Source organism: Patagioenas fasciata, chromosome 10 (genome assembly GCF_037038585.1).
Source record: "Patagioenas fasciata isolate bPatFas1 chromosome 10, bPatFas1.hap1, whole genome shotgun sequence".
Classification (NCBI taxonomy): Eukaryota; Metazoa; Chordata; class Aves; order Columbiformes; family Columbidae; genus Patagioenas; species Patagioenas fasciata.
In genome coordinates this window covers 28116115-28260293 of record NC_092529.1, presented here as the reverse complement: position 1 = coordinate 28260293, position 144179 = coordinate 28116115, and the positions used below count along the sequence as shown (strand labels likewise).

The 144179-nt window shown below is 58.6% G+C and overlaps 1 long non-coding RNA gene across 1 annotated transcript; it reads right to left on the bottom strand.

Annotated features, from left to right (window-relative positions):
* Nucleotides 1-32050: 32050 nt before the first annotated feature.
* LOC139828798 (uncharacterized) lies at nucleotides 32051-136194 on the bottom strand. The gene is made up of 3 exons (XR_011740788.1): nucleotides 135287-136194; nucleotides 134881-135152; nucleotides 32051-32305 (listed from the first exon to the last, which is right to left on the bottom strand). It is a non-coding gene; the product is annotated as an uncharacterized lncRNA (long non-coding RNA).
* Nucleotides 136195-144179: the final 7985 nt, after the last annotated feature.

Here is a 144179-nt window from a genome sequence, read left to right as displayed (position 1 = left end):
GTGACATCCGGCGGACCCCCCTTTGTCCCTAGGGCCCATTGTGACATCCTGGGGACCCGTTTCTCCCCACGGCGTATTGTGGCACCATGGGGACTCCCCCTTGTCACTGGGGGCCCATTGTGACACCATGGAGACCCCTGCTTGTCCTCAGGGTCCATTGTGACATCCTGGGCACCCCCTTTCTCCCAGGGCCCATTGTGGCACCATGGGGATACCCCCTTGTCCCCAGGGCCCATTGTGACATTCTAGGACCCCACTTTGTCTCCAGGGCCTATTGTGACACCATGGGGACCCCTCCTTGTCACTGGGGACCCATTGTGACACCATGGGGACCCCTCCTTGTCCTCAGGACTCATTCTCACATCCTGGGTACCCCCCATTGTCCCCAGGGCCCATTGTGACATCGTGGGGACCCCACTTGTCCCCAGGACCCATTGTGACACTATGGGGACCCCCCCTTGTCCCCAGGGCCCATTGTGACATTCAGGGGACCCCACATTGTCCCCAGGGCCCATTGTGACATCCTGGGGACCCCACTTGTCCCCAGGACCCATTGTGGCACTATGGGGACCCCCCCTTGTGCCCAGGGCCCATTGTGACACCGTGGGTACCACCCTTGTCTGCAGGGCTCATTGTGACATCCCAGGACCCCCCATTGTCTCCAGGGCCCATTGTGACATCCTGGGGACCCCACTTGTCCCCAGGACCCATTGTGACACTATGGGGACATCCACTTGTGCCCAGGGCCCATTGTGGCACTGTGGGTACCACCCTTGTCCGCAGGGCTCATTGTGACATCCCAGGACCCCCCATTGTCCCCAGGGCCCATTGTGACATTCAGGGGACCCCCCTTTGTCGCCAGGGCCCATTCTGATACCGTGGGGACCCCGTTTGTCCCCAGGGCCCATTGTGACATCCTGGGGACCCTCCGTGTCTCCAGAGCCCATTGTGACATCCAGGGGACCCCCTTTGTCCCCAGGGCCCATTGTGGCACCATAGGGACCCACTTTGTCACTGGGGCCCATTGTGACATCCCAGGACCCGCCCTGGTCCCCAGGGCCCATTGTGACATCCGGCGGACCCCCCTTTGTCCCTAGGGCCCATTGTGACATCCTGGGGACCCGTTTCTCCCCACGGCGTATTGTGGCACCATGGGGACTCCCCCTTGTCACTGGGGGCCCATTGTGACACCATGGAGACCCCTGCTTGTCCTCAGGGTCCATTGTGACATCCTGGGCACCCCCTTTCTCCCAGGGCCCATTGTGGCACCATGGGGATACCCCCTTGTCCCCAGGGCCCATTGTGACATTCTAGGACCCCACTTTGTCTCCAGGGCCTATTGTGACACCATGGGGACCCCTCCTTGTCACTGGGGACCCATTGTGACACCATGGGGACCCCTCCTTGTCCTCAGGACTCATTCTCACATCCTGGGTACCCCCCATTGTCCCCAGGGCCCATTGTGACATCGTGGGGACCCCACTTGTCCCCAGGACCCATTGTGACACTATGGGGACCCCCCCTTGTCCCCAGGGCCCATTGTGACATTCAGGGGACCCCACATTGTCCCCAGGGCCCATTGTGACATCCTGGGGACCCCACTTGTCCCCAGGACCCATTGTGGCACTATGGGGACCCCCCCTTGTGCCCAGGGCCCATTGTGACACCGTGGGTACCACCCTTGTCTGCAGGGCTCATTGTGACATCCCAGGACCCCCCATTGTCCCCAGGGCCCATTGTGACATTCAGGGGACCCCCTTTGTCCCCAGAGCCCATTGTGACATGCTGGGGACGCTCTTTGTCCCCAGGGCCCATTGTGACATCCTGGGGACCCCCTTTGTCCCCAGGGCCCATTGTGGCACCATAGGGACCCCCTTTGTCACTGGGGCCCATTGTGACATCCCAGGACCCCCCCTGGTCCCCAGGCCCCATTGTGACATCCTGGGGACCCCCTTTGTCCCAGGACTTCATTGTGACATTCTGGGGACCCCCCTTGTCCTCAGGGTCCATTGTGACAGCCCACGACCTTACATTGTCCCCAGGGCCCATTGTGTTATCTGGGGGAACCCCTTGTTCCCAAGGCCCATTGTGACATCCTGGGGACCCACCCTTGTCCCCAGAGCCCATTGTGACATCCCAGGACCCCCCATTGTCCCCAGGGCCCATTGTGACATCCTCGGCACCCCTTTGTCCCCAGGGCCCATTGTGACATTCAGGGGACCCCTCTTTGTCCCCAGGGCCCATTGTGACATCCTGGGGATCCCTCCTTGTCCCCAGGGCCCATTGTGACGTCCCAGGACCCCCCATTGTCCCCAGGACCTATTGTGACATCCTGGCCACCCCCTTGCTCCCAGGGCCCATTGTGGCACCATGGGGACACCCCCTTGTCCCCGGTGCCCATTGTGACATCCCAAGACCCCCCTTTGTCCCCAGGAGCCATTGTAGCACCATGGGGACCACTTTTGTTCCCAGGGCCCATTGTGACATTCTAGGACCCCACTTTGTCCCCAGGGCCTATTGTGACACCATGGGGACCCCTCCTTGTCCTCAGGACTCATTCTCACATCCTGGGCACCCGCCATTGTCCCCAGGGCCCATTGTGACATCCTGGGGACCCTCATTGTCCTCAGGGTCCATTGTGACATCCTGGGCACCCCCCATTTTCCCCAGGACCCATTGTGACATCCTGGCCACCCCCTTGCTCCCAGGGCCCGTTGTGGCACCATGGCAAGCCCTTTTGTCCCCAGGGCGCATTGTGACATTCTTGGACCCCACTTTGTCCCCAGGGCCTATTGTGACACCATGGGGACACCTCCTTGTCACTGGGGACCCATTGTGACACCATGGGGACCCCCCCTTGTCCTCAGGACTCATTCTCACATCCTGGACACCCCCCATTGTCCCCAGGGCCCATTGTGACATCCACTGCACCCCCTTGTCCCCAGGGCCCATTGTGACATTCAGGGGACCCCTCTTTGTCCCCAGGGCCCATTGTGACATGCTGGGGACGCTCTTTGTCCCCAGGGCCCATTGTGACATCCTGGGGACCCTCCTTGTCCCCAGAGCCCATTGTGACATCCAGGGGACCCCCTTTGTCCCCAGGGCCCATTGTGGCACCATGAGGACCCTCTTTGTCACAGGGCCCCATTGTGACATCCCAGGACCCCCCTTTGTCCCCAGGGCCCATTGTGACATCCCAGGACCCCCCTTTGTCCCCAGTGCTATTGTGAAATCCTGGGGACCCCTTATGTCCCCAGGGCCCATTGTGACAACATGGGGAACCCCTTTGTCACTGGGGGCCATTGTGACATTCCAGGATTCCACTTTGTCCCCAGGGCTCGTTCTGACACCTTGGGGACTCCCATTGTCCCCAGGGCCCATTGTGACATCCTGGGGACCCCCCTTGTCCCCAGGGCCCATTGTGACATTCCAGGACCCCCTATTGTCCCCAGGGCCCATTGTGACATCCACTGCACCCCCTTGTCCCCAGGGCCCATTGTGACATTCAGGGGACCCCTCTTTGTCCCCACGGCCATTGTGACATCCTGGGGACCTCCTTGTCCCCAGGACCCATCCTGGCACCGTGGAGACCTCCCTTGTCACTGGGGACCCATTGTGACACCATGGGGACCTCCCATTGTCCTCAGGGCCCATTGAGACATCCTGGGGACCCCCTTTGTCACTGGGGACCCATTGTGACATCCCAGGAACCCCATTGTCCCAAGGGCCCATTGTGACATCCTGGGGACCCCCCTTTGTCTCCAGGACATATTGTGACACCGTGGGGACCACATTAGTCCCCAGGGCCCATTGTGACATCCTAGGGATCCCCTCTTGTCCCCAGGGCCCATTGTGACGTCCCAGGACCCCCCATTGTCCCCAGGGCCCATTGTGACCTCCTCGGCACCCCCTTGTCCCTAGGGCCCATTGTGACATTCACGGGACCCCCCTTTGTCCCCAGGGCCCATTGTGACATCCTGGGGACGCCCTTTGTCCCCAGGGCCCATTTTGACACCGTCGACACCTCCCTTTGTCCCCAGGGCCCATTGTGACATCCTGGGGACCTTCCTTGTCCCCAGAGCCCATTGTGACATCCAGGGGACCCCCTTTGTCCCCAGGGCCCATTGTGACATCCTGGGGTCCCCCCTTTGTCCCCAGGGCCCATTGAAATGTCCCAGGACCACCCTTTGTCCCCAGGGTTCATTGTGACATCCTGGGGCCCCCATTTGTCCCCACGGCCCATTGTGGCACCATGGGGACCCCGTTTCTCACTGGGGCCCATTGTGACATCCCAGGACCCCACTTTGTCCCCAGGGCTTATTGTGACACCATGGGGATCTCCCTTGTCCCCAGGGCCCATTGTGACATCCCATGACCCCCCTTTATCCCCAGTGCTATTGTGAAATCCTGGGGACCCCTTTTGTCCCCAGGGCCCATTGTGGCACCATGGGGAACCCCTTTGTCACTGGGGGCCATTGTGACATTCCAGGATTCCACTTTGTCCCCAGGGCTCGTTCTGACACCTTGGGGACTCCCATTGTCCCCAGGGCCCATTGTGACATCCTGGGCAACCCCATTGTCCCCAGGGCCCATTGCGACATCTGGGGAACGCCCTTGCCCCCAGGACCCATCCCCACTGTGGGGACCCTCCTTGTCACTTGGGCCCATTGTGACACCATGCGGACCCCCCCATTGTCCCCAGTGCCCATTGTGACATCCTGGGCAACCCCATTGTCCCCAGGGCCCATTGTGACATCTGGGGGACGCCCTTGTCCCCAGGACCCATCGTGGCACCGTGGGGAACCTCCTTGTCACTTGGGCCCATTGTGACACCATGGGGACCCCCCCTTTGTCTCCAGTACCCATTGTGACATCCTGGGGATCCCTCCTTGTCCCCAGGGCCCATTGTGACGTCCCAGGACCCCCCATTGTCCCCAGGGCCCATTGTGACATTCAGGGGACCCCCTTTGTCACTGGGGCCCATTGTGAAATCCCAGGACCCCACATTGTCCCCAGGGCCCATTGTGACATCCTGGGACCCCCCCTTTGTCCCCAGGGCCCATTGTGACATCCTGGGCAACCCCATTGTCCCCAGGGCCCATTGTGACATCTAGGGGGACGCCCTTGTCCCCAGGACCCATCGTGGCACCGTGGGGACCCCCATTGTCCCCACGGCCCATTGTGACGTCCCAGGACCCCCATTGTCCCCAGGGCCCATTGTGACATCCCAGGACCCCACTTAGTCCCCAGGGCTTATTGTGACACCATGGGGATCTCCCTTGTCCACAGGGCCCATTGTGACATCCTCGGCACCCCCTTGTCCCCAGGGCCCATTGTGACATTCAGGGGACGCCTCTTTGTCCCCAGGGCCCATTGTGACATCCTGGGGATCCTTCCTTGTCCCCAGGGCCCATTGTGACGTCCCAGGACCCCCCATTGTCCCCAGGGCCCATTGTGACATTCAGGGGCCCCCGTTTGTCACTGGGGCCCATTGAGACATCCCAGGACCCCACATTGTCCCCAGGGCCCATTGTGACACTATGGGGACATCCACTTGTGCCCAGGGCCCATTGTGGCACTGTGGGTACCACCCTTGTCCGCAGGGCTCATTGTGACATCCCAGGACCCCCCATTGTCCCCAGGGCCCATTGTGACATTCAGGGGACCCCCCTTTGTCGCCAGGGCCCATTCTGATACCGTGGGGACCCCGTTTGTCCCCAGGGCCCATTGTGACATCCTGGGGACCCTCCGTGTCTCCAGAGCCCATTGTGACATCCAGGGGACCCCCTTTGTCCCCAGGGCCCATTGTGGCACCATAGGGACCCACTTTGTCACTGGGGCCCATTGTGACATCCCAGGACCCGCCCTGGTCCCCAGGGCCCATTGTGACATCCGGCGGACCCCCCTTTGTCCCTAGGTCCCATTGTGACATCCTGGGGACCCGTTTCTCCCCACGGCGTATTGTGGCACCATGGGGACTCCCCCTTGTCACTGGGGGCCCATTGTGACACCATGGAGACCCCTGCTTGTCCTCAGGGTCCATTGTGACATCCTGGGCACCCCCTTTCTCTTAGGGCCCATTGTGGCACCATGGAGATACCCCCTTGTCCCCAGGGCCCATTGTGACATTCTAGGACCCCACTTTGTCCCCAGGGCCTATTGTGACACCATGGGGACCCCTCCTTGTCACTGGGGACCCATTGTGACACCATGGGGACCCCTCCTTGTCCTCAGGACTCATTCTCACATCCTGGGTACCCCCCATTGTCCCCAGGGCCCATTGTGACATCGTGGGGACCCCACTTGTCCCCAGGACCCATTGTGACACTATGGGGACCCCCCTTGTCCCCAGGGCCCATTGTGACATTCAGGGGACCCCACTTTGTCCCCAGGGCCCATTGTGACATCCTGGGGACCCCACTTGTCCCCAGGACCCATTGTGGCACTATAGGGACCCCCCCTTGTGCCCAGGGCCCATTGTGACACCGTGGGTACCACCCTTGTCTGCAGGGCTCATTGTGACATCCCAGGACCCCCCATTGTCCCCAGGGCCCATTGTGACATTCAGGGGACCCCCTTTGTCCCCAGAGCCCATTGTGACATGCTGGGGACGCTCTTTGTCCCCAGGGCCCATTGTGACATCCTGGGGACCCCCTTTGTCCCCAGGGCCCATTGTGGCACCATAGGGACCCCCTTTGTCACTGGGGCCCATTGTGACATCCCAGGACCCCCCCTGGTCCCCAGGCCCCATTGTGACATCCTGGGGACCCCCTTTGTCCCAGGACTTCATTGTGACATCCTGGGGACCCCCCTTGTCCTCAGGGTCCATTGTGACAGCCCAGGACCTTACATTGTCCCCAGGGCCCATTGTGTTATCTGGGGGAACCCCTTGTTCCCAAGGCCCATTGTGACATCCTGGGGACCCACCCTTGTCCCCAGGGCCCATTGTGACATCCCAGGACCCCCCATTGTCCCCAGGGCCCATTGTGACATCCTCGGCACCCCCTTGTCCCCAGGGCCCATTGTGACATTCAGGGGACCCCTCTTTGTCCCCAGGGCCCATTGTGACATCCTGGGGATCCCTCCTTGTCCCCAGGGCCCATTGTGACGTCCCAGGACCCCCCATTGTCCCCAGGACCTATTGTGACATCCTGGCCACCCCCTTGCTCCCAGGGCCCATTGTGGCACCATGGGGACACCCCCTTGTCCCCGGTGCCCATTGTGACATCCCAGGACCCCCCTTTGTCCCCAGGAGCCATTGTAGCACCATGGGGACCACTTTTGTCCCCAGGGCCCATTGTGACATTCTAGGACCCCACTTTGTCCCCAGGGCCTATTGTGACACCATGGGGACCCCTCCTTGTCCTCAGGACTCATTCTCACATCCTGGGCACCCGCCATTGTCCCCAGGGCCCATTGTGACATCCTGGGGACCCTCATTGTCCTCAGGGTCCATTGTGACATCCTGGGCACCCCCCATTTTCCCCAGGACCCATTGTGACATCCTGGCCACCCCCTTGCTCCCAGGGCCCGTTGTGGCACCATGGCAAGCCCTTTTGTCCCCAGGGCCCATTGTGACATTCTTGGATCCCACTTTGTCCCCAGGGCCTATTGTGACACCATGGGGACACCTCCTTGTCACTGGGGACCCATTGTGACACCATGGGGACCCCCCCTTGTCCTCAGGACTCATTCTCACATCCTGGACACCCCCCATTGTCCCCAGGGCCCATTGTGACATCCACTGCACCCCCTTGTCCCCAGGGCCCATTGTGACATTCAGGGGACCCCTCTTTGTCCCCAGGGCCCATTGTGACATGCTGGGGACGCTCTTTGTCCCCAGGGCCCATTGTGACATCCTGGGGACCCTCCTTGTCCCCAGAGCCCATTGTGACATCCAGGGGACCCCCTTTGTCCCCAGGGCCCATTGTGGCACCATGAGGACCCTCTTTGTCACTGGGCCCCATTGTGACATCCCAGGACCCCCCTTTGTCCCCAGGGCCCATTGTGACATCCCAGGACCCCCCTTTGTCCCCAGTGCTATTGTGAAATCCTGGGGACCCCTTATGTCCCCAGGGCCCATTGTGACAACATGGGGAACCCCTTTGTCACTGGGGGCCATTGTGACATTCCAGGATTTCACTTTGTCCCCAGGGCTCGTTCTGACACCTTGGGGACTCCCATTGTCCCCAGGGCCCATTGTGACATCCTGGGGACCCCCCTTGTCCCCAGGGCCCATTGTGACATTCCAGGACCCCCCATTGTCCCCAGGGCCCATTGTGACATCCACTGCACCCCCTTGTCCTCAGGGCCCATTGTGCCATTCAGGGGACCCCTCTTTGTCCCCAGGGCCCATTGTGACATCCTGGGGACCCCCCCTTGTCACTGGGGCCCATTGTGACGTCCCAGGACCCCCCATTGTCCCCAGGGCCCATTGTGACATCCTGGGGATCCCTCCTTGTCCCCAGGGCCCATTGTGACGTCTTAGGACCCCCCATTGTCCCCAGGGCCCATTGTGACATTCAGGGCACCCCCTTGTCCCCAGGGCCCATTGTGACATTCCGGGGACGCCTCTTTGTACCCAGGGCACACTGTGACATCCTGGGGACCCCCCCTTGTCACTGGGGCCCATTGTGACGTCCCAGGACCCCCCATTGTCCCCAGGGCCCATTGTGACATCCTGGGGATCCCTCCTTGTCCCCAGGGCCCATTGTGACGTCCCAGGACCCCCCATTGTCCCCAGGACCCATTGTGACATTCAGGGGGCCCCTTGGTCACTGGGGCCCATTGTGACATCCCAGGACGCCACATTGTCCCCAGGACACATTGTCACATCCTGGGGACCCCACTTGTCCCCGGGACCCATTGTGACACTATGGGGACCCCCCCTTGTGCCCAGGGCCCATTGTGACACCGTGGGTACCACCCTTGTCCGCAGGGCTCATTGTGACATCCCAGGACTTCCCTTTGTCCCCAGGGCCCATTCTGATACCGTGGGGATCCCCTTTGTCCCCAGAGTCCATTGTGACATCCAGGGGACCCCCTTTGTCCCCAGGGCCCATTGTGACATCGCAGGACCCCCCTGGGCCCCAGGGCGCATTTTGACATCCTGGGGATGCCCCCTTGTCAACGGGGCCCATTGTGACATCCCAGGACCCCCCATTGTGTCCAGGGCCCATTGTGACATCCTGGGGATCCCTGCTTGGCCCCAGGGCCCATTGTGACGTCTTAGGAACCCCCGTTGTCCCCAGGGCCCATTGTGACATCCTGGGGACCCTCCCTTGTCCCCAGGGCCCATTGTGACATCCTGGGGATCCCTCCTTGTCACCAGGGCCCATTGTGACGTCCCAGGACCCCCCACTGTCCTCAGGACCCATTGTAACATTCAGGGGACCCCCTTTGTCACTGGGGCCCATTGTGACATCCCAGCACCCCACATTGTCCCCAGGGCCCATTGTGACATCGTGGGGACCCCATTTTCCCCAGGACCCATTGTGACACTATGGGTACCCCGCCTTGTTCCCAGGGCCCATTGTGACATCCTGGAGACCCGCCCTTGTTTCCAGGGCCAATTGTGACGTCCCAGGACCCCCCATTGTTCCCAGGGCCCATTGTGATGTCCTTGGGAGCCCCCTCTCTTCCCAGGGCTCATTGTGACTCTCAGGGGACCCCACCTTGTCCCCAGGACTGATTGTGACGTCCTAGGGCCCCTCTGTGTCCCCAGGGCCCATTGTGACGTCCCAGGACCCCCATTGTCCCCAGGGCCCATTGTGACATCCTCGGCACCCCCTTGTCCCCAGGGCTCATTGTGACATTCAGGGGACCCCTCTTTGTCCCCAGGGCCCATTGTGACATCCTGGGGATCCCTCCTTATCCCCAGGGCCCATTGTGACATTCAGGGGACCCCCTTTGTCACTGGGGCCCATTGTGACATTCCAGGACCCCACATTGTCCCCAGGGCCCACTGTGACATCCTGGGGACCCCCATGTCACTGGGGCCCATTGTGATGTCCCAGGACCCCGCATTGTCCCCAGGGTCCATTGTTACATCCTGGGGACCCCCTTGTCCCCAGGACCCATCATGACACCATGGGACCCTCCTTGTCACTGGGGACCCATTGTGACACCATGGGGACCCCCCCTTGTCCTCAGGGCCCATTGTGACATCCTGGGCATCCCGCCTTGTCCCCCGGGACCATTGTAACACCGTGCGGACCCCCTTTGTCCCCAGGGCCCATTGTGACACTGTGGGGAACCCCCTTGTCCCCAGGGCCTATTGTTACGTCCCAGGACCCCCCATTGTCCCCAGGGCCCATTGTGACACCTTGGGGACCCCCTTGTCACTGGAGACCCATTGTGACACCATGGGGACCACCCCTTGTCCTCAGGGCCTATTGTGAACATCCTGGGGAACCTCCATTGTCCCCAGAGCCCATTGTGAGTTCCTGGAGACCCCTTTGTCCCCAGGTCCCATTGTGACATCCTGGGGAGCCTCTTTGTCCCCACGGCCCATTGTGACATCCTGGGGACCTCCTTGTCCCCAGGACCCATCCTGGCACCGTGGAGACCTCCCTTGTCACTGGGGACCCATTGTGACACCATGGGGACCTCCCATTGTCCTCAGGGCCCATTGAGACATCCTGGGGACCCCCTTTGTCACTGGGGACCCATTGTGACATCCCAGGAACCCCATTGTCCCAAGGGCCCATTGTGACATCCTGGGGACCCCCCTTTGTCTCCAGGACATATTGTGACACCGTGGGGACCACATTAGTCCCCAGGGCCCATTGTGACATCCTAGGGATCCCCTCTTGTCCCCAGGGCCCATTGTGACGTCCCAGGACCCCCCATTGTCCCCAGGGCCCATTGTGACCTCCTCGGCACCCCCTTGTCCCTAGGGCCCATTGTGACATTCACGGGACCCCCCTTTGTCCCCAGGGCCCATTGTGACATCCTGGGGACGCCCTTTGTCCCCAGGGCCCATTTTGACACCGTCGACACCTCCCTTTGTCTCCAGGGCCCATTGTGACATCCTGGGGACCCCCTTTGTCCCCAGGGCCCATTGTGACATCCTGGGGTCCCGCCTTTGTCCCCAGGGCCCATTGAAATGTCCCAGGACCACCCTTTGTCCCCAGGGTTCATTGTGACATCCTGGGGACACCATTTGTCCCCATGGCCCATTGTGGCACCATGGGGACCCCGTTTGTCACTGGGGCCCATTGTGACATCCCAGGACCCCACTTTGTCCCCAGGGCTTATTGTGACACCATGGGGATCTCCCTTGTCCCCAGGGCCCATTGTGACATCTCATGACCCCCCTTTATCCCCAGTGCTATTGTGAAATCCTGGGGACCCCTTTTGTCCTCAGGGCCCATTGTGGCACCATGGGGAACCCCTTTGTCACTGGGGGCCATTGTGACATTCCAGGATTCCACTTTGTCCCCAGGGCTCGTTCTGACACCTTGGGGACTCCCATTGTCCCCAGGGCCCATTGTGACATCCTGGGCAACCCCATTGTCCCCAGGGCCCATTGTGACATCTGGGGAACGCACTTGCCCCCAGGACCCATCCCCACTGTGGGGACCCTCCTTGTCACTTGGGCCCATTGTGACACCATGGGGACCCCCCCTTTGTCTCCAGTACCCATTGTGACATCCTGGGGATCCCTCCTTGTCCCTAGGGCCCATTGTGACGTCCCAGGACCCCCCATTGTCCCCAGGGCCCATTGTGACATTCAGGGGACCCCCTTTGTCACTGGGGCCCATTGTGAAATCCCAGGACCCCACATTGTCCCCAGGGCCCATTGTGACATCCTGGGACCCCCCCTTTGTCCCCAGTGCCCATTGTGACATCCTGCGCACCCCCCTTTGTCCCCAGGGTCCATTGTGACATCCTGGGCAACCCCATTGTCCCCAGGGCCCATTGTGACATCTAGGGGGACGCCCTTGTCCCCAGGACCCATCGTGGCACCGTGGGGACCCCCATTGTCCCCAGGGCCCATTGTGACGTCCCAGGACCCCATTGTCCCCAGGGCCCATTGTGACATCCCAGGACCCCACTTTGTCCCCAGGGCTTATTGTGACACCATGGGGATCTCCCTTGTCCCCAGGGACCATTGTGACATCCTCGGCACCCCCTTGTCCCCAGGGCCCATTGTGACATTCAGGGGACGCCTCTTTGTCCCCAGGGCCCATTGTGACATCCTGGGGATCCTTCCTTGTCCCCAGGGCCCATTGTGACGTCCCAGGACCCCCCATTGTCCCCAGGGCCCATTGTGACATTCAGGGGCCCCCGTTTGTCACGGGGGCCCATTGAGACATCCCAGGACCCCACATTGTCCCCAGGGCCCATTGTGACTTTCAGGGGACCCCACTTGTCCCCAGGACCCATTGTGACACTATAGGGACCCCCCCTTGTGCCCAATGCCCATTGTGACACCGTGGGTACCACCCTTGTCCGCAGGGCCTATTGTGACATCCTGGGGACACCCCCTTGTCCCCAGGGCCCATTGTGACATCCTGGGAATCCCTCCTTGTCCTCAGGGCCCATTGTGACATCCAGGGGACCCCCCATTGTCCCCAGGGCCCATTGTGACGTCCCAGGACCCGCCATTGTCCCCAGGGCCCATTGTGACATCCTGGGGATCCCTCCATGTCCCCAGGGCCCATTGTGACATCCCAGGACCCCACATTGTCCCCAGGGCCCATTGTGACTTTCAGGGGACCCCACTTGTCCCCAGGACCCATTGTGACACTATAAGGACCCCCCCTTGCGCCCAGTGCCCATTGTGACACTTTGGGTACCACCCTTGTCCGCAGGGCCCATTGTGACATCCAGGGGACCCCCTTTGTCCCCAGGGCCCATTGTGACATCGCAGGACCCCCCTGGGCCCCAGGGCGCATTTTGACATCCTGGGGATGCCCCCTTGTCAACGGGGCCCATTGTGACGTCCCAGGACCCCCCATTGTGTCCAGGGCCCATTGTGACATCCTGGGGATCCCTGCTTGGCCCCAGGGCCCATTGTGACATCTTAGGACCCCCCGTTGTCCCCAGGGCCCATTGTGACATCCTGGGGATCCCTCCTTGTCCCCAGGGCCCATTGTGACGTCCCAGGACCCCCCACTGTCCTCAGGAACCATTGTAACATTCAGGGGACCCCCTTTGTCACTGGGGCCCATTGTGACATCCCAGGACCCCCCCTGGTCCCCAGGCCCCATTGTGACATCCTGGGGACCCCCTTTGTCCCAGGACTTCATTGTGACATCCTGGGGACCCCCCTTGTCCTCAGGGTCCATTGTTGCAGCCCAGGACCTTACATTGTCCCCAGGGCCCATTGTGACATCCTGGGCAACCCCATTGTCCCCAGGGCCCATTGTGACATCTGGGGAACGCCCTTGCCCCCAGGACCCATCCCCACTGTGGGGACCCTCCTTGTCACTTGGGCCCATTGTGACACCATGGGGACCCCCCCATTGTCCCCAGTGCCCATTGTGACATCCTGTGCACCCCCCTTTGTCCCCAGGGTCCATTGTGACATCCTGGGCAACCCCATTGTCCCCAGGGCCCATTGTGACATCTGGGGGACGCCCTTGTCCCCAGGACCCATCGTGGCACCGTGGGGACCCTCCTTGTCACTTGGGCCCATTGTGACACCATGGGGACCCCCCCTTTGTCTCCAGTACCCATTGTGACATCCTGGGGATCCCTCCTTTTCCCCAGGGCCCATTGTGACGTCCCAGGACCCCCCATTGTCCCCAGGGCCCATTGTGACATTCAGGGGACCCCCTTTGTCACTGGGGCCCATTGTGAAATCCCAGGACCCCACATTGTCCCCAGGTCCCATTGTGACATCCTGGGACCCCCCCTTTGTCCCCAGTGCCCATTGTGACATCCTGCGCACCCCCCTTTGTCCCCAGGGTCCATTGTGACATCCTGGGCAACCCCATTGTCCCCAGGGCCCATTGTGACATCTAGGGGGACGCCCTTGTCCCCAGGACCCATCGTGGCACCGTGGGGACCCCCATTGTCCCCAGGGCCCATTGTGACGTCCCAGGACCCCCATTGTCCCCAGGGCCCATTGTGACATCCCAGGACCCCACTTTGTCCCCAGGGCTTATTGTGACACCATGGGGATCTCCCTTGTCCACAGGGCCCATTGTGACATCCTCGGCACCCCCTTGTCCCCAGGGCCCATTGTGACATTCAGGGGACGCCTCTTTGTCCCCAGGGCCCATTGTGACATCCTGGGGATCCTTCCTTGTCCCCAGGGCCCATTGTGACGTCCCAGGACCCCCCATTGTCCCCAGGGCCCATTGTGACATTCAGGGGCCCCCGTTTGTCACGGGGGCCCATTGAGACATCCCAGGACCCCACATTGTCCCCAGGGCCCATTGTGACTTTCAGGGGACCCCACTTGTCCCCAGGACCCATTGTGACACTATAGGGACCCCCCCTTGTGCCCAGTGCCCATTGTGACACCGTGGGTACCACCCTTGTCCGCAGGGCCCATTGTGACATCCTGGGGACACCCCCTTGTCCCCAGGGCCCATTGTGACATCCTGGGAATCCCTCCTTGTCCTCAGGGCCCATTGTGACATCCAGGGGACCCGCCATTGTCCCCAGGGCCCATTGTGACGTCCCAGGACCCGCCATTGTCCCCAGGGCCCATTGTGACATCCTGGGGATCCCTCCATGTCCCCAGGGCCCATTGTGACATCCCAGGACCCCACATTGTCCCCAGGGCCCATTGTGACTTTCAGGGGACCCCACTTGTCCCCAGGACCCATTGTGACACTATAAGGACCCCCCCTTGCGCCCAGTGCCCATTGTGACACTGTGGGTACCACCCTTGTCCGCAGGGCCCATTGTGACATCCAGGGGACCCCCTTATGTCCCCAGGGCCCATTGTGACGTCCCAGGACCCCCCATTGTCCCCAGGACCCATTGAGACATTCAGGGGACCCCCTTTGTCACTGGGGCCCATTGTGAAATCCCAGGACCCCACATTGTCCCCAGGCCCCATTGTGACATCCTCGGCACCCCCTTGTCCCCAGTGCCCATTGTGACATCCTGCGGACCCCCCTTTGTCCCCAGGGCCCATTTTGACATTCAGGGGACCCACCATTGTCCCCAGGGCCCATTGTGACATTCAGGGGACCCCACTTTGTCCCCAGGGCCCATTGTGACATCCTGGGGACCCCACTTGTCCCCCGGACCCATTGTGACACTATGGGGACCCCCCCTTGTGCCCAGGGCCCATTGTGACACCATGGGTACCACCCTTGTCTGCAGGGCTCATTGTGACATCCCAGGACCCCCCATTGTCCCCAGGGCCCATTGTGACATTCAGGGGACCCCCCTTTGTCCCCAGGGCCCATTCTGATACCGTGGGGACCCCCTTTGTCCCCAGGGCCCATTGTGACATGCTGGGGACGCTCTTTGTCCCCAGGGCCCATTGTGACATCCAGGGGACCCCCTTTGTCCCCAGGGCCCATTGTGGCACCATAGGGACCCCCTTTGTAACTGGGGCCCATTGTGACATCCCAGGAACCCCCTGGTCCCCAGGCGCGATTGTGACATCCTGGGGACCCCCTTTGTCCCAAGACTTCATTGTGACATCCTGGGGACCCCCCTTGTCCTCAGGGTCCATTGTGACAGCCCAGGACCTTACATTGTCCCCAGGGCGCATTGTGATATCTGGGGGACCCCCTTGTTCCCAAGGCCCATTGTGACATCCTGAGGACCCACCCCTGTCCCCAGGGCCCATTGTGACAGCCCAGGACCCCCCATTGTCCCCAGGGCCCATTGTGACATCCTCGGCACCCCATAGTCCCCAGGGCCCATTGTGACATCCTGGGGATCCTTCCTTGTCCCCAGGGCCCATTGTGACGTCCCAGGACCCCCCATTGTCCCCAGGGCCCATTGTGACATCCTGGGGATCCCTCCTTGTCCCCAGGGCCCATTGTGATGTCCCAGGACCCCCCATTGTCCCCAGGGCCCATTGTGACATCCTCTGCACCCCCTTGTCCCCAGGGCCCATTGTGACATTCAGGGGACCCCCATTGTCCCCAGGGCCCATTGTGACATCCTGGGGATCCCTCCTTGTCCCCAGGGCCCATTGTGACGTCCCAGGACCCCCCATTGTCCCCAGGACCTATTGTGACATTCAGGGGACCCCCTTTGTCACTGGGGCCCATTGTGACACCATGGAGACCCCCGCTTGTCCTCAGGGTCCATTGTGACATCCTGGGCACCCCCCATTTTCCCCAGGACCCATTGTGACATCCTGGCCACCCCCTTGCTCCCAGGGCCCGTTGTGGCACCATGGGGACACCCCCTTTGTCCCCAGGGCCCATTGTGACATCCCAGGATCCCCCTTTGTCCCCAGGGCCCATTGTAGCACCATGGGGACCCCCTTTGACCCCAGGGCCCATTGTGGCACCATGGCAACCCCTTTTGTCCCCAGGGCCCATTGTGACATTCTTGGACCCCACTTTGTCCCCAGGGCCTACTGTGACACCATGGGGACCCCTCCTTGTCACTGGGGACCCATTGTGACACCATGGGGACCCCCCCTTGTCCTCAGGACTCATTCTCACATCCTGGACGCCCCCCATTGTCCCCAGGTCCCATTGTGACATCCACTGCACCCCCTTGTCCCCAGGGCCCATTGTGACATTCAGGGGACCCCTCTTTGTCCCCAGGGCCCATTGTGACATCCTGGGGACCCCCCCTTGTCCCCAGGGCCCATTGTGACGTCCCAGGACCCCCCATTGTCCCCAGTGCCCATTGTGACATCCTGCCGACCCCCCTTTGTCCCCAGTGCCCATTGTGACATTCAGGGGACCCACCATTGTCCTCAGGGCCCATTGTGAGGTCCCAGGACCCCCCATAGTCCCCAGGGCCCATTGTGACATCCTCGGCACCCCCTTGTGCCCAGGGCCCATTGTGACATTCAGGGGACCCCTCTTTGTCCCCAGAGCCCATTGTGACATCCTGGGGACCCCCCCTTGTCCCCAGGGCCCATTGTGACATCCTGGGGACCCCTCCTTGTCCCCAGGGCCCATTGTGACGTCCCAGGACCCCCCATTGTCCCCAGGGCCCATTGTGACATTCAGGGGCCCCCGTTTGTCACTGGGGCCCATTGTGACATCCCAGGACCCCACATTATCCCAGGTCCCATTGTGACTTTCAGGGGACCCCACTTGTCCCCAGGACCCACTGTGACTACTATAGGGACCCGCCCTTGTGCCCAGTGACCATTGTGACACCGTGGGTACCACCCTTGTCCCCAGGGCCCATTGTGACATCCTGGGGACACCCCCTTGTCCCCAGGGCCCATTGTGACATCCTGGGAATCCCTCCTTGTTCCCAGGGCCCATTGTGAGGTCCCAGGTCCCCCCATTGTCCCCAGGGCCCATTGTGACATCCTCGGCACCCCCTTGTGCCCAGGGCCCAGTGTGACGTCCCAGGACCCGCCATTGTCCCCAGGGCCCTGTGTGACATCCTGGGGTGCCCTCCTTGTCCCCAGAGCCCATTGTGACGTCCCAGGACCCCCCATTGTCCCCGGGGCCCATTGAGACATTCAGGGGACCCCCTTTGTCACTGAGGCCCTTTGTGACATCCCAGGACCCCACATTGTCCCCAGGACCTATTTGGACATCCTGGGGACCCCACTTGTCCCCAGGACCCATTGTGACACTATGGGGACCCCCCCTTGTGCCCAGGGCCCATTGTGACACCGTGGGTACCCCCCTTGTCCGCAGGTCTCATTGTGACATCCCAAGACCCCCTATTGGCCCCAGGGCCCATGGTGACATCCTGGGGACGCCCTTTGTCCCCAGGGCCCATTTTGACACCGTCGACACCCCCCTTTGTCCCCAGAGCCCATTGTGACATCCAGGGGACCCCCTTTGTCCCCAGGGCCCATTGTGGCACCATGAGGACCCTGCATTGTCACTGGGGCCCATTGTGACATCCCAGGACCCCCCCTGGTCCCCAGGGCCCATTGTGACATCCTGGGGACCCCCCTTGTCCTCAGGGTCCATTGTGACAGCCCAGGACCTTACTTTGTCCCCAGGGCCCATTGCGATATCTGGGGGACCCCCTTGTCCCCAGGGCCCATTGTGACACCATGGAGACCCCCCTTTGTCCCCAGGGCCCATTGTGACATCCTGGGGTCCCCCCTTTGTCCCCAGGGCCCATTGAAATGTCCCAGGACCACCCTTTGTCCCCAGGGTTCATTGTGACATCCCAGGACCCCCATTGTCCCCAGGGCCCATTGTGAAATCCTGGGGATCCCTCCTTGTCCCCAAGGCCCATTGTGATGTCCCAGGACCCCCCATTGTCCCCAGGGCCCATTGTGACATCCTCTGCACCCCCTTGTCCCCAGTGCCCATTGTGACATTCAGGGGACCCCTCTTTGTCCCCAGGGCCCATTGTGACATCCTGGGGATCCCTCCTTGTCCCCAGGGCCCATTGTGACGTCCCAGGACCCCCCATTATCCCCAGGACCTATTGTGACATTCAGGGGATCCCCTTTGTCACTGGGGCCCATTGTGACACCATGGAGACCCCCGCTTGTCCTCAGGGTCCATTGTGACATCCTGGGCACCCCCCATTTTCCCCAGGACCCATTGTGACATCCTGGCCACCCCCTTGCTCCCAGGGCCCGTTGTGGCACCATGGGGACACCCCCTTTGTCCCCAGGGCCCATTGTGACATCCCAGGACCCCCCTTTGTCCCCAGGGCCCATTGTAGCACCATGGGGACCCCCTTTGACCCCAGGGCCCATTGTGGCACCATGGCAACCCCTTTTGTCCCCAGGGCCCATTGTGACATTCTTGGACCCCACTTTGTCCCCAGGGCCTATTGTGACATCCACTGCACCCCCTTGTCCCCAGGGCCCATTGTGACATTCAGGGGACCCCTCTTTGTCCCCAGGGCCCATTGTGACGTCCTGGAGACCCCCCCTTGTCCCCAGGGCCCATTGTGACGTCCCAGGACCCCCCATTATCCCCAGGGCCCATTGTGACACTATGGGGACCCCCCTTTGTGCCCAGGGCCCATTGTGACACCGTGGGTACCACCTTTGTCTGCAGGGCTCATTGAGACATCCCAGGACCCCCCATTGTCCCCAGGGCCCATTCTGATACCGTGGGGACCCCCCTTTGTCCCCAGGGCCCATTGTGACATGCTGGGGACTCTCTTTGTCCCCAGCGCCCATTGTGACATCCTGGGGACCCTCCTTGTCCCCAAAGCCCATTGTGACATCCTGGGGACCCCCCCTTGTCCCCAGGGCCCATTGTGACGTCCCAGGACCCCCCATTGTCCCCAGGGCCCATTGTGATATGCTGGGGAGCCCTCTTTGTCCCCAGGGCCCATTGTGAAATTCAGGGGACCCCAACTTGTCCCCAGGGCCCATTGTGACACTATGGGGACCCCCCCTTGTGCCCAGGGCCCATTGTGACACCGTGTGTACCACCCTTGTCCGCAGGGCTCATTGTGACATCCCAGGACCCCCCTTTGTCCCCAGGGCCCATTCTGATACCGTGGGGATCCCCTTTGTCCCCAGAGTCCATTGTGACATCCAGGGGACCCCCTTTGTCCTCAGGGCCCATTGTGACATCGCAGGACCCCCCTGGGCCCTAGGGCGCATTTTGACATCCTGGGGATACCCCCTTGTCAACGGGGCCCATTGTGACGTCCCAGGACCCCCCATTGTGTCCAGGGCCCATTGTGACATCCTGGGGATCCCTGCTTGGCCCCAGGGCCCATTGTGACGTCTTAGGACACCCCGTTGTCCCCAGGGCCCATTGTGACATCCTGGAGACCCCCCCTTGTCCCCAGGGCCCATTGTGACGTCCCAGGACCCCCCACTGTCCTCAGGACCCATTGTAACATTCAGGGGACCCCCTTTGTCACTGGGGCCCATTGTGACATCCCAGGACCCCACATTGTCCCCAGGGCCCATTGTGACATCCTGGGGACCCCATTTTCGCCAGGACCCATTGTGACACTATGGGTACCACCCCTTGTTCCCAGGGCCCATTGTGACATCCTGGAGACCCGCCCTTGTCCCCAGGGCCAATTGTGACGTCCCAGGACCCCACATTGTTCCCAGGGCCCATTGTGATGTCCTTGGGAGCCCCCTCTCTTCCCAGGGCTCATTGTGATTCTCAGGGGACCCCACCTTGTCCCCAGGACTGATTGTGACGTCCCAGGGCCCCTCTGTGTCCCCAGGGCCCATTGTGACATCCCAGGACCCCCATTGTCCCCAGGGCCCATTGTGACATCCTCGGCACCCCCTTGTCCCCAGGGCCCATTGTGACATTCAGGAGACCCCTCTTTGTCCCCAGGGCCCATTGTGACATCCTGGGGACCCCCTCTTGTCCCCAGGGCCCATTGTGACGTCCCAGGACCCCCCATTGTCCCCAGGGCCCATTGTGACATCCTGGGGATCCCTCCTTGTCCCCAGGGCCCATTGTGACGTCCCAGGAACCCCCATTGTCCCCAGGGCCCATTGTGACATTCAGGGGACCCCCTTTGTCACTGGGGCCCATTCTGACATCCCAGGACCCCACATTGTCCCCAGGGCCCATTCTGACATCCTGGGGACCCCCATGTCACTGGGGCCCATTGTGACGTCCCAGGACCCCGCATTGTCCCCAGAGCCCATTGTGACATCCTGGAGACCCCCTTTGTCTCCAGGGCCCATTGTGACGTCCCAGGACCCCCCATTGTCCCCAGGGTCCATTGTTACATCCTGGGGACCCCCTTGTCCCCAGGATCCATCGTGACACCATGGGGACCCTCCTTGTCACTGGGGACCCATTGTGACACCATGGGGACCCCCCCTTGTCCTCAGGGCCCATTGTGACATCCTGGGCACCCCACTTTGTCCCCCGGGACCATTGCAACACCGTGCGGACCCCCTTTGTCCCCAGGGCCCATTGTGACACTGTGGGGAACCCCCTTGTCCCCAGGGCCTATTGTTACGTCCCAGGACCCCGCATTGTCCCCAGGGCCCTTTGTGACACCTTGGGGACCCCTTGTCACTGGAGACCCATTGTGACACCATGGGGACCACCCCTTGTCCTCAGGGCCTATTGTGAACATCCTGGGGAACCTCCATTGTCCCCAGAGCCCATTGTGAGTTCCTGGAGACCCCCTTGTCCCCAGGTCCCATTGTGACATCCTGGGGAGCCTCTTTGTCCCCACGGCCCATTGTGACATCCTGGGGACCTCCTTGTCCCCAGGACCCATCCTGGCACCGTGGAGACCTCCCTTGTCACTGGGGACCCATTGTGACACCATGGGGACCTCCCATTGTCCTCAGGGCCCATTGAGACATCCTGGGGACCCCCTTTGTCACTGGGGACCCATTGTGACATCCCAGGAACCCCATTGTCCCCACGGCCCATTGTGACATCCTGGGGACCCCCCTTTGTCTCCAGGACATATTGTGACTCCGTGGGGACCACATTAGTCCCCAGGGCCCATTGTGACATCCTAGGGATCCCCTCTTGTCCCCAGGGCCCATTGTGACGTCCCAGGACCCCCCATTGTCCCCAGGGCCCATTGTGACCTCCTCGGCACCCCCTTGTCCCTAGGGCCCATTGTGATATTCACGGGACCCCCCTTTGTCCCCAGGGCCCATTGTGACATCCTGGGGACGCCCTTTGTCCCCAGGGCCCATTTTGACACCGTCGACACCCCCCTTTGCCCCAGGGCCCATTGTGACATCCTGGGGACCCTCCTTGTCGCCAGAGCCCATTGTGACATCCAGGGGACCCCCTTTGTCCCCAGGGCCCATTGAAATGTCCCAGGACCACCGTTTGTCCCCAGGGTTCATTGTGACATCCTGGGGACCCCATTTGTCCCCACGGCCCATTGTGGCACCATGGGGACCCCCTTTGTCACTGGGGCCCATTGTGACATCCCAGGACCCCACTTTGTCCCCAGGGCTTATTGTGACACCATGGGGATCTCCCTTGTCCCCAGGGCCCATTGTGACATCCCATGACCCTCCTTTATCCCCAGTGCTATTGTGAAATCCTGGGGACCCCTTTTGTCCCCAGGGCCCATTGTGGCACCATGGGGAACCCCTTTGTCACTGGGGGCCATTGTGACATCCCAGGATTCCACTTTGTCCCCAGGGCTCGTTCTGACACCTTGGGGACTCCCATTGTCCCCAGGGCCCATTGTGACATCCTGGGCAACCCCATTGTCCCCAGGGCCCATTGTGACATCTGGGGAATGCCCTTGCCCCCAGGACCCATCCCCACTGTGGGGACCCACCTTGTCACTTGGGCCCATTGTGACACCATGGGGACCCCCCCTTTGTCCCTAGTGCCCATTGTGACATCCTGTGCACCCCCCTTTGTCCCCAGGGTCCATTGTGACATCCTGGGCAACCCCATTGTCCCCAGGGCCCATTGTGACATCTGGGGGACGCCCTTGTCCCCAGGACCCATCGTGGCACCGTGGGGACCCTCCTTGTCACTTGGGCCCATTGTGACACCATGGGGACCCCCCCTTTGTCTCCAGTACCCATTGTGACATCCTGGGGATCCCTCCTTGTCCCCAGGGCCCATTGTGACGTCCCAGGACCCCCCATTGTCCCCAGGACCCATTGTGACATTCAGGGGACCCCCTTTGTCACTGGGGCCCATTGTGAAATCCCAGGACCCCACATTGTCCCCAGGGCCCATTGTGACATCCTGGGGACCCCACTTGTCCCCAGGACCCATTGTGACACTATGGGGACCCCTCCTTGTCCCCAGGGCCCATTGTGATGTCCCAGGACCCCCCATTGTCCCCAGGGCCCATTGTGACATCCTCGGCACCCCCTTGTCCCCAGGGCCCATTGTGACATCCTGGGGACCCCCCGTTGTCCCCAGGGCCCATTGTGACGTCCCAGGACCCCCCATAGTCCCCAGGCCCCATTGTGACATTTTGGGGATCCCTCCTTGTCCCCAGGGCCCATTGTGATGTCCCAGGACCCCCCATTGTCCCAAGGGGCCATTGTGACATCCCAGGACCCCACATTGTCCCCAGGGCCCATTGTGCCTTTCAGGGGACCCCTCTTTGTCCCCAGGGCCCATTGTGACATCCTGGGGATCCCTCCTTGTCCCCAGGGCCCATTGTGACGTCCCAGGACCCCCCATTGTCCCCAGGACCTATTGTGACATTCAGGGGACCCCCTTTGTCACTGGGTCCCATTGTGACACCATGGAGACCCCCGCTTGTCCTCAGGGTCCATTGTGACATCCTGGGCACCCCCCATTTTCCTCAGGACCCATTGTGACATCCTGGCCACCCCCTTGCTCCCAGGGCCCGTTGTGGCACCATGGGGACACCCCCCTTTGTCCCCAGGGCCCATTGTGACATCCCAGGACCCCCCTTTGTCCCCAGGGCCCATTGTAGCACCATGGGGACCCCCTTTGACCCCAGGGCCCATTGTGGCACCATGGTAACCCCTTTTGTCCCCAGGGCCCATTGTGACATTCTTGGACCCCACTTTGTCTCCAGGGCCTATTGTGACACCATGGGGAGCCCTCCTTGTCACTGGGGACCCATTGTGACATCCTGGGGACCCCCCCTTGTCCCCAGGGCCCATTGTGACATCCCAGGACCCCCCATTGTCCCCAGGGCCCATTGTGACATCCGGGGATCCCTCCTTGTCCCCAGGGCCCATTGTGATGTCCCAGGACCCCCCATTGTCCCCAGGGCCCATTGTGACATCCTCTGCACCCCCTTGTCCCCAGGGCCCATTGTGACATTCAGGGGACCCCTCTTTGTCCCCAGGGCCCATTGTGACATCCTGGGGACCCCCCCTTGTCCCCAGGGCCCATCGTGACATCCTGGGGACCCTCCTTCTCCCCAGAGCCCATTGTGACATCCAGGGGACCCCCTTTGTCCCCAGGGCCCATTGTGGCACCATGATGCCCCTCTTTGTCACTGGAGGCCATTGTGACATCCCATGACCCCCCTTTGTCCCCAGTGCTATCGTGAAATCCTGGGGACCCCTTTTGTCCCCAGGGCCCATTATGACACCATGGGGTACCCCTTTGTCACTGGGGGCCATTGTGACATCTGGGGGATGCCCTTGTCCCCAGGACCCATCATGGCACCGTGGGGACCCTCCTTGTCACTTGGGCCCATTGTGATACCATGGGGACCCCCCCTTTGTCCCCAGTGCCCATTGTGACATCCTGCGGACCCCCCTTTGTCCCCAGGGCCCATTGTGAGGTCCCAGGACCCCCCATTGTCCCCAGAGCCCATTGTGACATCCTCGGCACCCCCTTGTGCCCAGGGCCCATTGTGACATTCAGCGACCCCTCTTTGTCCCCAGGGCCCATTGTGACATCCTGGGGACCCCCCCTTGTCCCCAGGGCCCATTGTGACGTCCCAGGACCCCCCATTATCTCCAGGACCTATTGTGACATTCAGGGGATCCCCTTTGTCACTGGGGCCCATTGTGACACCATGGAGACCCCCGCTTGTCCCCAGGGCCCATTGTGACATCCTTGGCACCCCCTTGTCCCCAGGGCCCATTGTGACATCCTGGGCAACCCCATTGTCCCCAGGGCCCATTGTGACATCTGGGGGACGCCCTTGTCCCCAGGACCCATCGTGGCACCGTGGGGACCCTCCTTGTCACTTGGGCCCATTGTGACACCATGGGGACCCCCCCTTTGTCCCCAGTGCCCATTGTGACATTCAGGGGACCCCCCATTGTCCCCAGGGCCCATTGTGACATCCTCGGCACCCCCTTGTCCCCAGGGCCCATTGTGACATTCAGGGGACCCGCCATTGTCCCCAGGGCCCATTGTGACATCCTGGGGATCCCTCCTTGTCTCCAGGGCCCATTGTGACGTCCCAGGACCCCCCTTTGTCCCCAGGGCCCATTGTGGCACCATGGCAACCCCTTTTGTCCCCAGGGCCCACTGTGACATTCTTGGACCCCACTTTGTCCCCAGGGCCTATTGTGACACCATGGGGACCCCTCCTTGTCACTGGGGACCCATTGTGACACCATAGGGACCCCCCCTTGTCCTCAGGACTCATTCTCACATCCTGGACACCCCCCATTGTCCCCAGGGCCCATTGTGACATCCAATGCACCCCCTTGTCCCCAGGGCCCATTGTGACATTCAGGGGACCCCTCTTTGTCCCCAGGGCCCATTGTGACATCCTGGGGACCCCCCCTTGTCCCCAGGGCCCATTGTGACGTCCCAGGACCTGACATTGTCCCCAGGGCCCATTGTGACATCCTCTGCACCCCCTTGTCCCCAGGGCCCATTGTGACGTCCCAGGACCCCCCATTGTCCCCAGGGCCCATTGTGACATTCAGGGGACCCCCCTTTGTCCCCAGGGCCCATTCTGATATCGTGGGGACCCCCTTTGTCCCCAGGGCCCATCGTGACATCCTGGGGACCCTCCTTCTCCCCAGAGCCCATTGTGACATCCAGGGGACCCCCTTTGTCCCCAGGGCCCATTGTGGCACCATGAGGCCCCTCTTTGTCACTGGAGTCCATTGTGACATCCCATGACCCCCCTTTGTCCCCAGTGCTATTGTGAAATCCTGGGGACCCCTTTCGTCCCCAGGGCCCATTATGACGCCATGGGGAACCCCTTTGTCACTGGGGGCCATTGTGACATTCCAGGACCCCCCATTGTCCCCAGGGCCCATTGTGACATCCTGGGGATCCCTCCTTGTCCCCAGGGCCCATTGTGACACCCTGGAGATCCCTCCTTGTCTCCAGGGCCCATTGTGACATCCTGGGGATCCCTCCTTGTCTTCAGGGCCCATTGTGATGTCCGAGGACCCCCATTGTCCCCAGGGCCCATTGTGACATCTTCTGCACCCCCTTGTCCCCAGGGCCCATTGTGACATTCAGGGGACCCCTCTTTGTCCCCAGGGCCCATTGTGACATCCTGGGGATCCCTCCTTGTCCCCAGGGCCCATTGTGACATCCTGGAGATCCCTCCTTGTCCCCAGGGCCCATTGTGACGTCCCAGGACCCCCCATTGTCCCCAGGACATATTGTGACATTCAGGGGACCCCCTTTGTCACTGGGGCCCATTGTGACACCATGGGGACCCCTCCTTGTCACTGGGGACCCATTATGACACCATGGGGACCCCCCTTGTCCTCAGGACTCATTCTCACATCCTGGACACCCCACATTGTCCCCAGGGCCCATTGTGACATCCACTGCACCCCCTTGTCCCCAGGGCCCATTGTGACATTCAGGGGACCCCTCTTTGTCCCCAGGGCCCATTGTGACATCCTGGGGACGCCCCCTTGTCCCCAGGGCTCATTGTGACGTCCCAGGACCCCCCATTGTCCCCAGGGCCCATTGTGACATCCTGGGGATCCCTCCTTGTCCCCAGGGCCCATTGTGACGTCCCAGGACCCCCCATTGTCCCCAGGACCTATTGTGACATTCAGGGGACCCCCTTTGTCACTGGGGCCCATTGTGACACCATGGAGACCCCCGCTTGTCCTCACGGTGCATTGTGACATCCTGGCCACCCCCTTGCTCCCAGGGCCCATTGTGGCACCATGGGGACACCCCCTTTGTTTCCAGGGCCCATTGTGACATCCCAGGACCCCCCTTTGACCCCAGGGCCCATTGTGGCACCATGGCAACCCCTTTTGTCCCCAGGGCCCATTGTGACATTCTTGGACCCTACTTTGTCCCCAGGGCCTATTGTGACACCATGGGGACCCCTCCTTGTCACTGGGGACCCATTGTGACACCATGGGGACCCCGCCTTGTCCTCAGGACTCATTCTCACATCCTGGACGCCCCCCATTGTCCCCAGGGCCCATTGTGACATCCACTGCACCCCCGTGTCCCCAGGGCCCATTGTGACATTCAGGGGACCCCTCTTTGTCCCCAGGGCCCATTGTGACATCCTGGGGACCCCCCCTTGTCCCCAGGGCCCATTGTGACGTCCCAGGACCCCCCATTGTCCCCAGGGCCCATTGTGACATCCTGTGGATCCCTCCTTGTCCCCAGGGCCCATTGTGACGTCCCAGGACCCCCCATTGTCTCCAGGGCCCATTGTGATATGCTGGGGAGCCCTCTTTGTCCCCAGGGCCCATTGTGAAATTCAGGGGACCCCAACATGTCCTCAGGGCCCATTCTGATATCCTGGGGACACTCTTTGTCCCCAGGGCCCATTGTGACATCCCAGGACCGCCTGTTGTCCCCAGTGCCCATTGTGACATCCTGGGGACCCCATTGTCACCAGAGCCCATTGTGATATCCTGGCGACCCCCCTTTGTCCCCAGGGCCCATTGTGACGTCCCAGGACCCCCCATTGTCCCCAGCGCCCATTGTGACATTCAGGGGATCCCTCTTTGTCCCCAGGGCCCATTGTGACACTATAGGGACCCCTCTTGTGCCCAGTGCCCATTGTGACACCGTGGGTACCACCCTTGTCCCCAGGGCCCATTGTGACATTTTGGGAATCCCTCCTTGTCCCCAGGGCCCATTGTGACGTCCCAGGACCCCCCATTGTCCCCAGGACCCATTGTGACATTCAGGGGACCCCCTTTGTCACTGGGGCCCATTGTGAAATCCCAGGACCCCACATTGTCCCCAGGGCCCATTGTGACATCCTGGGGACCCCCCCTTTGTCCCCAGTGCCCATTGTGACATCCTGCGGACCCCCCTTTGTCCCCAGGGCCCATTTTGACATTCAGGGGACAGACCATTGTCGTCAGGGCCCATTGTGAGGTCCCAGGACCCCCCATTGTCCCCAGGGCCCATTGTGACATCCTCGGCACCCCCTTGTCCCCAGGGTCAATTGTGACTCTATGGGGACCCCCCCTTGTGCCCAGGGCCCATTGTGACACTGTGGGTACCACCCTTGTCTGCAGGGCTCATTGTGACATCCCAGGACCCCCCATTGTCCCCAGAGCCCATTGTGACATTCAGGGGACCCCCCTTGTCCCCAGGGTTCATTCTGATACCGTGGGGACCCCCTTTGTCCCCAGGGCCCATTGTGACATGCTGGGGACCCTCCTTGTCCCCAGAGCCCATTGTGACATCCAGGGGACCCCCTTTGTCCCCATGGCCCATTGTGACATCCAGGGGACCCCCTTAGTCCCCAGGGCCCATTGTGGCACCATAGGGACCCCCTTTGTCACTGGGGCCCATTGTGACATCCCAGGACCCCCCCTGGTCCCCAGGGCCCATTGTGACATCCTGGGGACCCCCTTTGTCCCAAGACTTCATTGTGACATCCTGGGGACCCCCCTTGTCCTCAGGGTCCAGTGTGACAGCCCAGGACCTTACATTGTCCCCAGGGCCCATTGTGATATCTGGGGGACCCCCTTGTTCCCAAGGCCCATTGTCACATCCTGGGGACCCCCCCTTGTCCCCAGGGCCCATTGTGACATCCCAGGACCTTACTTTGTCCCCAGGGCCCATTGTGACATTTTGGGAATCCCTCCTTGTCCCCCGGGCCCATTGTGACGTCCCAGGACCCCCCCTTGTCCCCAGGGCCCATTGTGACGTCCCAGGACCCCCCACTGTCCCCAGGGCCCATTCTGATACCGTGGGGACCCCCTTTGTCCCCAGGGCCCATTGTGACATGCTGGGGACTCTCTTTGTCCCCAGCGCCCATTGTGACATCCTGGGGACCCCCCCTTGTCCCCAGGGCCCATTGTGACGTCCCAGGACCCCCCATTGTCCCCAGGGCCCATTGTGATATGCTGGGGAGCCCTCTTTGTCCCCAGGGCCCATTGTGAAATTCAGGGGACCCCAACTTGTCCCCAGGGCCCATTGTGACATCCTGGGGACCCCATTGTCACCAGAGCCCATTGTGATATTCTGGGGACCACCCTTTGTCCCCAGGGCCCATTGTGATATCCTGAGGACCGCCCTTTGTCCCCAGGGCCCATTGTGATATCCCAGGACCCCCTTTGTCCCTGTCGAGGGTTAGGATTGCGGTGTGACAATCAAACCCTGCCAGTTGTGTTGTCAACGTCCTCTCCCCTCCCAATTCCCCCTTTTTCCCGTCCCTCTCCCCCTTCCCACTCAGCACAGGCGATTGGGAGGGGAAGAAGCACAGAGGGTAGAGAGTTGGAAAAGTTAAAGATGTTTTACTGATGCTACCGATAAGAATAGAGAAAATAATACAAAATATACAAAACCAATCTTGTAAGTCTCAGCAACTGCAGAGCCAGCATCCAAAGTCCTGAATTGGACTCTGTAGCCAACCGGAGCTGGATTCAGTCTCTCACTGGCCTCCGTTCGCAGGGACGACCAGCAAGGTCCTCTCCTAATGTCAGCCATGAGGAGAAAAGGGCCGAGATCCTCGTGATCTCCCACTTTTATATGAAGTATTCACGTGAACGGAATGTTATACACAGTTGGTCACCGGTTTCTCGTTGCCCCTCTCGCGAGATGTGCATCCGTGCTCATCAATAAGTTTGCATTCCATTGCTGGGTTTGCCAAAACATGTGTTGGGTTCTCCAGGAAAATGCAGCTGATATGAAGCTTGAGCTGACAGGCAAATTCACTAAAAGAGAAACTTGTTTTTAACAAAACCAGGACATTCCACCCCTTATAATATGACATTCACTGAATACTTAAACCTTATCAATACAATCTATCAATACAATCTAATTAATCACTACTACTATATATATATACATACATATGTACATATATACACAGGAGTAATTAATCAGTGGACCATCCTTTGAAAAGTTCATTAAGTTCATTTTGTCACCACAGTCTCCCAGGGCAGGGAAAATGGTCCAAGTGCATCTCATGACCCCTGTTGGTGGGTTAAGGACACCAACTTCGAAGAAGGTGTCGGGCGCCACTCGAAGAAGCCAGCGCTGATTTCATCACCATTGTCTTGATCTGAAAGACACTTATTAAACATTGTTAGTGCGGCAATTCACATCGTACAGTTCAGCATTGCATATTTTCACCTAAAATCAAATCCCCTTGAGGTGCACACCGAACTTCTCCATCCTTGAGCATCACCCACCAGGTGCTGCCAGGTCCCTGGGCAAAAACAATCCCACGAATAGGTTTGCCTTTGCCTGAGGCAGGAGGAACCCAGACTGCCTTTCCTAACATATTTTTCATGTGTACTACAGGGACTTTATCTCCTTCTACAGTCCATAGAATTTCTGATTGGGCAGGCCCGGCTCGATTGGTTGATCCCCTGGTGTTGACCAACCAAGTGGCTTTTGCTAAATGTGAATCCCAGTTTTTAAAGGTTCCGCCACCCAGTGCCTTTAGTGTAGTTTTTAACAAACCATTGCACCTTTCAGTTTTCCCAGAGGCTGGTGCATGATATGGAATATGATACACCCACTCAATACCATGTTCTTTGGCCCAATTGTCTATAATACTGGTTTTGAAATGAGTACCATTGTCTGATTCAATTCTTTCTGGCGTACCCGGCCGCCAAAGGACTTGCTTCTCAAGGCCCAAGATGGTATTTCGGGCTGTAGCATGAGGTACGGCAGATGTTTCCAACCATCCAGTGGTTGCTTCCACCATTGTAAGTACATAACGCTTACCTTGACGTGTTTGTGGAAGTGTAATATAATCAATCTGCCAAGCTTCTCCATACTTACACTTTAACCATCGCCCCCCATACCATACAGGCTTTAACTGTTTTGCTTGTTTGATTTCGGCGCAAGTTTCACATTCATGAATAACCTGTGAAACAGTGTCCATAGTTAAATGCACCCCTCGATCACGAGCCCATTTGTATGTTGCATCTCTACCTTGATGCCCTGAAGCACCATGGGCCCACCGAGCTAGGAAAAGTTCACCTTTATGTTGCCAGCCCAAGTCCACCTCAGCTACTTTAATCTTAGCAGCTTGATCTGCTTGTTGGTTGTTTCGATGTTCCTCGGTGGCTTGACTTTTAGGCACATGAGCATCTACATGACCAACTTCCCCAGGCAGGCTCTCCAGCCGAGCAGCAATGTCTTGCCACAGCGTGGTTCCCAATGGTTTCACCTCTGCGCTGCCAGTTACTTTTCTTCCATTGCTGTAGCCACCCCCACAAGGCATTTGCTCCCATCCATGAGTCAGTATAGAGACAAAGCATTGGCCACTTCTCTCGTTCAGCAATCTCCAAAGCCAGCTGGATGGCTTTCACTGCTGCAAACTGACTGGATTCACCTTGTCCTTCAGTGGCTTCTGTAACTTGTCGTGTGGGACTCCACACAGCAGCTTTCACCTTCGATGTTTTCCTACAGACGACAGGATCCATCTGTGAACAGTGCACACTGCTTATCAGTCTCTGAAAGCGGATTATATGGTGGTGCTTCTTCAGCACGTTTTACTTCCTCCTCATCTGCAGACATCCCAAAGTCTTTGCTTTCTGGCCAGTCTGTAATCACTTCTAATATCCCTGGACGGTTGGGACTTCCAATTCGAGCTCATTGCGTGATCAGTGCAATCCATTTACTCCATGTAACTTCGGTGCCATGATGTGGAGAGGGAACCGTCCCTTTGAACACCCAGCTCAGCACCGGCAGTCGAGGTGCAGGAGGAGCTGTGCTTCAGTGCCCATCACTTCTGAAGCAGCTCCAACTCCTTCATATGCTGCCAGTATCTCCTTTTCAGTTGCAGTACAGTTGGCCTCAGATCCTTTGTATCCTCGACTCCAAAAACCTAAGGGTCGACCTCGGGTTTCTCCTGGTGCTTTCTGCCAGAGGCTCCAGGTAAGTCCATTATCTCCAGCTGCGGTGTAGAGCACATTTTTAACATCTACTCCAGTTCGGACTGGTCCAAGGGCCACCGCATGAGTTATCTCACGCTTCATTTGTTCAAAGGCTTGGCGTTGTTCAGGGCCCCACTCAAATTGGTTCTTTTTTACGAGTCACTCGATAGAGAGGCTCACAATGTGGCTGTAGTCAGGAATGTGCATTCTCCAAAAACCTACAATGCCCAAGAAAGTCTGTGTCTCCTTTTTATTAGTAGGTGGAGACATTGCTGTAGTTTTGTTGATCACCTCCATTGGGATCTGACGACGGCCATCTTGCCATTTTATTCCTAAAAACTGGATCTCCCGTGCAGGTCCCTTGACCTTGCTTCGTTTTATGGCAAAACCAGCATCCAAAAGAATAGGAATTATTCTCTCACCTTTTTTGAAGACTTCTTTCGCTGTGTCGCCCCATACGATGATGTCATCAATGTATTGCAAGTGTTCTGGAGCTTCACCTTGCTCCAGCGTGGTCTGGATCAGCCCATGGCAGATGGTAGCACTGTGGTCCCTGGGGTCATTGGTTGGGTCATGGAGTCACTGGTTGGGTGATGGGGTCATTAGTTGAATAATGGGGTCATTGGTTGAATGATGGGGTCATTGGTTGGGTCATGGGGTCACTGATTGGGTGATGGGGTCATTGGTTGAATGATGGGGTCATTGGTTGGGTTGTGGAGTCACTGATTGGGTGATGGGGTCATTGGTTGGGTTCAGGATTGGTTGGTTGGATGATGATGATGATGGTTGGATGATGATGGTGGTTGGATGATGATGGTGGTTGGATGATGATGGTGGTGGTTGGATGATGATGGTGGTGGTTGGATGATGATGGTGGTGGTTGGATGATGGTGGTGGTTGGATGATGATGGTGGTGGTTGGATGATGATGGTGGTGGTTGGATGATGATGGTGGTGGTTGGATGATGGTGGTGGTTGGATGATGATGATGGTGGTTGGATGATGATGGTGGTTGGATGATGATGGTGCTCTATGCCAAGGATGCACGGAGCATCTGGGCCAGTCACAAGAGGATGCTTTTGGATATTGGGGTGCAGGGCTTTGGTGTGAAGGTTCGGGAGACAGACTTTTGGGTGCAGGGATTTGGGCACCAAGAGTTCTGGGTGCAGCATTTGGGTCTGCAGGGTTCAGGTGTTCAGGACCTGGGGGTGCAGGACTTGTGGGCTGGAGGATTTGAGGGTGCAGGGATTTGGGGTGAGGGATTTCAGGGTGCCAGTTATGGGGGGGAAGGATCTGGGGTACAGGTTTTGGGGGTGCAGGGTTAAGGGGTTTAGGATTTTGGGGTGCACAGTTTAGGGTGCACGTTCTGGGCATGTATGATTTGAGAGTGCAGGGCTTTGGGGTACAGGATTTGGGGTGCAGGGTTTTGGGGTCAGGATCTGGGCGTGCAGGATGTTGGGGAGAAGGATTTGGGGGTGCAGCATTTTGAAGTGCAGGGTTTGGAGGAGGGAGGTTTTGGGGGTGAAGGATTTGGTGGTGCTGGTTTTGGGGGTGCAGTGTTAAGGGCGTGGAAGATTAGTGGTGCAGGATTTGTGGGGGTTCAGGATTTGGGGGTGCAGGGTATGGGAGGGAAGGATCTGGGGCTTCAGGATTTGGGGGTGCACTGTTGGGGGTGCAGGGTTTAGAAGTCAGGTCTAAGAGTGCAGCGTTTGGGGTGCAGGGGCTTGGGGGGAAATTTAAGGTTGCAGAGTGTGGGGTGCACAGGACTGGGGCACAGGATTTGGGGGTGCGGGGTTTCAGGGTTCAGGATTTGGAGGTGTGGAGGTTTGGGGTGCAGGGGATGGGGTGAAGGATTTGAGGCTGCAGGGTGGTGGGGGAAGGATTTGGGGGTGAGAGATTTGGGGTGCAGGATTTGGGGGTGCAGAGTTTTGGGAGGCAAGGATCTGGGGCTGCAGGATTTGGGGGTTCAGAGTTTAGGGCAGCACAATCTTGGAGTGCAGGGGTCTGCACTGAAGGGTATGGTAGAGCAGGATACGCAGGTGCAGGACTTTCGGGTGAGGTTTGGGGGTGCAGGGTTCATGTGTTCAGGAACTGGGGGTGCAGGATTTGAGGGTGCAGGGCTCTGGGTGCAGAGTTTGGGAGTTCAGGGTTTGGGGTGCAGGGTTTTTGGCAGGAGGATCTGAGGGTGCAGGATCTGGGGGGCAGGATTTGGGGTTCAGCATTTTCAGTGCAGGTTTTGGGGGGACTTGATTTTAGGGTGCTCGCTTTGGGCTGCAGGATCTGGGTGCAGGATTTGGGGTTTCAGGGTTTAGGGTAACCGGAATTTGGGGTGCAGGGGCTTGGGGTGAAGAGGATGGTAGAGCAGGATTGGTGGGGGCAGGATCTAGTGTTTGGGGTTCAGGGATGCAGTGTTTTGAAGTGCGGGATCTGGGGTGCTTGATTTTGGGGTGCAGAGTCTTGCAGGAAGGATCTGGGGGTGCAGGGTTTAGGGTGCAGAATTTGGGTTTGTAGGGTTTTAGGGAGAAAGGCTTGGGGGTGCAGGTCTAGGGGGGCAAAATTTGGGGGCAAAGGGTTTGAAGGAGCAGGATTTGGGGTGCAGGATTTGGGGGTGCAGGGTTTGGGCGTGCAGTGTTAAGGTGGTGGAGGGTGCAGGGTTTGTGGTGAAGGTTTTGGGGTGCAGGATCTGGGGGTGCAGGATTTGGGAATGCGGCATCTGGGGTACCTGATTTGGGGTGCAGGATTTAGGGTGCAGGTTTTTGGGTTTCATGGTTTTGGGGCACAGGGCTGGGTGAGGCCAGATTTGGGGTGCAGGTCTGGGTGAGGGATCTGGGGGTGCAGGGTTTGGTAGTGCGGGAATTGAGGGTGCAGAGTTTGGGGGGCAGGGCTTGGGGGAGCAGGAGTTTGGGGTTCAGAACCTGTGGGTGCAGAGTTTGGGGTGCAGAACCCGTGGGTACCGGGTTTGGGGAGGCAGAATTGGGGGTGCAGGGTTTTGGGGTTCAGGACATGGGGTTGAGGATTTGGGGGTGCAAGGTTTGGAAGTGCATTGATTAGGGGGAAGGATTTAGGGTGGTGGGATTTGGGGGCACGGGGTTTGGGGGTCAGCATTTGGGGGTGCAAAGCTTAGGGGGCAGCGTTTTGAGTGCAAGTTGGGGGAGGACTTGATTTTAGGGTGCAGGGTTTGGGGTGCGAGTTTGGGGATGGCAGCATTTCGGGTATACAGTTTGGGGGTGCAGGGTTTTGGGGAGCAGTATCTGGGGGTACAGGATTATGGGATGTGCAGGGTTTGGGGGCACAGGGTTCAGGGTTGCAGGGTTTGGTATCACAGGTTTGAGGGGTTCATGGCTTGGGAGGAAGGATTTGGGGGTGCAGAATTTAGGGGTGCACGTTTTAAGGGTGCAGAGCTTAGGGGGAAGAATCGGAGATGTAGGGGTTTTGGAGACATTATCTGGGGGTCAGGATTTGGGGTGCAGGGTTAGTTGGGATTTGGGGTTGCAGGGATTTGGGGTGCAGGGTTTGGTGGTGCATTGGTTTTGGGGGTGGAGGACTGGGGGACACAGGGTTTCAGGGTGCAGGATGTGGGGGTGCAGGATTTGGGAGTGCAGAGTTGGGGGGCAGAATTTTTGGTGCAGGGCTTTGGGGTACAGGACTTGGGGGTGCAGGGGTTTGGGTGGGGAATTTGGGGTGCAGGGTGTTGAGGAAGGATCTGGGGGTGCATTGTTTGGGGGGCTGGATGAGGAGGTGCACGATTTAGGGCTGCAGAGCCTGGGGGGCAGGGGTTTGTTGGCAGAATGTGGGGCTGCGGGGTTCTGGGGTGCAGAGTTTGGGAGATCAGGGGTTTGGGGTGCAGGGGTTTGGGGGGAAATTTAACGTTGCGCAGTGTGGGTTGCATTGGTTTTGGGGTGAAGGATTTGGGGGTGCGGGGTTTGGGGGTCAGGATCTGGGGGTGAAAGGCAGTGGGGAAGGATCTGGGGGTGAGATATTTGGGGTGCGGGGTTTGGGATGCCAGGTTTGGGGTGAAGGGTTTGGGGGCAAGGATCTGGGGTGCAGGATTAGGGCAATCAGGGCTGGGGGGATAAGTTTGTGTGGGGCAGAATTTCGGGGTGCAGGGTCTGGGTGGGCAGGATTTCGGGGGATCCGGGCTTGGGAGTGCAGGATTTTGGAGTACAGGGTTTGGGGGTGCAGGCTTGGGGAGGCAGAATTTGGGGGTGCAGGTTTGGAAGGGTCAGGACCTCGGGGGGCACAGTTTGGACAGCACAATGTGGGGTGCAGGATTTGGGAGAGAAGGATCTGGGGGGGCAGGGTTTGGGCTGAAGGGTTTGGTAGGGCAGGGGTTGGGGGAGCAGGATTTGCGGGTTCAGAACCTGAGGGTGCAGGGTATTGGGGAGCAGGATCTAGAAGGGCAGGGTTTGGGGGTGCAGGATTTTGGGGAGCAGAGTTTGGGGGTTCATGACGTGGGGATGGAGGAATTCGGGGCGCAGGGTTTGTGGGTGCAGGGTTCACATGTTTAGGACCTGGGGGTGCAGAATTTAGGTGTGCAGGGGTCTGGGGTGCTGGGTTTTGGGGTGCAGGATCAGGGGGTGCAAGGTTTGGAAGCGCAGGGTTTTGGGGCGCAGGGTTTGGGAAATCAAGGTTTGGGGTTCCAGGATTTGGGGGTGCAGTGTTAGGGGGTGAATGCTTTCGAGGGGCAGGGTTTGGGGGTGTATGATCTGGGGGTGAAGGGTTTCAGGGTGCAGGGTCAGGGGGAAGGATTTGGGGGGCAGGGTTAGGTGGGATGTGGGGCTGCAGGTTTTAAGCGTGCAGGATTTTGGGGTGTAGGGGTTTGTAGTGCAAGGTTCGGTAGGGCAGGATTTGGGGAGCATGGCTTTGGGGTGAGGGATTTCAGGGTGCTGGGTTTGGGAGGGAAGGATCTGGGGGTACAGGTTTTGGGGCTTCGGGCTTTTAGGGTGCAACTTGTGGAGTACGGGGTTTCAGGGTGCAAGGTTCAGTGGTGCAGGGTTTTGGGGGTGAAGGGTTTGGGGTGACAGAATTGGGGGTGCAGGGTTTGGGATTGCAGGGTGTTGGGGGAAGGATCTGGGGGTACAAGATTTGGGGTAGCAGGGTTTTGGGGAGCAGGGTTTCGGGGTCAGGCTTTAGGGGGACAGGGTTTGGGGGGCAAGGCTGGGAGGGATGACTTGGGGGTGCAGGGTTTAGGGCAGCAGGATCTTGGGGTGAAGGGGTTTGGGCTGAAGGGTTGGGTAGGACTGGATTTGGGGTGCAGGATTTTAGGGTGCAACTTGTGGGGGCAGGATTTGGGGTACAGGAGGTTGGGGGTGCAGGGTTTGGGGGTGTAGGATTTGTGGAGCAGGGACTGGGGGTGAAGGTCTTGTGGAGGCAGAATTGGGGGTGCAGATTTTGGGTGTTCAGGACCTGGGGCTTCAGGATTTGGGGATGCACTGTTTGGGGGTGCAGGGTTTAGAAGTCAGGTCTAAGAGTGCAGCGTTTGGGGTGCAGAGTGTGGGGTGCACAGGACTGGGGCACAGGATTTGGGGGAGCAGGGTTTCAGGGTTCAGGATTTGGAGGTGTGGAGTTTTGGGGTGCAGGGGATGGGGGTGAAGGATCTGAGGGTGTAGGGTGGTGGGGGAAGGATTTGGGGTGAGAGATTTGGGGTGCAGGATTTGGGGGTGCAGAGTTTTGGGAGGCAAGGATCTGGGGCTGCAGGATTTGGGGGTTCAGTGTTTAGGGCAGCACAATCTTGGGGTGCAGGGGTTTGCAGTGAAAGGTTTGGTAGGCAGGATTTGGGGTGCCGGATTCTGGGGTGCTGGGTTTTGGGGTACAGGATTTGGTGTTGCAGGAATGGGGTTGAAGGGCTTGGGTTTCCAGGCCTTTGAGGTGCAGGATTTGGAGGTGCAAGGTTTGGGAGGGAATTCTTTGGGGTGCAGGGTTTGGGGTTCCAGGAGGTGGGGGAAGGACCTTTGGGTGTAGGGTTTGGGGGGGCAGGGTTTTGGGGGAAGGATTTGGGGGTGCAGGGTTTTGAAGTGCAGCGTTTCAGGGGAGCATGATTTTGGGGGTGCACATGTGGGGGTCCAGGTTCGGGGCGTGCAGAGTTTGTGAATGGAGGATTTTGGGGTGCTGGGTTTGGGGCTGCCTAATTTGGGGGTGCAGTGTTTGGGTGTTCAGGACCGGGGGTGCTGCGTTTGGGAATGCAGGCTTTGGGGGTGCAGGGCTCAGGATTTGGGAGGGCAGGATTAGGGGGTGTAAGATTTCAGGGTTTAGGGGTGCAAAGTTTGGTAGGGATGAATTTAGGGATGCAGGATTTGGGGGGCAGGGTTTGGTGCTGCAGGATTTAGGGGTGCAGGGTTTGAGGGTGCAAGGTTTGGGTGTTCAAGATTTAGGGGAGCAGGATCTTGGGGTGCAGGGTTTGGGGCTGCAGGGGTTTTGGGTGAGGGATTTAGGGTTCAGGCTTAGGGGTGCAGGGTTTGGGGGTGCAGGGTGTTGGGGAAGGATTTGGGGGTACAGGGTTTGGAGGTGCAGTGTTTCCGGGATCGGGGTTTGGGGGGCAGAATTTGGGGTGCAGGGTTTGGGATGGCAGGATTAGGGGGAGCAAGACTGTGGGGTGCAGGGGTTTGGGGTGAAGGGTTTGGTAGGGCACTATTTGGGGTGCAGGCTTTAGGAAGGAAGGAAGGAAAGAAGGATCTGGAGGTGCAGGATTTGGGGGTGCAGGGTTTAGGGGTGCAGGATTTAAGGGTGCGGGGGTTTGGGTGAAGGGCTTGGCAGGGCAGGAATTTGGGGTGCAGGGTTTGGGGGTGCAGGGTGTTTGGGGAACGATCTGGGGGTACAGGGTTTGGGGTGCTGGGTTTGGGGGTTAAAGGATTTGCGGGGGCAGGGTTCAGGTGTTCAGGACCTGGGCGTGCAGGCTTTGCGGGTTCAAGGTTCCAGGTGCATTGTTTGGGGGGAGAGGATTTGGGGGTGCAGAGTTTTGGGGTGCAGGGCTTGTGAGAGAGGAATCGGGGGTGCAGGATTTGGGGGTTCAGGGTTAAGGGTAGCAGGATCTTGGGGTGCAGGATATGGGGGTGCAGTGTTTGTGGGTGCAGGGTTTTGGAGTTCAGGATCTGGAGGTGCATGATTTGGGGGCTCAGGGTTTGGGGATGAAGGGTCTTGGGGTGCTGGGCTTTGGGGTGCAGTGTTGGGGGGCAGGTTTTGGGGTGCAGGGTTTAGGAGGGCAGGATTTGCGTGTTCAGGAACTGGGGGTGCAGGATTTTGCGTTGAAGGGCTCTGGGGTGCCGGGGTCGGCCTGCAGGGATTGGGGTGCAGTATTTTGGGGTGCAGGGGTTTGGGGTTCAGGACCTGTGGCTGCAGGGTCTTAGGGAACAGGATTTCAGGGGTGCAGGGGCTTTGGGAGAGGGATTTGGGCTTCAGGGTCTGAGGGGTGCAGGGTTTGGTGGGGAAGGGTTTGGGGTGCCTGGTTTAGGGTTGCAGGATCTGGGGATCAAGGGTTTGGAGGTGCCAGGGTTTTGGGGGGCAGGATATAGGGGTGCAGGATTTGAGGGTGCAGGGTTGTGGAGTGCAGAGATTTGCAGGTGCAAGATCTGGGATTGTAGGGTTTTGGGGTGCAGGTTTTGGGGAGGAAGGATTTGGGGTGCAGGGTTTAAAGGTTCACGATCTGGAGGTGCAGCGCTTTGGGGTGCAGGGTTATGGGCCTACGGGTTTTGGGAGGGAAGGATCTGGGGTTGCAGGGATCACAGTATGGGGGTGCAGGATTCTGGGGTGCAGGATCTGGGGAGTAGGATCTGGGGGAGCAGGGTTTGGGGTGCAGAACCTTGTTGTTTAGGGTTTAGAGGCAGGATTTGGGGGTGCAGGGCTTTGGGGTGAGGAGTTGGGGGTGCAGGGTTCAGGTGTTCAGGACTTGGGGGTTGGAGGATTTGGGGGTGCAGTGTTGGGTAAGGAAGGATCTGAGGGCGCAGGGTTTGTGGGGCAGGATTTTGGGTGCAGGGTTTGGGGAGCAGGATCTGGGGGTGATGGAATTGGTTGACAAGGTTTCGCAGGCCGGCTTTGAAGGAGCAGAGTTCAGGGGTGCAAGGTTTGGGGGGACAGGTTTGGACATAAAAGATTCAGGGGAGAATGGTTTGGGGGAACGATTTTGGGGTGCAGGATTTGGGGGTGCAGGATTTGGTATTACAGGTTTTGGGGAATCATGGCTTGGGAAGAGGATTTAGGGGTGCAGGGTTTCAAGATGCAGGATTTGGGGTGCAGTATTTGGGGTTGCAGGTTTGGGGGTGCAAGTTGTGGGGCAGCAGGATATCGGGTAGAGGGTTCTGGGCTGCAGGGTTTGGGGGTGCAGGATTTCAACGTGCAGGGTTCTGGGGTGCAGTATCTGGGGGTCCAGGGTTTGGCAGTGCATTGGCTTTGGGGGTTGAAGGATTTGGGGGTGCAGGGTTTAAAGATGCAGGATTTGGGGGTGCAGGATTTGCGGGTGCAGAGTTAGGGGGCAGGATTTTCAGTGCAGGGCTTCAGGGCACAGAACTTGGTGGTGCAGGATCTGGGGGTGCAGGTTTTCGGTAGGGAATTTGGGGGTGCAGGGTGTTGAGGAAGGATCTGGGCGTGCAATATTTGGGCTTTAAGGGTTTAGGGGGGCAGGATCTGGCAGTGCAGAGTGTGGGGACAGGACCTGGGGGTGCAGCGTTTGGGGTTACAGGTTTTGGGGGTGCAGGGTTGAGGGAATTGTTTGAGGTGCAGGGTTATGAGAGTGCAGGATTTCTGGGTGCAGAGTTTGGGGTGCTGGGTATGGGGCAGCAGGATCTGGGGCTGCAGGATTTGGGGGTTCAGTGTTTGGGGCAGCACAATCTTGCGGTGCAGGGGTTTGCAGTGAAAGGTTTGGTAGGCAGGATTTGGGGTGCAGGATTTTGGGTGCCGTGTTTGCGGGGCAGGTTTGGGGTGATCACTGCTGATCCGCACACACTCGCGCTCTCTGGTATTCACCTCCACTCCTGCTCCTCCACCTCCCCACTGTTCTCTCCATCTCCTCTCTTCTCGTTCCCACCCCCCACCCCAGTTCCTGGTGCTGAGTGCGGAGCTCAGCGCACACAGAGCTGCCCAGGGTGAGCAGTGCAGGTGCGGTTCGAGCTGGGAGGAAAGGCTGTGGGTGTGTGCAGCGTTCTTGGCCATGATGGGTATGAACCCCTCACTGTGTTTAACACACCCGTGCTGTTTAACGGGGGCGTGTGGGGCGGAGCGAATCCCCCGCGCTGCTTTGCTTTTGCTCTGATGAACAGGGGTTTAAGGAATACAAGGAAGGAATTGGATTGAAATAAATAACTTACGCTTTTGCTATGGATGAAAAACGTTTAAGCCAATAATTCACAAACAAATTTAATAACTTTTCACATAGAACTCAAGCACCTTTTCCTTTCTCCAGGTGCAGAGCCCGTGCCTCACTTGGTTCCGTCTGCAAACAGCGCCCATCCCAGCTCGAATCCCCCTGCCCCTCTCACCCTGTGCAGCTCTTTGTGCGCTGAGCTCCGCACTCAGCACCAGCGGGTGCGGCTCCTCCTGAGGGGCTGGGGGGAGGGGGCGGGGCCAAGGGCTGGTTTGAGGGGGCGGGGCTGAGGCGGCGAGCTGCGATTGGCCGGCCGGGCCGCAGCGGCCGTTCCCGCCGGAGCCTTGGGGCGGAGCCAGAGCGGGAGTGCGGGGGGCGGCCGGGCCAGGAGCCGCCCGCAGAGCGCCCGGAGAGCGGGCTTCGGGGACTCTGCCCGGGAACGAGCGGCAGGAGGAGAGGAGACGGCCCCAGCGGTACCGGGTGAGCTTCTGGCTGGAGCCTGGGAGCTGTTCCTCCCAGCGAGGGCTGTCGGGCACTGAACGGGCTGCCCAGGGCAGGGCTGGAGCCGCCATCCCTGGAGGGGTTTCCACAGGAGCTCCTGAGGGCCGTGGGCAGTGCCGGGGGGTTGTGCTTGGACTCCAGCACCTTCAAGGTGTTTGACACCCAAAGGGATTCTGTGGCACACTCCATTTTCACGTTGCCATGGAGCCCGGAGGTCCCAGCGGGGTTTGGATCAGCGTGTTCTGGAACATTCTCAGTGGTCGGGTCTGTGTGCAGAGTGTGGTGGGAACGAGAAGAGAGGAGATGGAGAGAACAGTGGGGAGGTGGAGGAGCAGGAGTGGAGGTGAATACCAGAGAGAGCGAGTGTGTGCGGATCAGCAGTGATCACCCCAAACCTGCCCCGCAGACACGGCACCCAAAATCCTGCACCCCAAAATACTCTTCCCAAACCTGCACCCCAGATCCTGACCCCAAGCCCTGCACCAAAACCCTGCCCCTCAGTCCTGCACCCCCAAATCCTCCACCCCCGATCCTGTCTTCCCAAACACTGCACCCCAGATCCTGCACCCCCAAATTCGGCCCTACCAAACTCTGCACCCCTAAACCCTACAACTGAAACCTTGCACCCCCTAATCCTGCCCTCCCTACCTTCCTGAACCCCGAAACCTGCACCCCAAACTCTGCATTCCCAAATCCTGCACCCCCAAGTCCTGCATCCCTAACTCTGCACCCCCAAATCCTTCAACCCCCAAAGCCAATGCACTGCCAAACCCTGGACCCCCAGATACTGCACCCCAGAACCCTGCACGTTGAAATCCTGCACCCCCAAACCCTGCAGCCCAGAACCCTCTACCCGATATCCTGCTGCCCCACAACTTGCACCCCCCAAACCTGCAACCCCAAATACTGCACCCCAAATCCTGCATCTTGAAACCCTGCACCCCTAAATCCTTCCTCCCAAGCCATGATTCCCCAAAACCTGTAATACCAAATCCTGCACCCCCAAATCCTGCACCCCCAAATCGTTCCCCCAAACCATTTGCCCCCGAATCTTTTATGTCCAGACCTGTCCCCCAAAACCTTGCACCCCTGAACTCTGCTCCCCCAAAGCCGGCCTGCGAAACCTTGTCAACCAATTCCATCACCCCCAGATCCTGCTCCCCAAACCCTGCACCCAAGATCCTGCCCCACAAACCCTGCGCCCTCAAATTCTGGCCCCCAATCAATGCACTGACAAACCCTGCACCTGCAGATCCTTCCCCCCCAGACCCGGCACCCTGAAATCGCTCACCCCAAATCCCTGCACTCTCAAATCTTGCACACCCCAAAAATGTGCACCCCCAAATCGTTCACCCCATATCCTGCCCCTTTAAACCCTGCACTTCAAAACCCTGCACCCCCAAATCCTTTCCCCAAACACCCTGCACCCATTAATCCTGTACCCCCAAATCCTGCACCCCAGGTCCTGAAACTTCAAACCCTGCGCCCTCAGATCCTTCCTTACCCAACCCTGCACCCCCAAATCTTCCAACCCCCAAATCCTCCAACCCCCAAGTCCTGAACACCTGAACCCTGCACCCCAAAGCCCTGCACCCCCAAATCCTGCCTCTAAACCCTAAACAACAAGGTTCTGCACCCCAAACCCTGCTCCCCCAGATCCTGCTCCCCAGATCCTGCACCCCAGAATCCTGCACCCCCATGCTGTGATCCCTGCACCCTGACCCCCAGATCCTTCCCTCCCAAAACCCGTAGGCCCATAACCCTGCACCCCAAAGCGCTGCACCTCCAGATCGTGAACCTTTAAACCCTGCACCCCAAATCCTTCCTCCCCAAAACCTGCACCCCAAAACCCTACAATCCCAGATCTTGCACCTGCAAATCTCTGCACTCCACAACCCTGCACCCTCAAATCCTGCACCCCTATATCCTGCCCCCCAAAACCCTGGCACCTCCAAACCCTTGACCCCCAAATCCTGCAACCCTAAACCAGGCACCCCCAAACCCTTCCCCACCAAACCCTGCACCCCTCAGACCCTGAAGCCCAAATCCCTCTCCCAAAGCCCCTGCACCCCTGAAATCCTGTTCCCTAAGACCCTGCAGCCACAGGTCCTGAACCCCAAACCCCTGCACCCCAAAATACTGCACCCCAACCCCTGCAGGCCAACCCCGGCACCCCAGAGCCCTTCAACGCAAAATCCTGCACCCCCAGTTCCTGAACACGCAAATCCTGCCCTCCTAAACCCTGCACCCCAAAACCTGCCCCCCAACACTGCACCCCAAAGCCCAGCACCCCAAGACCCTTCATCCCCAAACCCTGAGCCCCCAAATCATGCACCCCCAGATCCTGACCCCCAAAACCCTGCATTCACAAACACTACACCCCCATATCCTGCACCCCAAGATCCTGCTACCCTAAACCCTGAACCCCCAAATCCTGCACCCCCGATTCCTCTCTCACAAGCTCTGCGCCCCAAAACTCTGCACCCCCAAATCCTCTCCCCCCAAACAATGCACCTGGAACCTTGAACCCGCAAAGCCTGCACGCCCAGGTCCTGAACACCTGAACCCTGCCCCCGCAAATCCTTTAACCCCCAAACCCAGCACCCCAAACCCTGTACCCCCAGATCGTTCCCCAAACACCCTGCACCCCCAAACCCTGCACCTCAAATTCCTGCCCTGCCAAGCCCTTCACCCAAACCCCCGCACCCTTAAATCCTGCACTTCAAAACCCTGCACCCCCAAATCCTTCCCCCAAAAGCCTGCCCCCCCAAACCCTTCACCCCAAGGTCCTTCCCCCACCTCCTGGAACCCTAAACCTGCACCCCAAAGAATTCCCTCCCAAACCTTGCACCTCCAAATCCTGCACCTCAAAGGCCTGGAAACCCAAGCCCTTCAACCCCATCCCTGCAACACCAAATCCTGTACCCCAAACCCAGCACCCCAGAATCCTGCACCCCAAATCCTGCCTACCAAACCTTTCACTGCAAACCCCTGCACCCCAAGATTGTGCTGCCCTAAACTCTGAACCCCCAAATCCTGCAGCCCCAGATCCTTGCCTCCCAAAACTCTGCACCCCCAAATCCTGCACCCCAAATCTCTCACCCCCAAATCCTTCCCCCACCGCCCTGCAGCCTCAGATCCTTCACCCCCATCCCCTGCACCCCAAACCTCCACACCTCCAAATCCTGAACCCTGACACCCCGCACCCCCAAATCCTGTGCCCCAGTCCTGTGCACCCCACACTCTGCAACCTTAAATTTCCCACCAAACCCCTGCACCCCAAACGCTGCACTCTGAGACCTGACTTCTAAACCTTGCACCCCCAAACGGTGCACCCCCAAATCCTGAAGCCCCAGATCCTTCCCTCCCATACTCTGCAGCCCCAAATCCTGAACCCCCAAATCCTGCACCCCTAATCCTCCACCCTCTTAAAACTGCACCCCCAAAACCTGAACCACCAAATCTTTCACCCCCAAAACCTCCCTCCTCCAAACCCTGCACTTCAAAATGCTGCACGCCCAGATCCTGACCCCAAAACCCTGCACCCCAAATCCTGTACCCCAAAGCCCTGCACTCTCAAATCATACATGCCCAGAACGTGCACCCTAAACTGTGCACCCCAAAATCCTAAACCCCTTAACCCTGCACCCCCAAATCCTCCAGACCCATGTCCCAAACCCAGCACCCCAAAATCTACCCCCCAAAACTTACATCCCCAAATCCTGCACCCCCAGGTCCTGAACAGCCAAAATCTGCACCCCCAATTCTGCCTCCCCAAGACCTGCACCCCCAATTCTGCCTCCACAAGACCTTCACCCCCAGTCCCTGCTCCACTAAATCCTACACCCCCAAACCCTGCACCCCCAACCTCCTGGACCCCAAATCCTGACCCCCACAAGTTGCACCCTAAAAACCTGCACCCCAAATCCTGTCCTACCCAACCCTTCACCCCAAACCCCTTCACCCCAAGATCCTGCTGCCCTAAACCCTGCACCCCCAAATCATCCCTCCCAGCCCTGCCCCCCAAACCCTGTCCCCCTAAAGCCTGACCCCGAAACCCTGCTCCCCAAAACCCTGCTACCCCCAATCTTGCACCCCCAGATCCTTCTGCTCCAAACCCTGCACCCCCAAATCCTCCAGCCCCACGTACCGATCTCCCAAACCCTGCACCCCAGAACCCTGCACCCCACAACCCCTTCACCACCAAATCCTGCACCCCCAGCCCTACCCCCTAAACTTTCCATCCCCAAATCCTGCCCTACCAAGCCCTCCACCCCAAACCCCTGCACCCCAAGATCCTGCACCCTAAACCCTGCACCCCCATATCCTCCTTCCCCAAACCCTGCACCCCAAAACACTGCACTCCAAACCACTGCACCCCTAAACCCTGAACCCCCAAATCCTGCACCCCTGGAACCTGCAACCCCAGACCCTGTAGGCCCAAATCAGGCCCCCCAAACTCCTGCTCCCCCGGCCTTGCAACACCTGATCCTCCAACCCCCTAACACAACCCCCTAACCCCTTCTCCGCAGGGCCCATTGTGACACCCTGGGGACCCCCTTTGTCCCCAGAGCCAATTGTGACATCCCAGGACCCCCCTTGTTCCCAGGGCCCATTGTGACATTCAGGGGACCCCTCTTTGTCCCCAGGGCCCATTGTTACATCCTGGGGACCCTCCCTTTGTCCCCAGGGCCCATTGTGAAGTCCCAGAAACCCCCTTTGTCCCCAGGGCCCATTGTGATGTTCCAGGACCCCCCATTGTCTCCGGGGTCCATTGAGACATCTTGGGGAACCCCCGTTGTCCCCAGGGCCATTGTGACACCATGGGGACCCCCTTTGTCCCCAGGGCCCATTGTGACATCCCAGGACCCCCTTTGTCCCCAGGTCCAATTGTGACATTCAGGGGACCCCACTTTGTCCCCAGGGCCCATTGTGACATCCGGTGGACCCCGTTGTCCCCAGGGCCCATCGTGGAACCGTGGGGACCCTCCTTGTCACTTGGGCCCATTGTGACACCATGGGGACCACGCCTTTCTCCCCAGTGCCCATTGTGACATCCTGGGGACCCCACTTGTCCCCAGAGCCCATTATCACATCCTGGGGACCCCTGTGTCCCCAGGGCCCATTGTGACGTCCCAGGACCCTCCATAGTCCCCAGAGCCCATTGTGACATCCTGGGGTCCCCCCTTTCCCCCAGGGCCCATTGTGACATCCTGGGGACTCCTCTGTGTCCCCTGGGCCCATTATGACATCCTGGGCACCCCGTTTGTCCCCAGGGCCCATTGTGACATCCCAGGGCCCCACTTTGTCCCCAGGGCCCATTGTGACATCCTGGTGACTCCCTTTGTCCCCAGGGCCCATTGTGGCACAATGGGGACCCTCTTCGTCACTGGGGCCCATTGTGACATCCCAGGACCCCACTTTGCCTTAGAAGGTCACTGATCGGACTACTGGTACATCCTGACTCTGCTTTCTCAATAAACATTGAAGAACACCTGGGGTTTGTTTGCTCCAAGGGAAAACTTCCCTGCCACGGTTCCTGGTTCCCGGTCCTGTTTCCCGGTCCGGTTTGGCTTCGCTATCAGAACAGCTGCTGCCTCCACAGCCGCGCTCGAAGTCCCCATTGTGACACCGGGATGGCGGGAGAAGGGGGGTGGCGGGGGCGGCAGCGGCGGCGATTGGGGGGGGGCAGTCGGGGCTGGGCGGACAAGCGGCGGCTGCTGCGGCTCCTCAGGCAGCGACAGCAGCAGCGATCGGGGGGACGTGGGGGGGCGGACAAGCGGCGGCTGCTGCGGCTCCTCAGGCAGCGACAGCAGCAGCGATCGGGGGGACGTGGGGGGGCGGACAAGCGGCGGCTGCTGCGGCTCCTCAGGCAGCGACAGCAGCAGCGATCGGGGGGACGTGGGGGGGCGGACAAGCGGCGGCTGCTGCGGCTCCTCAGGCAGCGACAGCAGCAGCGATCGGGGGGACGTGGGGGGGCGGACAACCGGCGGCTCCTGCGGCTCCTCAGGCAGCGACAGCAGCAGCGATCGTGGGGACGTGGGGGGCGGACAAGCGGCGGCTCCTGCGGCTCCTCAGGCAGCGACAGCAGCAGCGATCGGGGGGACGTGGGGGGGCGGACAAGCGGCGGCTGCTGCGGCTCCTCAGGCAGCGACAGCAGCAGCGAACGGGGGGACGTGGGGGGCGGACAAGCGGCGGCTGCTGCGGCTCCTCAGGCAGCGACAGCAGCAGCGATCGGGGGGACGTGGGGGGGCGGACAAGCGGCGGCTGCTGCGGCTCCTCAGGCAGCGACAGCAGCAGCGATCGGGGGGACGTGGGGGGCGGACAAGCGGCGGCTCCTCCGGCCGCGGCCAGGACGTGGCTTCGCCGGCACCGGGGCCCGAGACCGCGCGCTGTGGGGCTGCGGGGCGGGTGTGGGGCCGGGGGTCTCCGGGGGTCCCGCAGCGGCCGCTGTGGGGCGGGATGGGGCGGCTGTGGAATTACCTGTGGGGCACTCATGGGGCTGCTGTAGGGTCCTCTTAAGAGGCATGTCTGGAGCACTTATGGGGCGACTATGGGGCAGGTGCTGGGCTGCTACAGCGGGACCTGTGGGGCAGCCATAGGGCTGCTATGGGGTTGGTTATGGGTCACAGATGGGAGGGGGCAGCTGGGTGTGGCCCCGCCTACATGGGGTGGGGTCAGTGCCGAGGGGCGGGTACTGAGAGGGCACGCCCACGGGGAGCCCCTCGGGGGGGCGGAGCCTCTGTGTCACGCCCCATGGGAGGTGGTCTGGGGGTGGGCATTCTCTGGGGCACGCCCCCATGGGAGGAGCCTCTTGGGGTAGGGAGAGGGTGCGGTCAACATGGCACGGCCCCAAGGGGGCGTGGCTTAGCTCGGGAAGAGGTGGAGCCGAGAAGGGGCTGCCCGACCCGGCTCTCCAGGCGGCTCTGAGACGGAGCGGAGCGGGCCGGGCGGGGCCGGGCCGGGCACTCCCCGGGGCCTCGCAGAAACAGCGGCGCAGCGAGTCCGCTCCGGGCTCCAACGGTGCGCGCACGGGGCCGCCGAGAGCGCCCCGTACACCTCGCAGCGCCCATTTCTGCACATGCGCATTGGGAAGCCCTCGAGACAACCCTTCCCCCGCGGCCCGCCCCTTCTCTTCCCTCTCCGCAATCTGATTGGCCAGCTAAGCACGTCAATTTCCATTCTCTCCGCCTATCATCACCCGTCCCCGTTTGCCCCGCGCTGCGCTCTGATCCAGTGTCTATTTACACTTAAATACATTTAAACTTCCATTTTAACACTCAGGTATCTTTTCAAATTTACAGATTTTGACATATTTACAATTATATATATTTAGACTGGGATATCGATTTACATTTATTAATAAATTAAAGGTATGTATACGGGTGTGAGTGGATATATATAGATGATATTTATTACCTATTTAGACTATGTAACACGTAGTAATTATACAGAGCTCTGCCTACTCACACTTTTTTCTATTTTAAGTTCCTATCTAGATATTTTTTTCTTTTTCAAGTCCTTCACTTTTTAATCTACAAATAGATAAGATGTTTGTATTCTTAAAACCATCAACAGAAATTTTTTACATTCTAAAATCCTTTATATAACAGAGTAGAAAAGGGGTTTTATTTTAAAATCATTTTATATCTACATGAATACCATTCTGCAATATATAAATACAAACGACAGACTTCTCTCTGTTTGAAATTCTCACGCTCATATTTACAGGGTTTAATAAGTTTTATCGTCCCCCAGGAATTTTCAGGCATTTTTGGACTGTGACCCCCTCTTTTCAGGGGGACTCCCTTTTGAGCCCCACATTGTGGGGGATTTGAGGGATTTTCTTGCAGTCAGTGAACATTGTATGGAACTGAACTGAACTGAACAGGGCTCTGAGGCCTCTGTGTCCTGCAAGAGAGCAGGAGAGCAGGAGCGGAGCAGCCCCCGTGTCTACGTGACTGTGCAGCCTTCTTCAGTGTTGGAACCGAGCTGCTTCGCCTTCTGTTTGTCCACGTGCACACACACCATTCCTCACTGGAAAACAGGCAGAAACCTTTCCACACGCACCCAGGTCTGTGCACCCAGGCCTTGTCTATTCCTGTCGGGTTTGCTGGGCTCTGTCAGGCTCCTCTGGCTCTGTCGTGCTGTGACAGCCTCTGTCAGGCCCTGCCAGACTCCACTGTTCGCTGTCAGGCGCTGTCGGGATTTGTCGGCCCCTGTTGAGTTCTATCAGGCTCTGTCAAGCCCTGTTGGGCTCTGTCGCGCTTTGTCAGGCTCTGCCTGGCTTTATCATGTTCCATAAGTGCTCCAAAAACTGGATGCTCTTGCGATGCTTGTATTCACACAATTATCGCATATTCATTACAATTTGGGGGAATTTTTAGCATCAAACGCATCTATAGTAAGAAAAAATGTCATAAACCTAGGGTTAGACTGAGGTTAATAATTTCATGGTCTTTGCTGCCATCTAGCGTCCCTTAAGAGAATGCACAGAACACACATTCGGAGGGTACCTGCAGGTATGTGCCTGTTCTTGGACGAACCTGTGCGCGAAAGCCTTAGTGCCTATAAACGTTGGTCTGTCCACATGTGAGTGCCTTGATGTCAGCTCCATTTATGCTAAAGCTGGAGCATTATCGTTCAGACGTGTGCGTGTGTGCAGTATGCCAAACATCCACGCACGTGTTTACCCTCAAGCATGTCAGTACAGTTCACGTACGTCTTTCTGTCAATAGATGGGGTGTACGAGCGTTGGGTGTGGGATTTAAAGGACAATGATCTGGGGGTGCAGGGATTGGGGGTGTAGGGTTTTGGGGTTGCTGCGTTTGGAGATTCGGGATGTGGAGGTCAAGGATTTAGGGGTACAAGGGCTGGTTGCTGGATTTGGGGTACAGGGTTTGGTTGCAGGATTTGGGGTGCAGGGTCTGAAGTGCAGGGCTAAAGGGGGCAGGATTTGGAGGTGCAAGATTTGGTGGTCTGGGGTACTGGGCTGCAGGGTTTTGGGGTGCGGGATTTGGGGGTGCAGGTTCCATGTCTTTAGGAACTGGGCGGGGAGGGTTTTTTGGTGCGGACTTTTGAGTGCAAGTTTGAGGGGGCCTTGATTTTGGGGTGCACGGTTTGGGGGGCAGGATTCCGGGTGTAAGGTTTTGGGGTGCAGGACTTGGGGGCGCAGGTTTCACACGTTAAGGAACTGGGGCTGCAGAGGTTGGGGGTGCAGCGTTGTGGGCTGCAGGGTTGAAGGGTGCAGGATTTAGGGGTACAGGTTTTGGGGGTGCAGGAGCTGGGGGTGCAGGCTGTAGGGATCAGAATATGGAGGTGCAGGGTTCTGGGGTGCAGGATCTGGGTGAGCAGGCTGTTGGGGTACAGAACCTTGCAGTTCAGCGTATAGAGGCAGGATTTGGAGTGCAGGGCTTTGGGGTGAGGGGTCTGGGGTGAGGGGTTCAGGTGTTCAGCACCTGGGGGTGCAGGACTTGGGGGTTGGAGGATTTGGGGGTGCAGGGATTTGGGGGTGCAGGGATATGGGGTGCAACTTGGGTGCAGAGTTTTGGGTATAGGATTTTGGGGTGCAGAGTTTTGGGGGGGGGGATTGGGGGAGCAGGGTTTCAGGGTGCAAGGTTCAGTGGTGCAGGGTTCTGGGGGTGCAGGGTTTAGCGCCAGAATTGGGGGTGCAGGGTTTGGGATTGCAGGGTGTTGGGGGAAGGATCTGTGGGGACAAGATGCGGGGTAGCAGGGTTTTGGGGTGCAACTTGTGGGGGCAGGATTTGGGGTACAGGAGGTTGGGGGTGCAGGGTTTGGGGTGTAGGATTTAGTGGAGCAGGGACTGGGGGTGAAGGTCTTGTGGAGGCAGAATTGGGGGTGCAGGTCTTGGGGAGGCAGAATTGGGGGTGCAGATTTTGGCTGTTCAGGACCTGGGGGTGCAGGATTTGGGGATGTAGGTTTTGGGGGGTAGATTTTGGGGTGCTGGGTTCGGCACATGGGTCTGGAGGATTTGGGGGTGCAGGGTTAAGGGGTTTAGGATTTTGGGGTGCACAGTTTAGGGTGCACGTTCTGGGCATGTATGATTTGAGAGTGCAGGGCTTTGGGGTACAGGATTTGGGGTGCAGGGTTTTGGGGTCAGGATCTGGGGGTGCAGGATGTTGGGGAGAAGGATTTGGGGGTGCAGCATTTTGAAGTGCAGGGTTTGGAGGAGGGAGGTTTTGGGGGTGAAGGATTTGGTGGTTCAGGTTTTGGGGGTGCAGTGTTAAGAGGGTGGAGGATTAGGGGTGCAAAACTTGGGGGTGCACTGTTTGGGGGTGCAGGGTTTAGAAGTCAGGTCTCAGAGTGCAGCGTTTGGGGTGCAGGGGCTTGGGGGGAAATTTAAGGTTGCAGAGTGTGGGGTGCACAGGACTGGGGCACAGGATTTGGGGGTGCAGGGTTTCAGGGTTCAGGATTTGGAGGTGTGGAGTTTTGGGGTGCAGAGGATGGGGGTGAAGGATTTGAGGCTGCAGGGTGGTGGGGGGAGGATTTGGGGGTGAGAGATTTGGGGTGCAGGATTTGGGGGTGCAGAGTTTTGGGAGGCAAGGACCTGGGGGTGCAGGATTTGGGGGTTCAGTGTTTAGGGCAGCACAACCTCGGGGTGCAGGGGTTTGCAGTGAAAGGTTTGGTAGGGCAGGATTTGGGGTGCAGGATTCTGGGGTGCTGGGTTTGGGGTACAGGATTTGGTGTTGCAGGGATGGGGTTGAAGGGCTTGGGTTTCCAGGCCTTTGAGGTGCAGGATTTGGAGGTGCAAGGTTTGGGAGGGAATTCTTTGGGGTGCAGGGTTTGGGGGCAGGGTTTGGGGGTGTAGGGTATAGGACGGAAGGATTTGGGAATGCAGGGTTTGGGGTGCAGGTTTCGGGGTTCAGGAAGGTAGGGAGGGCAGGATTAGGGGGTGCAAGGTTTCAGTTGTAGGGTTTAGGGGTGCAGAGTTTGGTAGGGCCGAATTTGGGGGTGCAGGGTTTGGGGTGCAGGGTTTGGGAAGACAGGATCGGGGTGGAGGATTTGGGGGTGCAGGATTGAGGGGCAGGGTTTTGGTGCAGGGCTTGGGGTCAGGATCTGGGGTGCAGGGTTTGGGAAGAGTATTTTGGGGTGCAGGATTTTGGGTGCCGTGTCTGCGGGGCAGGTTTGGGGTGATCACTGCACCTTTTCCTTTCTCCAGGTGCAGAGCCCGTGCCTCACTTGGTTCCGTCTGCAAACAGCGCCCATCCCAGCTCGAATCCCCCTGCCCCTCTCACCCTGTGCAGCTCTTTGTGCGCTGAGCTCCGCACTCTGCACCAGCGGGTGCGGCTCCTCCTGAGGGGCTGGGGGGAGGGGGCGGGGCCAAGGGCTGGTTTGAGGGGGCGGGGCTGAGGCGGCGAGCTGCGATTGGCCGGCCGGGCCGCAGCGGCCGTTCCCGCCTGAGCCTTGGGGCGGAGCCAGAGCGGGAGTGCGGGGGGCGGCCGGGCCAGGAGCCGCCCGCAGAGCGCCCGAGAGCGGGCTTCGGGGACTCTGCCCGGGAACGAGCGGCAGGAGGAGAGGAGACGGCCCCAGCGGTACCGGGTGAGCTTCTGGCTGGAGCCTGGGAGCTGTTCCTCCCAGCGAGGGCTGTCGGGCACTGAACGGGCTGCCCAGGGCAGGGCTGGAGCCGCCATCCCTGGAGGGGTTTCCACAGGAGCTCCTGAGGGCCGTGGGCAGTGCCGGGGGGTTGTGCTTGGACTCCAGCACCTTCAAGGTGTTTGACACCCAAAGGGATTCTGTGGCACACTCAATTTTCACGTTGCCATGGAGCCCGGAGGTCCCAGCGGGGTTTGGATCAGCGTGTTCTGGAACATTCTCAGTGGTCGGGTCTGTGTGCAGAGTGTGGTGGGAACGAGAAGAGAGGAGATGGAGAGAACAGTGGGGAGGTGGAGGAGCAGGAGTGGAGGTGAATACCAGAGAGAGCGAGTGTGTGCGGATCAGCAGTGATCACCCCAAACCTGCCCCGCAGACACGGCACCCAAAATCCTGCACCCCAAAATACTCTTCCCAAACCTGCACCCCAGATCCTGACCCCAAGCCCTGCACCAAAACCCTGCCCCTCAGTCCTGCACCCCCAAATCCTCCACCCCCGATCCTGTCTTCCCAAACACTGCACCCCAGATCCTGCACCCCCAAATTCGGCCCTACCAAACTCTGCACCCCTAAACCCTACAACTGAAACCTTGCACCCCCTAATCCTGCCCTCCCTACCTTCCTGAACCCCGAAACCTGCACCCTAAACCCTGCATTCCCAAATCTTTCTGTCCTATACCCTCCACCCCTAAACCCTGCCCCCAAACCCTGCACCCCAAAGAATTCCCTCCCAAACCTTGCACCTCCAAATCCTGCACCTCAAAGGCCTGGCAACCCAAACCCTTCAACCCCATCCCTGCAACAGCAAATCCTGTACCCCAAACCCAGCACCCCAGAATCCTGCACCCCAAATCCTGCCCTACCAAACCTTTCACTGCAAACCCCTGCACCCCAAGATTGTGCTGCCCTAAACAATGAACCCCCAAATCCTGCAGACCCGGATCCTTGACTCCCAAGACTCTGCACCCCCAAATCCTGCACCCAAATCTCTCACCCCCACCACCCTGCACTCCCAACCCCTGCACCCCAAAACTCCACACCTCCAAATCCTGAACCCTGAAACCCCGCACCCCCAAATCCTGTGCCCCAGTCCTGTGCACCCCACACTCTGCAACCTTAAATTTCCCCCCAAGCCCCTGCACCCCAAACGCTGCACTCTGAGACCTGACTTCTAAACCCTGCACCCCCAAACAGTGCACCCCCAAATCCTGAAGCCCCAGATCCTTCCCTCCCATACTGTGCACCCCCAAATCCTGAACCCCCAGATCCTGAATTCCAGGATCTTGCATCCCCAGACCCTGCACCCCCAAATCAGACACACGAAAACTCTCCACCCCCAAATCTTGCACCTCTAAGCCTCCACCCCTTAACACTGCATCCCCAAATCTTTCACCCCAAAACCTCAACCCAGAACCCTTTACCCCAAAACCCTACACCTCCAAATCCTGAACCCTTAAACCCTGCACCCCCAGATCCTCCCCCCAAATGAATGAACCCCATAAACCTACACCCCCAGATGCTGCTGCCCCATACCCCGCACCCCAAACTCTGCACCCAGAAATCCTGCACTCTCATAACCCTGCACCTCAAACAATTCCCTCGACCCTGCACCCCCAGAACCTGTAACCCCAATCGCTGCACCCCCAGGTCCTGTCCCCAAACTCTGCGCTGCCAGATCCTGCCCCCCTAAACCCTTAAAGCCCAAATATTGTACCCTCAGATCCTTCCTCAACACCCTGCACCCCCAAATTCCCCACCGAAAACCTGCACCCCAGATCCTGCACCACCAAGTTCTGTGCCCTGAAACCCTGCACTGAAAATCCTGCCCCCTAACTCTGCACCCCCAAATCCTGCACCCCCAAATCCTGCATCCCTAAACCCTGCACCACCAAATCCTTCAACCCCCAAAGCCAATGCACTGCCAAACCCTGGACCCCCAGATACTGCACCCCAGAACCCTGCACGTTAAAATCCTGCACCCCCAAACCCTGCAGCCCAGAACCCTATACCCGATATCCTGCCGCCCCACAACTTGCACCCCCCAAACCTGCAACCCCAAATACTGCACCCCAAATCCTGCATCTTGAAACCCTGCACCCCTAAATCCTTCCTCCCAAGCCATGATTCCCCAAAACCTGTAATACCAAATCCTGCACCCCTAAATTCAGCCCTACCATACTTTGCACCCCTATAATTCAGCCCTACCAAACTTTGCACCCCTAAACCCTGAAATCTTACACCCCCTGATCCTGCCCTCCCAAATCCTGAGCCCTGCACCCCCAAAGCCTGCATTCCCAAACGCAGCACCCCCAGGTCCTGAACACCCAAACACTGCACCCCCAAATTAGGCAGCCCCAAACCCAGCACCCCAAATTCCTCCATTCACAAACTCTGCATCCCCCAAACCTGGACCCCCACATGTGCACCCCCAAAATCATGCCCCCCTGAAACGCTGCACTTCAAAACCCTGCACCCCTAAATCCTTCCCCCAAAACCCTGCCCCCCAAACCCTACACCCCAAGGTCCTTCCCCCACCTCCTGGAACCCCAAACCCTGCACCCCAAAGAATTCCCTCCCAAACCTTGCACCTCCAAATCCTGCACCTCAAAGGCCTGGAAACCCAAGCCCTTCAACCCCATCCCTGCAACACCAAATCCTGTACCCCAAACCCAGCACCCCAGAATCCTGCACCCCAAATCCTGCCTACCAAACCTTTCACTGCAAACCCCTGCACCCCAAGATTGTGCTACCCTAAACACTGAACCCCCAAATCCTGCACCCCCAGTCCTATGCACCCCACACTCTGCAACCTTAAATTTCCCCCCAAGCCCCTGCACCCCAAACTCTGCACTCTGAGACCTGACTTCTAAACCCTGCACCCCCAAACAGTGCACCCCCAAATCCTGAAGCCCCAGATCCTTCCCTCCCATACCCTGCAGCCCCAAATCCTGAACCCCCAAATCCTGCACCCCTAATCCTCCACCCTCTTAACACTGCACCCCCAAAACCTGAACCACCAAATCTTTCACCCCCAAAACCTCCCTCCTCCAAACCCTGCACTTCAAAATGCTGCACCCCCAAATCCTTCTCCCCAACATCCTGCACCCCCAGATCCTGACCCCAAAACCCTGCACCCCAAATCCTGTACCCCAAAGCCCTGCACTCTCAAATCATACATGCCCAGAACGTGCACCCTAAACTGTGCACCCCAAAATCCTAAACCCCTTAACCCTGCACCCCCAAATCCTCCAGACCCATGTGCCGAACCCAGCACCCCAAAATCTACCTCCCAAAACCTACATCCCCAAATCCTGCATCCCCAGGTCCTGAACACCCAAAATCTGCACCCCCAATTCTGCCTCCCCAAGACCTGCACCCCCAATTCTGCCTCCACAAGACCTTCACCCCCAGTCCCTGCTCCACTAAATCCTACACCCCAAACCCTGCACACCCAACCTCCTGTACCCCAAATCCTGCCCCCACAAGTTGCACCCTAAAAACCTGCACCCCAAATCCTGTCCTACCCACCCTTCACCCTAAACCCCTTCACCCCAAGATCCTGCTGCCCTAAACCCTGCACCCCCAAATCATCCCTCCCAGCCCTGCCCCCCAAACCCTATCCCCCTAAGGCCTGACCCCGAAACCCTGCTCCCCAAAACCCTGCTACCCCCAATCTTGTACCCCCAGATCCTTCCCCAAACACCCTGCAATCCCAAACCCTGCACCCCCAATTCTGGCGCTAAACCCTGCACCCCCAAAACCCTGCACCCCAAAACCTTCTACCCCATAAGTTGCACCCCAAAGCCCTGCACCCCCAAATCCTGCCTCTAAACGCTGACCTACAAGGTTCTGTACCCCAACAGCCTGCTCACCCAGATCCTGCACCCCAGAACCCTGCACCCCCATATTCTGATCCCTACAGCCTGCACCCCCAGCTCCTGCACCCCCAAAACCTGTACCCCTAAATCCTGCACCCTTCAACCCTGCAGCCCACAACGCTGCACCCCCAACCTCTGCAGCCCCAGTTCCTTAACGTGTGAAACCTGCGCCCCCAAGTCCTGCACCTCAAAACCTTACACCCGGAATCCTGCCCCCCAAACCATGCACCCCAAAATCAAGGCCCCTCAAACTTGCACTCAAAAGTCCGCACCAAAAAACCCTCCCCGCCCAGTTCCTAAAGACATGGAACCTGCACCCCCAAATCCCGCACCCCAAAACCCTGCAGCCCAGTACCCCAGACCACCAAATCTTGCACCTCCAAATCCTGCCCCCTTTAGCCCTGCACTTCAAACCCTGCACCCCAAATCCTGCAACCAAACCCTGTACCCCAAATCCTGCAACCAGCCCTTGTACCCCTAAATCCTTGACCTCCACATCCCGAATCTCCAAACGCAGCAACCCCAAAACCCTACACCCCCAATCCCTGCACCCCCAAATCATTGTCCTTCAAATCCCACACCCAAAGCTCGTACACCCCAAGATCTTGCACCCCCACACACTGCACCCCAAATCCTGCACCCCCAAATCCTCCAGCCCCACGTCCCAAACCCCCAAACCCTGCACCCTCAAGTCTTGCACCCCCAAACCATTCTCCCCCAAATCCTGCAACCCCAAAATTCCCCAAACCTGCAAACCCAAATCCTGCACCCCCAGTTCCTGAACATGCGAACCCTGCACCCCCAAACCCTCAGCCCAAAGCCCTGCACCCCCAAATCCTGCCGTACACAACCCTTCCCCCCAAACCTCTTCAACCCAAGATACTGAAACCCTAAGCCCTGCACCCCAAACCTACATCCCCAAATCCTGCACCCCCAGGTCCTGAACACCCAAAATCTGCACCCCCAAATCCCTGAACTCCAAAAACCTGCACCTCCAATTCTGCCTCCCCAAGACCTGCACCCCCAAACCCTGCACCACTAAACCCTGCACCCCCAAACCCTGTACCCCAAATCCTGACCCCCACAAGTTGCACCCTAAAAACCTGCCCCCCAAATCCTGTCCAACCCAACCCTTCACCCCAAACCCCTTCACCCCAAGATCCTGCTGCCCTAAACCCTGCACCCCAAAATCATCCCTTCCAACCCTGCCCCCAAACCCTGTCCCCCTAAAGCCTGACCCCTAAACCCTGCTCCCCAAAACCCTGCTACCCCCAATCTTGCACCCCCAGATCCTGCTTCTCCAAACCCTGCACCCCCAAATCCTCCAGCCCCACGTACCGATCTCCCAAACCCTGCACCCCACAACCCCTTCACCCCCAAATCCTGCACCCCCAGCCCTACCCCTAAACTTTCCATCCCCAAATCCTGCCCTACCAAGCCCTCCACCCCAAACCCCTGCACCCCAAGATCCTGCACCCTAAACCCTGCACCCCCATATCCTCCTTTCCCAAACCCTGGACCCCAAAACACTGCACTCCAAACCACTGCACCCCTAAACCCTGAACCCCCAAATCCTGCACCCCTGGAACCTGCAACCCCAGACCCTGTAGCCCCAAATCAGGCTCCGCAAAATCCTGCTCCTCCAGCCTTGCACCCCCAAATCCTGCACCACCTAATCCTCCAACCCCCTAACACAACCCCCTAACCCCTTGTCCCCAGGGCCCATTGTGACATCCCAGGACCCCCCATTGTCCCCAGGGCTCATTGTGACACCATGGGTAACCCCCTTGTCCTCAGGACCCATTGTGACATCCTGGGGACCCCCGCTTTCTCCCCAGGGCCCATTGCGGCACCATGGGGACCCCCTTTGTCCCCAGGGTCCATTGTGACGTCCCAGGACCCCCCATTGTCCCCAGGGCCCATTGTGAAACCATGGGGACCACCCCTTGTCCTCAGGGCCCATTGTGAACATCCCGGGGAGCCCCTTTGTCCCCAGGGCGCATTGTGACATCCTGGGGACCCCCTTGTCCCCAGGACGCATCGTGGCACCGTCGGGACCCCCCTTGTCACTGGGGACCCATTGTGACATCCCAGGACCCCCATGTGTCCCAAGGGCCCATTGTGACATCCTGAAGAACCCCCTTTGTCTCCAGGGCCCATTGTGACACCGTGGGGACCCCATTAGTCCCCAGGGCCCATTGTGACATCCTGGGGACCTCCCTTTGTCCCCAGGGCTCATTGTGGCACCATGGGGACCCCTTTTGTCACTGGGGCCCATTGTGACATCCCAAGACCCCCAACTGTCCCCCAGGCCCATTGTAACATTCTGGGGACCTCCTTTGTCCCCAGGGTCCATTGTGACATCCTGGGGAATCCCTTTGTCTCCAGGGCCCATTGTGACGTCCCAGGACCCCTCGTTGTCCCAAGGGCCCATTGTGATGTCCCAGGATCCCCATTGTCCCCAGAAACCATTGTGATGTCCTGGGAAACCCCTTTGACCCCAGGGCCCATTGTGACACAATGGGAACCCCTCCTTGTCCCCAGGGCCCATCGTGGCACCGTGGGGACCCCCCTTGTCACTGGGGACGCATCGTGACACTATGGGGACCCCCCTTGTCCCCGGGGCCCATTGTGACACCGTGGGTACCACCCTTGTCCGCAGGGCTCATTGTGACATCCCAGGACCCCCTTTTATCCCAGGGCCCATTGTGACATCCTGGGGACCCCCCTTGTCTCCAGGGCCCCTTATGACATCAAAGGATACCCCATTATATCTAGGTCCCATTGTGACACCGTGGGGACCCCTTTAGTCCCCAGGGCCCATTGTGACATCCTGGGGACCTCCCTTTGTCCCCAGGGCTCACTGTGGCACCATGGGGTCCCCCTTTGTCACTGTGGCACATTATGATATCCCAGAACTCCACTTTGTCCCCAGGGGCCATTGTGACATCCTGGGGACCCCCTTTATCCCCAGGGCCCATTGTGACATTCAGAGGACGCCTCTTTGTCCACAGACCCATTGTGACATCCTGGGAACCCCGCCTTGTCCCTAGGGCCCATTGTGACGTCCCAGGACGCCCCATTATCCCCAGGGCCCATTGTGACATCCTGGGGACCCCCTTTGTCCCCAGGGCCCATTGGACGACCCATGACTCCCTGTTGTCCCCAGGGCCCATTGTGACATCCTGGGGACCACCCTTTGTCACTGGGGCTCATTGAGACATCGTGGGGACCAATTTTGTCCCCAGGGCCCATTGTGACGTCCCAGGTCCTCCCGTTGTCCCCAGGGCCCATTGTGACATTCACGGGACCCCCCTTTGTCACTGGGGCCCATTGTGACATCCCAGGACCCCCCATTGTCCCCAGGGGCCATTGTGACATCCTGGGGACCCCTCTTTGTCCCCAGGACCCATTGTGACGTCCCAGGACCCCCCATTGTCCCCAGAGCCCATTGTGAAAACATCCTGGAGACCCCCTTTGTCTCCAGGGCCCATTGTGATGTCCCAGGACCCCCCATTGTCCCCAGGGTCCATTGTTACATTCTGGGGACCCCCTTGTCCCCAGGACCCATCGTGACACCATGGGGAGCCTCCCTTGTCCTCAGGGCCCATTGTGACATCCTGGGCACCCCCCTTTGTCCCCCGAGACCATTGTAACACCGTGGGGACCCCCATTGTCCCCAGGGCCCATTGTGACACTTGAGGACCCCCCTTGTCACTGGGGACCCATTGTGACATCCCAGGAACCCCATTGTGCCAAGGGCCCATTGTGACATCCTGGGGACCCCCTTCTTCTCCAGGACGCATTGTGACACCGTGGGGACCTCATTAGTCCCCAGGGCCCATTGTGACATCCTAGGGACCTCCCTTTGTCCCCAGGGCTCATTGTGGCACCATGGGGACCCCCCCTTGTCACTGGGGACCCATTGTGACACCATGGAGAACCCCCATTGTCCTCAGGGTCCATTGTGACATCCTGAGCACCCCCCATTGTCCCCAGGACCCATTGTGACATCCTGGCCACCCCCTTGCTCCCAGGGCCCATCGTGGCACCATGGGGACACCCCCTTTGTCCCCAGGGCCCATTGTGACATCCCAGGACCCCCCTTTGTCCCCAGGGCCCATTGTAGCACCATGGGGACCGCGTTTGACCCCAGGGCCCATTGTGGCACCATGGCAACCACTTTTGTCCCCAGGGCCCATTGTGACATTCTAGGACCCCACTTTGTCCCCAGGGCCTATTGTGACACCATGAGGACCCCTCCTTGTCCTCAGGACTCATTTTCACATCCTGGGCACCCCCCATTGTCCCCAGGGCCCATTGTGACATCCTGGGGACCCTCATTGTCCCCAGGGCCCATTGTGACATCCCAGAACCTCCTATTGTCCCCAAGGCCCATTGTGACATCCTGGGGACCCCCATTGTCCCCAGGGCCCATTGTGACATCGTCGGCACCCCCTTGTCCCCAGGGCCCATTGTGAATATTCAGGGGACCCCTCTTTGTCCCCAGGGCCCATTGTGACATCCTGGGGACCCCCCCTTGTCACTGGGGCCCATTGTGACGTCCCAGGACCCCCCATTGTCCCCAGGGCCCATTGTGACATCCTGGGGATCCCTCCTTGTGCCCAGGGCCCATTGTGACGTCCCAGGACCCCACATTGTACCCAGGACCCATTGTGACATTCAGGGGACCCCCTTTGTCACTGGGGCCCATTGTGACATCCCAGGACCCCACATTGTCCCCAGGACCCATTGTGACATCCTGGGGACCCCACTTGTCCCCAGGACCCATTGTGACACTATGGGGACCCCCCCTTGTTCCCAGGGCCCATTGTCACACTGTGGGTACCACCCTTGTCCGCAGGGCTCATTGTGACATCCCAGGACCCCCCATTGTCCCCAGGGCCCATTGTGACATTCAGGGGACCCCTCTTTGTCCCCAGGGCCCATTGTGACATCCTGGGGACCACCTCTTGTCCCCAGGGCCCATTGTGACGTCCCAGGACCCCCATTGTCCCCAGGGCCCATTGTGACATCCCAGGACCCCCCATTGTCCCCAGGGCCCATTGTGACATCCTGGGGATCCCTCCTTGTGCCCAGGGCCCATTGTGACGTCCCAGGACCCCACATTGTACCCAGGACCCATTGTGACATTCAGGGGACCCCCTTTGTCACTGGGGCCCATTGTGACATCCCAGGACCCCACATTATCCCCAGGACCCATTGTGACATCCTGGGGACCCCACTTGTCCCCAGGACCCATTGTGACACTATGGGGACCCCCCCTTGTTCCCAGGGCCCATTGTCACACTGTGGGTACCACCCTTGTCCGCAGGGCTCATTGTGACATCCCAGGACCCCCCATTGTCCCCAGGGCCCATTGTGACATTCAGGGGACCCCTCTTTGTCCCCAGGGCCCATTGTGACATCCTGGGGACCACCTCTTGTCCCCAGGGCCCATTGTGACGTCCCAGGACCCCCATTGTCCCCAGGGCCCATTGTGACATCCCAGGACCCCCCATTGTCCCCAGGGCCCATTGTGACATTCAGGGGACCCCTCTTTGTCCCCAGGGCCCATTGTGACATCCTGGGGACCCCCCCTTGTGCCCAGGGCCCATTGTGACGTCCCAGGACCCCCCATTGTCCCCAGGGCCCATTGTGACATCCCAACACCCCCCATTGTCCCCAGGGCCCATTGTGACATTCAGGGGACCCCTCTTTGTCCCCAGGGCCCATTGTGACATCCTGGGGACCCCCTCTTGTCCCCAGGGCCCATTGTGACGTCCCAGGACCCCCCATTGTCCCCAGGGCCCATTGTGACATCCTGGGGATCCCTCCTTGACCCCAGGGCCCATTGTGACATCCCAGGACCCCCCCATTTTCCCCAGGGCCCATTGTGACATTCAGGGGACCCCCTTTGTCACTGGGTCCCATTGTGACATCCTGGGCACCCCCCATTTTCCCCAGGGCCCATTGTGACATCCTGGAAACCCCTCTTTGTCCTAAGGACCCAGTGTGACGTCCCAGGACCCCGCATTGTCCCCAGAGCCCATTGTGACATCCTGGAGACCCCCTTTGTCCCCAGGACCCATTGTGACGTCCCAGGACCCCCCATTGTCCCCAGGGTTCATTGTTACATCCTGGGGACCCCCTTGTCCCCAGGACCCATCGTGACACCATGGGGACCCTCCTTGTCACTGGGGACCCATTGTGACACCATGGGGACCCCTCCTTGTACTCAGGGCCCATTGTGACATCCTGGGCATCCCCCTTTGTCCCCCGGGACCATTGTAACACCGTGGGGACCCCCTTTGTCCCCAGGGCCTATTGTTACGTCCCAGGACCCCCCATTGTCCCCAGGGCCCATTGTGACACCTTGGGGACCCCCTTGTCACTGGGGACCCATTGTGACACCATGGGGACCACCCCTTGTCCTCAGGGCCTATTGTGAACATCCTGGGGAACCTCTATTGTCCCCAGAGCCTATTGTGAGTTCCTGGGGACCCCCTTGTCCCCAGGTCCCATTGTGACATCCTGGGGAGCCTCTTTGTCCCTAGGGCCCATTGTGACATTCTGGGGACCCTCATTGTCCCCAGGGCCCATTGTGACATCCTGGGGACCTCCTTGTCCCCAGGACCCATCCTGGGGACCTCCTTGTCCCCAGGACCCATCCTGGCACCGTGGGGACCTCCCTTGTCACTGGGGACCCTTTGTGACACCATGGGGACCTCCCATTGTCCTCAGGGCCCATTGTGACATTCAGGGGACCCCCCCTTGTCCCGAGGGCCCATTGTGACTTCCCAGGACCCCCCATTGTCCCTAGGGCCCTTTGTGACATCCTGGGGATCCCTCCTTGTCCCCAGGGCCCATTGTGACATCCTGGGGATCCCTCCTTGTCCCCACGGCCCATTGTGACGTCCCAGGACCCCCCATTGTCCCCAGGGCCCATTGTGATATTCAGGGGACCCCCTTTGTCACTGGGGCCCATTGTGACATCCCAGGACCCCACATTGTCCCCAGGGCCCATTGTGACTTTCAGGGGTCCCCCCCTTGTCCCCAGGACCCATTGTGATGTCCCAGGACCCCTCATTGTCCCCACGGCCCATTGTGACATCCTGGGTACCCCCCTTTGTCACTGGGGCTCATTGAGACATCGTGGGGACCAACTTTGTCCCCAGGGCCCATTTTGACGTCCCAGGACCTCCCGTTGTCCCCAGTGTCCATTGTGACATCCGAGGAGCCCACTTTGTCCCCAGGACCCATTTTGATATTGAGGGGAGCCACGTTTGTCCCCAGGGCCCATTGTGACACCATGGGTAACCCCCCTTGTCACTGGAGACCCATTGTGACACCATGGAGACCCCAGCTTGTCCTCAGGGTCCATTGGACATCTTGGGCACCTCCCATTGTCCCCAGGACCCATTGTGACATCCTGGGGACCCCCTTGCTCCCAGGGCCCATTGTGGCACCATGGGGACACCCCCTTTGTCCCCAGGGACCATTGTGACATCCCAGGACCCCCCTTTGTCCCCAGGGCCCATTGTAGCACCATGGGGACCCCCTTTGTCCCCAGGGCCCATTGTGACATTCTAGGACCCCACTTTGTCCCCAGGGCCTATTGTGACACCATGGGGACCCCCCCTTGTCCTCAGGACTCATTTTCACATCCTGGGCACCCCCCATTGTCCCCAGGGCCCATTGTGACATCCTGGGGACCCTCATTGTCCCCAGGGCCCATTGTGATATCCCAGAACCTCCTATTGCCCCCAGGGCCCATTGTGACATCCTGGGGAACCCCATTGTCCCCAGGGCCCATTGTGACATTCCAGGACCCCCCATTGTCCCCAGGGCCCATTGTGACATTCAGGGGACCCCTCTTTGTCCCCAGGGCCCATTGTGACATCCTGGGGACCACCTCTTGTCCCCAGGGCCCATTGTGACGTCCCAGGACCCCCCATTGTCCCCAGGGCCCATTGTGACATCCCAGGACCCCCCATTGTCCCCAGGGCCCATTGTGACATTCAGGGGACCCCTCTTTGTCCCCAGGGCCCATTGTGACATCCTGGGGACCCCCTCTTGTCCCCAGGGCCCATTGTGACGTCCCAGGACCCCCCATTGTCCCTAGGGCCCATTGTGACATCCTGGGGATCCCTCCTTGTCCCCAGGGCCCATTGTGACATCCCAGGACCCCCCCATTTTCCCCAGGGCCCATTGTGACATCCTGGGGACCCCTCTTTGTCCTAAGGACCCAGTGTGATGTCCCAGGACCCCGCATTGTCCCCAGAGCCCATTGTGACATCCTGGAGACCCCCTTTGTCCCCAGGACCCATTGTGACGTCCCAGGACCCCCCATTGTCCCCAGGGTTCATTGTTACATCCTGGGGACCCCCTTGTCCCCAGGACCCATCGTGACACCATGGGGACCCTCCTTGTCACTGGGGACCCATTGTGACACCATGGGGACCCCTCCTTGTCCTCAGGGCCCATTGTGACATCCTGGGCATCCCCCTTTGTCCCCCGGGACCATTGTAACACCGTGGGGACCCCCTTTGTCCCCAGGGCCTATTGTTACGTCCCAGGACCCCCCATTGTCCCCAGGGCCCATTGTGACACCTTGGGGACCCCCTTGTCACTGGGGACCCATTGTGACACCATGGGGACCACCCCTTGTCCTCAGGACTCATTCTCACATCCTGGGCACCCCCCATTGTCCCCAGGGCCCATTGTGACATCCTGGGGACCACCCTTTGTCCCCAGGGCCCATTGTGACATTCCAGGACCCCCCATTGTCCCCAGGGCCCATTGTGACATCCTCGGCACCCCCTTGTCCCCAGGGCCAATTGTGACATCCTGGGGACCCCCCCTTGTCCCCAGGGCCCATTGTGACGTCCCAGGACCCCCCCTTGTCTCCAGGGCCCATTGTGACATTCAGGGGACCCCTCTTTGTCCCCAGGGCCCATCGTGACATCCTGGGGACCCCCCCTTGTCCCCAGGCCCCATTGTGACACCGTGGGTACCACCCTTGTCCGCATGGCTCATTGTGACATCCCAGGACCCACCTTTGTCCCCAGGGCCCATTCTGGTACCGTGGGGATCCCCTTTGTCCCCAGAGCCCATTGTGACATCCAGGGGACCCCCTTCGTCCCCAGGGCCCATTGTGGCATCGCAGGACCCCCCTGGTCCCCAGGGACCATTGTGACATCCTGGGGATGCCCCCTTGTCACTGGGGCCCATTGTGACGTCCCAGGGCCCCCCATTGTCCCCAGGGCCCATTGTGACATCCTGGGGATCCCTGCTTGGCCCCAGGGCCCATTGTGACATCTTAGGACCCCCTATTGTCCCCAGGGCCCATTGTGACATTCAGGGGACGCCTCTTTGTACCCAGGGCACATTGTGACATTCAGGGGACGCCTCTTTGTCCCCAGTACCCATTGTGACATCCTGGGGATCCCTCCTTGTCCCCAGGGCCCATTGTGACGTCCCAGGACCCCCCATTGTCCTCAGGACCCATTGTGACATTCAGGGGACCCCCTTTGTCACTGGGGCCCATTGTGACATCCCAGGACCTTACATTGTCCCCAGGGCCCATTGTGACATCCTGGGGACCCCCACTTGTCCCCAGGGCCCATTGTGACGTCCCAGGACCCTCCATTGTTCCCAGGGCCCATTGTGACGTCCTGGGGAGCCCCCTCTGTTCCCAGGGCTCACTGTGACTTTCAGGGTACTCCCCTTTGTCCCATAGGGCTGATTGTGACGTCCTAGGGCCCCTCTGTGTCCCCAGGGCCCATTGTGACACTTTAGAGACCCCTCTTTGTCCCCAGGGCCCATTGTGACATCCTGGGGACCCCCCTTTGTCCCCAGGGCCCATTGTTACGTCCCAGGACCCCCCATTGTCCCCAGGCCCCATTGTGACATCCTCGGCACCCCCTTGTCCCCAGGGCCCATTGTGACATTCAGGGGACCCCTCTTTGTCCCCAGGGCCCATTGTGACATCCTGGGGACCCCCTCTTGTCCCCAGGGCCCTCTGTGACGTCCCAGGACCCCCCATTGTCCCCAGGGCCCATTGTGACATCCTGGGGATCCCTCCTTGTCCCCAGGGCCCATTGTGACGTCCCAGGACCCCCCATTGTCCCCAGGGCCCATTGTGACATTCAGGGGACCCCCTTTGTCACTGGGGCCCATTGTGACATCCCAGGACCCCACATTGTCCCCAGGGCCCATTGTGACATCCTGGGGACCCCCTTGTCCCCAGGACCCATCGTGACACCATGGGGACCCTCCTTGTCACTGGGGACCCATTGTGACACCATGGGGACCCCCCCTTGTCCTCAGGGCCCATTGTGACACTGTGGGGAACCCCCTTGTCCCCAGGGCCTATTGTCACGTCCCAGGACCCCCCATTGTCCCCAGGGCCCATTGTGACACCTTGGGGACCCCCTTTGTCCCCAGGGACCATTGTGACATCCCAGGACCCCCCTTTGTCCCCAGGGCCCATTGTAGCACCATGGGGACCCCCTTTGACCCCAGGGCCTATTGCGGCACCATGGCAACCCCTTTTGTCCCCAGGGCCCATTGTGACATTCTAGGACCCCACTTTGTCCCCAGGGCCTATTGTGACACCATGGGGACCCCCCCTTGTCCTCAGGACTCATTTTCACATCCTGGGCACCCCCCATTGTCCCCAGGGCCCATTGTGACATCCTGGGGACCCTCATTGTCCCCAGGGCCCATTGTGACATCCCAGAACCTCCTATTGCCCTCAGGGCCCATTGTGACATCCTGGGGAACCCCATTGTCCCCAGGGCCCATTGTGACATTCCAGGACCCCCCATTGTCCCCAGGGCCCATTGTGACATCCACTGCACCCCCTTGTCCCCAGGGCCCATTGTGACATTCAGGGGACCCCTCTTTGTCCCCAGGGCCCATTGTGACATCCTGGGGACCCCCCCTTGTCACTGGGGCCCATTGTGACGTCCCAGGACCCCCCATTGTCCCCAGGGCCCATTGTGACATCCTGGGGATCCCTCCTTGTCCCCAGGGCCCATTGTGACGTCTTAGGACCCCCCATTGTCCCCAGGGCCCATTGTGACATTCAGGGCACCCCCTTGTCCCCAGGGCCCATTGTGACATTCAGGGGACGCCTCTTTGTACCCAGGGCACATTGTGACATCCTGGGGACCCCCCCTTGTCACTGGGGCCCATTGTGACGTCCCAGGACCCCACATTGTCCCCAGGACCCATTGTGACATTCAGGGGGCCCCTTTGTCACTGGGGCCCATTGTGACATCCCAGGACCCCACATTGTCCCCAGGACCCATTGTGACATCCTGGGGACCCCACTTGTCCCCAGGACCCATTGTGACACTATGGGGACCCCCCATTGTCCCCAGGGCCATTGTGACATTCTAGGACCCCACTTTGTCTCCAGGGCCTATTGTGACACCATGGGGACCCCTCCTTGTCACTGGGGACGCATTGTGACACCATGGGGACACCCCTTGTCCTCAGGACTCATTCTCACATCCTGGGCACCCCCCATTGTCCCCAGGGCCCATTGTGACATCCTGGGGACCACCCTTTGTCCCCAGGGCACATTGTGACATTCCAGGACCCCCCATTGTCCCCAGGGCCCATTGTGACATCCTCGGCACCCCCTTGTCCCCAGGGCCCATTGTGACATCCTGGGGACCCCCCCTTGTCCCCAGGGCCCATTGTGACGTCCCAGGACCCCCCCTTGTCTCCAGGGCCCATTGTGACATTCAGGGGACCCCTCTTTGTCCCCAGGGCCCATCGTGACATCCTGTGGACCCCCCCTTGTCCCCAGGCCCCATTGTGACACCGTGGGTACCACCCTTGTCCGCAGGGCTCATTGTGACATCCCAGGACCCCCCTTTGTCCCCAGGGCCCATTCTGGTACCGTGGGGATCCCCTTTGTCCCCAGAGCCCATTGTGACATCCAGGGGACCCCCTTCGTCCCCAGGGCCCATTGTGACATCGCAGGACCCCCCTGGTCCCCAGGGACCATTGTGACATCCTGGGGATGCCCCCTTGTCACTGGGGCCCATTGTGACGTCCCAGGGCCCCCATTGTCCCCAGGGCCCATTGTGACATCCTGGGGATCCCTGCTTGGCCCCAGCGCACATTGTGACATCTTAGGACCCCCTATTCTCCCCACGGCCCATTGTGACATTCAGGGGACGCCTCTTTGTACCCAGGGCACATTGTGACATTCAGGGGACGCCTCTTTGTCCCCAGTACCCATTGTGACATCCTGGGGATCCCTCCTTGTCCCCAGGGCCCATTGTGACGTCCCAGGACCCCCCATTGTCCTCAGGACCCATTGTGACATTCAGGGGACCCCCTTTGTCACTGGGGCCCATTGTGACATCCCAGGACCTTACATTGTCCCCAGGGCCCATTGTGACATCCTGGGGACGCCCCCTTGTCCCCAGGGCCCATTGTGACGTCCCAGGACCCCCCATTGTTCCCAGGGCCCATTGTGACGTCCTGGGGAGCCCCCTCTGTTCCCAGGGCTCACTGTGACTTTCAGGGTACTCCCCCTTGTCCCATAGGGCTGATTGTGACGTCCTAGGGCCCCTCTGTGTCCCCAGGGCCCATTGTGACACTTTAGAGACCCCTCTTTGTCCCCAGGGCCCATTGTGACATCCTGGGGACCCCCCTTTGTCCCCAGGGCCCATTGTTACGTCCCAGGACCCCCCATTGTCCCCAGGGCCCATTGTGACATCCTCGGCACCCCCTTGTCCCCAGGGCCCATTGTGACATTCAGGGGACCCCTCTTTGTCCCCAGGGCAAATTGTGACATCCTGGGGACCCCCTCTTGTCCCCAGGGCCCTCTGTGACGTCCCAGGACCCCCCATTGTCCCCAGGGCCCATTGTGACATCCTGGGGATCCCTCCTTGTCCCCAGGTTCCGTTGTGACATTCAGGGGACCCCCTTTGTCACTGGGGCCCATTGTGACATCCCAGGACCCCACATTGTCCCCAGGGCCCATTGTGACATCCTGGGGACCCCCTTTGTTTCCAGGGCCCATTGTGACGTCCCAGGACCCCCCATTGTCCCCAGGGTCCATTGTTACATCCTGGGGACCCCCTTGTCCCCAGGACCCATCGTGACACCATGGGGACCCTCCTTGTCACTGGGGACCCATTGTGACACCATGGGGACCCCCCCTTGTCCTCAGGGCCCATTGTGACACTGTGGGGAACCCCCTTGTCCCCAGGGCCTATTGTCACGTCCCAGGACCCCCCATTGTCCCCAGGGCCCATTGTGACACCTTGGGGACCCCCTTTGTCCCCAGGGACCATTGTGACATCCCAGGACCCCCCTTTGTCCCCAGGGCCCATTGTAGCACCATGGGGACCCCCTTTGACCCCAGGGCCTATTGGGGCACCATGGCAACCCCTTTTGTCCCCAGGGCCCATTGTGACATTCTAGGACCCCACTTTGTCACCAGGGCCTATTGTGACACCATGGGGACCCCCCCTTGTCCTCAGGACTCATTTTCACATCCTGGGCACCCCCCATTGTCCCCAGGGCCCATTGTGACATCCTGGGGACCCTCATTGTCCCCAGGGCCTATTGTGACATCCCAGAACCTCCTATTGCCCCCAGGGCCCATTGTGACATCCTGGGTAACCCCATTGTCCCCAGGGCCCATTGTGACATTCCAGGACCCCCCATTGTCCCCAGGGCCCATTGTGTCATCCTGGGTAACCCCATTGTCCCCAGGGCCCATTGTGACATTCCAGGACCCCCCATTGTCCCCAGGGCCCATTGTGACATCCACTGCACCCCCTTGTCCCCAGGGCCCATTGTGACATTCAGGGGACCCCTCTTTGTCCCCAGGGCCCATTGTGACATCCTGGGGACCCCCCCTTGTCACTGGGGCCCATTGTGACGTCCCAGGACCCCCCATTGTCCCCAGGGCCCATTGTGACATCCTGGGGATCCCTCCTTGTCCCCAGGGCCCATTGTGACGTCCCAGGACCCCCCATTGTCCCCAGGGCCCATTGTGACATTCAGGGCACCCCCTTGTCCCCAGGGCACATTGTGACATTCAGGGGACGCCTCTTTTTACCCAGGGCACATTGTGACATCCTGGGGACCCCCCCTTGTCACTGGGGCCCATTGTGACTTCCCAGGACCCCACATTGTCCCCAAGACCGATTGTGACATTCAGGGGGCCCCTTTGTCACTGGGGCCCATTGTGACATCCCAGGACCCCACATTGTCCCCAGGACCCATTGTGACATCCTGGGGACCCCACTTGTCCCCAGGACCCATTGTGACACTATGGGGACCCCCCATTGTCCCCAGGGCCATTGTGACATTCTAGGACCCCACTTTGTCCCCAGGGCCTATTGTGACACCATGGGGACCCCTCCTTGTCACTGGGGACGCATTGTGACACCATGGGGACCCCCCCTTGTCCTCAGGACTCATTCTCACATCCTGGGCACCCCCCATTGTCCCCAGGGCCCATTGTGACATTCCAGGACCCCCCATTGTCCCCAGGGCCCATTGTGATATCCTCGGCACCCCCTTATCCCCAGGGCCCATTGTGACATCCTGGGGATTCCCCCTTGTCCCCAGGGCCCATTGTGACGTTCCAGGACTTCCCCTTGTCTCCAGGGCCCATTGTGACATTCAGGGGACCCCTCTTTGTCCCCAGGGCCCATCGTGACATCCTGGGGACCCCCCCTTGTCCCCAGGGCCCATTGTGACACCGTGGGTACCACCCTTTTCCGCAGGGCTCATTGTGACATCCCAGGACCCCCCTTTGTCCCCAGGGCCCATTCTGGTACCGTGGGGATCCCCTTTGTCCCCAGAGCCCATTGTGACATCCAGGGGACCCCCTTCGTCCCCAGGGCCCATTGTGACATCGCAGGACCCCCCTGGTCCCCAGGGACCATTGTGACATCCTGGGGATGCCCCCTTGTCACTGGGGCCCATTGTGACGTCCCAGGGCCCCCCATTGTCCCCAGGGCCCATTGTGACATCCTGGGGATCCCTGCTTGGCCCCAGCGCCCATTGTGACATCTTAGGACCCCCTATTGTCCCCAGGGCCCATTGTGACATTCAGGGGACGCCTCTTTGTACCCAGGGCACATTGTGACATTCAGGGGACGCCTCTTTGTCCCCAGTACCCATTGTGACATCCTGGGGATCCCTCCTTGTCCCCAGGGCCCATTGTGACGTCCCAGGACCCCCCATTGTCCTCAGGACCCATTGTGACATTCAGGGGACCCCCTTTGTCACTGGGGCCCATTGTGACATCCCAGGACCTTACATTGTCCCCAGGGCCCATTGTGACATCCTGGGGACCCCCACTTGTCCCCAGGGCCCATTGTGACGTCCCAGGACCCCCCATTGTTCCCAGGGCCCATTGTGACGTCCTGGGGAGCCCCCTCTGTTCCCAGGGCTCACTGTGACTTTCAGGGTACTCCCCCTTGTCCCATAGGGCTGATTGTGACGTCCTAGGGCCCCTCTGTGTCCCCAGGGCCCATTGTGACACTTTAGAGACCCCTCTTTGTCCCCAGGGCCCATTGTGACATCCTGGGGACCCCCCTTTGTCCCCAGGGCCCATTGTTACGTCCCAGGACCCCCCATTGTCCCCAGGCCCCATTGTGACATCCTCGTCACCCCCTTGTCCCCAGGGCCCATTGTGACATTCAGGGGACCCCTCTTTGTCCCCAGGGCCCATTGTGACATCCTGGGGACCACCTCTTGTCCCCAGGGCCCTCTGTGACGTCCCAGGACCCCCCATTGTCCCCAGGGCCCATTGTGACATCCTGAGGATCCCTCCTTGTCCCCAGGGCCCATTGTGACGTCCCAGGACCCTCCATTGTTCCCAGGGCCCATTGTGACGTCCTGGGGAGCCCCCTTTGTTCCCAGGGCTCACTGTGACTTTCAGGGTACTCCCCTTTGTCCCATAGGGCTGATTGTGACGTCCTAGGGCCCCTCTGTGTCCCCAGGGCCCATTGTGACACTTTAGAGACCCCTCTTTGTCCCCAGGGCCCATTGTGACATCCTGGGGACCCCCCTTTGTCCCCAGGGCCCATTGTTACGTCCCAGGACCCCCCATTGTCCCCAGGCCCCATTGTGACATCCTCGGCACCCCCTTGTCCCCAGGGCCCATTGTGACATTCAGGGGACCCCTCTTTGTCCCCAGGGCCCATTGTGACATCCTGGGGACCCCCTCTTGTCCCCAGGGCCCTCTGTGACGTCCCAGGACCCCCCATTGTCCCCAGGGCCCATTGTGACATCCTGGGGATCCCTCCTTGTCCCCAGGGCCCATTGTGACGTCCCAGGACCCCCCATTGTCCCCAGGGCCCATTGTGACATTCAGGGGACCCCCTTTGTCACTGGGGCCCATTGTGACATCCCAGGACCCCACATTGTCCCCAGGGCCCATTGTGACATCCTGGGGACCCCCTTGTCCCCAGGACCCATCGTGACACCATGGGGACCCTCCTTGTCACTGGGGACCCATCGTGACACCATGGGGACCCCCCCTTGTCCTCAGGGCCCATTGTGACACTGTGGGGAACCCCCTTGTCCCCAGGGCCTATTGTCACGTCCCAGGACCCCCCATTGTCCCCAGGGCCCATTGTGACACCTTGGGGACCCCCTTTGTCCCCAGGGACCATTGTGACATCCCAGGACCCCCCTTTGTCCCCAGGGCCCATTGTAGCACCATGGGGACCCCCTTTGACCCCAGGGCCTATTGCGGCACCATGGCAACCCCTTTTGTCCCCAGGGCCCATTGTGACATTCTAGGACCCCACTTTGTCACCAGGGCCTATTGTGACACCATGGGGACCCCCCCTTGTCCTCAGGACTCATTTTCACATCCTGGGCACCCCCCATTGTCCCCAGGGCCCATTGTGACATCCTGGGGACCCTCATTGTCCCCAGGGCCCATTGTGACATCCCAGAACCTCCTATTGCCCCCAGGGCCCATTGTGACATCCTGGGGAACCCCATTGTCCCCAGGGCCCATTGTGACATTCCAGGACCCCCCATTGTCCCCAGGGCCCATTGTGACATCCTGGGGATCCCTCCTTGTCCCCAGGGCCCATTGTGACGTCTTAGGACCCCCCATTGTCCCCAGGGCCCATTGTGACATTCAGGGCACCCCCTTGTCCCCAGGGCCCATTGTGACATTCAGGGGACGCCTCTTTGTACCCAGGGCACATTGTGACATCCTGGGGACCCCCCTTTGTCACTGGGGCCCATTGTGACGTCCCAGGACCCCACATTGTCCCCAGGACCGATTGTGACATTCAGGGGGCCCCTTTGTCACTGGGGCCCATTGTGACATCCCAGGACCCCACATTGTCCCCAGGACCCATTGTGACATCCTGGGGACCCCACTTGTCCCCAGGACCCATTGTGACACTATGGGGACCCCCCATTGTCCCCAGGGCCATTGTGACATTCTAGGACCCCACTTTGTCCCCAGGGCCTATTGTGACACCATGGGGACCCCTCCTTGTCACTGGGGACGCATTGTGACACCATGGGGACACCCCTTGTCCTCAGGACTCATTCTCACATCCTGGGCACCCCCCATTGTCCCCAGGGCCCATTGTGACATCCTGGGGACCACCCTTTGTCCCCAGGGCACATTGTGACATTCCAGGACCCCCCATTGTCCCCAGGGCCCATTGTGACATCCTCGGCACCCCCTTGTCCCCAGGGCCCATTGTGACATCCTGGGGACCCCCCCTTGTCCCCAGGGCCCATTGTGACGTCCCAGGACCCCCCCTTGTCTCCAGGGCCCATTGTGACATTCAGGGGACCCCTCTTTGTCCCCAGGGCCCATCGTGACATCCTGTGGACCCCCCCTTGTCCCCAGGCCCCATTGTGACACCGTGGGTACCACCCTTGTCCGCAGGGCTCATTGTGACATCCCAGGACCCCCCTTTGTCCCCAGGGCCCATTCTGGTACCGTGGGGATCCCCTTTGTCCCCAGAGCCCATTGTGACATCCAGGGGACCCCCTTCGTCCCCAGGGCCCATTGTGACATCGCAGGACCCCCCTGGTCCCCAGGGACCATTGTGACATCCTGGGGATGCCCCCTTGTCACTGGGGCCCATTGTGACGTCCCAGGGCCCCCATTGTCCCCAGGGCCCATTGTGACATCCTGGGGATCCCTGCTTGGCCCCAGCGCCCATTGTGACATCTTAGGACCCCCTATTGTCCCCAGGGCCCATTGTGACATTCAGGGGACGCCTCTTTGTACCCAGGGCACATTGTGACATTCAGGGGACGCCTCTTTGTCCCCAGTACCCATTGTGACATCCTGGGGATCCCTCCTTGTCCCCAGGGCCCATTGTGACGTCCCAGGACCCCCCATTGTCCTCAGGACCCATTGTGACATTCAGGGGACCCCCTTTGTCACTGGGGCCCATTGTGACATCCCAGGACCTTACATTGTCCCCAGGGCCCATTGTGACATCCTGGGGACCCCCCCTTGTCCCCAGGGCCCATTGTGACGTCCCAGGACCCCCCATTGTTCCCAGGGCCCATTGTGACGTCCTGGGGAGCCCCCTCTGTTCCCAGGGCTCACTGTGACTTTCAGGGTACTCCCCCTTGTCCCATAGGGCTGATTGTGACGTCCTAGGGCCCCTCTGTGTCCCCAGGGCCCATTGTGACACTTTAGAGACCCCTCTTTGTCCCCAGGGCCCATTGTGACATCCTGGGGACCCCCCTTTGTCCCCAGGGCCCATTGTTACGTCCCAGGACCCCCCATTGTCCCCAGGCCCCATTGTGACATCCTCGGCACCCCCTTGTCCCCAGGGCCCATTGTGACATCCTGGGGACCCTCCTTGTCCCCAGAGCCCATTGTGACATCCAGAAGACCCCCTTTGTCCCCAGGGCCCATTGTGGCACCATGGGGACCCCCTTTGTCACTGGGGCCCATTGTGACATCCCATGACCCCCCTTTATCCCCAGTGCTATTGTGAAATCCTGGGGACCCCTTTTGTCCCCAGGGCCCATTGTGGCACCATGGGGAACCCCTTTGTCACTGGGGGCCATTGTGACATTCCAGGATTCCACTTTGTCAGCAGGGCTCGTTCTGACACCTTGGGGACTCCCATTGTCCCCAGGACCCATTGTGACATCCTGGGCAACCCCATTGTCCCCAGGGCCCATTGTGACATCTGGGGGATGCCCTTGTCCCCAGGACCCATCGTGGCACCGTGGGGACCCTCCTTGTCACTTGGGCCCATTGTGACACCATGGGGACCCCCCCTTTGTCCCCAGTACCCATTGTGACATCCTGGGGATCCCTCCTTGTCCCCAGGGCCCATTGTGACGTCCCAGGACCCCGCATTGTCCCCAGGACCCATTGTGACATCCTGGGGACCCCACTTGTCCCCAGGACCCATTGTGATACTATGGGGACCCTGCCTTGTGCCCAGAGCCCACTGTGACACTGTAGGTACCACCCTTGTCTGCAGGGCTCATTGTGACATTCTAGGACCCCCCATTGTCCCCAGGGCCCATTGTGACATTCTAGGACCCCACTTTGTCCCCAGGGCCTATTGTGACACCATGGGGACCCCTCCTTGTCACTGGGGACCCATTGGGACACCATGGGGACCCCACCTTGTCCTCAGGACTCATTCTCACATCCTGGGCACCCCCCATTATCTCCAGGGCCCATTGTGACATCCTGGGGACCGCTCTTTGTCCCCAGGGCCCATTGTGACATTCCAGGACCCCCCATTGTCCCCAGGGCCCATTGTGACATCCTCGGCACCCCCTTGTCCCCAGGGCCCATTGTGACATCCTGGGGACCCCCCCTTGTCCCCAGGGCCCATTGTGACACCGTGAGTACCACCCTTGTCCGCAGGGCTCATTGTGACATCCTGGGGACCCCTCTTTGTCCCCAGGGCCCATTGTGACATCCTGGGGACCCCCCTTTGTCCCCAGGGCCCATTGTTACGTCCCAGGACCCCCCATTGTCCCCAGGGCCCATTGTGACATCCTCGGCACCCCCTTGTCCCCAGGGCCCATTGTGACATTCAGGGGACCCCTCTTTGTCCCCAGGGCCCATTGTGACATCCTGGGGACCCCCTCTTGTCCCCAGGGCCCTCTGTGACGTCCCAGGACCCCCCATTGTCCCCAGGGCCCATTGTGACATCCTGGGGATCCCTCCTTGTCCCCAGGTTCCATTGTGACATTCAGGGGACCCCCTTTGTCACTGGGGCCCATTGTGACATCCCAGGACCCCACATTGTCCCCAGGGCCCATTGTGACATCCTGGGGACCCCCTTTGTTTCCAGGGCCCATTGTGACGTCTCAGGACCCCCCATTGTCCCCAGGGTCCATTGTTACATCCTGGGGACCCCCTTGTCCCCAGGACCCATCGTGACACCATGGGGACCCCCCCTTGTCCTCAGGGCCCATTGTGACACTGTGGGGAACCCCCTTGTCCCCAGGGCCTATTGTCACGTCCCAGGACCCCCCATTGTCCCCAGGGCCCATTGTGACACCTTGGGGACCCCCTTTGTCCCCAGGGACCATTGTGACATCCCAGGACCCCCCTTTGTCCCCAGGGCCCATTGTAGCACCATGGGGACCCCCTTTGACCCCAGGGCCTATTGCGGCACCATGGCAACCCCTTTTGTCCCCAGGGCCCATTGTGACATTCTAGGACCCCACTTTGTCACCAGGGCCTATTGTGACACCATGGGGACCCCCCCTTGTCCTCAGGACTCATTTTCACATCCTGGGCACCCCCCATTGTCCCCAGGGCCCATTGTGACATCCTGGGGACCCTCATTGTCCCCAGGGCCTATTGTGACATCCCAGAACCTCCTATTGCCCCCAGGGCCCATTGTGACATCCTGGGTAACCCCATTGTCCCCAGGGCCCATTGTGACATTCCAGGACCCCCCATTGTCCCCAGGGCCCATTGTGACATCCACTGCACCCCCTTGTCCCCAGGGCCCATTGTGACATTCAGGGGACCCCTCTTTGTCCCCAGGGCCCATTGTGACATCCTGGGGACCCCCCCTTGTCACTGGGGCCCATTGTGACGTCCCAGGACCCCCCATTGTCCCCAGGGCCCATTGTGACATCCTGGGGATCCCTCCTTGTCCCCAGGGCCCATTGTGACGTCCCAGGACCCCCCATTGTCCCCAGGGCCCATTGTGACATTCAGGGCACCCCCTTGTCCCCAGGGCACATTGTGACATTCAGGGGACGCCTCTTTTTACCCAGGGCACATTGTGACATCCTGGGGACCCCCCCTTGTCACTGGGGCCCATTGTGACGTCCCAGGACCCCACATTGTCCCCAAGACCGATTGTGACATTCAGGGGGCCCCTTTGTCACTGGGGCCCATTGTGACATCCCAGGACCCCACATTGTCCCCAGGACCCATTGTGACATCCTGGGGACCCCACTTGTCCCCAGGACCCATTGTGACACTATGGGGACCCCCCATTGTCCCCAGGGCCATTGTGACATTCTAGGACCCCACTTTGTCCCCAGGGCCTATTGTGACACCATGGGGACCCCTCCTTGTCACTGGGGACGCATTGTGACACCATGGGGACCCCCCCTTGTCCTCAGGACTCATTCTCACATCCTGGGCACCCCCCATTGTCCCCAGGGCCCATTGTGACATCCTGGGGACCACCCTTTTTCCCCAGGGCCCATTGTGACATTCCAGGACCCCCCATTGTCCCCAGGGCCCATTGTGACATCCTCGGCACCCCCTTATCCCCAGGGCCCATTGTGACATCCTGGGGATTCCCCCTTGTCCCCAGGGCCCATTGTGACGTTCCAGGACTTCCCCTTGTCTCCAGGGCCCATTGTGACATTCAGGGGACCCCTCTTTGTCCCCAGGGCCCATCGTGACATCCTGGGGACCCCCCCTTGTCCCCAGGGCCCATTGTGACACCGTGGGTACCACCCTTGTCCGCAGGGCTCATTGTGACATCCCAGGACCCCCCTTTGTCCCCAGGGCCCATTCTGGTACCGTGGGGATCCCCTTTGTCCCCAGAGCCCATTGTGACATCCAGGGGACCCCCTTCGTCCCCAGGGCCCATTGTGACATCGCAGGACCCCCCTGGTCCCCAGGGACCATTGTGACATCCTGGGGATGCCCCCTTGTCACTGGGGCCCATTGTGACGTCCCAGGGCCCCCCATTGTCCCCAGGGCCCATTGTGACATCCTGGGGATCCCTGCTTGGCCCCAGCGCCCATTGTGACATCTTAGGACCCCCTATTGTCCCCAGGGCCCATTGTGACATTCAGGGGACGCCTCTTTGTACCCAGGGCACATTGTGACATTCAGGGGACGCCTCTTTGTCCCCAGTACCCATTGTGACATCCTGGGGATCCCTCCTTGTCCCCAGGGCCCATTGTGACGTCCCAGGACCCCCCATTGTCCTCAGGACCCATTGTGACATTCAGGGGACCCCCTTTGTCACTGGGGCCCATTGTGACATCCCAGGACCTTACATTGTCCCCAGGGCCCATTGTGACATCCTGGGGACCCCCACTTGTCCCCAGGGCCCATTGTGACGTCCCAGGACCCCCCATTGTTCCCAGGGCCCATTGTGACGTCCTGGGGAGCCCCCTCTGTTCCCAGGGCTCACTGTGACTTTCAGGGTACTCCCCCTTGTCCCATAGGGCTGATTGTGACGTCCTAGGGCCCCTCTGTGTCCCCAGGGCCCATTGTGACACTTTAGAGACCCCTCTTTGTCCCCAGGGCCCATTGTGACATCCTGGGGACCCCCCTTTGTCCCCAGGGCCCATTGTTACGTCCCAGGACCCCCCATTGTCCCCAGGCCCCATTGTGACATCCTCGGCACCCCCTTGTCCCCAGGGCCCATTGTGACATTCAGGGGACCCCTCTTTGTCCCCAGGGCCCATTGTGACATCCTGGGGACCACCTCTTGTCCCCAGGGCCCTCTGTGACGTCCCAGGACCCCCCATTGTCCCCAGGGCCCATTGTGACATCCTAGGGATCCCTCCTTGTCCCCAGGGCCCATTGTGACGTCCCAGGACCCCCCATTGTCCCCAGGGCCCATTGTGACATTCAGGGGACCCCCTTTGTCACTGGGGCCCATTGTGACATCCCAGGACCCCACATTGTCCCCAGGGCCCATTGTGACATCCTGGGGACCCCCTTTGTTTCCAGGGCCCATTGTGACGTCCCAGGACCCCCCATTGTCCCCAGGGTCCATTGTTACATCCTGGGGACCCCCTTGTCCCCAGGACCCATCGTGACACCATGGGGACCCTCCTTGTCACTGGGGACCCATTGTGACACCATGGGGACCCCCCCTTGTCCTCAGGGCCCATTGTGACACTGTGGGGAACCCCCTTGTCCCCAGGGCCTATTGTCACGTCCCAGGACCCCCCATTGTCCCCAGGGCCCATTGTGACACCTTGGGGACCCCCTTGTCACTGGAGACACATTGTGACAGCATGGGGACCACCCCTTGTCCTCAGGGCCTATTGTGAACATCCTGGGGAACCTCCATTGTCCCCAGAGCCCATTGTGAGTTCCTGGAGACCCCCTTGTCCCCAGGTCCCATTGTGACATCCTGGGGAGCCTCTTTGTCCCCAGGGCCCATTGTGACCTCCTGGGGACCTCCTTGTCCCCAGGACCCATCCTGGCACCGTGGAGACCTCCCTTGTCACTGGGGACCCATTGTGACACCATGGGGACCTCCCATTGTCCTCAGGGCCCATTGGGACATACTGGGGACCCCCTTTGTCACTGGGGACCCATTGTGACATCCCAGGAACCCCATTGTCCCAAGGGCCCATTGTGACATCCTGGGGACCCCCCTTTGTCTCCAGGACATATTGTGACACCGTGGGGACCTCATTAGTCCCCAGGGCCCATTGTGACATCCTAGGGATCCCCTCTTGTCCCCAGGGCCCATTGTGACGTCCCAGGACCCCCCATTGTCCCCAGGGCCCATTGTGACATCCCAGGACCCCCCATTGTCCCCAGGGCCCATTGTGACCTCCTCAACACCCCCTTGTCCCTAGGACCCATTGTGACATTCACGGGACCCCCCTTTGTCCCCAGGGCCCATTCTGGTATGGTGGGGACCCCCTTTGTCCCCAGGGCCCATTGTGACATCCTGGGGACGCCCTTTGTCCCCAGGGCCCATTTTGACACCATCGACACCCCCCTTTGTCCCCAGGGCCCATTGTGGCATCCTGGGGACCCTCCTTGTCCCCAGAGCCCATTGTGACATCCAGAAGACCCCCTTTGTCCCCAGGGCCCATTGTGGCACCATGGGGACCCCCTTTGTCACTGGGGCCCATTGTGACATCCCATGACCCCCCTTTATCCCCAGTGCTATTGTGAAATCCTGGGGACCCCTTTTGTCCCCAGGGCCCATTGTGGCACCATGGGGAACCCCTTTGTCACTGGGGGCCATTGTGACATTCCAGGATTCCACTTTGTCAGCAGGGCTCGTTCTGACACCTTGGGGACTCCCATTGTCCCCAGGACCCATTGTGACATCCTGGGCAACCCCATTGTCCCCAGGGCCCATTGTGACATCTGGGGGATGCCCTTGTCCCCAGGACCCATCGTGGCACCGTGGGGACCCTCCTTGTCACTTGGGCCCATTGTGACACCATGGGGACCCCCCCTTTGTCCCCAGTACCCATTGTGACATCCTGGGGATCCCTCCTTGTCCCCAGGGCCCATTGTGACGTCCCAGGACCCCGCATTGTCCCCAGGACCCATTGTGACATCCTGGGGACCCCACTTGTCCCCAGGACCCATTGTGATACTATGGGGACCCTGCCTTGTGCCCAGAGCCCACTGTGACACTGTAGGTACCACCCTTGTCTGCAGGGCTCATTGTGACATTCTAGGACCCCCCATTGTCCCCAGGGCCCATTGTGACATTCTAGGACCCCACTTTGTCCCCAGGGCCTATTGTGACACCATGGGGACCCCTCCTTGTCACTGGGGACCCATTGGGACACCATGGGGACCCCACCTTGTCCTCAGGACTCATTCTCACATCCTGGGCACCCCCCATTATCTCCAGGGCCCATTGTGACATCCTGGGGACCGCTCTTTGTCCCCAGGGCCCATTGTGACATTCCAGGACCCCCCATTGTCCCCAGGGCCCATTGTGACATCCTCGGCACCCCCTTGTCCCCAGGGCCCATTGTGACATCCTGGGGACCCCCCCTTGTCCCCAGGGCCCATTGTGACACCGTGAGTACCACCCTTGTCCGCAGGGCTCATTGTGACATCCTGGGGACCCCTCTTTGTCCCCAGGGCCCATTGTGACATCCTGGGGACCCCCCTTTGTCCCCAGGGCCCATTGTTACGTCCCAGGACCCCCCATTGTCCCCAGGGCCCATTGTGACATCCTCGGCACCCCCTTGTCCCCAGGGCCCATTGTGACATTCAGGGGACCCCTCTTTGTCCCCAGGGCCCATTGTGACATCCTGGGGACCCCCTCTTGTCCCCAGGGCCCTCTGTGACGTCCCAGGACCCCCCATTGTCCCCAGGGCCCATTGTGACATCCTGGGGATCCCTCCTTGTCCCCAGGTTCCATTGTGACATTCAGGGGACCCCCTTTGTCACTGGGGCCCATTGTGACATCCCAGGACCCCACATTGTCCCCAGGGCCCATTGTGACATCCTGGGGACCCCCTTTGTTTCCAGGGCCCATTGTGACGTCTCAGGACCCCCCATTGTCCCCAGGGTCCATTGTTACATCCTGGGGACCCCCTTGTCCCCAGGACCCATCGTGACACCATGGGGACCCCCCCTTGTCCTCAGGGCCCATTGTGACACTGTGGGGAACCCCCTTGTCCCCAGGGCCTATTGTCACGTCCCAGGACCCCCCATTGTCCCCAGGGCCCATTGTGACACCTTGGGGACCCCCTTTGTCCCCAGGGACCATTGTGACATCCCAGGACCCCCCTTTGTCCCCAGGGCCCATTGTAGCACCATGGGGACCCCCTTTGACCCCAGGGCCTATTGCGGCACCATGGCAACCCCTTTTGTCCCCAGGGCCCATTGTGACATTCTAGGACCCCACTTTGTCACCAGGGCCTATTGTGACACCATGGGGACCCCCCCTTGTCCTCAGGACTCATTTTCACATCCTGGGCACCCCCCATTGTCCCCAGGGCCCATTGTGACATCCTGGGGACCCTCATTGTCCCCAGGGCCTATTGTGACATCCCAGAACCTCCTATTGCCCCCAGGGCCCATTGTGACATCCTGGGTAACCCCATTGTCCCCAGGGCCCATTGTGACATTCCAGGACCCCCCATTGTCCCCAGGGCCCATTGTGACATCCACTGCACCCCCTTGTCCCCAGGGCCCATTGTGACATTCAGGGGACCCCTCTTTGTCCCCAGGGCCCATTGTGACATCCTGGGGACCCCCCCTTGTCACTGGGGCCCATTGTGACGTCCCAGGACCCCCCATTGTCCCCAGGGCCCATTGTGACATCCTGGGGATCCCTCCTTGTCCCCAGGGCCCATTGTGACGTCCCAGGACCCCCCATTGTCCCCAGGGCCCATTGTGACATTCAGGGCACCCCCTTGTCCCCAGGGCACATTGTGACATTCAGGGGACGCCTCTTTTTACCCAGGGCACATTGTGACATCCTGGGGACCCCCCCTTGTCACTGGGGCCCATTGTGACGTCCCAGGACCCCACATTGTCCCCAAGACCGATTGTGACATTCAGGGGGCCCCTTTGTCACTGGGGCCCATTGTGACATCCCAGGACCCCACATTGTCCCCAGGACCCATTGTGACATCCTGGGGACCCCACTTGTCCCCAGGACCCATTGTGACACTATGGGGACCCCCCATTGTCCCCAGGGCCATTGTGACATTCTAGGACCCCACTTTGTCCCCAGGGCCTATTGTGACACCATGGGGACCCCTCCTTGTCACTGGGGACGCATTGTGACACCATGGGGACCCCCCCTTGTCCTCAGGACTCATTCTCACATCCTGGGCACCCCCCATTGTCCCCAGGGCCCATTGTGACATCCTGGGGACCACCCTTTTTCCCCAGGGCCCATTGTGACATTCCAGGACCCCCCATTGTCCCCAGGGCCCATTGTGACATCCTCGGCACCCCCTTATCCCCAGGGCCCATTGTGACATCCTGGGGATTCCCCCTTGTCCCCAGGGCCCATTGTGACGTTCCAGGACTTCCCCTTGTCTCCAGGGCCCATTGTGACATTCAGGGGACCCCTCTTTGTCCCCAGGGCCCATCGTGACATCCTGGGGACCCCCCCTTGTCCCCAGGGCCCATTGTGACACCGTGGGTACCACCCTTGTCCGCAGGGCTCATTGTGACATCCCAGGACCCCCCTTTGTCCCCAGGGCCCATTCTGGTACCGTGGGGATCCCCTTTGTCCCCAGAGCCCATTGTGACATCCAGGGGACCCCCTTCGTCCCCAGGGCCCATTGTGACATCGCAGGACCCCCCTGGTCCCCAGGGACCATTGTGACATCCTGGGGATGCCCCCTTGTCACTGGGGCCCATTGTGACGTCCCAGGGCCCCCCATTGTCCCCAGGGCCCATTGTGACATCCTGGGGATCCCTGCTTGGCCCCAGCGCCCATTGTGACATCTTAGGACCCCCTATTGTCCCCAGGGCCCATTGTGACATTCAGGGGACGCCTCTTTGTACCCAGGGCACATTGTGACATTCAGGGGACGCCTCTTTGTCCCCAGTACCCATTGTGACATCCTGGGGATCCCTCCTTGTCCCCAGGGCCCATTGTGACGTCCCAGGACCCCCCATTGTCCTCAGGACCCATTGTGACATTCAGGGGACCCCCTTTGTCACTGGGGCCCATTGTGACATCCCAGGACCTTACATTGTCCCCAGGGCCCATTGTGACATCCTGGGGACCCCCACTTGTCCCCAGGGCCCATTGTGACGTCCCAGGACCCCCCATTGTTCCCAGGGCCCATTGTGACGTCCTGGGGAGCCCCCTCTGTTCCCAGGGCTCACTGTGACTTTCAGGGTACTCCCCCTTGTCCCATAGGGCTGATTGTGACGTCCTAGGGCCCCTCTGTGTCCCCAGGGCCCATTGTGACACTTTAGAGACCCCTCTTTGTCCCCAGGGCCCATTGTGACATCCTGGGGACCCCCCTTTGTCCCCAGGGCCCATTGTTACGTCCCAGGACCCCCCATTGTCCCCAGGCCCCATTGTGACATCCTCGGCACCCCCTTGTCCCCAGGGCCCATTGTGACATTCAGGGGACCCCTCTTTGTCCCCAGGGCCCATTGTGACATCCTGGGGACCACCTCTTGTCCCCAGGGCCCTCTGTGACGTCCCAGGACCCCCCATTGTCCCCAGGGCCCATTGTGACATCCTAGGGATCCCTCCTTGTCCCCAGGGCCCATTGTGACGTCCCAGGACCCCCCATTGTCCCCAGGGCCCATTGTGACATTCAGGGGACCCCCTTTGTCACTGGGGCCCATTGTGACATCCCAGGACCCCACATTGTCCCCAGGGCCCATTGTGACATCCTGGGGACCCCCTTTGTTTCCAGGGCCCATTGTGACGTCCCAGGACCCCCCATTGTCCCCAGGGTCCATTGTTACATCCTGGGGACCCCCTTGTCCCCAGGACCCATCGTGACACCATGGGGACCCTCCTTGTCACTGGGGACCCATTGTGACACCATGGGGACCCCCCCTTGTCCTCAGGGCCCATTGTGACACTGTGGGGAACCCCCTTGTCCCCAGGGCCTATTGTCACGTCCCAGGACCCCCCATTGTCCCCAGGGCCCATTGTGACACCTTGGGGACCCCCTTGTCACTGGAGACACATTGTGACAGCATGGGGACCACCCCTTGTCCTCAGGGCCTATTGTGAACATCCTGGGGAACCTCCATTGTCCCCAGAGCCCATTGTGAGTTCCTGGAGACCCCCTTGTCCCCAGGTCCCATTGTGACATCCTGGGGAGCCTCTTTGTCCCCAGGGCCCATTGTGACCTCCTGGGGACCTCCTTGTCCCCAGGACCCATCCTGGCACCGTGGAGACCTCCCTTGTCACTGGGGACCCATTGTGACACCATGGGGACCTCCCATTGTCCTCAGGGCCCATTGGGACATACTGGGGACCCCCTTTGTCACTGGGGACCCATTGTGACATCCCAGGAACCCCATTGTCCCAAGGGCCCATTGTGACATCCTGGGGACCCCCCTTTGTCTCCAGGACATATTGTGACACCGTGGGGACCTCATTAGTCCCCAGGGCCCATTGTGACATCCTAGGGATCCCCTCTTGTCCCCAGGGCCCATTGTGACGTCCCAGGACCCCCCATTGTCCCCAGGGCCCATTGTGACATCCCAGGACCCCCCATTGTCCCCAGGGCCCATTGTGACCTCCTCAACACCCCCTTGTCCCTAGGACCCATTGTGACATTCACGGGACCCCCCTTTGTCCCCAGGGCCCATTCTGGTATGGTGGGGACCCCCTTTGTCCCCAGGGCCCATTGTGACATCCTGGGGACGCCCTTTGTCCCCAGGGCCCATTTTGACACCATCGACACCCCCCTTTGTCCCCAGGGCCCATTGTGGCATCCTGGGGACCCTCCTTGTCCCCAGAGCCCATTGTGACATCCAGAAGACCCCCTTTGTCCCCAGGGCCCATTGTGGCACCATGGGGACCCCCTTTGTCACTGGGGCCCATTGTGACATCCCATGACCCCCCTTTATCCCCAGTGCTATTGTGAAATCCTGGGGACCCCTTTTGTCCCCAGGGCCCATTGTGGCACCATGGGGAACCCCTTTGTCACTGGGGGCCATTGTGACATTCCAGGATTCCACTTTGTCAGCAGGGCTCGTTCTGACACCTTGGGGACTCCCATTGTCCCCAGGACCCATTGTGACATCCTGGGCAACCCCATTGTCCCCAGGGCCCATTGTGACATCTGGGGGATGCCCTTGTCCCCAGGACCCATCGTGGCACCGTGGGGACCCTCCTTGTCACTTGGGCCCATTGTGACACCATGGGGACCCCCCCTTTGTCCCCAGTACCCATTGTGACATCCTGGGGATCCCTCCTTGTCCCCAGGGCCCATTGTGACGTCCCAGGACCCCGCATTGTCCCCAGGACCCATTGTGACATCCTGGGGACCCCACTTGTCCCCAGGACCCATTGTGATACTATGGGGACCCTGCCTTGTGCCCAGAGCCCACTGTGACACTGTAGGTACCACCCTTGTCTGCAGGGCTCATTGTGACATTCTAGGACCCCCCATTGTCCCCAGGGCCCATTGTGACATTCTAGGACCCCACTTTGTCCCCAGGGCCTATTGTGACACCATGGGGACCCCTCCTTGTCACTGGGGACCCATTGGGACACCATGGGGACCCCACCTTGTCCTCAGGACTCATTCTCACATCCTGGGCACCCCCCATTATCTCCAGGGCCCATTGTGACATCCTGGGGACCGCTCTTTGTCCCCAGGGCCCATTGTGACATTCCAGGACCCCCCATTGTCCCCAGGGCCCATTGTGACATCCTCGGCACCCCCTTGTCCCCAGGGCCCATTGTGACATCCTGGGGACCCCCCCTTGTCCCCAGGGCCCATTGTGACACCGTGAGTACCACCCTTGTCCGCAGGGCTCATTGTGACATCCTGGGGACCCCCCATTGTCCCCAGGGCCCATTGTGACGTCCCAGGACCCCCCATTGTCCCCAGGGCCCATTGTGACATCCTGGGGATCCCTCCTTGTCCCCAGGGCCCATTGTGACGTCCCAGGACCCCCCATTGTCCCCAGGACCCATTGTGACATTCAGGGGACCCGCTTTGTCACTGGGGCCCATTGTGACACCATGGAGACCCCCCCTTGTCCTCAGGGTCCATTGTGACATCCTGGGCACCCCCCATTTACCCCAGGACCCATTGTGACATCCTGACCACCCCCTTGCTCCCAGGGCCCGTTGTGGCACCATGGGGACACCCCCTTTGTCCCCAGGGCTCATTGTGACATCCCAGGACCCCCCTTTGTCTCCAGGACATATTGTGACACCGTGGGGACCTCATTAGTCCCCAGGGCCCATTGTGACATCCTAGGCATCCCCTCTTGTCCCCAGGGCCCATTGTGACGTCCCAGGACCCCCCATTGTCCCCAGGGCCCATTGTGACGTCCCAGGACCCCCCATTGTCCCCAGGGCCCATTGTGACCTCCTCAACACCCCCTTGTCCCTAGGGCCCATTGTGACATTCACGGGACCCCCCTTTGTCCCCAGGGCCCATTCTGGTATGGTGGGGACCCCCTTTGTCCCCAGGGCCCATTGTGACATCCTGGGGACGCCCTTTGTCCCCAGGGCCCATTTTGACACCATCGACACCCCCCTTTGTCCCCAGGGCCCATTGTGACATCCTGGGGACCCTCCTTGTCCCCAGAGCCCATTGTGACATCCAGAAGACCCCCTTTGTCCCCAGGGCCCATTGTGGCACCATGGGGACCCCCTTTGTCACTGGGGCCCATTGTGACATCCCATGACCCCCCTTTATCCCCAGTGCTATTGTGAAATCCTGGGGACCCCTTTTGTCCCCAGGGCCCATTGTGGCACCATGGGGAACCCCTTTGTCACTGGGGGCCATTGTGACATTCCAGGATTCCACTTTGTCCCCAGGGCTCGTTCTGACACCTTGGGGACTCCCATTGTCCCCAGGACCCATTGTGACATCCTGGGCAACCCCATTGTCCCCAGGGCCCATTGTGACATCTGGGGGATGCCCTTGTCCCCATTACCCATCATGGCACCGTGGGGACCCTCCTTGTCACTTGGGCCCATTGTGACACCAAGGGGAACCCCCTTTGTCCCCAGTACCCATTGTGACATCCTGGGGATCCCCCCTTTGTCCCCAGGGCCCATTGTGACGTCCCAGGACCCCCCATTGTCTCCAGGACCCATGGTGACATTCAGGGGACCCCCTTTGTCACTGGGGCCCATAGTGAAATTCCAGGACCCCACATTGTCCCCAGGGCCCATTGTGACATCCTGGGGACCCCACTTGTCCCCAGGACCCATTGTGATACTATGGGGACCCCGCCTTGTGCTCAGAGCCCACTGTGACACTGTGGGTACCACCCTTGTCTGCAGGGCTCATTGTGACATTCTAGGACCCCCCATTGTCCCCAGGGCCCATTGTGACATTCTAGGACCCCACTTTGTCCCCAGGGCCTATTGTGACACCATGGGGACCCCTCCTTGTCACTGGAGACCCATTGTGACACCATGGGGACCCCCCCTTGTCTTCAGTGCCCATTGTGACACTGTGGGGAACCCCCTTGTCCCCAGGGCCTATTGTCACGTCCCAGGACCCCCCATTGTCCCCAGGGCCCATTGTGACACCTTGGGGACCCCCTTGTCACTGGAGACCCATTGTGACAGCATGGGGACCACCCCTTGTCCTCAGGGCCTATTGTGAACATCCTGGGGAACCTCCATTGTCCCCAGAGCCCATTGTGAGTTCCTGGAGACCCCCTTGTCCCCAGGTCCCATTGTGACATCCTGGGGAGCCTCTTTGTCCCCAGGGCCCATTGTGACCTCCTGGGGACCTCCTTGTCCCCAGGACCCATCCTGGCACCGTGGAGACCTCCCTTGTCACTGGGGACCCATTGTGACACCATGGGGACCTCCCGTTGTCCTCAGGGCCCATTGGGACATACTGGGGACCCCCTTTGTCACTGGGGACCCATTGTGACATCCCAGGAACCCCATTGTCCCAAGGGCCCATTGTGACATCCTGGGGACCCCCCTTTGTCTCCAGGACATATTGTGACACCGTGGGGACCTCATTAGTCCCCAGGGCCCATTGTGACATCCTAGGGATCCCCTCTTGTCCCCAGGGCCCATTGTGACGTCCCAGGACCCCCCATTGTCCCCAGGGCCCATTGTGACATCCCAGGACCCCCCATTGTCCCCAGGGCCCATTGTGACCTCCTCAACACCCCCTTGTCCCTAGGACCCATTGTGACATTCACGGGACCCCCCTTTGTCCCCAGGGCCCATTCTGGTATGGTGGGGACCCCCTTTGTCCCCAGGGCCCATTGTGACATCCTGGGGACGCCCTTTGTCCCCAGGGCCCATTTTGACACCATCGACACCCCCCTTTGTCCCCAGGGCCCATTGTGACATCCTGGGGACCCTCCTTGTCCCCAGAGCCCATTGTGACATCCAGAAGACCCCCTTTGTCCCCAGGGCCCATTGTGGCACCATGGGGACCCCCTTTGTCACTGGGGCCCATTGTGACATCCCATGACCCCCCTTTATCCCCAGTGCTATTGTGAAATCCTGGGGACCCCTTTTGTCCCCAGGGCCCATTGTGGCACCATGGGGAACCCCTTTGTCACTGGGGGCCATTGTGACATTCCAGGATTCCACTTTGTCAGCAGGGCTCGTTCTGACACCTTGGGGACTCCCATTGTCCCCAGGACCCATTGTGACATCCTGGGCAACCCCATTGTCCCCAGGGCCCATTGTGACATCTGGGGGATGCCCTTGTCCCCAGGACCCATCGTGGCACCGTGGGGACCCTCCTTGTCACTTGGGCCCATTGTGACACCATGGGGACCCCCCCTTTGTCCCCAGTACCCATTGTGACATCCTGGGGATCCCTCCTTGTCCCCAGGGCCCATTGTGACGTCCCAGGACCCCGCATTGTCCCCAGGACCCATTGTGACATCCTGGGGACCCCACTTGTCCCCAGGACCCATTGTGATACTATGGGGACCCTGCCTTGTGCCCAGAGCCCACTGTGACACTGTAGGTACCACCCTTGTCTGCAGGGCTCATTGTGACATTCTAGGACCCCCCATTGTCCCCAGGGCCCATTGTGACATTCTAGGACCCCACTTTGTCCCCAGGGCCTATTGTGACACCATGGGGACCCCTCCTTGTCACTGGGGACCCATTGGGACACCATGGGGACCCCACCTTGTCCTCAGGACTCATTCTCACATCCTGGGCACCCCCCATTATCTCCAGGGCCCATTGTGACATCCTGGGGACCGCTCTTTGTCCCCAGGGCCCATTGTGACATTCCAGGACCCCCCATTGTCCCCAGGGCCCATTGTGACATCCTCGGCACCCCCTTGTCCCCAGGGCCCATTGTGACATCCTGGGGACCCCCCCTTGTCCCCAGGGCCCATTGTGACACCGTGAGTACCACCCTTGTCCGCAGGGCTCATTGTGACATCCTGGGGACCCCCCATTGTCCCCAGGGCCCATTGTGACGTCCCAGGACCCCCCATTGTCCCCAGGGCCCATTGTGACATCCTGGGGATCCCTCCTTGTCCCCAGGGCCCATTGTGACGTCCCAGGACCCCCCATTGTCCCCAGGACCCATTGTGACATTCAGGGGACCCGCTTTGTCACTGGGGCCCATTGTGACACCATGGAGACCCCCCCTTGTCCTCAGGGTCCATTGTGACATCCTGGGCACCCCCCATTTACCCCAGGACCCATTGTGACATCCTGACCACCCCCTTGCTCCCAGGGCCCGTTGTGGCACCATGGGGACACCCCCTTTGTCCCCAGGGCTCATTGTGACATCCCAGGACCCCCCTTTGTCTCCAGGACATATTGTGACACCGTGGGGACCTCATTAGTCCCCAGGGCCCATTGTGACATCCTAGGCATCCCCTCTTGTCCCCAGGGCCCATTGTGACGTCCCAGGACCCCCCATTGTCCCCAGGGCCCATTGTGACGTCCCAGGACCCCCCATTGTCCCCAGGGCCCATTGTGACCTCCTCAACACCCCCTTGTCCCTAGGGCCCATTGTGACATTCACGGGACCCCCCTTTGTCCCCAGGGCCCATTCTGGTATGGTGGGGACCCCCTTTCTCCCCAGGGCCCATTGTGACATCCTGGGGACGCCCTTTGTCCCCAGGGCCCATTTTGACACCATCGACACCCCTCTTTGTCCCCAGAGCCCATTGTGACATCCAGAAGACCCCCTTTGTCCCCAGGGCCCATTGTGGCACCATGGGGACCCCCTTTGTCACTGGGGCCCATTGTGACATCCCATGACCCCCCTTTATCCCCAGTGCTATTGTGAAATCCTGGGGACCCCTTTTGTCCCCAGGGCCCATTGTGGCACCATGGGGAACCCCTTTGTCACTGGGGGCCATTGTGACATTCCAGGATTCCACTTTGTCCCCAGGGCTCGTTCTGACACCTTGGGGACTCCCATTGTCCCCAGGACCCATTGTGACATCCTGGGCAACCCCATTGTCCCCAGGGCCCATTGTGACATCTGGGGGATGCCCTTGTCCCCATTACCCATCATGGCACCGTGGGGACCCTCCTTGTCACTTGGGCCCATTGTGACACCAAGGGGAACCCCCTTTGTCCCCAGTACCCATTGTGACATCCTGGGGATCCCCCCTTTGTCCCCAGGGCCCATTGTGACGTCCCAGGACCCCCCATTGTCTCCAGGACCCATGGTGACATTCAGGGGACCCCCTTTGTCACTGGGGCCCATAGTGAAATTCCAGGACCCCACATTGTCCCCAGGGCCCATTGTGACATCCTGGGGACCCCACTTGTCCCCAGGACCCATTGTGATACTATGGGGACCCCGCCTTGTGCTCAGAGCCCACTGTGACACTGTGGGTACCACCCTTGTCTGCAGGGCTCATTGTGACATTCTAGGACCCCCCATTGTCCCCAGGGCCCATTGTGACATTCTAGGACCCCACTTTGTCCCCAGGGCCTATTGTGACACCATGGGGACCCCTCCTTGTCACTGGAGACCCATTGTGACACCATGGGGACCCCACCTTGTCCTCAGGACTCATTCTCACATCCTGGGCACCCCCCATTATCTCCAGGGCCCATTGTGACATCCTGGGGACCGCCCTTTGTCCCCAGGGCCCATTGTGACATTCCAGGACCCCCCATTGTCCCCAGGGCCCATTGTGACATCCTCGGCACCCCCTTGTCCCCAGGGCCCATTGTGACATCCTGGGGACCCCCCCTTGTCCCCAGGGCCCATTGTGACGTCCCAGGACCCCCCCTCGTCTCCAGGGCCCATTGTGACATTCAGGGGACCCCTCTTTGTCCCCAGGGCCCATTGTGACATCCTGGGGATCTCCCCTTGTCCCCAGGGCCCATTGTGACACCGTGAGTACCACCCTTGTCCGCAGGGTTCATTGTGACATCCCAGGACCCACCTTTGTCCCCAGGGCCCATTCTGATACCGTGGGGATCCCCTTTGTCCCCAGAGCCCATTGTGCCATCCAGGGGACCGCCTTTGTCCCCAGGGCCCATTGTGACATCGCAGGACCCCCCTGGTCCCCAGGGACCATTGTGACATTCAGGGGATGCCTCTTTGTACCCAGGGCACATTGTGACATCCTGGGGACCCCCCCTTGTCCCCAGGGCCCATTGTGACATCCTGGGTATCCCTCCTTCTCCCCAGGGCCCATTGTGACGTCCCAGGACCCCCCATTGTCCTAAGGACCCATTGTGACATTCAGGGGACCCCCTTTGTCACTGGGGCCCATTGTGACATCCCAGGACCCCACATTGTCCCCAGGACCCATTGTGATATCCTGGGGACCCCCCCTTGTCCCCAGGGCCCATTGTGATGTCCCAGGACCCCCCATTGTCCCCAGGGCCCATTGTGACATTCAGGGGACCCCTCTTTGTCCCCAGGGCCCATTGTGACATCATGGGGACCCCCTCTTGTCCCCAGGGCCCATTGTGACGTCCCAGGACCCCCCATTGTCCCCAGGGCCCATTGTGACATCCTGGGGATCCCTCCTTGTCCCCAGGGCCCATTGTGACGTCCCAGGACCCCTCATTGTCCCCAGGGCCCATTGTGACATTCAGGGGACCCCCTTTGTCCCCAAGGCCCATTGTGACATCCTGGGGACGCCCTTTGTCCCCAGGGCCCATTTTGACACCATCGACACCCCCCTTTGTCCCCAGGGCCCATTGTGACATCCAGAAGACCCCCTTTGTCCCCAGGGCCCATTGTGGCACCATGGGGACCCCCTTTGTCACTGGGGCCCATTGTGACATTCCAGGATTCCACTTTGTCCCCAGGGCTCGTTCTGACACCTTGGGGACTCCCATTGTCCCCAGGGCCTATTGTGACATCCTGGGCAACCCCATTGTCCCAAGGGCCCATTGTGACATCTGGGGGACGCCCTTGTCCCCAGGACCCATAGTGGCACCGTGGGGACCCTCCTTGTCACTTGGGCCCATTATGACACCATGGGGACCCCCACTTTGTCCCCAGTGCCCACTGTGACATCCTGCGGACCCCCCATTGTCCCCAGGGCCCATTGTGACATTCAGGGGAACCACAATTGTCCTCAGGGCCCATTGTGACCTCCCAGGACCCCCCATTGTCCCCAGGGCCCATTGTGACATCCTCGGCACCCCTTGTGCCCAGGGCCCATTGTGACACTGTGGGTATCACCCTTGTCTGCAGGGCTCATTGTGACATCCCAGGACCCCCCATTGTCCCCAGGGCCCATTGTGACATTCAGGGGACCCCCCTTGTCCCCAGGGCCCATTCTGATACCGTGGAGACCCCACTTTGTCCCCAGGGCCCATTGTGACATGCTGGGGACCCTCCTTGTCCCCAGAGCCCATTGTGACATCCACGGGACCCCCTTTGTCCCCAGGGCCCATTGTGGCACCATAGGGACCCCCTTTGTCACTGGGGCCCATTGTGACATCCTAGGACCCCCCCTGGTCCCCAGGGCCCATTGTGACATCCTGGGGACCCCCTTTGTCCCAAGACTTCATTGTGACATCCTGGGGACCCCCCTTGTCCTCAGGGCCCATTGTGACAGCCCAGGACCCCCCATTGTCCCCAGGGCCCATTGTGACATCCTGGGGACCCCCCATTGTCCCCAGGGCCCATTGTGACGTCCCAGGACCCCCCATTGTCCCCAGGGCCCATTGTGACATCCTGGGGATCCCTCCTTCTCCCCAGGGCCCATTGTGACGTCCCAGGACCCCCCATTGTCCCCAGGACCCATTGTGACATTCAGGGGACTCCCTTTGTCACTGGGGCCCATTGTGACACCATGCAGACCCCCCCTTGTCCTCAGGGTCCATTGTGACATCCTGGGCACCCCCCATTTACCCCAGGACCCATTGTGACATCCTGGCCACCCCCTTGCTCCCAGGGCCCGTTGTGGCACCATGGGGACACCCCCTTTGTCCCCAGGGCTCATTGTGACATCCCAGGACCCCCCTTTGTCCCCAGGGCCCATTGTGACACCATGGCAACCCCTTTTGTCCCCAGGGCCCATTGTGACATTCTTGGACCCCACTTTGTCCCCAGGGCCTATTGTGACACCATGGGGACCCCTCCTTGTCCTCAGGACTCATTCTCACATCCTGGACACCCCCCATTGTCCCCAGGGCCCATTGTGACATCCACTGCACCCCCTTGTCCCCAGGGCCCATTGTGACATTCAGGGGACCCCTCTTTGTCCCCAGGGCCCATTGTGACATCCTGGGGACCCCCCCTTGTCCCCAGGGCCCATTGTGACGTCCCAGGACCCCCCATTGTCCCCAGGGCCCATTGTGAGATTCAGGGGATCCCCCTTTGTCCCCAGGGCCCATTGTGACATCCTGGGGACCCTCCTTGTCCCCAGAGCCCATTGTGACATCCAGGGGACCCCCTTTGTCACTGGGGCCCATTGTTGCACCATAGGGACCCCCTTTGTCACTGGGGCCCATTGTGACATCCCAGGACCCTCCCTGGTCCCCAGGGCCCATTGTGACATCCTGGGGACCCCCTTTGTCCCAAGACTTCATTTTAACATCCTGGGGACCCCCCTTGTCCTCAGGGTCCATTGTGACAGCCCAGGACCTTACATTGTCCCCAGGGCCCATTGTGATATCTGGGGGACCCCCTTGTTCCCAAGGCCCATTGTGACATCCTGGAGACCCCCCCTTGTCCCCAGGGCCCATTGTGACATCCCAGGACCCCCCATTGTCCCCAGGGCCCATTGTGACACTATTGGGACCCCCCCTTGTCCCCAGCGCCCATTGTGATGTCCCAGGACCCCCCATTGTCCCCAGGGCCCATTGTGACATCCTCTGCACCCCCTTGTCCCCAGGGCCCATTGTGACATTCAGGGGACCCCTCTTTGTCCCCAGGACCCATTGTGACATCCTGGGCACCCCCCCTTGTCCCCAGGGCCCATTGTGATGTCCCAGGACCCCCCATTGTCCCCAGGGCCCATTGTGACATCCACTGCACCCCCTTGTCTCCAGGGCCCATTGTGACATTCAGGGGACCCCTCTTTGTCCCCAGGGCCCATTGTGACATCCTAGGGACCCCGCCTTGTCCCCAGGGCCCATTGTGACGTCCCAGGACCCCCCATTGTCCCCAGGACCCATTGTGAAATTCAGGGGACCCCAACTTGTCCCCAGGGCCCATTCTGATATCCTGGGGACACTCTTTGTCCCCAGGGCCCATTGTGACATCCCAGGACCCCCTTTGTCCCTGTTGAGGGTTAAGATTGCGGGGTGACAATCAAACCCTGGCAGATGTGTTGTCAACCTCCTCTGCCCCCCACTTCCCCCTTTTGCCCCTCCCTCTCCCCCCTTCCCACTCAGCACAGGCGATCGGGAGGGGAAGAAGCACAGAGGGGAGAGAGTTGGAAAAGTTAAAGATGTTTTACTGATGCTGCTGATAAGAACAGAGAAAATAATACAAAATATACAAAACCAATCTTGTAAGTCTCAGCAACTGCAGGGCAGGCACCCAGAGTCCTGGATTGGACTCTGCAGCCAACCGGAGCTGGATTCAGTCTCTCACTGGCCTCCATTCGCAGGGACGACCAGCAAGGTCCTCTCCTGATGTCGGCCATGAGGAAAAAGGGAAAAAGGGCAAAGGGACGAGATCCTCGTGATCTCCCACTTTTATATGAAGTATTCACGTGAATGGAATGTTATTCACCATTGGTCAGTCTCTCGATCACCAGTTTCTCGTTGCCCCTCTCGCGAGATGTCCATCCGTGCTTATCAATAAGTTTGCATTCCATTGCTGGGTTTGCCAAAACATGTGTTGGGTTCTCCAGGAAAATGCAGCTGATATGAAGCTTGAGCTGACAGGCAAATTCACTAAAAGAGAAACTTGTTTTTAACAAAACCAGGACATTCCACCTCTTATAATATGACATTCACTGAATACTTAAACCTTATCAATACAATCTATCAATACAATCTAATTAATCACTACTACTATATATATATATATATGTATACATATGTACATATATACACAGGAGTAATTAATCAGTGGACCATCCTTTGAAAAGTTCATTAAGTTCATTTTGTCACCACAGTCTCCCAGGGCAGGGAAAATGGTCCAAGTGCATCTCATGACCCCTGTTGGTGGGTTAAGGACACCAACTTCCAAGAAGGTGTCGGGCGCCACTCGAAGAAGCCAGCGCTGGTTTCATCACCATTGTCTTGATCTGAAAGACACTTATTAAACATTGTTAGTGCGGCAATTCACATCGTACAGTTCAGCATTGAGTATTTTCACCTAAAATCAAATCCCCTTGAGGTGCACACCGAACTTCTCCATCCTTGAGCATCACCCACCAGGTGCTGCCAGGTCCCTGGGCAAAAACAATCCCACGAATGGGCTTTGCCTGTGCCCGATGCAGGAGGAACCTAGACTGCCTTTCCTAACATATTTTCCATGTGTACTACAGGGACTTTATCTCCTTCTACAGTCCATAGAATTTCTGATTGGGCAGGCCCGGCTCCATTGGTTGATCCCCTGGTGTTGACCAACCAAGCGGCTTTTGCTAAATGTGAATCCCAGTTTTTAAAGGTTCCGCCACCCAGTGCCTTTAGTGTAGTTTTTAACAAACCATTGCACCTTTCAGTTTTCCCAGAGGCTGGTGCATGATATGGAATATGATATACCCACTCAATACCATGTTCTTTGGCCCAATTGTCTATAATACTGGTTTTGAAATGAGTACCATTGTCTGATTCAATTCTTTCTGGCGTACCCGGCCGCCAAAGGACTTGCTTCTCAAGGCCCAAGATGGTATTTCGGGCTGTAGCATGAGGTACGGCAGATGTTTCCAACCATCCAGTGGTTGCTTCCACCATTGTAAGTACATAACGCTTACCTTGGCGTGTTTGTGGAAGTGTAATATAATCAATCTGCCAAGCTTCTCCATACTTACACTTTAACCATCACCCCCCACATAAGGACCCCCCATCTAAGGACCCCCCAGTTGTGCCCAGGGCCCATTGTGCCGTCCCAGAACCCCTCATTGTCCCCAGGGCCCATTGTGACATCCTGGCAACCTCGCTTTGTCCCCAGGGCCCATAGTGACATCCCAGGACCCCCAATTGTCCCCAAGGGCCATTGTGACACCATGGGGAACCCCCTTGTCACTGGGGATGCATTGTGACACAATGGGGACCCCCCCTTTGTCTCAGGTGCCCATTGTGACATCCTGGAGACCCCGCTTGTCCCCAGGGTCTATTGTGACATCCTGGGGACCTCCTTTATCCCCAGGACCCATTGTGACGTCCCAGGACCCCTCATAGTCCCCAGAGGCCATTGTGACATCCTGGGGACCCCTCTTTCCCCCAGGGCCTAATGTGACATCCTGGGGACTCCTCTTTGTCCCCTGGGCCCATTATGACATCCTGGGCACCCCGTTTGTCCCCAGGGCCCATTGTGACATCCCAGGACCCCAGTTTGTCCCCAGGGCCCATTACTACAGGGTGGGACCCCCCTTGTCCCCAGGACCCATTGTGACATTCAGGGGACCCCTCTTTGTTCCCAGGGCCCATTGTGGCACCATGGGGACCCCCTTTGTCACTGGGGCCCATTGTGACATCCCAGGACCCCCCATTGTCCCCAGGGCCCATTGTGACATTCCAGGACCCCCCATTCTCCCCAGGGCCCATTGTGACATCCACTGCACCCCCTTGTCCCCAGGGCCCATTGTGACATTCAGGGGACCCCTCTTTGTCCGCAGGGCCCATTGTGACGTCTCAGGACCCCCCATTGTCCCCAGGGCCCATTGTGACATTCAGGGCACCCCCTTGTCCCCAGGGCCCATTGTGACATCGCAGGACCCCCCTGGTCCCCAGGGCCCATTGTGACATCCTGGGGATCCCTGCTTCGCCCCAGGGCCCATTGTGACGTCCTGGGCACCCCCCCTTGTCCCCAGGGCCCATTGTGACATCCTGGGCACCCCCCCTTGTCCCCAGGGCCCATTGTGACGTCCCAGGACCCCCCATTGTCCTCAGGACAAATTGTGACATTCAGGGGACCCCCTTTGTCACTGGGGCCCATTGTTGCACCATAGAGACCCCCTTTGTCACTGGGGCCCGTTGTGACATCCCAGGACCCCACTTGTCCCCAGGGCCCATTGTGACATCCCATGACCCCCCTTTGTCCCCAGTGCTATTGTGAAATCCTGGGGACCCCCTTTGTGCCCAGGGCCCATTGTGGCACCATGGTGAACCCCTTTGTCACTGGGGGCCATTGTGACATTCCAGGATTCCACTTTGTCCCCAGGGCTCGTTCTGACACCTTGGGGACTCCCATTGTCCCCAGGGCCCATTGTGACATCTGGGGAACGCCCTTGTCCCCAGGACCCATAGTGGCACCGTGGGGACCCTCCTTGTCACTTGGGCCCATTATGACACCATGGGGACCCCCACTTTGTCCCCAGTGCCCACTGTGACATCCTGCGGACCCCCCTTTGTCCCCAGTGCCCATTGTGACATTCAGGGGAACCACAATTGTCCTCAGGGCCCATTGTGACGTCCCATGACCCCCCATTGTCCCCAGGGCCCATTGTGACATCCTCGGCACCCCCTTGTGCCCAGGGCCCATTGTGACACTGTGGGTACCACCCTTGTCTGCAGGGCTCATTGTGACATCCCAGGACCCCCCATTGTCCCCAGGGCCCATTGTGACATTCAGGGGACCCCCCTTGTCCCCAGGGCCCATTCTGATACCGTGGGGACCCCACTTTGTCCCCAGGGCCCATTGTGACATGCTGGGGACCCTCCTTATCCCCAGAGCCCATTGTGACATCCACGGGACCCCCTTTGTCCCCAGGGCCCATTGTGGCACCATAGGGACCCCCTTTGTCACTGGGGCCCATTGTGACATCCCAGGAGCCCCCCTGGTCCCCAGGGCCCATTGTGACATCCTGGGGACCCCCTTTGTCGCAAGACTTCATTGTGACATCCTGGGGACCCCCCTTGTCCTCAGGGCCCATTGTGACAGCCCAGGACCCCCCATTGTCCCCAGGGCCCATTGTGACATCCTGGGGACCCCCCATTGTCCCCAGGGCCCATTGTGACGTCCCAGGACCCCCCATTGTCCCCAGGGCCCATTGTGACATCCTGGGGATCCCTCCTTGTCCCCAGGGCCCATTGTGACGTCCCAGGACCCCCCATTGTCCCCAGGACCCATTGTGACATTCAGGGGACCCCCTTTGTCACTGGGGGCCATTGTGACACCATGGAGACCCCCCCTTGTCCTCAGGGTCCATTGTGACATCCTGGGCACCCCCCATTTACCCCAGGACCCATTGTGACATCCTGGCCACCCCTTGCTCCCAGGGCCCATTGTGGCACCATGGGGACACCCCCTTTGTCCCCAGGGCTCATTGTGACATCCCAGGACCCCCCTTTGTCCCCAGGGCCCATTGTGACACCATGGCAACCCCTTTTGTCCCCAGGGCCCATTGTGACATTCTTGGACCCCACTTTGTCCCCAGGGCCTATTGTGACACCATGGGGACCCCTCCTTGTCCTCAGGACTCATTCTCACATCCTGGACACCCCCCATTGTCCCCAGGGCCCATTGTGACATCCACTGCACCCCCTTGTCCCCAGGGCCCATTGTGACATTCAGGGGACCCCTCTTTGTCCCCAGGGCCCATTGTGACATCCTGGGGACCCCCCCTTTTCCCCAGGGCCCATTGTGACGTCCCAGGACCCCCCATTGTCCCCAGGGCCCATTGTGAGATTCAGGGGATCCCCCTTTGTCCCCAGGGCCCATTGTGACATCCTGGGGACCCTCCTTGTCCCCAGAGCCCATTGTGACATCCAGGGGACCCCCTTTGTCACTGGGGCCCATTGTTGCACCATAGGGACCCCCTTTGTCACTGGGGCCTATTGTGACATCCCAGGACCCCCCCTGGTCCCCAGGGCCCATTGTGACATCCTGGGGACCCCCTTTGTCCCAAGACTTCATTGTAACATCCTGGGGACCCCCCTTGTCCTCAGGGTCCATTGTGACAGCCCAGGACCTTACATTGTCCCCAGGGCCCATTGTGATATCTGGGGGACCCCCTTGTTCCCAAGGCCCATTGTGACATCCTGGAGACCCCCCCTTGTCCCCAGGGCCCATTGTGACATCCCAGGACCCCCCATTGTCCCCAGGGCCCATTGTGACATCCTCGGCACCCCCTTGTCCCCAGGGCCCATTGTGATGTCCCAGGACCCCCCATTGTCCCCAGGGCCCATTGTGACATCCTCTGCACCCCCTTGTCCCCAGGGCCCATTGTGACATTCAGGGGACCCCTCTTTGTCCCCAGGACCCATTGTGACATCCTGGGGACCCCCCCTTATCCCCAGGGCCCATTGTGATGTCCCAGGACCCCCCATTGTCCCCAGGGCCCATTGTGACATCCACTGCACCCCCTTGTCCCCAGGGCCCATTGTGACATTCAGGGGACCCCTCTTTGTCCCCAGGGCCCATTGTGACATCCTGGGGACCCCCCCTTGTCCCCAGGGCCCATTGTGACGTCCCAGGACCCCCCATTGTCCCCAGGACCCATTGTGACATCCTGGGGACCCCAACTTGTCCCCAGGGCCCATTCTGATATCCTGGGGACACTCTTTGTCCCCAGGGCCCATTGTGGCATCCCAGGACCCCCTTTGTCCCTGTCGAGGGTTAAGATTGCGGGGTGACAATCAAACCCTGGCAGATGTGTTGTCAACCTCCTCTGCCCCCCACTTCCCTCTTTTGCCCCTCCCTCTCCCCCCTTCCCACTCAGCACAGGCTATCGGGAGGGGAAGAAGCACAGAGGGGAGAGAGTTGGAAAAGTTAAAGATGTTTTACTGATGCTGCTGATAAGAACAGAGAAAATAATACAAAATATACAAAACCAATCTTGTAAGTCTCAGCAACTGCAGGGCAGGCACCCAGAGTCCTGGATTGGACTCTGCAGCCAACCGGAGCTGGATTCAGTCTCTCACTGGCCTCCGTTCGCAGGGACGACCAGCAAGGTTCTCTCCTGATGTCGGCCATGAGGAAAAAGGGAAAAAGGGCAAAGGGACGAGATCCTCGTGATCTCCCACTTTTATATGAAGTATTCACGTGAATGGAATGTTATTCACCGTTGGTCAGTCTCTCGATCACCAGTTTCTCGTTGCCCCTCTCGCGAGATGTCCATCCGTGCTTATCAATAAGTTTGCATTCCATTGCTGGGTTTAACCAAAACATGTGTTGGGTTCTCCAGGAAAATGCAGCTGATATGAAGCTTGAGCTGACAGGCAAATTCACTAAAAGAGAAACTTGTTTTTAACAAAACCAGGACATTCCACCCCTTATAATATGACATTCACTGAATACTTAAACCTTATCAATACAATCTATCAATACAATCTAATTAATCACTACTACTATATATATATATATATATACACATATGTACATATATACACAGGAGTAATTAATCAGTGGACCATCCTTTGAAAAGTTCATTAAGTTCATTTTGTCACCACAGTCTCCCAGGGCAGGGAAAATGATCCAAGTGCATCTCATGACCCCTGTTGGTGGGTTAAGGACACCAACTTCCAAGAAGGTGTCGGGCGCCACTCGAAGAAGCCAGCGCTGGTTTCATCACCATTGTCTTGATCTGAAAGACACTTATTAAACATTGTTAGTGCGGCAATTCACATCGTACAGTTCAGCATTGCATATTTTCACCTAAAATCAAATCCCCTTGAGGTGCACACCGAACTTCTCCATCCTTAAGCATCACCCACCAGGTGCTGCCAGGTCCCTGGGCAAAAACAATCCCACGAATGGGCTTTGCCTGTGCCCGATGCAGGAGGAAGCCAGACTGCCTTTCCTAACATATTTTCCATGTGTACTACAGGGACTTTATCTCCTTCTACAGTCCATAGAATTTCTGATTGGGCAGGCCCGGCTCCATTGGTTGATCCCCTGGTGTTGACCAACCAAGCGGCTTTTGCTAAATGTGAATCCCAGTTTTTAAAGGTTCCGCCACCCAGTGCCTTTAGTGTAGTTTTTAACAAACCATTGCACCTTTCAGTTTTCCCAGAGGCTGGTGCATGATATGGAATATGATACACCCACTCAATACCATGTTCTTTGGCCCAATTGTCTATAATACTGGTTTTGAAATGAGTACCATTGTCTGATTCAATTCTTTCTGGCGTACCCGGCCGCCAAAGGACTTGCTTCTCAAGGCCCAAGATGGTATTTCGGGCTGTAGCATGAGGTACGGCAGATGTTTCCAACCATCCAGTGGTTGCTTCCACCATTGTAAGTACATAACGCTTACCTTGGCGTGTTTGTGGAAGTGTAATATAATCAATCTGCCAAGCTTCTCCATACTTACACTTTAACCATCACCCCCCACATAAGGACCCCCCATCTAAGGACCCCCCAGTTGTGCCCAGGGCCCATTGTGCCGTCCCAGAACCCCTCATTGTCCCCAGGGCCCATTGTGACATCCTGGCAACCTCCCTTTGTCCCCAGGGCCCATAGTGACATCCCAGGACCCCCAATTGTCCCCAAGGGCCATTGTGACACCATGGGGAACCCCCTTGTCACTGGGGATGCATTGTGACACAATGGGGACCCCCCCTTTGTCTCAGGTGCCCATTGTGACATCCTGGAGACCCCGCTTGTCCCCAGGGTCTATTGTGACATCCTGGGGACCTCCTTTATCCCCAGGACCCATTGTGACGTCCCAGGACCCCTCATAGTCCCCAGAGGCCATTGTGACATCCTGGGGACCCCTCTTTCCCCCAGGGCCTAATGTGACATCCTGGGGACTCCTCTTTGTCCCCTGGGCCCATTATGACATCCTGGGCACCCCGTTTGTCCCCAGGGCCCATTGTGACATCCCAGGACCCCAGTTTGTCCCCAGGGCCCATTACTACAGGGTGGGACCCCCCTTGTCCCCAGGACCCATTGTGACATTCAGGGGACCCATCTTTGTTCCCAGGGCCCATTGTGGCACCATGGGGACCCCCTTTGTCACTGGGGCCCATTGTGACATCCCAGGACCCCCCATTGTCCCCAGGGCCCATTGTGACATTCCAGGACCCCCCATTCTCCCCAGGGCCCATTGTGACATCCACTGCACCCCCTTCTCCCCAGGGCCCATTGTGACATTCAGGGGACCCCTCTTTGTCCGCAGGGCCCATTGTGACGTCCCAGGACCCCCCATTGTCCCCAGGGCCCATTGTGACATTCAGGGCACCCCCTTGTCCCCAGGGCCCATTGTGACATCCTGGGGACCCCCTTTGTCCCCAGGGCCCATTGTGACATCGCAGGACCCCCCTGGTCCCCAGGGCCCATTGTGACATCCTGGGGATCCCTGCTTCGCCCCAGGGCCCATTGTGACGTCCTGGGCACCCCCCCTTGTCCCCAGGGCCCATTGTGACATCCTGGGCACCCCCCCTTGTCCCCAGGGCCCATTGTGACGTCCCAGGACCCCCCATTGTCCTCAGGACAAATTGTGACATTCAGGGGACCCCCTTTGTCACTGGGGCCCATTGTTGCACCATAGGGACCCCCTTTGTCACTGGGGCCCGTTGTGACATCCCAGGACCCCACTTTGTCCCCAGGGCTATTGTGAAATCCTGGGGACCCCCTTTGTGCCCAGGGCCCATTGTGGCACCATGGGGAACCCCTTTGTCACTGGGGGCCATTGTGACATCCTGGGGATTCCACTTTGTCCCCAGGGCTCGTTCTGACACCTTGGGGACTCCCATTGTCCCCAGGGCCCATTGTGACATCCTGGGCAACCCCATTGTCCCCAGGGCCCATTGTGACATCTGGGGAACGCCCTTGTCCCCAGGACCCATAGTGGCACCGTGGGGACCCTCCTTGTCACTTGGGCCCATTATGACACCATGGGGACCCCCACTTTGTCCCCAGTGCCCACTGTGACATCCTGCGGACCCCCCTTTGTCCCCAGGGCCCATTGTGACATCCCAGGACCCCAGTTTGTCCCCAGGGCCCATTACTACAGGGTGGGACCCCCCTTGTCCCCAGGGACCATTGTGACATTCAGGGGACCCCTCTTTGTTCCCAGGGCCCATTGTGGCACCATGGGGACCCCCTTTGTCACTGTCACAGTGACCTTCTAAGACAAAGTGGGGTCCTGGGATGTCACAATGGGCCCCAGTGACAAAGAGGGTCCCCATGGTGCCACAATGGGCCCTGGGGACACACGGGGTCCTGGGACGTCACAATGGGTCCTGGGGATAAAGGGGGTCCCCAGGATGTCACAATGGGCACTTGAGACAAAGGTGGGGTCCCCATTGTATCACAATGCGTCCGCAGTGACAAGAGGGTTCCCCATGGTGTCACAATGGGCCCTGGGGACAATTGGGGGTCCTGGGATGTCACAATGGGCCCTGAGGACAACAGGGTTCCCCACGGTGTCAAAATGGGCCCTGGTGACATACGGAGCTCCCCAGGATGTCACAATGGGCCCTGGGGACAAAGAGGGGTCCCCAGGATGTTCACAATGGGCCCTGGAGACAGTGGGGGGTCCAGAAATGTCACAATGGGCCCTGGGGACAAAGGGGGCTCCCCAGGATGTCACAATGGGCTCTGGGGACAGAGGGGGTCCCCACGGTGTCACAATGCACCCTGGGGACAATGGGGGGTCCTGGGATGTCACAATGGACCCTGGGGACACAGGGGTCCCCAGGATGTGATAATGGGCTCTGGGGACAAGTGGGGTCCCCAGGATGTCACAATGGGCACTGGGGAGAAAGGGGTGGTCCCCATGGTGTCACAATGGGCCCTAGTGACAAGGAGGGTCCCCACGGTTCCACGATGAGCCCTGGGGACAAGGGGGTCCACCAGATGTCACAATGGGCCCTGGGGAAAACAGGGGGTCCCCACGGTGTCACAATGGGCCCTGGGGACAAAGGGAGGTCCTAGGACGTCACAGTGGGCCCTGGGGACAAAGTGGGGTCCCCTGAATGTCACAATGGGACCTGCAGACAAAGGGGGGTCCTGGGATGTCACAATGGGCCCCAGTGACAAAGGGGGTCCCCAGGATGTCACAACAGGCCCTGGGGACAAAGAGGGCTCTCCTGAATGTCAAAATGGGCCCTGGGGACAAGGGGAGACCCCAGGATGCAACAACGGGCCCTGGGGACAAAGAGGGGTCCCCTGAATGTCACAAAGGGCCCTAGGGACAAGGGGGTGTCCTGGGATGTCACAATGGGCCCCAGTGACAAAGGGGGTCCCCAGGATGTCACAACAGGCCCTGGGACAAAGAGGGCTCTCCTGAATGTCAAAATTGGCCCTGGGGACAAGGGGGGACCCCAGGATGCAACAACGGGCCCTGGGGACAAAGAGGGGTCCCCTGAATGTCACAAAGGGCCCTGGGGACAAGGGGGTGTCCTGGGATGTCACAATGGGCCCCAGTGACAAAAGGCGTCCCTATGGTGCCAAAATGGGCCCTGGGGACAAAGGGGGTCCCCAGGAAGTCACAATGGGCCCTGGGGACAAAGGGGGGTCCTGGGATGTCACAATGGGACCTGGGACAACGGGGGGTCCCCAGGATGTCACAATGAGCCCTGGGGACAAGCAGGGTACCCACGGTGTCACAATGGGCCCTGGGGACAAAGGGGGGTCCCGAGGATGTCACAATGGGCCCTGGGGACAATTGGGGGATCCTGGGATGTCACAATGGGCCCTGGGGACAAAGAGGAGTCCCCTAAATGTCACAATGGGCCCTGGAGACAGAGGGGCTCCCCATGGTTCCACAATGGGCCCTGAGGAAAAAGCAGGGTCGCCAGGATGTCACAATGGGCTCTTGGAAAAATGGAGGGTCCTGGGACGTCACAATGGGCCCTGGGGACAAAGGAGGTCCCCAGGATGTCACAATGACCCCTTGTGACAACGGGGCCATTGTGGACATCACAATGGGTCCTGGGAACAAAGTGGGGTCCCCAGGATGGCACAATGGGCCCTGGAGACAAAGCGGTTCCCCACCCTATCACAATGGGCCTTGGGGACAAAGGGGGGTCCCCAGGATGTCACAATAGGCCCTGGGGACAAAGAGGGGTCCCCAGAATTTCACAATGGGCCCTGGGGACAAAGGGGGGTCCCCAGGATGTCACAATAAGCCCTGGAAACAATTGGGGGGTCCTGAGATGTCACAATGGGCCCTGGGGACAAAAAGGGTCCCCATGGTGCCACAATGGACCCTGGGGACAAACGAGGTCCCCAGGATGTCACAATGGGCCCTAGGGACAAAGGGAGTCCCCACCCTGTCACAATAGGCCCTGGGGACAAAGGGGGTGCCCAGGATGTCACAATGGGTCCTGGGGACAAAGGGCATCCCCATGGTGCCACAATGGACCCTAGTGACAAACGGGGTCCCCAGGATGTCACAATGGGCCCTGGGGACAAGGGAATCCCCAGGATCTCACAATGGACCCTGGGGACAAAGGGGGGGCCTGGGACGTCACAATTGGCCCTGGGGACAATGGGGGGTCCTGGGATGTCACAATGAGCCTTGGGCACAATTGGGGGGTCCTTAGATGTCACAACGGGCTCTGGGGACAAAGGGCGTCTCCAGGATGTCACAATGGGCCCTGGGGACAAAGTGGGGTCCTGAAATGTCACAATGGGCCCTGGGGACAAAGGGGGTCCCCAGGATGCCACAATGGGCTCTGGGGACAATGGGAGGTCCGGGGACGTCACAATGGGCCCTGGGGACAAAGGGGGGTCCTGGGACGTCACAATGGGCCCTGGTGACAAAGGGGGTCCCCCGGAAGTCACAATGGGACCTGGGGACAAAGTGAGGTCCTGGGAAGTCACAATGGGCCCCAGTGACAAAGGGGGTCCCAATGGTGCCACAATGGGTCTTGGGGAAAAAGGGCGTCCCCAGGATGTCACAATGGGCCCTGGGGACAATTGGGGGGTCCTGAGATGTCGCAATGTGCCCTGGGGACAAAACAATGTTCCCTGAATGTCACAATGGGCCCTGGGGAAAAAGGGGGGTCCCCAGGACGCCACAATGGGCCCTGGGGACAACTGAGCGGTCCCCAGGACATCACAATGGGCCCTGGAAACAATTGGGGTGTCCTGAGATGTCACAATGGGCCCTGGGGACAAAGGGGGATCCTGGGACGTCACAATGGCCCCTGGGGACAAAGGGAGTCCCCACCCTGTCACAATGGGCCCTGGGGACAAAGAGGGTCCCCAGGATGTCACAATGGACCCTGGGGACAAAGGGGGGTCCTGGGACGTCACAATGGGCCCTGGGGAGAAAGGAGGTCCCCAGGATTTCACAATGGGCCATGGGGACAAGGGGGGTCCTGGAATGTCACAATGGGCCCTGGGGACAAAGGGGGTCCCCAGGATTTCACAATAGGCACTGGGGACAAGGGGGTCCCCAGGATGTCACAATGGGCCCTGGGGATGACGGGGGGTCCTGGGACGTCACAATGGGCCCTGGGGACAATGGGGGGTCTTGGGATGTCACAATGAGCCCTGGGCACAACTGGGAGGTCCCTAAATGTCACAATGGGCCCTGGGGACAAAGGGGGTCCCCACAGTGTCACAATGGGCCCAGGGGACAGAGGGGGCTCCCCAGGATGTCACAACGCGCTCTGGGGACCAGGGGCGTCCCGAGGATGTCACAATGGGCCCTGGGGACAAAGTGGGGTCCTGGGAGGTCACAATGGGCCCTGGGGACGAAGGGGGTTTCCAGGATGTCACAATGGGCTCTGGGGACAACAGGGGTCCCGACGGTGTCACAATGGGCCCTTGGGACAAAGGCTGTCCCCTGAATGTCACAATGGGCCCTGGGGACAAAGGGGTGTCCTGGGACGTCACAATGGGCCCTGCGGATCAAGGATGGTGCCCTGGATGTTACAATGGGCTCTGGGGACAATGGGGGGTCCTGGAATGTCACAATGGTTCCTGGGGACAAAGGGGGTCCCCAGGTTGTCACAATGGGCCCTGGGGACAAAGGGGGTCCTCAGGATGTCACAGTGGGCCCTGGGGACTAGGGGGATACCCACGGTTTCAAAATGGGCCCCGGGGACAAGGGGGTCCCCAGGATCTCACAGTGGGCCGTGGGGACAAAGAGGGGTCCCCAGGATTTCACAATGGACCCTGGGGATAAAGGGTTCCCCAGGATGTCACAATGGGCTCTGGGGACAAAGGGGGTCCTGGGACGTCACAATGGGCCCTGGGGACCATGGGGCGTCCTGATATGTTACAATGAACCCTGGGCACAATTGGGGGGTCCTTAGATGCCACAATGGGCCCTGGGGACAAAGGGGGTCCCCACGGTGTCACAATGGGCTCTGGGGACAAAGGGGAGTCCCCAGTATGTCACAATGGGCCCTGGGGACAATGCGGGGTCCTGGGATGTCACAATGGGCCCCCTGGGGACAACGGGGGTCCCGACGGTGTCACAATGGGCCCTAGGGACAAAGGCTGTCCCCTGAATGTCACAATGGGCCCTGTGGACAATGGGGGTCCCCAGGATGTCACAATGGGCTCTGGGGACAATGGGGGATCCGGGGACGTCACAATGGGCCCTGGGGACAAAGGGGGTCCCCAGGACGTCACAATGGGCCCCAGTGACAAAGGGGGTCCCAATGGTGCCACAATGGGTCCTGGGGAAAAAGGGGGTCCCCAGGATGTCACAATGGGCTCTGGGGACAAAGGGGGTCCTGGGACTTCACTATGGGCCCTGGGGACAAGGGGGGTCCCCAAGATGTCACAATGGGTCCTGGGGACAAGGGGGTCCCCAGGATGTCACAATGGGCCCTGGGGACAAAGGGGGTCCTGGGACTTCACTATGGGCCCTGGGGACAAGGGGGTCCCCAGGATGTCACAATGGGCCCTTAGGACAACGGGTGGTCCCCATGGTGTCACAATGGGTCCCCAGTGACAAGGGGGGTCCCCAAGGTGTCACAATGGGCCCTGGGGACAATGGGGGGTCCTGGGACATCACAACAGGCCTGGGGACAAGGGGGATCTCCACCCTGTCACAATGGGCCCTGGGGACAAAGGGGGGTCCTGGGATGTCACAATTGGCCCTGGAAACAAAGGGGGTCCCCATGGTGCCACAATGGGCCCTGGGGACAAAGGGGAGTCCCCAGGATGTCACAATGGGCCCTGAGGACAAGGGCAGGACCCCATGGTGTCACAATGGGTCCTCAGTGAGAAGGGGGTCCCCCACGGTGTCACAATGGGCCCTGGGGACAAGGGGGATCCCCAGGGTGTCACAATGGACTCTGGGAAGAAGGGGTTAGGTGTTTGTGTTAGGGGGTTGGAGGATTAGGTGGTGCAGGATTTGGGGGTGCAAGGCCAGGGGAGCAGGATTTTGTGGGGCCTGATTTCTGGCTACAGAGTCTGGGGTTGCAGGTTCCAGGGGTGCAGGATTTGGGGGTTCAGGGTTTAGGGGTGCAGTGGTTTGGAGTGCAGTGGTTTGGGGTGCAGGGTTTGGGGAAGGAGGATATGGGGGTGCAGGGTTTAGGAGAGCAGGATCTTGGGGTGCAAGGGTTTGGGGTGGAGGGCTTGGTAGGGCAGGATTTGGGGGTGGAAATTTTATTGGGTAGGGCTGGGGGTGCAGGATTTGGGGGTGAAGGGGTTGTGGGGTGCAGGGTTGTGGGGTGCAGGGTTCTGGGGTGCAGGGTTTGGGAGATCGGGATGTGGGTCTGGAGGATTTGGGGTGCAGGGTTTGGAGCAGCAGGATCTGGGGGTGCAGAGTTGGGGGGTGCAAGATTGGGGGTAGCAGGGTTTTGGGGAGCAGGGTTTCGGGGTCAGGCTTTAGGGGGACAGGGTTTGGGGGGCAGGGTTGGGAGGGATGATTTTGGGGTGCAGGGTTTAGGGCAGCAGGATCTTGGGGTGAAGGGGTTTGGCGTGAAGGGTTGGGTAGGACAGGATTCGGGGTGCAGGTTTTTAGGGTGCAACTTGTGGGGGTCAGGATTTGGGGTACAGGGTTTGGGGGTGCAGGGTTTAGTGGTGCAGGGTTTGGGGGTGCAGGTCTTGGGGAGGCAGAATTGGGGTGCAAGAGTTGAGGGTGCAGGGTTTGGGGGTTTGGGACATGGGGCTGGAGGATTTGGGGGTGCAGGATTTGGGGTGCAGTGTGTGGAGGTGCAAGATCTGGGGGTGTACGAGCTTTGTGTGTGGGATTTGAAGGACAATGATTTGGGGGTGCAGGGATTGGGGGTGTAGGGTTTTGGGGTTGCTGCGTTTGGAGATTCGGGATGTGGAGGTCAAGGATTTAGGGGTACAAGGGCTGGCTGCAGGATTTGGGGTACAGGGTTTGGTTGCAGGATTTGGGGTGCAGGGTTTGAAGTGCAGGGCTAACGGGGGCAGGATTTGGAGGTGCAAGATTTGGTGGTCTGGGGTACTGGGCTGCAGGGTTTTGGGGTGCGGGATTTGGGGGTGCAGGTTCCCTGTCTTTAGGAACTGGGGGGGGAGGGTTTCTTGGTGCGGACTTTTGAGTGCAAGTTTGAGGGGCCTTGATTTTGGGGTGCATGGTTTGGGGGGCAGGATTCCGGGTGAAAGGTTTTGAGGTGCAGGACTTGGGGGCGCAGGTTTCACACGTTAAGGAACTGGGGCTGCAGAGGTTGGGGGTGCAGCGTTGTGGGCTGCAGGGTTGAAGGGTGCAGGATTTAGGGGTACAGGTTTTGGGGGTGCAGGAGCTGGGGGTGCAGGCTGTAGGGATCAGAATATGGGGGTGCAGGGTTCTGGGGTGCAGATCTGGGTGAGCAGGCTGTTGGGGTACAGAACCTTGTAGTTCAGCGTTTAGAGGCAGGATTTGGGGGTGCAGGGGTCTGGGGTGAGGCGTTCAGGTGTTCAGCACCTGGGGGTGCAGGACTTGGGGGGTTGGAGGATTTGGGGGTGCAGGGACTTGGGGGTGCAGGGATATGGGGTGCAACTTGTGGGGTGCAGGGTTTTGGCTATAGGGTTTTGGGGTGCAGAGTTTTGGGGGGGAGGATTGGGGGAGCAGGGTTTTGGGGTGCAAGGTTCAGTGGTGCAGGGTTCTGGGGGTGCAGGGTTTAGCGCCAGAATTGGGGGTGCAGGGTTTGGGATTGCAGGGTGTTGGGGGAAGGATCTGGGGATACAAGATTGGGGGTAGCAGGGTTTTGGGGAGCAGGGTTTCGGGGTCAGGCTTTAGGGGGACAGGGTTTGGGGGGCAGGGCTGGGAGGGATGATTTTGGGGTGCAGGGTTTAGGGCAGCAGGATCTTAAGGTGAAGGGGTTTGGGGTGAAGGGTTGGGTAGGACAGGACATGGGGTGCACGATTTTAGGGTGCAACTTGTGGGGGCAGGGTTTGGGGTCCAGGAGGTTGGGGGTGCAGGGTTTGGGGTGTAGGATTTAGTGGAGCAGGGACTGGGGGTGAAGGTCTTGTGGAGGCAGAATTGGGGGTGCAGGTCTTGGGGAGGCAGAATTGGGGGTGCAGATTTTGGCTGTTCAGGACCTGGGGGTGCCAGATTTGAGGATGTAGGTTTTGGGGGGTAGATTTTGGGGTGCTGGGTTCGGGACATGGGTCTGGAGATTTTGGGGTGCAGGGTTAAGGGGTTTAGGATTTTGGGGTGCACAGTTTAGGGTGCACGTTCTGGGCATGTATGATTTGAGAGTGCAGGGCTTTGGGGTACAGGATTTGGGGTGCAGGGTTTTGGGGTCAGGATCTGGGGGTGCAGGGTGTTGGGGAGAAGGATTTGGGGGTGCAGCATTTTGAAGTGCAGGGTTTGGAGGAGGGAGGTTTTGGGGGTGAAAGATTTGGTGGTTCAGGTTTTGGGGGTGCAGTGTTAAGAGGGTGGAGGATTAGGGGTGCAGGATTTGGGGGTTCAGGATTTGGGGGTGCAGAGTATGGGAGGGAAGGATCTGGGGCTTCACGATTTGGGGGTGCAGGGTTTAGAAGTCAGGTCTAAGAGTGCAGCGTTTGGGGTGCAGAGTGTGGGGTGCACAGGACTGGGGCAGAGGATTTGGGGGTGTGCAGAGGGGGGGTGGGGTGTCAGGGTTCAGGATTTGGAGGTGTGGAGTTTTGGGGTGCAGGGGATGGGGGTGAAGGATCTGAGGGTGTAGGGTGGTGGGGGAAGGATTTGGGGGTGCAGAGTTTTGGGAGGCAAGGATCTGGGGCTGCAGGATTTGGGGGTTCAGTGTTTAGGGCAGCACAATCTTGGGGGTGCAGGGGTTTGCAGTGAAAGGTTTGGTAGGCAGGATTTGGGGTGCAGGATTCTGGGGTGCTGGTTTGGGGTACAGGATTTGGTGTTGCAGGGATGGGGTTGAAGGGCTTGGGTTTCCAGGCCTTTGAGGTGCAGGATTTGGAGGTGCAAGGTTTGGGAGGGAATTCTTTGGGGTGCAGGGTTTGGGGTTCCAGGAGGTGGGGGAAGGACCTTGGGGTGTAGGGTTTTGGGGGCAGGGGTTTGGGAGAAGGATTTAGGGGTGCAGGGTTTTGAAGTGCAGCGTTTCAGGGGAGCATGATTTTGGGGGTGCACATGTGGGGGTCCAGGTTCGGGGCGTGCAGAGTTTGTGAATGGAGGATTTTGGGGTGCTGGGTTTGGGGCTGCCTAATTTGGGGGTGCAATATTTGGGTGTTCAGGACCGGGGGTGCTGCGTTTGGGAATGCAGGCTTTGGGGGTGCAGGGCTCAGGATTTGGGAGGGCAGCATTAGGGGGTGTAAGATTTCAGGGTTTAGGGGTGCAAAGTTTGGTAGGGATGAATTTAGGGGTGCAGGATTTGGGGGGCAGGGTTTGGTGCTGCAGGATTTAGGGGTGCAGGGTTTGAGGGTGCAAGGTTTGGGTGTTCAAGATTTAGGGGAGCAGGATCTTGGGGTGCAGGGTTTGGGGCTGCAGGGGTTTTGGGTGAGGGATTTAGGGTTCAGGCTTAGGGGTGCAGGGTTTGGGGGTGCAGGGTGTTGGGGAAGGATTTGGGGGTACAGGGTTTGGAGGTGCAGTGTTTCAGGGATCGGGGTTTGGGGGCAGAATTTGGGGTGCAGGGTTTGGGATGGCAGGATTAGGGGGAGCAAGACTGTGGGGTGCAGGGGTTTGGGGTGAAGGGTTTGGTAGGGCACGATTTGGGGTGCAGGCTTTAGGAAGGAAGGAAGGAAAGAAGGATCTGGAGGTGCAGGATTTGGGGGTGCAGGGTTTAGGGGTGCAGGATTTAAGGGTGCGGGGGTTTGGGTGAAGGGCTTGGCAGGGCAGGAATTTGGGGTGCAGGGTTTGGGGGTGCAGGGTGTTTGGGGAACGATCTGGGGGTACAGGGTTTGGGGTGCTGGGTTTGGGGGTTAAAGGATTTGCGGGGGCAGGGTTCAGGTGTTCAGGACCTGGGCGTGCAGGCTTTGCGGGTTCAAGGTTCCAGGTGCATTGTTTGGGGGGAGAGGATTTGGGGGTGCAGAGTTTTGGGGTGCAGGGCTTGTGAGAGAGGAATCGGGGGTGCAGGATTTGGGGGTTCAGGGTTTAGGGTAGCAGGATCTTGGGGTGCAGGATATGGGGGTGCAGTCTTTGTGAATGCAGGGTTTTGGGGGTCAGGATCTGGGGGTGCATGATTTGGGGGCTCAGGGTTTGGGGATGAAGGGTCTTGGGGTGCTGGGCTTTGGGGTGCAGTGTTGGGGGGCAGGTTTTGGGGTGCAGGGTTTAGGAGGGCAGGATTTGCGTGTTCAGGAACTGGGGGTGCAGGATTTTGCGTTGAAGGGCTCTGGGGTGCCGGGGTTGGCCTGCAGGGATTGGGGTGCAGTATTTTGGGGTGCAGGGGTTTGGGGTTCAGGACCTGTGGCTGCAGGGTGTTAGGGAACAGGATTTCAGGGGTGCAGGGGCTTTGGGAGAGGGATTTGGGCTTCAGGGTCTGAGGGGTGCAGGGTTTGGTGGGGAAGGGTTTGGGGGTGCCTGGCTTAGGGTTGCAGGATCTGGGGATCAAGGGTTTGGAGGTGCCAGGGTTTTGGGGGGCAGGATATAGGGGTGCAGGATTTGAGGGTGCAGGGTTGTGGAGTGCAGAGATTTGCAGGTGCAAGATCTGGGATTGTAGGGTTTTGGGGTGCAGGTTTTGGGGAGGAAGGATTTGGGGTGCAGGGTTTAAAGGTTCACGATCTGGAGGTGCAGCGCTTTGGGGTGCAGGGTTATGGGGCTATGGGTTTTGGGAGGGAAGGATCTGGGGGTGCAGGGATCACAGCATGGGGGTGCAGGATTCTGGGGTGCAGGATCTGGGGAGTAGGATCTGGGGGAGCAGGGTTTGGGGTGCAGAACCTTGTTGTTTAGCGTTTAGAGGCAGGATTTGGGGGTGCAGGGCTTTGGGGTGAGGAGTTGGGGGTGCAGGGTTCAGGTGTTCGGGACTTGGGGGTTGGAGGATTTGGGGGTGCAGTGTTGGGTAAGGAAGGATCTGAGGGCGCAGGGTTTGTGGGGCAGGATTTTGGGTGCAGGGTTTGGGGAGCAGGATCTGGGGGTGATGGAATTGGTTGACAAGGTTTCACAGGCCGGCTTTGGGGGAGCAGAGTTCAGGGGTGCAAGGTTTTGGGGGACAGGTTTGGACATAAAAGATCCGGGGGCGAATGGTTTGGGGGAACGATTTTGGGGTGCAGGATTTGGGGGTGCAGGATTTGGTATTACAGGTTTTGGGGAAACATGGCTTGGGAAGAAGGATTTAGGGGTGCAGGGTTTCAAGATGCAGGATTTGGGGTGCAGTATTTGGGGTTGCAGGTTTGGGGGTGCAAGTTGTGGGGCGGCAGGATATCGGGTATAGGGTTCTGGGCTGCAGGGTATGGGGGTGCAGGATTTCAACGTTCAGGGTTCTGGGGTGCAGTATCTGGGGGTCCAGGGTTTGGCAGTGCATTGGCTTTGGGGGTTGAAGGATTTGGGGGTGCAGGGTTTAGGGATGCAGGATTTGGGGGTGCAAACTCTGCACCCAGAAATCCTGCACTCTCATAACCCTGCACCTCAAACAATTCCCTCAACCCTGCACCCCCAAAACCTGTAACCCCAATCGCTGCACCCCAGGTCCTGTCCCCAAACTCTGCACTGCCAGATCCTGCCCCCCTAAACCCTTAAAGCCCAAATATTGCACCCCCAGATCCTTCCTCAACATCCTGCACCCAAACCTGCACCCCCAGATCCTGCACCACCAAGTTCTGTACCCTGAAACCCTGCACTGAAAATCCTGCCCCCTAACTCTGCACCCCCAAATCTTGCACCCCCAAATCCTGCATCCCTAAACCCTGCACCCCCAAATCCTTCAACCCCCAAAGCCAATGCACTGCCAAACCCTGGACCCCCAGATACTGCACCCCAGAACCCTGAACGTTGAAATCCTGCACCCCCAAACCCTGCAGCCCAGAACCCTGTACCCGATATCCTGCCGCCCCACAACTTGCACCCCCAAACCTGCAACCCCAAATACTGCACCCCAAATCCTGCATCTTGAAACCCTGCACCCCTAAATCCTTCCTCCCAAGCCATGAATCCCCAAAACCTGTAATACCAAATCCTGCACCCCCAAATCCTACACCCCCAAATTGTTCCCCCAGACCATTCACCCCCGAATCTTTTATGTCCAAACCTGTCCCTCAAACCTTGCACCCCTGAACTCTGCTCCCCCAAAGCCGGCCTGTGAAACCTTGTCAACCAATTCCATCACCCCCAGATCCTGCTCCCCAAACCCTGCACCCAAAATCCTGCCCCACAAACCCTGCGCCCTCAAATTCTGACCCCCAATCAATGCACTGACAAACCCTGCACCCGCAGATCCTTCCCCCCCAGACCTGGCACCCTGAAATCTCTCACCCCAAATCCCTGCACTCTCAAATCTTGCACACCCCAAAAATGTGCACCCCCAAATCGTTCACCACACATCCTGCCCCTTTAAACCCTGCACTTCAAAACCCTGCACCCCCAAATCCTTTCCCCAAACACCCTGCACCCATTAATCCTGTAGCCCCAAATCCTGCACCCCAAGTCCTGAAACTTCAAACCCTGCGCCCTCAGATCCTTCCTTACCCAACCCTGCACCCCCAAATCCTCCAACCCCCAAGTCCTGAACCCTGCACCCCCAACTCCTCACCCCAAAGCCCTGCACCCCCAAATCCTGCCTCTAAACCCTGAACAACAAGGTTCTGCACCCTAAACCCTGCTCCCCGGATCCTACACCCCAAAACCCTACAATCCCAGATCTTGCACCTGCAGATCTCTGCACTTCACAACCCTGCACCCCCAAACCCTGCACCCCAAATTCCTGCCCTGCCAAGCCCTTCACCCAAACCCCCGCACCCTTAAATCCTGCACCCCTAAACCCTGCACCCCCAAATCCTGCACCTCCAGATCCTTCTTTCCTTCCTTCCTTCCTAAAGCCTGCACCCCAAATCGTGCCCTACCAAACCCTTCACCCCAAACCCCTGCACCCCACAGTCTTGCTCCCCCTAATCCTGCCATCCCAAACCCTGCACCCCAAATTCTGCCCCCCAAACCCTGATCCCTGAACGACTGCACCTCCAAACCCTGTACCCCCAAATCCTTCCCTAACACCCTGCGCCCCCAAACCCTGCACCCCTAAGCCTGAACCCTAAATCCCTCACCCAAAACCCCTGCAGCCCCAAACCCTGCACCCCAAGATCCTGCTCCCCTAAATCTTGAACACCCAAACCTTGCACCCTCAAATCTTGCACCCCTAAATCTCGCAGCACCAAACCCTGCCCCCCAAATCCTGCACCCCTAAATTCATCCCTACCAAACTTTGCACCCCTAAACCCTGAAATCTTACACCCCCTGATCCTGCCCTCCCAAATCCTGAGCCCTGCACCCCCAAAGCCTGCATTCCCAAACGCAGCACCCCCAGGTCCTGAACACCCAAACACTGCACCCCCAAATTAGGCAGCCCCAAACCCAGCACCCCAAAATCCTCCATTCACAAACTCTGCATCCCCCAGACCTGGACCCCCACATGTGCACCCCCAAAATCATGCTCCCCTGAAACGCTGCACTTCAAAACCCTGCACCCCTAAATCCTTCCCCCAAAACCCTGCCCCCCCAAACCCTACACCCCAAGGTCCTTCCCCCACCTCCTGGAACCCCAAACCCTGCACCCCAAAGAATTCCCTCCCAAACCTTGCACCTCCAAATCCTGCACCTCAAAGGCCTGGAAACCCAAGCCCTTCAACCCCATCCCTGCAACACCAAATCCTGTGCCCCAAAACCCAGCACCCCAGAATCCTGCACCCCAAATCCTGCCTACCAAACCTTTCACTGCAAACCCCTGCACCCCAAGATTGTGCTGCCCTAAACACTGAACCCCCAAATCCTGCAGCCCCAGATCCTTGCCTCCCAAAACTCTGCACCCCCAAATCCTGCACCCCAAATCTCTCACCCCCAAATCCTTCCCCCACCGCCCTGCAGCCTCAGATCCTTCACCCCCATCCCCTGCACCCCAAAACTCCACACCTCCAAATCCTGAACCCTGAAACCCCGCACCCCCAAATCCTGTGCCCCAGTCCTGTGCACCCCACACTCTGCAACCTTAAATTTCCCCCCAAGCCCCTGCACCCCAAACGCTGCACTCTGAGACCTGACTTCTAAACCCTGCACCCCCAAACAGTGTACCCCCAAATCCTGCACCCCTAATCCTCCACCCTTTTAACACTGCACCCCCAAAACCTGAACCACCAAATCTTTCACTCCCAAAACCTCCCTCCTCCAAACCCTGCCCTTCAAAATGCTGCACCCCCAGATCCTGACCCCAAAACCCTGCACCCCAAATCCTGTACCCCAAAGCCCTGCACTCTCAAATCATACATGCCCAGAACGTGCACCCTAAACTGTGCACCCCAAAATCCTAAACCCCTTAACCCTGCACCCCCAAATCCTCCAGACCCATGTCCCAAACCCAGCACCCCAAAATCTACCCCCCAAAACCTACATCCCCAAATCCTGCACCCCCAGGTCCTGAACACCCAAAATCTGCACCCCCAATTCTGCCTCCCCAAGACCTGCACCCCCAATTCTGCCTCCACAAGACCTTCACCCCCATTCTCTGCTCCACTAAATCCTACACCCCAAACCCTGCACCCCCAACCTCCTGTACCCCAAATCCTGCCCCCACAAGTTGCACCCTAAAATCCTGCACCCCCAAATCCTGTCCTACCCACCCTTCACCCCAAATCCCTTCACCCCAAGATCCTGCTGACCTAAACCCTGCACCCCCAAATCATCCCTCCCAGCCCTGCCCCCCAAACCCTGTCCCCCTAAAGCCTGACCCCGAAACCCTGCTCCCCAAAACCCTGCTACCCCCAATCTTGTACCCCCTGATCCTTCCCCCAACACCCTGCAATCCCAAACCCTGCACCCCCAATTCTGGCGCTAAACCCTGCACCCCCAGAACCCTGCACCACTGAACCTTGCACCCCAAAACCCTGCTTCCCCAATCCTCCCCCCCAAAACTCTGCACCCCAAACCCTATACCCAAAACCCTGCACCCCACAAGTTGCACCCTGAAATCCCTGCACCCCCAAATCCTCCAACCCTCAGGTCCTGCACCCCCAGGTGCTGAACACCTGAACCCCTCACCCCAGACCCCTCACCCCAAAGCCCTGCACCCCAAATGCTGCCTCTAAACGCTGAACTACAAGGTTCTGTACCCCAACAGCCTGCTCACCCAGATCCTGCACCCCAGAACCCTGCACCCCCATATTCTGATCCCTACAGCCTGCACCCCCAGCTCCTGCACCCCCAAAACCTGTACCCCTAAATCCTGCACCCTTCAACCCTGCAGCCCACAACGCTGCACCCCCAACCTCTGCAGCCCCAGTTCCTTAACGTGTGAAACCTGCGCCCCCAAGTCCTGCACCCCAAAACCTTACACCCGGAATCCTGCCCCCCAAACCATGCACCCCAAAATCAAGGCCCCTCAAACTTGCACTCAAAAGTCCGCACCAAGAAACCCTCCCCCCCCAGTTCCTAAAGACATGGAACCTGCACCCCCAAATCCCGCACCCCAAAACCCTGCAGCCCAGTACCCCAGACCACCAAATCTTGCACCTCCAAATCCTGCCCCCTTTAGCCCTGCACTTCAAACCCTGCACCCCAAATCCTGCAACCAAACCCTGCACCCCAAATCCTGCAACCAGCCCTTGTACCCCTAAATCCTTGACCTCCACATCCTGAATCTCCAAACGCAGCAACCCCAAAACCCTACACCCCCAATCCCTGCACCCCCAAATCATTGTCCTTCAAATCCCACACACAAAGCTCGTACACCCCCAGATCTTGCACCCCCACACACTGCACCCCAAATCCTGTACCCCCAAATTCTCCAGCCCCATGTCCCAAACCCCAAAACCCTGCACCCTCAAGTCTTGCACCCCAAACCATTCTCCCCCAAATCCTGCAACCCCAAACCCCACACCTCCTGCACCCCAAAATTCGACACCTCCAAATTCTAAACCCTTAAACCCTGCATCTCGCAAATCCTTCCCCCCAAAACAGTGCCCCCCAAACCCTGCACCCCAGATCCTGCAGCCCCTAACTCTGCACCCCAAACGCTGCACCCTCAGATCCTGCGTCCCCAACCCTGCACCCCAAATCCTTTACCCCAAAATTCCCAAACCTGCAAACCCAAATCCCGCACCCCCAGTTCCTGAACATGCGAACCCTGCACCCCCAAACCCTCAGCCCAAAGCCCTGCACCCCCAAATCCTGCCGTACACAACCCTTCACCCCAAACCTCTTCAACCCAAGATACGGAAACCCGCAGCCCTGCCCCCACCAAACCTACATCCCCAAATCCTGCACCCCCAGGTCCTGAACACCCAAAATCTGCACCCCCAAATCCCTGAACTCCAAAAACCTGCACCCCCAATTCTGCCTCCCCAAGACCTGCACCCCCAAACCCTGCACCACTAAACCCTGCACACCGAAACCCTGTACCCCAATTCCTGACCCCCACAAGTTGCACCCTAAAAACCTGCACCCCAAATCCTGTCCTACCCAACCCTTCACCCCAAACCCCTTCACCCCAAGATCCTGCTTCCCTAAACCCTGCACCCCAAAATCATCCCTCCCAGCCCTGCCCCCCAAACCCTGTCCCCCTAAAGCCTGACCCCTAAACCCTGCTCCCCAAAACCCTGCTACCCCCAATCTTGCACCCTCAGATCCTGCTGCTCCAAACCCTGCACCCCCAAATCCTCCAGCCCCACGTACCGATCTCCCAAACCCTGCACCCCAGAACCCTGCACCCCACAACCCCTTCACCCCCAAATCCTGCACCCCCAGCCCTACCCAATAAACTTTCCATCCCCAAATCCTGCCCTACCAAGCCCCCCACCCCAAACCCCTGCACCCCAAGATCCTGCTCCCCTAAACCGTGCACCCCAAAACACTGCACTCCAAACCACTGCACCCCTAAACCCTGAACCCCCAAATCCTGCACCCCTGGAACCTGCAACCCCAGACCCTGTAGCCCCAAATCAGGCCCCCCAAACTCCTGCTCCCCCGGCCTTGCAACACCTGATCCTCCAACCCCCTAACACAACCCCCTAACCCCTTGTCCCCAGGGCCCATTGTGACACCCTGGGGACCCCCTTTGTCCCCAGGGCCTATTGTGACGTCCCAGGACCCCCTTTCTCCCTAGGGCCCATTGTGACATCCTCGGGACCCACTTTGTCCTGAGCGCCCATTTTGGCACCATGGGGACCCCCTTTGTCACTGGAGCCCATTGTGACATCCCAGGACCCCCCTTGTTCCCAGGGCCCATTGTGACATTCAGGGGACCCGTCTTTGTCCCCAGGGTCCATTGTTGCATCCTGGGGACCCTCCCTTTTCCCCAGGGCCCATTGTGAAGTCCCAGAACCCCCCTTTGTCCCCAGGGCCCATTGTGATGTTCCAGGACCCCCCATTGTCTCCGGGGTCCATTGAACCATCTTGGGAAACCCCCGTTGTCCCCAGGGCCATTGTGACACCATGGGGACCCCCTTTGTCCCCAGGGCCCATTGTGACATCCCAGGACCCCCTTTGTCCCCAGGTCCCATTGTGACATTCAGGGGACCCCACTTTGTCCCCAGGGCCCATTGTGACATCCGGTGGACCCCGTTGTCCCCAGGGCCCATCGTGGAACCGTGGGGACCCTCCTTGTCACTTGGGCCCATTGTGACACCAAGGGGACCACCCCTTTCTCCCCAGTGCTTATTGTGACATCCTGGGGACCCCACTTGTCCCCAGAACCCATTATCACATCCTGGGGACCCCTGTGTCCCCAGGGCCCATTGTGACGTCCCAGGAACCCCCATTGTCCTCAGGGTGCATTGTGACATTCAGGGGACCCCCATTTGTCCCCAGCGCCCATTGTGACACCATGGGGAACCCCCTTTGTCCCCAGTGCCCATTGTGACATCCTGGGTACCCCTATGTCCCCAGGGCCCATTGTGACGTCCCAGGACCCCCCATTGTCTCCAGGGCGCATTATGACATCCCAGGACCCCCCCTTGTCCTCAGGGCCCATTGTGACATCCTGGGGACCCCTTTGTCCCCAGAGCCCATTGTGACATCCTGGGGAGCCCCCTTTGTCCCCAGGGTCCATTGTGACATCCCAGGACACCCCTTTTTCCCCAGGGCCCATTGTGACACCATGGGGAACCCCCTTGTCACTGGGGACGCATTGTGACACAATGGGGACCCCCCCTTTGTCTCAGGTGCCCATTGTGACATCCTGGGGACCCCCTTTATCCCCAGGACCCATTGTGACGTCCCAGGACCCTTCATAGTCCCCAGAGCCCATTGTGACATCCTGGGGTCCCCCCTTTCCCCCAGGGCCCATTGTGACATCCTGGGGACTCCTCTGTGTCCCCTGGGCCCATTATGACATCCTGGGCACCCCGTTTGTCCCCAGGGCCCATTGTGGCACCATGGGGACCCTCTTCGTCACTGGGGCCCATTGTGACATCCCAGGACCCCACTTTGCCTTAGAAGGTCACTGATCGGACTACTGGTACATCCTTACTCTGCTTTCTCAATAAACATTGAAGAACACCTGGGGTTTGTTTGCTCCAAGGGAAAACTTCCCTCCCACGGTTCCTGGTTCCCGGTCCTGTTTCCCGGTCCGGTTTGGCTTCGCTATCAGAACAGCTGCTGCCTCCACAGCCGCGCTCGAAGTCCCCGTTGTGACACCGGGATGGCGGGAGAAGGGGGGTGGCGGAGGCGGCAGCGGCGGCGATTGTGGGGGGGCAGTCGGGGCTGGGCGGACAAGCGGCGGCTGCTGCGGCTCCTCAGGCAGCGACAGCAGCAGCGATCGGGGGAACGTGGGGGGCGGACAAGCGGCGGCTCCTGCGGCTCCTCAGGCAGCGACAGCAGCAGCGATCGGGGAGACGTGGGGGGTGGACAAGCGGCGGCTGCTGCGGCTCCTCAGGCAGCGACAGCAGCAGCGAACTGGGGGACGTGGGGGGGCGGACAAGCGGCGGCTGCTGCGGCTCCTCAGGCAGCGACAGCAGCAGGGATCGGGGGGACGTGGGGGGCGGACAAGCGGCGGCTGCTGCGGCTCCTCAGGCAGCGACAGCAGCAGGGATCAGGGGGACGTGGGGGGCGGACAAGCGGTGGCTGCTGCGGCTCCTCAGGCAGCGACAGCAGCAGCGATCGGGGGGACGTGGGGTGCGGACAAGCGGCGGCTCCTCCGGCCGCTGTGGGACGTGGCTTCGCCGGCACCGGGGCCCGAGACCGCGCGCTGTGGGTCTGCGGGGCGGGTGTGGGGCCGGGGGTCTCCGGGGGTCCCGCAGCGGCCGCTGTGGGGCGGGATGGGGCGGCTGTGGAATTACCTGTGGGGCACTCATGGGGCTGCTGTAGGGGCTCTAAAGAGGCATGTCTGGAGCACTTATGGGGCGACTATGGGGCAGGTGCTGGGCTGCTACAGCGGGACCTGTGGGGCAGCCATAGGGCTGCTATGGGGTTGGTTATGGGTCACAGATGGGAGGGGGCAGCTGGGTGTGGCCCCGCCTACATGGGGTGGGGTCAGTGCCGAGGGGCGGGTACTGAGAGGGCACGCCCACGGGGAGCCCCTCGGGGGGGCGGAGCCTCTGTGTCACGCCCCATGGGAGGTGGTCTGGGGGTGGGCATTCTCTGGGGCACGCCCCCATGGGAGGAGCCTCTTGGGGTAGGGAGAGGGTGCGGTCAACATGGCACGGCCCCAAGGGGGCGTGGCTTAGCTCGGGAAGAGGTGGAGCCGAGAAGGGGCTGCCCGACCCGGCTCTCCAGGCGGCTCTGAGACGGAGCGGAGCGGGCCGGGCGGGGCCGGGCCGGGCACTCCCCGGGGCCTCGCAGAAACAGCGGCGCAGCGAGTCCGCTCCGGGCTCCAACGGTGCGCGCACGTGGCCGCCGAGAGCGCCCCGTGCACCTCGCAGCGCCCATTTCTGCGCATGCGCATTGGGAAGCCCTCGAGACAACCCTTCCCCCGCGGCCCGCCCCTTCTCTTCCCTCTCCGCAATCTGATTGGCCAGCTAAGCACGTCAATTTCCATTCTCTCCGCCTATCATCACCCGTCCCCGTTTGCCCCGCGCTGCGCTCTGATCCAGTGTCTATTTACACTTAAATACATTTAAACTTCCATTTTAACACTCAGGTATCTTTTCAAATTTACAGATTTTGACATATTTACAATTATATATATTTAGACTGGGATATCGATTTACATTTATTAATAAATTAAAGGTATGTATACGGGTGTGAGTGGATATATATAGATGATATTTATTACCTATTTAGACTATGTAACACGTAGTAATTATACAGAGCTCTGCCTACTCACACTTTTTTCTATTTTAAGTTCCTATCTAGATATTTTTTTCTTTTTCAAGTCCTTCACTTTTTAATCTACAAATAGATAAGATGTTTGTATTCTTAAAACCATCAACAGAAATTTTTTACATTCTAAAATCCTTTATATAACAGAGTAGAAAAGGGGTTTTATTTTAAAATCATTTTATATCTACATGAATACCATTCTGCAATATATAAATACAAACGACAGACTTCTCTCTGTTTGAAATTCTCACGCTCATATTTACAGGGTTTATCCTCCCCCAGGAATTTTCAGGCATTTTTGGACTGTGACCCCCTCTTTTCAGGGGGACTCCCTTTTGAGCCCCACATTGTGGGGGATTTGAGGGATTTTCTTGCAGTCAGTGAACATTGTATGGAACTGAACTGAACTGAACAGGGCTCTGAGGCCTCTGTGTCCTGCAAGAGAGCAGGAGAGCAAGAGCGGAGCAGCCCCCGTGTCTACGTGACTGTACAGCCTTCTTCAGTGTTGGAACCGAGCTGCTTCGCCTTCTGTTTGTCCACGTGCACACACACCATTCCTCACTGGAAAACAGGCAGAAACCTTTCCACACGCACCCAGGTCTGTGCACCCAGGCCTTGTCTATTCCTGTCGGGTTTGCTGGGCTCTGTCAGGCTCCTCTGGCTCTGTCGTGCTTTGACAGCCTCTGTCAGGCCCTGCCAGACTCCACTGTTCGCTGTCAGGCGCTGTCGGGATTTGTCGGCCCCTGTTGAGTTCTATCAGGCTCTGTCAAGCCCTGTTGGGCTCTGTCGCGCTTTGTCAGGCTCTGCCTGGCTTTATCATGTTCCATAAGTGCTCCAAAAACTGGATGCTCTTGCGATGCTTGTATTCACACAATTATCGCATATTCATTACAATTTGGGGGAATTTTTAGCATCAAACGCATCTATAGTAAGGAAAAATGTCATAAACCTAGGGTTAGACTGAGGTTAATAATTTCATGGTCTTTGCTGCCATCTAGCGTCCCTTAAGAGAATGCACAGAACACACATTCGGAGGGTGCCTGCAGGTATGTGCCTGTTCTTGGACGAACCTGTGCGCGAAAGCCTTAGTGCCTATAAACGTTGGTCTGTCCACATGTGAGTGCCTTGATGTCAGCTCCATTTATGCTAAAGCTGGAGCATTATCGTTCAGACGTGTGCGTGTGTGCAGTATGCCAAACATCCACGCACGTGTTTACCCTCAAACATGTCAGTACATTTCACGTACGTCTTTCTGTCAATAGATGGGACTGGGCACGCTTGTGGAAGTGTGCGTGTGTGTGGCCACGTGTTTGCTTACACATCAGTGCGTAGCTGCGTGTGCGTGCACGCGGTGCTGGGTGCACATACCTGGGTGCCCCACAGGTCCCGCTGTAGCAGCCCAGCACCTGCCCCATAGTCGCCCCATAAGTGCTCCAGACATGCCTCTTAAGACCCCTACAGCAGCCCCATGAGTGCCCCACAGGTAATTCCACAGCCGCCCCATCCCGCCCCACAGCGGCCGCTGCGGGACCCCCGGAGACCCCCGGCCCCACACCCGCCCCGCAGCCCCACAGCGCGCGGTCTCGGGCCCCGGTGCCGGCGAAGCCACGTCCTGGCCGCGGCCGGAGGAGCCGCCGCTTGTCCGCCCCCCACGTCCCCCCGATCGCTGCTGCTGTCGCTGCCTGAGGAGCCGCAGGAGCCGCCGCTTGTCCGCCCCCCACGTCCCCCCGATCGCTGCTGCTGTCGCTGCCTGAGGAGCCGCAGCAGCCGCCGCTTGTCCGCCCCCCACGTCCCCCCGATCGCTGCTGCTGTCGCTGCCTGAGGAGCCGCAGCAGCTGCCGCTTGTCCGCCCCCCACGTCCCCCCGATCCCTGCTGCTGTCGCTGCCTGAGGAGCCGCAGCAGCCGCCGCTTGTCCGCCCCCCACGTCCCCCCGATCCCTGCTGCTGTTGCTGCCTGAGGAGCCGCAGCAGACGCCGCTTGTCCGCCCCCCCACGTCCCCCCGATCGCTGCTGCTGTCGCTGCCTGAGGAGCCGCAGCAGCCGCCGCTTGTCCGCCCCCCCACGTCCCCCCGTTCGCTGCTGCTGTCGCTGCCTGAGGAGCCGCAGCAGCCGCCGCTTGTCCGCCCCCCCACGTCCCCCCGTTCGCTGCTGCTGTCGCTGCCTGAGGAGCCGCAGCAGCCGCCGCTTGTCCGCCCCCCACGTCCCCCCGATCGCTGCTGCTGTCGCTGCCTGAGGAGCTGCAGCAGCCGCCGCTTGTCCGCCCAGCCCCGACTGCCCCCCCCCAATCGCCGCCGCTGCCGCCCCCGCCACCCCCCTTCTCCCGCCATCCCGGTGTCACAACGGGGACTTTGAGCGCGGCTGTGGAGGCAGCAGCTGTTCTGATAGCGAAGCCAAACCAGACCGGGAAACAGGACCGGGAACCAGGAACCGTGGCAGGGAAGTTTTCCCTTGGAGCAAACAAACCCCAGGTGTTCTTCAATGTTTATTGAGAAAGCAGAGTCAGGATGTACCAGTAGTCCGATTAGTGACCTTCTAAGGCAAAGTGGGGTCCTATGATGTCACAATGGGCCCCAGTGACAAAGAGGGTCCCCAAGGTGCCACAATGGGCCCTGGGAACAAAGGGAGTCACCAGGATGTCACAATGGGCCCTGGGGACAAAGTGGGGTCCTGGGATGTCATAATGGGCCCAGGGGACACAGAGGAGTCCCCAGGATGTCACATTAGGCCCTGGGGGAAAGGGGAGTCCCCAGGATGTCACAATGGGCTCTGGGGACTATGGGGGGTCCTGGGACGTCACAATGGGTCCTGGGCATAAAGGGGGTCCCCAGGATGTCACAATAGGCCCTGGGGACAAGGGGGGTCCCCAGGATGTCACAATGGGCACCTGAGACAAAGGGGGGGTCCCCATTGTGTCACAATGCGTCCCCAGTAACAAGGGCGTTCCCCAGGATGTCACAATGGGCCCTGGGGACAATTGGGGGTCCTGGGATGTCACAATGGGCCCTGGGGATAAAGGGAGGTCGCCAGGATGTCACAATGGGCCCTGGGGAAAAATGGGGGTCCTGGGATGTCACAATGGGCCCTGGAGACAAAGGGAGCTCCCCAGGATGTCACAATGGACTCTGGGGACAAAGAGGGGTCCCCTGAATGTCACAATGCGCCCTGGAGACAAGGGGGGGTCCTGGGATGTCACAATGGGCCCTGGGAACAAAGGGGGTCCCCATGGTGTCACAATGGGCGCTGGGGACAAAGGGGGTCCCCAGGATGTCACAACAGGCCCTGGGGACAAAGAGGGGTCCCCTGAATGTCACAATGGGCCCTGGGGACAAGGGGAGGTCCTGGGATGTCACAATGGACCCTGGGGACAAAGAGGGTCCCCAGGATGTCACAATGGGCGCTGGGGACAAAGGGGGTTCCCAGGATGTCACAATGGGCCCTGGGGACAACGGGGGTCCCGATGGTGTCACAATGGGCCCTTGGGACAAAGGCTGTCCCCTGAATGTCACAATGGGCCCTGGGGACAGTGGGGGGTCCTGGGACGTCACAATGGGCCCTGGTGACAAAGGGGGTCCCCCGGAAGTCACAATGGGCCCTGGGGACAAAGTGAGGTCCTGGGAAGTCACAATGCGCCCCAGGGACATGGGGGTCCCCATGGTGTCACAATGGGTCTTGGGTACAAAGTGGGGTGCTGGGATGTCACATTGGGCCACAGTGACAAAGGGGGTCCCCATGGTGCCACAATGGGCCCTGGGGACAAAGAGGGTCCCCAGGATGTCACAATGGGCCCTGGGGAGAAAAAGGGGGTCCCCATGGTGTCACAATGGGTCCCGAGTGATAAGGGGGGTCCCCACAGTGCCACAATGGGCCAGAGGTCCAAGGCGGTCCCCAAGATGTCACAATGGGCCCTGGGGACAATGAGGTGTGCCCAGGATGTCACAATGGGCCCTGAGGACAAGGGGGGGTCCCCATGCAGTCAAAATGGCTTACCAGTGATAAGGGGGGTCCACATGGTGTCACGATGGGCCCTGGGGACAAAGGGGGTTCCTGGAACGTCACAATGGGCACTGGGGACAAAGGGGGTCCCCAGGATGTCACAATGGGCCCTGGGGATGACGGGGGACCCCAGGATGCAACAATGGGCCCTGGGGACAAAGGGGGTCTGGAACTTCACAATGGGCCCTGGGGACAAAGGGGGGTCCTGGGATGTCACAATGGGCCCTGGGGACAAGGGGTTATGGGGTTGTGTTAGGGGGTTGGAGGATTAGGTGGTGCAGGATTTGGGGGTGCAAGGCTGGGGGAGCAGGATTTTGCGGGGCCTGATTTGGGGCTACAGGGTCTGGGGTTGCAGGTTCCAGGGGTGCAGGATTTGGGGGTTCAGGGTTAGGGCAGTAGGATCTTTGGGTGCAGGAGTTTGGGGTGCCGGGTTTGGGGGCCAGGATTTGGGGTTGCAGGATTTAGGGGTGCAGTGGTTTGGAGTGAAGTGTTTTGGGGTGCAGGGTTTGGGGAAGGAGGATATAGGGGTGCAGGGTTTAGGGTGCAGGATCTTGGGGTGCAGGGGTTTGGGGTGGAGGGCTTGGTAGGGCAGGATTTGGGGGTGGAAAGTTTATTGGGTAGGGCTGGGGGTGCAGGGTTTGGGGGTGAAGGGGTTGTGGGGTGCAGGGTTCTGGGGTGCAGGGTTTGGGAGATCGGTACGTGGGGCTGGAGGATTTGGGGGTGCAGGGTTTGGAGCAGCAGGATCTGAGGGTGCAGAGTTGGGGGGTGCAAGATTGGGGGTAGCAGGGTTTTGGGGAGCAGGGTTTAGGGGTCAGGTTTTAGGGGGACAGGGTTTGGGGGCAGGGTTGGGAGGGATGATTTTGGGGTGCAGGGTTTAGTGCAGCAGGATCTTGGGGTGAAGGGGTTTGGCGTGAAGGGTTGGGTAGGACAGGATTTGGGGTGCAGGTTTTTAGGGTGCAACTTGTGGGGGTCAGGATTTGGGGTACAGGGTTTGGGGGTGCAGGGTTTAGTGGTGCAGGGTTTGGGGTGCAGGTCTTGGGGAGGCAGAATTGGGGTGCAAGACTTGAGGGTGCAGGGTTTGGGGGTTTGGGACATGGGGCTGGAGGATTTGGGGGTGCAGGATTTGGGGTGCAGTGTGTGGGGGTGCAAGATCTTGGGGTGTACGAGCTTTGGGTGTGGGATTTGAAGGACAATGATTTGGGGGTGCAGGGATTGGGGGTGCAGGGTTTTGGGGTTGCTGCGTTTGGAGATTCGGGATGTGGAGGTCAAGGATTTAGGGGTACAAGGGCTGGCTGCAGGATTTGGGGTACAGGGTTTGGTTGCAGGATTTGGGGTGCAGGGTTTGAAGTGCAGGGCTAATAGGGGCAGGATTTGGAGGTGCAAGATTTGGTGGTCTGGGGTACTGGGGTGCAGGGGTTTGGGGTGCAGGATTTGGGGGTGCAGGTTCCCTGTCTTTAGGAACTGGGGGGGGAGGGTTTCTTGGTGCGGACTTTTGAGTGCAAGTTTGAGGGGCCTTGATTTTGGGGTGCATGGTTTGGGGGGCAGGATTCCGGGTGAAAGGTTTTGAGGTGCAGGACTTGGGGGCGCAGGTTTCACACGTTAAGGAACTGGGGCTGCAGAGGTTGGGGGTGCAGCGTTGTGGGCTGCAGGGTTGAAGGGTGCAGGATTTAGGGGTACAGGTTTTGGGGGTGCAGGAGCTGGGGGTGCAGGCTGTAGGGATCAGAATATGGGGGTGCAGGGTTCTGGGGTGCAGATCTGGGTGAGCAGGCTGTTGGGGTACAGAACCTTGTAGGTCAGCGTTTAGAGGCAGGATTTGGGGGTGCAGGGCTTTGGGGTGAGGGGTCTGGGGTGAGGGGTTCAGGTGTTCAGCACCTGGGGGTGCAGGAGCTGATGGCTGGAGGATTTGGGGGTGCAGGGATATGGGGTGCAACTTGTGGGGTGCAGTGTTTTGGGTATAGGGTTTTGGGGTGCAGAGTTTTGGGGGGGGAGGATTGGGGGAGCACGGTTTTGGGGTGCAAGGTTCAGTGGTGCAGGGTTCTGGGGGTGCAGGGTTTAGCGCCAGAATTGGGGGTGCAGGGTGTGGGATTGCAGGGTGTTGGCGGAAGGATCTGGGGGTACAAGGTTTGGGGTAGCAGGGTTTTGGGGAGCAGGGTTTCGGGGTCAGGCTTTAGGGGGACAGGGTTTGGGGGGCAGGGCTGGGAGGGATGATTTGGGGGTGCAGGGTTTAGGGCAGGAGGATCTTGGGGTGAAGGGGTTTGGGGTGAAGGATGGGTAGGACAGGATTTGGGGTGCAGGATTTTAGGGTGCAACTTGTGGGGGGCAGGATTTGGGGTACAGGAGGTTGGGGGTGCAGGGTTTGGGGTGTAGGATTTAGTGGAGCGGGGACTGGGGGTGAAGGTCTTGTGGAGGCAGAATTGGGGGTGCAGATTTTGGGTATTCAGGACCTGGGGGTGCAGGATTTGGGGATGCAGGTTTTGGGGGGTAGATTTTGGGGTGCTGGGTTCGGGACATGGGTCTGGAGGATTTGGGGGTGCAGGGTTAAGGGGTTTAGGATTTTGGGGTGCACAGTTTAGGGTGCACGTTCTGGGCATGTATGATTTGAGAGTGCAGGGCTTTGGGGTACAGGATTTGGGGTGCAGGGTTTTGGGGTCAGGATCTGGGGGTGCAGCATTTTGAAGTGCAGGGTTTGGAGGAGGGAGGTTTTGGGGGTGAAGGATTTGGTGGTGCAGGTTTTGGGGGTGCAGTGTTAAGAGGGTGGAGGATTAGGGGTGCAGGATTTGGGGGTTCAGGATTTGGGGCTGCAGGGTATGGGAGGGAAGGATCTGGGGCTTCAGGATTTGGGGGTGCACTGTTTGGGGGTGCAGGGTTTAGAAGTCAGGTCTAAGAGTGCAGGGTTTGGGGTGCAGAGTGTGGGATGCATAGGACTGGGGCACAGGATTTGGGGGTGCGGGATTTCAGGGTTCAGGATTTGGAGGTGTGGGGTTTTGGGGTGCAGGGGATGGGGGTGAAGGATCTGAGGGTGTAGGGTGGTGGGGGAAGGATTTGGGGGTGACAGATTTGGGGTGCAGGATTCTGGGGTGCTGTTTTTGGGGTACAGGATTTGGTATTGCAGGGATGGGGGTTGAAGGGCTTGGGTTTCCAGGCCTTTGAGGTGCAGGATTTGGAGGTGCAAGGTTTGGGAGGGAATTCTTTGGGGTGCAGGGTTTGGGGTTCCAGGAGGTGGGGGAAGGACCTTGGGGTGTAGGGTTTGGGGGGGCAGGGTTTTGGGGGAAAGATTTGGGGGTGCAGGGTTTTGAAGTGCAGCGTTTCAGGGGGGGCATGGTTTTGGGGGTGCACATGTGGGGGTGCAGTGTTTGAGGGGTGCAGAGTTTGTGAATGGAGGATTTTGGGGTGCTGGTTTTGGGACTGCCTAATTTGGGGGTGCAGTATTTGGGTGTTCAGGACCGGGGGTGCTGCGTTTGGGAATGCAGGCTTTGGGGGTGCAGGGCTCAGGATTTGGGAAGGCAGGATTAGGGGGTGTAAGATTTCAGGGTTTAGGGGTGCAAAGTTTGGTAGGGCTGAATTTAGGGGTGTAGGGTTTGGGATGCAGGGTTTGGGGGTGCAGGGTTTGAGGGTGCAAGGTTTGGGTGTTCAAGATTTAGGGGAGCAGGATCTTGGGGTGCAGGGTTTGGGGGAGCAGGGTGTTGGGGAAGGATTTGGGGGTACAGGGTCTGGAGGTGCAGTGTTTCAGGGATCAGGCTTTGGGGGGCAGAATTTGGGGTGCAGGGTTGTGGAGTGCAGAGATTTGCAGGTGCAAGATCTGGGATTGTAGGGTATTGGGGTGCAGGTTTTGGGGAGGAAGGATTTGGGGTGCAGGGTTTAAAGGTTCACGATCTGGAGGTGCAGCGCTTTGGGGTGCAGGGTTATGGGGCTATGGGTTTGGGGAGAGAAGGATCTGGGGGTGCAGGGTGCAGGGATCACAGCATGGGGGTGCAGGATTCTGGGGTGCAGGATCTGGGGAGCAGGATATGGGGGAGCAGGATATGGGGTGCAGAACCTTGTTGTTCAGGGTTTAGAGGCAGGATTTGGGGGTGCAGGGCTTTGGGGTGAGGAGTTGGGGGTGCAGGGTTCAGGTGTTCAGGACTTGGGGGTTGGAGGATTTGGGGGTTGGAGGATTTGGGGTGCAGGGTTGGGTAAGGAAGGATCTGAGGGCGCAGGGTTTGAAGTTTCAGGACTTGGGGTGCAGGATTTGGGGCTACAGGATTAATGGGTGCAGGGTGTTTGGGGAAAGGATTTGGGGGTGCAGGGTTTTGAAGTGCAGAGTTTAAAGGGGCAGGATATGGGGTGAACGATTTGGGGGTGCACATTTTTGGGGTGTGCAAGATTTGAGAGTGCAGGGATTTGGGGTGAGCGATTTCAGGGTGCCAGGTTTGGGGGGGAAGGATCTGCGGGTGCAGGGTTTGTCAGTGCATTGATTGGGGGTCAGAATTTGAGGGTGCAGGGTTTGTGGGGCAGGATTTTGGGTGCAGGGTTTGGGGAGCAGGATCTGGGGGTGATGGAATTGGTTGACCAGGTTTCGCAGGCCGGCTTTGGGGGAGCAGAGTTCAGGGGTGCAAGGTTTGGGGAACAGGTTTGGACATAAAAGATTCAGGGGCGAATGGTTTGGGGGAACGATTTGGGGGTGCAGGATTTGGAAGTGCAGAGTTAGGGGGCAGGATTTTCAGTGCAGGGCTTCAGGGTACAGAACTTGGTGGTGCAGGATCTGGGGGTGCAGGTTTTCGGTGGGGAATTTGGGGGTGCAGGGTGTTGAGGAAGGATCTGGGGGTGCAATATTTGGGCTTTAAGGGTCTAGGGGGGCAGGATCTGGCAGTGCAGAGTTTGGGGACAGGACCTGGGGGTGCAGCGTTTGGGGTTACAGGTTTGGGGGTGCAGGGTCGAGGGAATTGTTTGAGGTTCAGGGTTATGAGAGTGCAGGATTTCTGGGTGCAGAGTTTGGGGTGCTGGGTATGGGGCAGCAGGATCTGGGGGTGCAGGTTTTGGGGGTTCATTCATTTGGGGGGAGGATCTGGGGGTGCAGGGTTTAAGGGTTCAGGATTTGGAGGTGTAGGGTTTTGGGGTACAGGGTTCTGGGTTGAGGTTTTGGGGTGAAAGATTTGGGGGTGCAGTGTTAAGGGGTGGAGGCTTAGAGGTGCAAGATTTGGGGGTGCAGGGTCTGGGGGTGCAAGATCCTGGAATTCAGGATCTGGGGGTTCAGGATTTGGGGCTGCAGGGTATGGGAGGGAAGGATCTGGGGCGTCAGGATTTGGGGGTGCACTGTTTGGGGGTGCAGGGTTTAGAAGTCAGGTCTCAGAGTGCAGCGTTTGGGGTGCAGGGGCTTGGTGGGAAATTTAAGGTTGCAGAGTGTGGGGTGCACAGGACTGGGGCACAGGATTTGGGGGTGTGGGGTTTCAGGGTTCAGGATTTGGAGGTGTGGAGTTTTAGGGTGCAGGGGTTGGGAGTGCAGGGTGGTGGGGGTGAGAGATTTGGGTGCAGGATTTGGGGGTGCAGGGATGGGGTTGAAGGGCTTGGGTTTCCAGGCCTTTGAGGTGCAGGATTTGGAGGTGCAAGGTTTAGGAGGGAATTCTTTGGGGTACAGGGTTTGGGGGCAGGTTTAGGGGTGTAGTGTATAGGAAGGATTTGGGAATGCAGGATTTGGGGTGCAGGTTTCAGGGTTCAGGAAGGTAGGGAGGGCAGGATTAGGGGGTGCAAGGTTTCAGTTGTAGGGTTTAGGGGTGCAGAGTTTGGTAGGGCCGAATTTGGGGGTGCAGGATTTGGGGTGCAGGGTTTGGGAAGACAGGGTTTGGGAAGACAGCTGTAACCTTCAGGAGACAAGACAGCCGAGATTTACAGCAAAAGGGGGCGCCAGTCTGATTTCAGTCGACTTGGCAGCTTGGGTTCCAGCCAATTCATCATAACGAGCCACAGGTAAAAAGTTCACTGTGACGAAGCTGAAGGAGCCTTCATCCAAAGACCCCTCCTCAAAATCACCAAGTGACACTGTAGAGAATATGCTTGAAGAAACAGGGCACTCGGTACTTTTCCAGTCCCACTTGCACAACCCAGCGTACGTGTCGGACAGCAAGGATTTGTCCTTGGGTAATCAATAGAAAGAAACTTATTAAGAAGTAAAACACGAAAAGAGGATGTAGAACAAAGGTATGCTGTCTTGTAGAACAAAGACGTGCTATTGCTGTAACGGGTGAACATTACGTTGTAACTAATTACCTTGTGTCATATCCCGCGTGAACCTTGGATTAACCCTATAGAATAGAATCAGAATTGTAATAAAACGAGCATTGATCATCCCTCCATGAGGACTCATCTTTGACTCCGGGGCTCTCCAATCTTCATGGCACTGCGCAGGCGTAACTGGGGAGGGTCAACGAGCAGACTATGGAAATGGTTATCTGAGACTGGTTTTAATAAGAAGCGGGGAAAGGTTATGAACATGTAGAGGCGTTTCTGGGGTCATTATGAATATGTAACACCTTACTGTATTTAAGCACACTTCCCATTGTTAAAAGGTGTATGTGTTGGGCAGAGCGAATCCCCCACGCACCCAGCGCTGTTTTGCTTATGCTCTAACAAACACGTGTTTAAGGAATACAACTAAGGAATTGGATTAAACGTTGTTTATCCATAGAAAAAGTGTAAGCTATTTATTTCAATTGGTGACCCCGACGTGACAACCTTGGATGGCTCTGTGTTACCTCAGGTTCAAGGGAGGCGCCCCACTTTAACAGGGGCCCTTGCACTCGGGTGTGCGGAGAGCTACCAACGTTATTCAAAATTAAAGCAGAAGCAAAAGAAAGGAGCTCACTCCCCCTGAATACTGCAGTTTACCCGCAATCCAGAGTGCACGACGGTCCCGACGGGAAAAGCGGACTGTAAGTACCGCCGGGTCGGGCAGTGTGACTGTGTGACTGGTGCTGGTTGAGACGCAACCTGGTTGCGAAGGGAGCGTGGAGTCCTTCTAAGTGCGGTTCCAACACCCCGCGAGGGGCTTGGCCACTGAAGGGACAAAGCGAGCGAAGAACTCTGTGTCGTGGGTTTGAGCCCCATGTTGTGAGCCAGGTTTTGTGGGTTTGATCCCCACAAGAGGTCGAAGGGGAGTGACCTGCCAGAGGTACCCCCTGACAGTCCCTTGGTGGGGGATCACGTGAGAATTTTGGACCCCCCAACAGTCTCTTGGGGAGGATCATGCTACAATTCTGGGATGAAGAGAAGTTCACCCAAGGAAAAAGCAAAGGATAAACAGGCTCCTGGAGTGGACCCCCCAGTTTGTAACAAAGTCCTGGGGAGATACAAGAAAGAAACTAGAAAAACTCAAAGAGCTAAGGAGAAACCAAGAGTTAACTCATCCCTCATCCCACCTGTTGGGACGGGACAGTTCATTGGGTGTCAGAGGTGGGATATTCTGTGAGAAGCGGTTCGGGCGGGACAGGAGCCAGAGGCTCTAAAGGAGGACTGATCGGTCTGTGCCGCGTTCTCCGGCAGTGGGTCATGGCATCCCGGGTCAAGCCAGGCCTGGACTGCTCCCTGATGTTGAGTTTACTGAAAGATTATAAGGCTTGCCGGACTCCTGAGGGTCTTAGGAGGGCTTCTGGACATTGGTCGGCTCCAGATATTGTAACTGAGCAAATAAGGGACTTGGCAAAAGAAAGCAGATTTGAGATCTCTGCTGTTTTGGAAGCAGCATTGATAGCTGCCACGAACGACAAGCAAACTGAGCAAGAGGTCATTAAATCACCTTACACAGATTTACAAGCACAATGGTGTGAACTTCAGCAAGCAGAGAGAGAATTAGTTGATAACAAATGAATCGCAGAAAACTTGCAGAACTGTATGGAAGATGGTTTTTAATAGTAACTTCTTTCTTCTTTGTAGGTATCTGTTTAAATGTATTACAGTTTCATAAGTCTTTTGCCGCTTACATGGTACAGTAAGATCACAGATTGACCCAAACGTACATTTTGTGACCATGAGCAATTTAGCTCTTAACTGGGGGAATGTGGTGATAAGGTTTGGTGTGTGGTAGCCGTGACTTCTCGTTCTAGCATGCTGGCTTTATTCCAGCATCCAGACTCGCGCAGCTCTGTGACAGGCTGTGTCTCATCTCGGTGTGCTGGATTTGGCTCTTCTGTATGCACACCGGATAAAGAATCCTGGTTTGGGGTAACAGCCGTAGCACCCCAGATGGGACACTGATAAAAGCCTTGCCCGGTCCAGCTCGCTGCGGCGGGGGGGTGGGTGCCGATGGGGCTCCAGCCGCACTGCCCTGTTTGTCAGGAGCCCCAGCGGTGCCTCCGCCTGGCTGAGCAGTGAGCGGTTCAAAGGCGCAATGCAAACATCGAGATGTTGTCTTGAATGACTGTAACTGTGATCTGTTCGCATATTTGAACTCGGTATTTGGTTTGTGTGTCTGAGCTCAGTATTTTAGTTTGTATATTTATATTTGGTACCAAAAGAATTTGTTTGGGGAGGTAATTACAAAATGAGAACCGGTTCCATTACTAAAGTACCACCTTGCTCCCCCTTCAGATGCATCTGTACACATGCGAGAGAATTAGTGGGGGAAGTGATGTGAATGTGAAATTCTGGGTGAGCTGTACTGCAGACTGATTTGGATCTAAAATTAATGTAAGGGATTGACACTTGATATGCTGTTTATTGACACCTGTAAGAAATTACAAAAGGTAGGAGCTGAGGGACGTAACTATTGCTCAGTTAATTGGAAGTGCATATAAAGTTTATAGTCGCAGGAATTAAATGGAGAGAGAAAAAGGGCAAGAGGAGCCCAAGCCTACGCTGTGAAGTTTGAACATGAAGTTCAGGGCCCGGCAGCTCCCCCTCGATCAGCTGCGGCGAGAAGAAAAGAAGTCAAAAGCTGAGTGCCTGCTAAAGCAGCGGAAAAAGGTGTGGGGGGGAGAGCGGCGGCTGCTGGAGCTGGAGCTCAGCTCCTCTCCTCCGGGCTCGCCGCCCGCGGGGGATGAAGCGGGGGGGCAGTCGCCGCCTGGCCCATTCCTGCTGGGCTGCTCGCTTGTGTGTAACGCGCACACAGCACCCGGATTTCCCCTTAGATACCCACCTTCTGACCCAGGCTCAGAAGTAGGGATTCGGCCACTAACAGAGAAATTCCTGCAGACAGGGTTAGTAAAGGAATGTGAGTCCAGTTATAACACCCCTGTGTTGCCTGTCCGCAAGCCAGATGGGTCATAATGGGTGGTTCAGGACTTAGGAGCTATAACCGAAAGAACTGAGGACCTCTACCCAGTGGTAGCAGACCCATACACCCTTCTGACAGTATTACACCTCATTTCACTTGGTTTATCGTTTTACATTTAAAAGATGCCTTTTCTTTTGCCTCCCTCTCCATGAAGCCAGCCAGACAATATCTGCATTTGAATGAGAGAACCCTAAAAATAAATGTCAAACCCAGCTCACACAGACGGTGTTGCCACAAGGATTCAAGAATAGCCCGACAGAATTTGAAATCAGCTTGCTAAAGATTTTGAATCCTGGGAATCCCCGTCTCATGAGGGACAGACGCTACAATACGTGGATGGCATTTTAATCGCTACTAGAACCAAGGAGACGTGCATGACCTGGACCCTGTGGACCAGAAACACCTGCAATGGAATAAGGGAGCCACATGAGCCTTTAAAAACTTTAAAAGGCTTTGATGTCAGCCCCTGCTCTCGGACTCCCACATGCAAGTAAACCATTTTCCCTGTTCTCTCACGAGAAACGGGGAATACCCTTGGGTACATTGGCACAGGATCTTGGCCCGGATCGACCAGCAGTGGCCTATTTCTCCAGACACTTAGACGCAACTGCAAAGGGGTGGCCTGGATGCCCGCGGGCAGGTGCTGCAGTGGTACTGAATATACAGGAGGTCCAGAGATTTGCCATGGGTCAGAAGATGACTGTGCTCGCATCCCCCCAGCGTCTAACAAGATGGTGTAGAAATTATCGACACTAACATTGTCAACCCAGCTTCTTTCCTCAGTGGTAACTTTGGAGAACCAGTTCATCGTGACTGCCTGGAGACCACTGAAGCAACACCATCCAATCGACCAGATCTAAAAGACATTCCTACTGAAAACGCTGAAAAGTGGTTTATGGACAGAAGCAGCCAGCCCTGAGGTGATCTGGACCTTTGCCAAAAATCCCTTCGCACAAAAGGTAGAGATAATTGCCCTTACTCTGCTCTGGAACTAGCTCAAGGTAAAACTGTTAGCATTTATACTGACTCCAAGGATGCTTTCAGGGCTGTGCATGTGCACAGAGCAATTTGGAAAGAAAAGGGACTTTTGAACTCTCGAGGCAAACAGATCAAGCATGCGGAGGAGATACTGGAACTACTGAAGCAGCTCAACTTCCTAAGAAAACGGCAATCACGCACATTAAGGCGCACCAGAAAGTGAGCTCGGAATCGGAAAAGGCTGGCGGACAGAGAGGCAAACCAAACGGCTCAGCACAAGGTAAGAACACAAAGTGCTCTCGTCCTTGGCGGGCAGGTCTCTTTAACAGGTAAGCCAGAGTGTACTAAAGAGAATCGAAACTCATCGCAGATTTAGAGGAATCACATCATAAGGAAGGGTGGGTTCACACCCCCCAGGGAAAACTTACCATCCCCTCTCACCTGGTTTGGCCTTTAGGAAGGGAAGAACAGAAGAAGGGGCCTTGGGGACTAGAACCACTATGCAAACATTTGATTAGGGAGACAGGAGCTAGAGATTTGTCTGTCACTGTGGAAGAGGTGACAGCGGTGTGATCTTTGCCTCCAGACTAATCCCAAAAATATGCCCAAGCTAGAAATGGGTCAAATGGGGAAAGGGAATGGGCCTGGACCACAATGGCAAACTGATTGTTCAGAACTCCCAGGAAAAGGGGGGTACCGATATTTGTTGGTATTAACTGATGTTTTTTCAGGTTGGCCAGAAGCGTTCCCTACCAGGACAGCAAAAGCTTAGGAGGTGACTACAACACTGATACACAAAATAATACCAAGGCTTGGAGGCCCAGCTGTTAGATCCTCTGATTGAGGGCCACATTTTACTGACGAGTATGTGAAGTCTTTTGCAGAAAACTTTGAAACCATAACAGGAAGGTCCATTTCAAGACCCCCTGACTGCTACCAATATCAGAGAACAGAATGCCTGGATTCGCCATTCTAGAGTGAAGAAAGCCTGCGAAACACCACGGAGGGTAACCCGGGCGCAACCTGGAAAACTCTGTTTTTCACAGTCACCTTTTGGTCCTTCTGGGGGACCAGCCTGGGTGGTGCTTCCCGCATTGGGAAGAAGAAACCCAAAAGAACAAACAAGTAGAATTTTTGGTAGATATGGGGGCAACACTAATGAAAACCTGGACAGAAGAAACTTCAACCCCATGACGGGAGGGGCCTTTTTCTTGTTTTGTTAACTACAGAACCAGCTGTTTGGAGGGCAGAGAAAAGATGGACACGCGTCTCTCAAGCTAAAGGACCCCTGACGGAAGAAAGAACCTTGAAAGTATCTCAAGAACCGGGCAAACTGAAATTGAAGTTGACTCGGGGTTGTAAATGGACTGTGGTATAAGCATATCCACAAAGGGAACTTACCAACAGGATTGTGTAAGAAATGTCTAAGAATAGAAGATCAGGAAACCAGAGCTCGGTTGAGGATTCCAGTTGCCAATGGAAGAATAGAAAAAAAATAGCCAAGAATGGTGGGAGGTATTTACTGAAGGGGTGAATGGGAATTTAGAGAGTCCACCAGTGATGAAAAGAATAGAGTGCAGACAGAGAAATCAAATTCCGTGTTGCTCCTGTTGTTCCTAGGAAGTGAAGGCCAAGAGTTGGGAAACGATAATCGCCACGCTAACGACAAAAACAGGAAAGGCGGGGACACGGCCCTCGCTGCCGAGAAGACGACGAACTCGGCTGCCGGCTGCAACCTGCTCGGCCAGAGAGCGTGGAAACCTGGACCTGATCCTCTTGCCAGGAGCGGTGACTTATTCTTCCCAACTTAGCCTGGCTAATCCCTGTACCAAGTGCTACGAGCGTGTGAGAATAGGAAGACTAACCCAGTATGTTCTACATTATCACACTCGTATTAATTCTGGATGTTATGATAGAACAAAATTGGAGAAGTGTGAAATCCAAGGGCAGAAATTATGGGTAGCAACTAACCTAGGGAAAGGTGGACTCGCTGTAGGCTCTGCCTCCTGCCCTAGGGGAGAACAGAGGATCTGTTTTACACAAGCTGGTAGGAGGGGCTATTCAGATGGAGGGGGAGTGCAAGACAAAACTTGAAACAGAGAGGAGTTTAATAAATGCCCCATAGGAGGAATGCAAACTTGGAAAGATGGTGAATGGCCTGCACAAAGAATATTTGAATACTATGATCCAGCCACATGGGCCCAAGATGGAAACTGGGGATCCCGTACCCCTATATATATGCTGAACCAAATTATTCGGTTGCAAGCAGTGGTTGAAATAATAAGCAACCAGACGGCTGAGGCACCGAATCTCATAGCGAGACAATTGTCTCAGACCAGAGCTGCAGTGTACCAAAATCAGGGAGCGTGAGATTGGCTTTTAGCTGAAGAGAGGGGGGCGTCTGTGGGAAACTGAATACTTCGGAGTGTTGTTTGGAAAGAGATAACGATGGGGAAGCCATAATGAAAATAGCAGAGGAGATAAAACGCGTTGCACATGGACCAGTACAGAAATGGAATTCTATACTTACTAGCCATTGGTGGGGTAACTTATTTGGGGGAGCCTGGTGGAAGAAAATAGGCTTCATGATAGTATGTGCATTTCTGGGTTTCCTGTTTCTGCCACGTATGACCCCGTGCTTTGTTCAGTTAATACATTCAGTAGTCCAAGCCATGCAAATCTCAGGCACGCCTATAGATCCTGAAATGGCAGCAAAAGGAACGGGGTATAAACTAATGATTTTAAAAGATAACACCAAACTGGACCTGGCCATCGCACTGGGAAGAAGAAACCCAAAAGGAAAGCGCTAGGAACTGCAGTGAGCGGGGTCACCACGCCAAAGAGCGCGAGCTCCCGCTGCAGCCCAACAGATGCCATTGCTGCCGGGGCACCAGCCACCCGGTCATCAGCTGCCCCAGAAGAGCAACACGAATGTTTTGTTCAACATGAGAATTTGTTTGTTCTTTGAGGGAGAAAGATAAGTCTTCTCCTGTCGAAGCAGCCTTCTTACTTGTGGTCCGAGAAAAGGTTAAATAGGGAATCATCACATTAGTACAAAAATTTACTAACCTTCCCGAAAAGGGGGGAACTGACAGAGGGAACTAACTAACTAACTAACCCATTATGTTAAGAAAAAACAGAACCTCGTCGAATGCCAAGGTAAGAGGTTTTACAGCACCTAGATGTAAACTTGAGAAGACGAGATAACGAAGATTTACAGCAAAAGGGGGGAACCAGTCTGATTTCAATCGACTTGGTAGCTTGGGTTCCAGTCCACTCAACATAATGAGCCAAAGGTAAAGAGGTCACTGTGACGAGGCTGAAGGAGCCTTCATCCAAAGACCCCTCCTCAAGACCACCAGATGGCACTGCGCAGGTGCCACAGGGAGGGGTCAAGGAGGAGACTACGGAAATGATCACCTGGGACTCATTTTAAGAAGAAGCGGGAAAGGTTATGAATATGTAGAGTCGTTCCTGGGGTCATTATGAATACGTAACACCTTACTGTATTAAACACACCTCATTCAGCTTCTTTGGGGAACTGAGAACTTGCTGAGCTGACACCAAGTCCTGCTGTGTCCCTGTCACCCGCAGAGTGCCCGCATCCTCACCACGGTAGCGGGCATTGTGACAAAGGTTCTATGTCAGCTGGGTGTGGCAGCCGAGCGCCCCCTAGGGGAGGGGGAGCCTGTCAGCCCCGGGCCTGTCACTGCCTGCTGTCCCCCCTGTCACCAGCGAGGCCTCGGAAAAGTTTCCAAAACATCCCCAGACTTGGGTCCAGCGTGGCCAAAAGTCTCCAAGAGACAAGTCGGAAAGAAGGATATGGAACAAAGGGAGAAAGCGAAGGGAGCAAGCCAAAGGGAGGGAAGAGGAAAATCTAGTGCCGGGCTGCAGGACTGAAATGGAGGAATGGAAAGACAAAAGCCAGGAAGCAGGAGAGTTTGAGAAAAGGAGAGAGGAAAGAAGAGACATGCAGCCAGACGAGGGGTCAGTGAGAGAGGCTGGCACAGAGAACAGGATGAGAAGGAAATAAGGCAAGGCAAAATACGCCAAAGGACGTTTCCTCGCTTTATATTTTCTACCACATTCATCTGGAGACGAGGAGGAAAGCCATCAGATCTGATGGATTAGGCCCAGTCAAAAACCCCGGCTACTTGAGACACTTAGACTAAGCCTAAAATGCAAAGATCTCTCCATAAGGATGGGTTTTATACTCTACTTCCACAATCTGCTGGCAGTACAAAAGAATAAGCGGCAGATCTACTTAGGCTGAGTCACGGTGGTTTTGTGCGGAAGGATATGGAACAAAGGGAGAAAGCAAAGGGAGCAGGACAAAGGGAGGGAAGAGGAAAAACTAGTGCTGAGCTGCAGGACTGAAATGGAGGAGGTTTTGCATTTTCTTATGATACAGTTGTATAGGTGGCTTCAAGCCTAGACAACACGATTTCACGTTTTTCTTCTGGAGTTATGCATTTGCTGTTCTTTCTTTCTTCTTGTTCTTTTAGCAGGATCATTTTATCTGAGCATGGCAGTGGCCCTAAAGGCACTTGCTTTGATAGAGCTGTCCAATAAGGTGTTGAACAAGTCCTCGCAGACACGGAATGATGTAGCATGCTATAGAAATCAGTGCTTCTGTTACTTCGATTAAAGACGTAATTTCTCTCAATATTCCAAACCAAGATTCTAACAATCCCATGAGTGGACTATCTACACCTGAATTCTCAGCCAATTCTTCTGCTGAAGCTGTGGTTAGACATATATCATTTTTTTCTGCCAACATCGTATCTGGGACCATGTTATTTTCCCATGCCATTCTACTAGTAGCATCTAATTGTTTGGTGATTCATTTAACTGCTTGTCTAGTATAACTTATAAATCAATGTTATTTATCCCGTCTACATTCTTGTTTGTAGT